Source organism: Schistocerca piceifrons, chromosome 4, assembly GCF_021461385.2.
Source record: "Schistocerca piceifrons isolate TAMUIC-IGC-003096 chromosome 4, iqSchPice1.1, whole genome shotgun sequence".
NCBI classification, from domain to species: Eukaryota; Metazoa; Arthropoda; class Insecta; order Orthoptera; family Acrididae; genus Schistocerca; species Schistocerca piceifrons.
Genome location: NC_060141.1, coordinates 114375000 through 114519178, shown reverse-complemented (window position 1 = coordinate 114519178; position 144179 = coordinate 114375000). Strand labels below are relative to the sequence as shown.

Here is a 144179-nt window from a genome sequence, read left to right as displayed (position 1 = left end):
CAGTACTCTCCTGTCTGAGTTTCTCATTGTGCTTAGGCCTAGTTCCTATACCAGTGGTCACATGGTATTCAGAGAGGCAGGTTATGTCAACTGGGTTGGGTGACTTTAATTCATCAATGGAATTACCTAGGACTGAGATACAACTTGGTGGAGATAAAATTTCTGGTGATTGGTGAAAATTTATAATTGATAGCTGTGATTGGTGATCCAATGTGCTAGAATTGTGCTGTTTAATTTCTTTCCTAAACTGAAGATTTGTTTCAATCCTGAACTCTCGTAGAACTTGACATCTTTCTGTCTTACCTATTCTAAAAAAGGTGCTGCTCCAACACCTGTAACCACTGGTATTTTACCATTCATGGCAGTGCCACCCCCCCTTAAATTTCCTGCAATTACCCCAGCCAGTTTCCCCTTCCCTTTCCTGTTGAGATGTAGGCCGTGCCTGGTATAGTCCCACCTACTGAGATAATCAACAGGAACCATACCAATATGAGCCCCCGCACCCGATCCAAGCGGCTGTTCCAACTCCAAATTAACTCTCCCAACAGAAGAGTTCAAATGAGGCCGGTCATGGCGTCTCAGGACAGATACAAATTCAACATTGGTGTGTCTCGATGCTGACGCAATCTTTACCAGGTCACACTCTATACTGTACCCAGGATCTCTGTCGATGCTGTTCCCTGGCCCTCCCACAATAACCACGGTGTCTTCCCTGGTAAATCCTTTACAGAGTGAACCTAAATCCTCTGTCACCTGATCCAGACTAGCACTTGGTTTGAAAAAATTTGTGACCTGGTATTCTGGTCCTAATTCCTCCTGCAGAAGTTGGCCTACACCTCTGGCATGAGAACTGCCTAACAACAAAACTTTCTCCCTTTTCGATGACTTTCCTACATTCTTTTTCAATTTCCTATTGAAAGTTTGTTGTGTCCTGTCTACACCTACCTCTGCTTCAGGCTCATCAGTTTCTAACTGAAGCAACAGGTCAAACTTATTTTTGACATTCACCACAAAACTGTCAGACTTAGTTCTAGGCCTATTCCTTCTACTACCTGTTGCCACTTCCCACCTCTCTTTGCCCTTCTCCCTCCTTAACCTGTCCAGATCTTCCCTAGCCTGATCTAGCTCAGCCTGAAGGGCAGCAATTTTCCCCTCCTGTTCCACTATCTTCCTATCTCTGCTGCAAATCCTACATAACCACTGATGAGCCTGATCCACTTTCCCAACACCCACGCCACTGCAGTCCCCCCAGTGAAAAAAACTACTGCATCCATCACACCAAACCCCGGAACTAACAATTCTACGGCAAGTCAGGCACTTCTCACTCATGGCAAAAATAATACTTTAGCTAGAAGAAATCAATTAAATTACCGAAAATCAAAAGAGACGTTACAAGAATTAAGCCTATTCACAAATGTATATAAGCAAGTTTCTGATTTAAAATTCCGCTGTTTTTCTGAGATCTGTATTAAAACAACGAAGGTATACGCTATTTATTATATATTTCACTCGATGGAATGAAAAAAAAGGACAATTAAACGAGATACTTTAACTTTGATTCTCCAAAAACGTTACGAGAATTAGGCCTATAAACAAATGTATATAGCCAAGTTTCTGATATAAAGTTACGCTGTTTTTCTGAAATCTGTATTAAAACAATGAAGTTATACGCTATTTACGGTAGTTTACTTATTTGTTACCGAGAAACTAGTTAAATTACCGTGAAACAAGAAACAAACACGTTTACAAAATTTAAGCCTAAGCGCGACTTCGCGAAGTTACGATCTTTTCGTGTTTTCTGAAAAAATACGCAAAGAAAAGTCAAACCTTTAACGGCAAGAATAAACGATACACTAATGCACGTATTTAATTTGTTGTCAGCGTTAAACTAAATTATATTCCTGTCTAAATCACTTAACTTTCTGGAAATGGTTTCTGGCGTCACTTACTCGGCGGCCATCTTGGACATGGTCGTGCACATGGAGGTAGAATAAGGGGAGATGGCACTACAGACTTACGCTGTACGTTGTTTTGAAGCCAGTGGGCGGGGCCTGCCGCTATCTTGGATCCCCCAAAACATTAGCAGACGAGTGTTTACAATTGCTTCTTATTCGTCATTTCTGTCTTGTGCACACGATATTTGTGTTATATAGTAAATGTTACACAGTTCAAAGTGAACAACACAGCATAAGGAACGCAACGTCCATCGTTTTTCTTGTCTTAAATGCGTATTCGATACAGTAATACGACACGAAAATACGACGCATCTGGCCTCAGTACTGTAATTCCGTTTTGTTTATACACTTCAAATAACCGAGAAGAGAAGTACGTGATATGAAAAACGTGCTTTCGTAATCCATTTCTATTCACTTTCATTGTGTTTCTGTCGATTATTGATAAAGCCAGAACGCCAAAAGCAATGATTGATAGTTTAGAGGCACCGATTTGTATTCGTCGCATTTTCAAGTCAAATGCATATTTTAAATGTTCAAGTTTGCAAGAAACTTACCTTATTTCCTTTGGTGTCCCATAGACATATACAGGGATGGTATAAACAAGCCAGCTGTCATGTCAACAATGTGAAAGATTCGTTAAATTATGAAGGAAAAGAACTGAATTTAAAATTGTCAGGCCCATTGTAGTTTACACGTGTGCTTTGTTTTTAATTTGTACCTACCAAGTGACATTCAGTGTGGCAAATAACAGCAATTTACAGGGTAACACGACAGCAGAGTGATTAATGTATTGATCTAAATAGCCTGGACTTAGATATGGAACTTTGCTTTAACACATATGTAACCCTTTAAGTACTTATAATTTAACCACAGTAACAGGGGTTCCACACATCTTACCTGAAATTTAATTAACTACATATAGTTACATCTTTATATTAAATTATTGCATTTTAAAACATAAGTCCCCATTTCAAGTATATTTTTTGCCAGGACTTCTCAGTTACTTGGGAATAACGAAACAATGAAAACCAAGTGTATTGCTCACCTCCTTCCAATTAATTTTAAATTCCATTTTGAGGGTTTTAGAGTACACACAGTTACAGCAAATAAGTCAGTAACAATATTAATATCCCATGCAATTACTTTTATTTATTCATTCTTTCATCCATCCATCACCCAGATAACATTTAGTATATTTGACATTTTCAATACAACACATTAGTGAACACAAGTATGAAAAATAATTTATTTTTCTCTATAATGAGTGGACAAATGCTGACATGGCAAAATATACATAAGCAGTTAAGAATTTACTTTTTACAGACTAAACTGAAATGAGACAAATTTGATGAATGCAATTCAATATGAAGAAGAAAAGCAATATTTTACACAATATTGCTCTAAGAGAGGATTCTCCAGTTTCAAAATTCGCATTTCAATTGCGTGACATTCTGTGCCAACATGCCTCCAATTTTAATCACTTGTACTTGACAAAGTTACACAGTTCTTTGATTAACATTTTCAATTCCAAGTAAGAAGTGTTTGATTGATGCAACTGGTAGTCTACAAGATCTGACTCACTGACAAATTTTGAAAGTGTTTTCCAAAAATATTAGTCAAAGTCAACTCATCTGGGCATAGACACACAAATCTTGGATAACACACAGTATTGAAAATCTTAAAACATACCTGGGAAATAGTTTAAATAGAAACGAAAGAAAGATTTAAGGAACAGGGTATTATACCTAATGATGAACAGCATTTTACCATTATTTAGGGTGTATTAACAACATGCAGAAAAAAAAATGCTCCATTGAGAGAGAACTTACAAATTCACTGACCCTTAAAAAGCACCAGCTTTGTGTATGCTGATCTCAACTTTTTTGCATGCAGTGCATCTGTTGCACATTTTGCAGAGTGTTTCTGCCGTGTCAGCAGATACCTTTTGGCAATCGCCTTGATAAGCAGCAGTAAATGATTGTCTAATGGATGCTGATCCTTCATGTGTTCTGTCAAGTCAGTGAATATTGGTCTGTACAGAAATGTCGTGAGTATTTCTGACACACACTTAGTATATAGGTGCTTCTTTGGAACTTCCCAATCTCCAGCAGTGTATTTTCTGAATGTCTTTTCTGCAGAAAGGCAAATGTCAACAACATCATTTGATGGTGAAATTAAACCACCTCTACTCTTCATATGTATAAGGGAATATAAGGTATGACTGCCATCACCTCGCAACACAGTTAAGCATTGTTCACACTGAAGTGTACTTTCTAAGTGGCGAACGACAAACCCTGCAATGTACACTACAATATGGGCAGCCACTTCAGACAGAAACACACCAGCTTCAACATAGTCATGGTCATGAGTCACTAAATAGCTGTCCATGTCTACTAACTGTGAGCGAGTTGAGGTGAGATTTATGTGTTCTTCAATACTCTGGCCACGGTAAGTCAGAATAGAGATATCTTCAAGTGCTATACAATTGCCTTTCTCAGACTCGCGAATCTCATTGTGTATTAATAGCCTTTTGTAGGCAGACATGAACTGACGTGCAGTTGGGTTATTATTCCACCCACCACGACTACGAATAGCACTGAAAAACATTTCTAAATGGTCTTGAGAGCACTTGTAAATTGGTAGGAATTTCAGCAAAGCTGCAGAAGATTGAGGCTCAACTAGCTTCGCATACAAGTGTAAAACACTGTGTATACAAATAATAAAGCCAACAAATCCCGTCTTCCTGTTGGAGTCCACAAGTTTTATGTTATGAGGCACTGGAGACACTGAAAGTGTTTTGATGTATTTCTCTGCATCCAACAAAAATCCTTCCACAACTCTAAAGTTATGAACTGTCAGAGGCTTCTTCCACTGATTCTGGATTAGGCTCCTCGAATTCAGCACATCGAAAAGGTTATTGAATATGCGGATAAATTGTATAGTTGCAGATGCATCGTCAAAGCCAGGGATCTTCATATCAGAACAATATTGCATTGCATCTGCCACAGAGTTGCTGAGCAGCTGGGCTGCTAATCTGACTTTCATTTTGTTGCGTAAAAAATTTATATGAGAGCCTGTAATGCTGTTGCCTAAATGAAGTCCTTCTTTTACCTGTATCTTATGAAGCAGTTCAAAAAGGTACCAAGAAATTACACCACCTTTCTCATCCCAGAAATGTTTCTTCTCTCCTAAGGAATTTCTCACTAATTTCAGCATATGTGGAGGATCTAGCAAAAATGCCACTTCACAAGTGGTACCTTCAACAATAAATGTTGTCTTTAAATTATCAAGGACAAGATTGCATCCCAAGTATTTGGCCATGGATAAATTTGTGGCACAACCATCACAAGACAAAGAGACCACCTGAACACCACTGGCACTGGCAAGGCTAACGCATTGTTGAATTATTTGAGCTTTCTGCTCCCCTGTTATCCCACAAGTCAAAAAGTATCCCACTGGTAGCTTCCAAGAGGCATTAATAGCGCACAACATCAGTACAAATGCCTCTTTAGCTACAGGTAAGCTATCCATGGCTATAGAGGACCCCGTATCAACATAGCCATAATACTGACTACCATCAAACTCAATATGTTGCCTAATTGCAATCTCATCAACCAATAGGCTGCAGAGAATACTGTTACCTGATCCTGATGCTTTAGACCTAATTATGGCAAAAGCTTCGGAAGTAAATCCAGGTGCCCCACCCACACACTGGTACCACCTTGATAATGTTCTAGGATGTGGTAGACATGTATTAAAAGTATTTCTGATATACTTATATGCTCTTGGAGAGTAAAAGTGTAAGGTTAAGGCAAATAATCGTAGTTCGGGTCTGTATGTTCTAGGCACACTCTGACAGTTTGCTTTTGCAGTTTGCCGTTGCAACAACTCCTTCTGCATTCCAGGAATACTTTCCAGGACAGTAAGGCCACTTTCATCAATAAAATTATTTTTCCTAAGTTCATTAATAACACTGTTCAAAGATGTCACTTTCTTTTTTAGACGTCGTTTTGACTGCTGAAGAACTTTTATTTTTTTCTTGTATTCTTCATTTTTTGATGATAAAAAACTCACATCCCTCTTGAGTTTTTTAACAACAACTGATGCTTCATCATGTCTACTACTCGAACACTTTGTGGTCTCAGCAGCAAGTACAGACACTTCAGATTCAGTTGCAGTCTTGGTGGCTAAATCTGCAGTGCTTTTTGTAGCCATCTGCCTTTCTTTTGGTGGTGGTCTCTTCCGCTCTTTCTAAAAAAAATGAAAACAAAAAACTTAGCTAAAACATTGCAACTGAAATGTGTCACATGTAAAAAAACCAAACTTGCCTCACAGCACTCTAGAAACTCCAAAGTTAAATGTAAAATGTCACATTCTCATAGAAACTTATTAAAGGAACATAATAATTACCTTGTGCACAAACAGATTTGTGTGCAGTATCAAGAATAATGAAGGGACATGCATATATGGTAGAGAATACACTGAACACAGGTGCTTAAAGTTCATTGATCAGCTAGGGACAGAGCATGTTTTTGAAATTTCTGCTACAGAAAGAAAGTTAAATATAATTGTGAAAGTGGAAATGATTGTGCAGTAGAAGTCAAGGAAGTGATTGCAGCGTCAAAGTGCTAAGCTGACACAGTCTGAAGTTATTTGGCAATATTGTTTTTTTTTTTTTTTTTTTTTTTTGCTAGGAATGGCCTGCCAGTTAAAATGCGATTAAATATAAATTTTTGTTTAACACCTACAGCAGCAGAGCAGAAATAAGATTTGTAATCTTGCCAGAAAACAGTCAAACAACAATATATGACAATAAAGGACAGTAAATATTGATTTAATTTGCCTGAAAACTTCTAATTAAAACAAACAACTACCATACAGTGCAGAAATAATATATGACACACACACACACACACACACACACACACACACACTCACACACACAAACACAAAAGCTTAAGGATATTAGTAAATGAACTGGCATCAATGTAAATGAACTTTCCCTTCAAATATCTGTAACGTGTAATACTATAACAAAGTGAAATTAACATATATATGAACAGATCCTACACTTTTATTACATACAGTTAATTCCATTGCAATCTCCACATTTCAGCTACTACACGTGCATAACTATTGCAATTGAAATCTCCAGACAAGTAGTTCCAGATATTGAGGTTTTAAACCGTAATTTTATGGCAGCTGAATTCCATATTGATATGCTACATTTCACGAACCTTTTGCAAGTGAGCAGGATAAGCGGAAAAAATTGATGGCACAGCATCTTCCCTAATGCGGACTGACGAAACTGATGTTCGATCAATATATTCCTCCCAGAAATGCTGGGAACATATTTTACTGTACTTGGTTGGTTTCCAATCTTTCCTTCTCAAAGCGTTCACCCAAAGAGCTCTTCGTGTTGGATTGATAGGAAATCTAAAGTCAAATCACAGAAATAAAACCATACAGTAAAACTTTACTGTGTATCAGAATTTCAAGTATATATAAGAAAATAGCGCTTAAATAAGTCCACTTACGAATGAAATGTGATTTGTTTAAACTTTAGACTACAATCAGAACGATTAGTACATCCGTAAGAGACGCAAGCCGGCATTTTTTTATCAAAACACTTCACAACCACACGAAATCAAACCACCAAATGCGAATGTTTTGGGGTAGGTAACATGGCGGACCTTCTCTTGGGTTGGCTTCAAGTTTGTGACGTCATGACAACTCCTCTTATTTTTACCTCCATGGTCGTGCACGAGAAAACCCACGTCACGAGACACTGTGCCGTCGCACATTCAGCTTTCTCTAGCGGCAATTGTTGAATTTATTTGGTGGGCGAATCATTAGCTGTCTGCTTGGCGCGCGAAGCACGCATAGTAAAAGGTGAAAATGAATCAAACTGAATTAGCTTTGTTGCCCTTGTTGTCTGTTGTGGAAGATGAGCAGAGAAAGCCCTGCATAAGTTTATGGACACGTTGCTGCATTCGGCTGCTTGATAATGGTAGAGAAACAATTCATATGTTGTACAATGATCTGAGGTACATGCTTGCAGTAGTTGTTCAACAACACAAAATTTGTCAGACATTATGGAATGTGTTGGACACAATTAAAATATAGTGTCAACCTTCGGCTTTCACGTAAATAAATACATTTTTCTCGAACTTTTATAGAATTACTGCTCTTCTGTAACTTACTTTAAAACTTACATTTCAACACTCATAGTCTTTTCGGAACTTCACCAGAATGGATGAGGACATTTTTCAAAGTTACTGAGTGTAATTTACAATGACATTTGCCACCAACTTACGAATATGAGAGAATCAATGAAACTAGGAGATAGGTAAGTATCCTCTACTTAAATGCTCACTGGTAGCAAAAAGGTCCTGTGTGTGATGTTTTTATGTTTATACTTATTTTGGTGGACACTGGCAGTCACTTTAAGATCTTTGGCGACTGGAAAAACATTCCAGTCTCCGGATTACACAATGAAAATTGCGCCAAATACATTGTCAAAAATCATCCCAGAAACACTGCAGGCAGTTCTTAATAATTTGTAAAACAAGTGCTCAAAGGTAATGTGTACCTCACACTTACATTATTTACTCATTAACTGGCCATGGTGATCTTATTATCTAGTTTTGTGTGCCACAGGAAGAGTAATGTAGTTATTTATTTATTTACATTTCATGGCCTTCATTGGACAACTCTAACCCACTTTATACAAAATATTTTTCAGTTTCCTGTCAGCCCAGTACTTCTTTATTCTCTCGGATCTCATCCTTCTTTCTTCATCAGAAATCATCCTTCCTTTTGTCTGTTTGTTGATTCTCATTTGTAGTCTGGTTTGTTTGGCTGTGAGTGGCCTGATTATGTTAGATCTTCGAATGTAATCTGTAGCTCATCCATATCCTCCTTGATTTCTGTAATCCACTTAATGTTGCACTTACTATTCCACAATTTTTCTATTATTCTCCTGATGATCCTATTCTCTGGAGTTCTGATTAGATGTCCAAAAAATGAAATGCGTTTCTTCCTGATTGTACTCATTACTGGTTTTATTTCCTTGTAGACTGTTTCATTTATAGCTACTCTCCAGTGTCCATCTTTCTGGTACGATTTGTTGATGCACGCTCTGATGAGTCTTCTCTCTACTTTGAGTATTTTGTTTATTTGTGCAGTGTTAGTTGTTTTGAAGATGGTTTCACGTGCGTATGTTATTTCTGGTTGAGTAATTGTTTTGTAATGTTTTAATTTTGTTGCTACTGACAGGCTCTTATTGTTGTAGGTGTTCTTGGTGATATATTTTGCTCTAGTCAATTTGTTTATTTTGTTATGCCATGTTGGCTTTTCATTGAGGTTATACGTTATGACTTCTCCCAGATATTTATATTCATCTACAATTTTCATTTCTTGGTTTCCTATGACAATTTTGTTTATGAATTTTGGGTCAGTTAACATGATGACTGTTTTTTCAAAGGATATTCCAAGACTAGTTTTCTGTGGTACTTCATGTAGTGAGTTAACTTGTTGTTTGGTTTCCTGATTACTGTTGGACAAGAGAGCAAGGTCATCAGAAATCCAAGACTATTTAAACTTATGTTGTCTTTGGGTCTTCCAATTTGGATGTTCTTTGGATTAATCTTGTACTATTCCCTCATTATGTATTCTAAAGCACAGTTGAACAACAGGGGTGCCAATCAATATCCTTGTCTAGAACTTGTTTTTACCATGAATGGCTCAGAGAGTTCCCCCCCTTAACTCGACTTTTGATACAGTGTTGGTTAAGGTGAGTTCTATCAATTTGATTAATTTTGTATGGAACACAAAATATCTTAAAACTTTTACATTGAAGGTCTATGGATACAGTCATATGCTTTTTTAAAGTCCACGAAGGTTATTACAAGACGTTTATTTCGTTTCTTGTAATATACTATGGCTAATTTTAAAGTGATGGTCTGTTCTGCACAGCTTCGCCAAGGTCTGAAGCCTCCTTGGTATTCACCTAATTCTTCCTCTAATTGCTCTTTGATCCTCTTCTATGGGATTCTGGAGAAAATCTTGTATGTGCAGTCTAAGAGAGAGATACCTCTGTAATTATCTGGGTTGCTTTTATCTCCTTTTTTGTTGAGTGGATGGATTATGGCTGTGGTCCAATGTTCGAGAAACTTTTCTGCTGTCCAGATTTTTGTTAGGGCTATGTGTAAGGATGTTCGAACTGTATCACTGGCATATTTCTACATTTCTGCAAAAACTTGGTCTTCTCTGCATGCCTTATAATTTTTCATCTCTCTGAGTGCCATTTCCACCTCTTGGATTGTTGGAGGATTTATGAGATCAGGTGGAGTCTTGATGCATGTGTCTGTATTAATTGCTAATAGTTCCTGGGGTTCTTCACAATTCAAAAGTTTACTAAATGCTTTTGCCATGATTTCGACATTTTCCTTGTCATGGTGTGCCTTTTTCCAACCTTCCTTTTCAGCATTAACGTGGGAGGGGCAAATTTTGGTAATTATTTTCCAAACATTTTGTAAAAGTCTCTGGAATTCGTTTAGTGGTAATTTTCTTCTATTGAGTCGATTAGATCTTTCTGTGTTTTTCTCTTGATTTGCCTGATAATTTTTCCTCATATTTTTGAGGCTGGTTGCATTTTCTTCTGTTTCGTGTTTTTGAAATTTTAACCATGATGTTGTCTTTCTTCATGAATTTTGCCACATTCTGAGTCCCACCAGAAATGTCTCTTAAGTGGGTTCAATGGGGCTAAATTTTCTGCTTGTTGCCTTAGAATTTGAACAAGTTCTTCTAAATTATCAGTCAGTTTTATGTTTTGTTTGACTTCTCTGTATTTATCATTTCCAATTAACTGGTGGGGATCTAAGTTCCTCTTTCGTTTATTGCATTTCGGTTTCTTTTTTAGTGGTGTGAACTTAATTTTGATTTTGAAAATGTAATGATCTGTAATATATTAGTATATAGTGCTGTCCAATTTTGTTGGTAACCATGTCTGTGCATTTATTTACTTATATATTGTGATCATCAATCAGTAACATAGTATCTGTCATCGTAGTACAATGAAAGATAGCTAAAATGTATGTACACTCAGAATATGTAACTATATTTTTCTGAGGGTAGGACAGCTGGTCAGCTATGGCCCTGCTGGTGGAATAATCCCAGAATTTGCTTGAAATGATTTAAGAGAACCTACATCAGGATGGCTGGACAGGACTTACTCCATTCTCCCACATATGAAACCAGTGTCTTAATAACTGCACTTCATCATTGTATTGGTCCCTTTGTACAACGTTTTTCAATAATACACATTTTATACCAGACAACGTATAATGTGAGTAGTGATTTACCACTTCATGCTCTATGGACATATGTCCCCCTCTTCCCATAAGGCAGTTCTACAGTAGCAGCTTGCAAAACTACATGCTGTATTTTTCTGCATAGACCAGCGGTCTGTAATGCATACAACTAAGCTGTAAAAGGACTATTATTCATCTTGAAGCAGGTTAACGTATTTGTCGTAGACTGCATATTTTGGAAAGGAGTGGTAGCTGTAAAGTGAAAGACTTTCATGAAAGGTAACATTATGTTTTATTTTGCTATTGCATAGAACAACTGTTCTTAATAGACTGCTTCATTTTACATGGTAAAACCTACTTCTTGAGAACTGTTTTGTTAAGTTATTTAAAAATTAACATCTTAAATTACTCATCTCGATTATAAGACGGAACTTTATAAGATTTCCACTAAAGATGTTAATGGACAATGTAAATATTTTGTTTCAGATTCCAAACATAGCTAATGAATGCAAACAAGTAGCACATTCACTTAATTTATTGTGGCAGAGCCGGCCGCAGTGGTCTCGCGGTTAAGGCGCTCAGTCCGGAACCGCGCGACTGCTACGGTCGCAGGTTCGAATCCTGCCTCGGGCATGGATGTGTGTGATGTCCTTAGGTTAGTTAGGTTTAAGTAGTTCTAAGTTCTAGGGGACTGATGACCACAGAAGTTAAGTCCCATAGTGCTCAGAGCCATTTGAACCATTGCGGCAGATCCCACATTGTATAGGTGCAGTTGACAGTAAAAAGGTTACATTCCAGGCACTTAGATCAACAGGAGCCTACCTCATAGATTACAAAGGCCACAACAGCATTGTGCTCCTGGCATTCGTCGATACAGATTACAGTTACCTACATACCAACATTGGTGCCAATGGTAGAATTAATGAAGGGGCAGTTTTTATCTAAAGCAAACTGTCAGACACGTTCCAGAGCAATAACATGAGTGTGTCACCTCCTGAGAATGTGGAGAGTTTTGGTGGACCTGACTTGCCATACATATTTGTAGCAGATGACGCTTTTGCTCTCAAACTGTATATGATGAAATCCTATCCAGAAAGAGGGTCGTCAAAAGAACGGAGGGTGTTTAATTAATTACATTAAGCAGAGTCTGAAGAGTTGCAGGGAATGCTTTTGGTATAATATCCAATGAATCTGGTATTCTGCTAAACCCCATTCGTTTAACTTCAAATACGATCGTCACAATGAGACACAGGAGACACGCGTAACACAGCTGTGAATTCTGGGATGGAAAGGTTTCCAAGACAACACTGAAGGCATGCAGCTACAGATGCTTTGAAAGCCAGAAATGACTTCAATATGTATTTCAACTCCATAGGTGCTGTCCCTTGGCAAGAAGGGTCCATTGATTCTGGGAGGTGGTGACTAATGTAGAGCTTTAACAAACAGTACCTACTTCGATGTGATATATTTTTGTACAAATTTGGATGTGATAATAATTCACGTATTTTATACCTATTATATAATAAATAATTTTTTTGTAAATCATTCAATGTTTCTATTCTGCATTTTGCATTCAATATGTGTTGTATACATAAATTGTAATCAACAACCTAACATACTTTCCCAAGCATAATACACATCACAAAAGTTGCTTTTGTTATCACTGGAAAAATTTTACAGTTTTCCTTAACAGTAAAGATTTACAGCAGTTGCTATGAGAAACAGATGATGCTGTAAATACTGCCTATGCTATTTTCATGGTGTGGAGGAACATATTTGGAAGGAGATGTTGCCGACCTTTAACTGTCTAGCAGTTGTGCTTATAGCTCACAGTTCTAGAGAAGGGTAAATATATGTAGCTATTACATCATAGGTTCTAGTTTCAATATTTATTCCATGTCTAATAGCACTGATTGAAGGCACATAGTTACTGAGTTCCAGCAATGGTTTGGTCACTACAGTAACATTCCAGACAGTATTGGGAAATAGTGGAACAGTGGCTAGTAACGTATTTCATGAAATGATTTGAGAAATATATGAGCTCTAGAACTTTGCTCCATTAGAACTAAACAAGATAAATATTCCTCATGTTATTTTCTGAAAGTCTTCCACAACTTTGTAGTACTTGGCCGTCTTATTCTTGACCAACATAAACGATTCACCAACAACACTGAATTATTCTTCAAGAAGTGTTGAAGTGTGCTACATGAATACTGGTTCACTTTAATGTGCATAGTATCAGTCTTTAAATATTACCAGTTTACATAGTTCAGCTACATATTCACTTAGAATCACTGCAAATATTGTGGATAAAAGAATCTGTAAGATGACATATTTTGTATATTCTCATGGGATAATTTTCAAAGGCAACTCATCTTTGAGAAAGGAAGTCTTTACTCCTCAAAACATTGCTGTTGGAGTACTATGTGGTGCATGCCCATGATCTTCCTGTAGGCATCTGTTTAAGGAATGGGGCATTCTGACTACTGCTCCACAGTATATTTATTCCCTCATGAAGTTTGTTGTAAATAATTAATTGCAGTTCAAAAGAAACTATGATGTGTATAAATACAGTACAAGAGGGAAAAGTGACATCTATATTAAGGGTCTCTCTAGCACAAAAAAGGTGTGCACTATGCTGCCACAAAAATTTAGTAAATTACCCAGTGATCTGACAAACAGCAAAGTAAAATTTGAGAACTAAAGTTTCTCCTTAACTTCTCTTCTATAGAAGAATTTCTATAATATGTGAAACATGGTGGGTAGGAATTACTAAAGCATGTATGTATGTACACATATAACTTTATAAATCTTCAGCATGTAGCCACATTTAAAAGTGAATTTGCAATGTGTGCATAAAATGACTTGTTCTAAATCATTGTAGTTTATCATGCAAATGATCCATGGAACATTAAACTATCACCAAAATATAGACAGCTATATTGCCTGACAATCCCATGACAAAGTTTTAATTCTTCCATGATTGTGACAATTTGAGCTGAATTTGAAGCCAATTATAGGCCTAAAATTTTTCTCATCATTTTTTGCTTTATTATACTGAGTTTATCTTTGTTTTAGTATGTACTTGATTATAAGTCATTTTCAGTTATACTTGCTGATAACACATTAATAATTTTCTGTTGCTACTGGTTACAAAGATAAAAAAACTGGATGTTAGACATTGCCTCTAGGTATTGATTTTACTCACATTCAATGTAAAATATTGTGGTTGAACGCTACAGTAACCACTTATGACTTCAAACTAATTCATATGTAAAAAATATGGTCACTGACATTCCTCTAATAAACTGGCAACTAAAAAAAATTAACCTATTTGCCTTTTAAAATGTACACTATAAGTGGGAGTTGTGGTGCAAATACACACAAATCTTAGAGCCATGTGTCATTTAAGTTGTGCAGTGATTTAGCTTTCAAAATACAGTCAGCAGTACTGTTGCACACAAATCATGCAGCTATCATATTTCATTTGGTCCCATAGTTATGGTATACAAATTATACAACATTTCTGAGGTTGGTTTACCATGTGTTGCTTTAAGGATTATAGTGCAGCTCACACCAATGATGGACAAGTTCAAGAAAGTATGGTATGATTTGACACAGCTGTACCTATAAATGATGATCAAAACATGGCAACACCCATGCCATAGCACGCAGTTCTTATGATTGACAAAATTTAAAGTGATTTGCCATCTCAAAGGTACATTACTACTGCTGACAGTTATTTTGATAATCCAGGTATCATATAGATACACTGATCTCTACAGAGGTAATAAGGATTTTGTTTATTTCCATGAAAGAATAAAAAACAGCACACGAAATTCACACATTTAATGATTGATTACCACATCATAAACAAGTTTCACAAGTGGCTACATATTTAACAAATATAGCAACATCATCATTGGTATTGGACTGTAGTCTGTAAGCAATCACCTGAAGTGCACTATATAATCTCACTTACTTCTCTTTCTTTTTCCTGATGCAGCATTCTGCCTTTGCACTCGTCGTTGCTGGCGGCATGATTTCAACTACAATGTCCATTTCTTCTGCAAAGTCGATATCATTATTCCACTATTTGTAGAAGATCCCACAGAATCGTTTTCATTAGAACTTTCATCTATCTGAAGTATACAAAACAATGACTTAAAAATAAAAGTATTCAGCTTTGCTTGTTAGGATGGTATAAACAAAAATTACACTGTATATGCATGTGAGAATAAATGCACACTTGTAACAGTAAATAGTACTAGTAGTAGTAGTTGTTGTTGTTGTTGTAGTACTTGCCCAGCAGATGCAAAAAATGGACTTGGTTGGGTTACATAGCGTATGTTGCCAAAGAACATCAAAATCGGATTTTAAAAAAATATGGAGATATAAAGTCCAAATTAAGATTACAAATGAAGTCATCTGTGCACTCTTTCTGCTGGTAAATATTGAATTCAACCAATTAACAACAGTATACATAACATGAAAAAAGGAGAACCATACATACTTACAAATGAAATACAGAGACAGACAGTAGAAGTGAAAAACGAAGTCTTCAGTCTTACACAAGTGCAGATTCACATATAAAGGTGAAATTTCTCGAGAAAGTAATACTCCCATCCTCACTAGTGCACTCAGTTTGAATTAAAACCACAAAATGTTTCACTTAGATGTTATGTATGATGCTACTATGTAAATACCCACTCCATGTAACCATCATGCTACTGCCTGAACAGCAAAGAACTGGTACACAGTATACTAGACATTTATTTCAAAAGGCCATAAATAGTTGGCAATTTGAATGTAACGACAAAATTAAGCGGAAAATATTTCTAAACACTTATCAGTGGACATCATAGTACTTAACATTGGGACAAAGTCGGTTTTAAGTAAATGTACAAACGTGGAAACTGTAACCGTGCTCTGCTGACGGGGTGGATGAAGGTAAAGATGTTGCCACGCTATTTCGTGGTATGTAACGTTCGTCCATAAATTCCAGATTGTGGAAATACCACAGAGCTGGCATACACACCTGAAAAATTATTCGAAACGATTTAAGAAATGTGCTGCACTTTGTTTTTTGGTCACAGTGTACAGTAAAATACCAGTACATATTTAAGTAATTAATAAACCAATAGATGAATAGTGAATACCTAAATCATCTGCTCTTGTTGGAGTCTCACACTCTCTTTTCTCTTTCTGTTTTCTACATTATACATTTCATGCATGTTATAAAAGTTCGTTTGACACTCTTTCGGGCTGCTCAATTAAGGTCTAACATCCTCCACTTTAGGAAAAAACGCGTGGGAGATCTTCTGTACGACAATGTTTGTTTTAATAATTCCTTCTTTTTACATTGTACAGACATTGTTCTTTCATTGCTTGATCATTTCATCCCCATCGACGCGCAGGTCGCCCAAGTGGCGTCAAATCGAAAGACCTGCACCAGGCGAACGGTCTACCCGACGGGAGGCCCTAGCCACACGACATTTCCATTATTTATTGCTTGAATCAAAACAAACATTTGTTCCTTCAAGCAGGCTATAGCTATGTTGCAACCAAATGAAGTCTGAACTTAGTGGGAATAATCTGGCATATGGTCAAAACATCACAGACCTTATTTTATATTTCACATGACGCAATGGCTTCTCAACGTAAAATAGCAGGAAGTGATGACAAAAACTCGTGGAGCACCACATCAAGATTATCAGTTTCGTTCTGTGTGCTGATGGCTTTGGAGGTGTATCGATCTGGCTAAAATTTTATTTTCTTGAATACACCAAGAAGATAATATGTAATATTTCTTACCTGTTACTCCTGTTAGTCGTTTATTGTCACAATGCCAGTCTGAATGTATGGATTTCGCTACTGATTATAATAACACTTATCATTCTCACACCTAATCAACAGCAGCAACAGCGATTGGCATTCATCCACTCGCATTCATTTGGCTCAGTTTTTGTTTCTAGATGCGACAGGGATTTCCCTGGCAGGGACATCACATACGCTTTGCACGGATTCAAGAATCAACTTATGATTTGTTCAGAAATCAACTTAGAATGTGTTCAAAAATATTCAAAAACCAGCATTGACGTGTTTCAAAACCATATGAATAATCGATAGACTAACATGCGCTGGATGCTAGGTACTTTGTGAAACAAGGTTTTTTTCTTCAAGGATATGGCAGAGCAAGTTCGTTAGCTGAAGTGAAAGCAACTGCTCTAGGGGTAGGCATCCCCGAAATCAAGACCCTGGTCCTCCAGGTTGGGGGTTGTGCTTAGGGCCAGCGACCCTATCACAGGATCCTGTAGGAGAAAATGGATTGCTACGAATCAGAATGACAAGAATGCTGGGCCACCAAACTTGATGACGAACTTGCAAAATTTAAAGGTTATGAATATGGGAACATGGAATGTATTAAGTCTCTATAGATCAGGATCACTGATAAATGTCATACAGGAACTTGAAAGGTATAAAATGGATTTAGTTGCAGTACAAGAAACCAGATGGACGGGTAATGGAAGTATAAACAAAAATAAGTATACAATAATGTATGGGGGAAATGATACACAAATACATGCACTAGGGACAGGATTTATAATAAACAACAAATTGTTACCTTTTATTAGGAAATTTGAGGCAGTGAATGAAAGGATATCTCACATTACGATTCAATGCAAATATAAGACTTTAAATGTTATAAATTGCCATGCTCCAACAGAGGATAAAGAGGACAATATTAAAGAAGAATTTTACAACAAATTGGAACAGGTATATGATACATTCTCGAAAAATTCAATTAAAATAATTCTAGGAGATTTCAATGCCAAGTTAGGACATGAAAATCATTATAAACCTACAATTGGACCTCATAGTCTACATCAGCAGAGTAATGAAAACGGAACAAAACTTATTAGCTTTGCCACTTCCAAAAACATGTTGATCAAAAGTACATATTTTGCACATAAAGATATACATAAACAAACATGGGCTTCAAGAGATGGCATCACAAAAAATCAAATTGATCATGTATTAATCGAAAAACAACATCATAAATGCATACATGATATCAGAAGTCAAAGGGGAGCAGACTGTGATTCGGATCACTTTCTTGTAAAAGCCAAGTTCAAGATCTCACTCTCAAGACATAAATGGTCTAAATTAAATGGTGTTCCTAGGTTTAATACAATGAAACTGAAAAACCCAAACATTCTCAACCAGTACATTAGAGAATTAGAAACACACAAACCTGAAGTGGAAAGTAAAATTAACAATGATGATACTAATCAAGCCTGGAACGCTCTGAAAGAAAATATCACACGAGCAACTACCTCAGTTTTGGGACATTTTACTACAACTAAGAACCCCTGGTTTGATGCCGAGTGCTCGAACGCTATCGAAGATAGAAAATTAGCAAGGGAAAAATTCCTACAAAAACCAATAACACAAAACAAACTTATTTTTGAAGAGAAACAGAAACTTGCCAGGAAACTCATTAGGAAAAAGAAAAGGGATTTTATGAATTACAAATTAAAAAGAGCTGAGAATGACCGTACCACAGACTCCAGAGGATTTTTCAAGAGCATAAATATGTTTAAAAGTGGGAATATAAAAAATTATGGACAGTTCATAACAGACCCAGATGGCTCCTTGCTAACAGAAAGAAGTGACATTGCTAACAGATGGAAGGAATATTTTAATGAGTTACTAAATGCTCCAACTATAAGCGTCTCTCAGGAAGATGACAATGAATATCTTACTGCTGACCCATCGGACGAAGAGCCCAGCTTAGCAGAAATTAAAGAAAGCATCAAGAAGCTGAAGAGACATAAAGCTCCTGGAAGTGATGGTATAGACACAGATATATGGAAGCTCAGTAAATTTCCTTTTGTAAACTGCTTACACAAAATCATCACCAACATCTGGAAGCAGGAACAGGTCCCACATGATTGGAAAGAAGTAGTTGTGTGCCCTATATACAAGAAGGGGGACCCAACAAATTGTTCAAACTACAGAGGAATTGCGTTACTAAACACAACATATAAAATTCTGACAAATATACTGTTAGCAAGGATAAGCCCTTACGTTGAAGACTCCCTAGATGATGCCCAATGTGGATTTAGACCTAACAGATCGACTATTGACAATATATATGTCCTAAGGATGTTGGGTGAAAAGAAATATGAATTCAATCAAAATGTACATATGCTTTTCATTGATTTTAAAAAAGCTTTTGACAGTATCAACAGGGAATATTTATGGAAGTGCATGAGGCAGATTGGCATCCCTAACAAATTGATAAATTTAATAAAATCTTGCACTTTAAACTCAAAATACAAAATAAAAGTAGCTAGCAAACTTTCTGAAGACTTTGAGGTTAAAACTGGAGTCAAACAAGGGGATTCACTCTCACCAGTTCTTTTTAACATAGTAATCAATAGAATAATCCAAAAAGTAAAGCTACTACAAATTGGAGCACAACTGGAAAGCAAAATTAACATTGTAGCATACGCTGATGACATTGCATTATTATCTGACAGTGAGAATGATTTGAAGCTTCTTACAGCACAATTAATTAAAGCCACAAATGGCACAGGCCTCCAGCTGAATACAGACAAAACAATGTACTTTATCTTATCCCGCTATCCATCAAATAATAATGTACTGCAAATTAATAACACAGCTTTCACAAAGACAAATGAATTTAATTACCTTGGTACAATAGTAACCTCTGACAACTCCATAAAAATTGAAATAGAATCACGAATTCAGAAGGCTAACAAATGCTACTATAGTCTCTTGACAGTTTTCAAAAGCAAGTTAATTTCTAGGAACACCAAACTACAAGTATACAAATCATTGATTATACCAGTACTCACCTATGGATCTGAAACCTGGACTCTCACAAAAAAAGAGGAAAACAGATTAAGAGTATTTGAACGAAAAATTTTGAGAAAAATATTTGGACCCATAAGAGATAGGATCAGTGATGAATGGAGATTGCTAAATAACAATGAAATTTACAAATTATATAAAGACTCCGATATAGTGGCCAAAATTAAAGCCAAAAGACTGAAATGGATAGGGCATGTCATCAGAGCACCACCAAACAGGACCATCAAGAAAGTGACTGAAGAGATTCCCACCGGAAGAAGACCTCTTGGACGCCCACGCATGAGATACTTGGACAATATTCAAGACGATCTCAGAAAACTAGGACATGACAGACAGTGGCAAATTACTTGTAAAGACAGAGCAAAGTGGTTCAACATTGTCCATTCTGCAGCAAAAAGCCTTCATGGATTGTAATGCTTAATAATAATAATAATAATATGAATTTGGCTCCCCCTGAAATTCCATCTGGTGCAGATACCCCATTTGCCCAACCCTAGATCCAGGCCTGCCAAAAGCTTTTATGAAAGTGTCTTTTGATTGTCCCCATCTGTAACTTAGGTGCCATCTTTACTGTAAGTAACATGCTGTCTTTTCCTACATTGTTGATATTCCTACCGGATGTTCCGTTGTTAAATTTTGTATTTACTTTGAGACACATTTATGGCTCTATATAAAGTATAATTTACAAATGCAAGATGCCATTCCAGGTTAACTGAATTACAAGTAACTATGGACACTCCAATACACGAATCGCATTCCATAGAATGGTAATTCTAAATTGTTATGTGAAGTACTGTAGACAATGAAGGTACACTAGAAAGTAAGATTTTTGTCTCAAGAGTTGCTTTATTTTTATTTTTAAAATTAATCAAGGTTCTGACAGGTCACAGGTGCAGCAAATATAATGTTTACGTTATTGGTATGGTTCTTAATTTTGTAATCAACCTTTGTACTACTGTGCAGAATAGTCATTACTCTGTGATTGTGCCGATATGGGCACTACTGCATAATATTTCGTTAAATTCAGTTGTGAGTGGTGCATTCGATAATGAAGAGATGTGCCCAGGTAGCCAACAGAACAATGGAACTGTATTACATAAAACCTCGAGCAACTTCAACAGAACCTTAGATCGTCCAGACCTGAGGCTAACAGTTTAACACCAATGTAATAACAGTTTCTACACCAAACAGTTACTACATCTCCAAACTTGAATATACTGTTTGCCGCACAATTTAGTAATTGTGTATAGGGAAGTGGACCAGATGGCAAATAATAAACAGTGAAACAATTAGTGAACATGGTAGTATTGTCGATCGATCGGTCGGCAACAGCTCGCCCCAGGAACCCGAAATGACAGAACACAATCTTGCAAAAACTGTAGATTCAGGTTTTGCGTCCTCATCTTTTGCTCAATTAAGTCAAGACTTATTCTCTGCTTTTCAAAAAGCGAATGTTGCCGGTGCAAATGCACTGCCAAAAAGCACAGAGGAGCATGTTGCAGACACTAATACATTGTTATTGCAGTTCACGCAACGAATGAAACAACATCAGAAACTAATGGGACAACAGCTTCAAAAGTTAGAAGCAATGGAACAAAATCAGGAACGAACACAGCAACAGTTACAAAAGTTAGATGCAATGGACAAAATCAGAAACGAAGACAGCAACAGTTACAAAAGTTAGACACAATGGAACAAAATCTTCAAAAGTTAAATACAATCGAGCAAATGCTTGAACAAACACGTGAAGATTTAACTGCTGAGTTACTTAAAATTGAATCTAAATGTCAAAAAGTCTGTAATGACGTAAAAACACAAATTTGTGCGCATTTTCAAACTATTTTTTCGCCACATGAAAATGCATTACAGAATCACGAAGCAGCCATAATAGAACTGCAAACTATTGTTCACGAAAATCATGAGACCTTGCGGGCTAAAATTGACTCAGTTGCATCTACCGATTCGGTTATGCAACTTGCAAAAACTCAGGAAAACTTAAAAGACACAGTAGATACGCTTTCAACACAAATGGACACTCAGAAACTTGGTTCAGAAAAACACACTGAGGAAATCAGTTCTTTATCGGAGAAAGTAGCCGAACTTTTGGATCAGGTTACCAACTTATCTACAACGGTAGATGACGATCTGAATGATACAAGACCAGTAGCCTTTACTGACACAGAAGGGTAAGAACAAATTAGAATATTCAAACAAAATCAAAATCAAATTAATACACAACACAAAAGGGAAATGCAGGAAGTACAAGATCAGTTGGCACAAGTATTACAAGAATTACATATTTCAGAGGAGACTCACGCTCTGACATGGGAAGAGGGATTCAGAAAAAGGAAAAGTCACAAAGTAATAATACAGGGTATTTTGGAAATTATGAATGAATTTGTTATGGTGCATCGAATTTTGAGGCGGAACCGCTGACACGACGTAACAATGGCAGATATGCGACTCGCCGACACGATGACTTTGACTATAAGCTGTTCATTTCTACACGTAAGTTCAAAACATTTAAGAATTCTGGTAACGACATTCATCCACAAGCATGGCTTCATCAATTCTCTCATTGTTTTCCTCCCAACTGGTCATTAGAGCACAGACTGGAATTTATGTGTGGCCACTTAGAGAATGAACCAGCTGTAAGAATGCGATCGGTCATTCACGATTGTCACAGCATATTGGTCTCAAGCTACACAAGACCGAGTAAAACATAGCGTCATAATGATGAATCATTTTGAACAGTCTGAATTTTCGAGTCCATCAAAATATTTTGAAGACATGTTGCACAAAAATCGGTACCTGTCAAACCCATACAGCCCCTCAGAACTCATCCGCATTTGCTTAATCAAATTGCCTGAACATTTAAGACATATTATTTTGGCAGGACGTTGCAAAGACGACATCGAAGGTTTTCAGGGACTCTTACAAGAATTAGAAATTGACACAGACAGTCGCAGGATGCGAAAACAGGATAACAATCATTACAGGTCACATCAATCACAATTCCGCCATGGCAGAAATAATAACTGGACATGACAAGGCTATTCTTACAACGCAAATCGTGACCAAAACAGACACCACCCATATGACAACCGTTGGGAGAGTAATAATAATTACAGGGAAAGATCACCTCACTGCAGTAATGAGTATGACAGAGACAATCAGAGAAACAGACAATATTGATACCAAAATAATTATTATCAAGGGAGACAGAATAACTTCAGATGCAACGTTCTATGGCGCACTTACGACGCATGGAAAAATTCTCTACCAAGTGACCGACAAGAAAGAAATTACAGACACTACCGACATGACGGCAGACGATATAACATTAACAGTAGACCAGAATTTAAACAGAACTGGAGGGATTCAAACAGGGAAGGGCTCTCTCGACAAGCTGAAATTGTAGCGGTTAGATCTCTAAATCTCAATAATAATGCACGATAACAAATAGACAGTAGACAATGACTCACACCGCTGACAGCCACAAAACGTACTTATGAAGCTGACGATGTAGCTGCTGTGGCTATTAATTACGTAAAAGTATAAGACATTATGGACATCATACTCCAGGAACACGATGTAAAACGTAACAACATTGCATAACCTGTAATTCACATTACAGTAAATGACCTAAAATTTATGGCAGTACTTGACTCTTGCAGTCCCATTTCAGTAATTAGTGAAACGGCTTTTAGCAGATGCAACAAATCGAATGATTGCCCCACACTTCCTTTATGTAAGATTAAATTACAAGGTACAATTTTTGGAAAAAGTGTAGATGTACGCCAATAAACCAACTTAGAATTCTTTTGTCAAAACCACAGATTCACTATGAACTTTCTTATCGCTCCATTATTGTCTACAAACATTATGTTGGGAGTAGACTTTTTGAATGAATACAAAGCAATCTTACACTTTCACGATGCTGAAATAAATTTAGAGAAAGAAGGTAAGTCAATAGCTTTGAAATTTGAAGATTGGCTCTCAAACCATGACGAGGAAATTAATCGGCTTTACCTCTTGTTACACAAGAGGTCGGAACTCTCGACGGAACTTGACACTATCAATCACTCTGCAAGTATTGACAGGGATGAAATCGACGGCGTATTTGATACAAATGAGTTAATTCAGAATAAAATTCAGACAATTGAGAATTGTAATGACACTGATAGGCAGGACCTTTTTGAGATTTTACAAGCACATTACACAGTTTTTACTCATAAAACAGGAGCAATCAAAGGATTTCAATACGAATTTCGTGTTCGTGAGCATTCTAAATTTTGTGTTAGACCATACTTAATTCCGGCACATTATAGAGACCAATCTGTGCTTGACGAGGGAATTATTGAGCCTGCAGTAAGCTCATACAACAATCCATTACATGTAGTTGAGAAGAAAAGTGGATCGATCAGTCTTGTCTTACATTGGTGACAAAAAATATTATCATCATTCCTGAAACAGACAGGCCGCAAACGTTGCAATAACTTCTTCGAAATTTTAATGGTGTAAAAGTGTTGTCTTCTATTGACCTCAGATCCAGCTTTTATCATATCTAACTCCATAAAGAATATAGAAAATACATAGCTTTTCTTTGTTTCGGCGTTTGTTATCAACTTCGAAAACTTCCTCTTGGTTTGAACATTTCTTTGGCAGCATTCATTCGTGGTCTAAATTCCACATTACCTGAATTCTTAAAACGTCACATCACCTTAAAATGTGGACGATATTGCAATAGCAGAAGCCTCACACGAACAATGTAATCGCATCCTCAACAGTGTGTTACGTATTTTTGCAGAATCTGAAATTACAGTTAACTTAGAAAAGTCTGAATTCGGTAGGACAAAGGTGAATTATTTCTTCTGAAGGCGTTCAGCCTGATCCTGAAAAGTTAGAAGCAATCAGAGCCATTCCAGTTCCATCCACAAAAAAACAAGTATGCGGTTTTCTAGGCCTCATAAATTTTTACTGTCGTTTTCTGAATATGTAAATTCTAGTGACACCAAAACTTTGTTCTCTCACTGGAAAAAATACTGTTTGGAGCTGGGACAAACAGGCACATTTAATTCTTAGAAAGAAGCGCTACTTAACGCACCAATACTAGCTCACCCCGATCTGTCACAAGATTTCTTCCTTATCACGGATTCTTCTAAGGTCGGTCTTGGTGCCCATTTATTTCAAGAAGCCATAAAAAATGACACTACTATTCAGAAAACCATTGCTTTTGCTAGCCACGTGCTAACAAAATCTGTAAAAAAATTATTCCGTTACTGAATTAGAAGCTTTAACTATCGTTTGGGCATTTAACTAATTCCGTTTCTTTCTTTCTGATAAACACGTAAAAGTATACAGTGATCATCATGCATTAGAATTTCTTATGTCTTCAAAATTAAATCATGACATGTTAAAACGTTGGGCATTGTTTCTTCAAGAATTCCTCTTCACAATAGTCTAAATTCCTGGCAAGGAGAACATTGTTGCGGATTCACTATCACCTGCACTGGCTGGGCTTGAGAAAACTAACACAGAAGACAACCTCGAGAAAAATTTCAGTATTCTTTACATTCAGGAAATCGCCTTTGAAAACTTCATTGCCACATCTTTAAAGGACATTGCTCATGAATAAGATAAAGATCCGATTTGGAAAGACATCAAAAGTAAATGGCATGAAAAGACACAGTTTTGGCATTATTGTCTGGTCAGAAACAACATACAGAATATCCAAATAAAAAGTGAGGGTCATCTTGTTAGCAATCCAAAAATAGTTGCAGACACATTAAACAAACATTTTTAACAGTAACAGAAAAAATAGGTTTACAAGGCTCCATGAACCAAGCCATCAATGTTTTGAAAGCCAGAGTACCTGGCTCAGTACAACACATGAAGGTAACAAAGGTCACGTTCAAAAAATTGAAAGAGTTATTAAATCTCTGAAAAGTGAAAACTGTACTGGGACTGACAAAATTTCTAAGAAATTATTAAAGTACTGCTGCAGGCATGTAAGTTAAGTCCTTTGCCATATTTTTGATCCTTCACTTAAGCAAGGAATAGTTCCTGAGAGGCTTAAGTATGCAGTTGCAAAAGTGCTGTATAAGACGGATGTTATTTTGCTGACATATTGCTACACGTGTTTGTCGACAAAGAGTTTTATTATAGTTTATCTCACTGTATCATGAATTTCTACAGCTGTGTGTCTTTATTACAAATGAATGATTATAAAGAATATCTGAATGCTATAATCAGATTTCTGTCATGTAGTTTAAGAAATTATAGCCTTTTCACAAATCTTTTATTTAATTACTTAAAGACTACGTCCATCATTTTAACATGGCATAACTACACAAAGATGTAAACAAACGACTCAAGACCTACACCGTCGAATTAATGAAAGTGGAATGGGAGTAGATCCACCTAATGGCAATTGCTGAAGGTTGTAGGTGTTGGTAGGATTGTGACTTAGTGTGAGAAAGATTGTTAAATGCGTTTTAAGTTTTTCGTACCTTAAACATAAGTTGATATGAGAGTGTGCCAACAAGGAGTTTCCTGGTTTAAGTTCACTTATGTGAGTGGTGGTGGGGTCATGCCCGTGTGTGTAATTCATGGCTATAGAAACCCAACTTTATAGCGAAAAATGTTAATTTTATCTTCTACATCTAACTTTGCAACTCACAGTGAACTGCATGGTAGAGGATACATTCCACATACCAATTATTAGGTTTTCTTCCTGTTCCATTCAGGTATGGACCATGGGAAGAATGATTGTTTGAATGCCTCTGTGTGTACAGTAATTATTCTAATCTTATCCTCTTGATCCCTATGTGTGCAATATATAGGGGATTGTAGTATACTCTAGAATTATCATTTAAAGCCAGTTCTTGAAAGTTTGTTAACAGACTTTCTCAGCATAGTTTACATCTATCTTCAAGTGTCTTCCAGTTCAGCTTCTTCAGTATCTCTGTGGTACTCTCCCATAGATCAAAGAAACCTGTGACCATTTGTGCTGCTCTTCTCTGTATATGTGCAATACACCTCATTAGTCCAATTTGGTGCAGATCCCATTAACTTGAGCAATACTCTCAAGTGGGTTTCTCAAGCGATTTGTAAACAATCTCCTTTGTAGACTGACTGCACTTCCGCAGCATTCTATCAACAAACCGAAGTCTGGGATCTGCTTTATCACGACTGAGCAAATGTGCTCATTCCATTTGATATTCCTACAAAATGTTACACTAAGGTATTTGTATGATTTGGTTGAATCCAACAGTGACTTACTGATATTGTAGTCAGAGAACACTACATTTTTTAGTTTTGCGAAGTGTACAAGTTTACATTTCTGAACATTTAAAGCAGTTTGTAAATCTTTTCACCACTTTGAAATCTTATCGAGATCTGACTGAATATTTATGCAGATTCTTTCAGAGATTATTTCATAATAGATTACTGCACCATCTGCAAAAAGTCTGAGGTTACTATTAATATTGTCAGTAAGGTCATTAACACACAACTTGAACAGCAAGGATCGCAATACACTTCCATGGGGACCACCCAAAGTTAATTCTACATCTGACAATGACTCTCCATCCAAGATAACAAGCTGCATTCACCCTACCAAAAAGTCCTGTCTAGTCACAAATTTCATTTGATATCCCATATGATCATAGTCTTAACAATACACATAGGTGTAGTATATAAATAAATAGTTGGTAACGTGGCAAAATGTTCTTATACCTTGTGGTAGGAACTCATTACAACTTTAAGCAAATGTATTCAATCATTGTCTAGTGTTACAGTAACACAGCTTCATTTGCATAAAGACAGCTGGTTTGTTTCAGCAGCAGTTTCCAGCTCTCACATGCCTGCACTGAGGTACAGTTACCGTTACACAAGCAGCGATACTGTGAACACAGTTTACTGTGGATATTATGACCCCATAGAAAAGCAATTTGTCAAACTTAATTATGTTTGTTAAATGTTTGACTGTGTACACCAATGATTGAGACATTTGTCAGACACGGTGTGTTTGGCCTATTTAGGGGAGATGTTGATTTACAGCAGCTCTGACAAGATGGCGGACGTTATTTGTGTTGACGTTTACCGCACATGTGTATCGAGAAAGAGTTTTATTATGATTTGTCTCACTGTATCATGAGTTTCGACAGCTACAAAAACTATGATGAAGGCCAAAAATGAAATAACATTTTCAGTTACCAAAATGAGCCGTATTGTGCCTATTACACAGGAATAGGTCAAGAAGGAAATCTGTAGACCTATTCTACGCACAACATACAAGAGGAGAACAATAAAAAATTGAAGCTCTCTGGTTCTTCTACAGACAATATATATTTTCCCGTGTTGTTGTATTTTAATGAACTGTCATTAAAGGACCAAGGACAAGAAAATAAATTTTTACATACTAGTGTCTTATTTTTCGATGTGAGGGCAAAATAACTCATTTATTAAAAATTTGACCGTTCATTCAGAGAAAATTGAGTTAATCATCAGTTTCTGAGCAGCATTTTCTTTAGCAGATTTTCATGAGCATGATCATAGCCACCTTTACAGAAGCCAGTGTCGTGAGAAGTGGCAACACTGTGAACTACTGAACTAATCCAGTTCTCTGAACTAATCCAGTTCTATGTACATTGTAAATGTTTGGCTTCGTTTGCTGTGAGATATGGTGCTTTTGTTACAGTAAACTGTATCTCTGTAAATCGAAAGATGGTTGCCCTGTTTATATATGTGAGCTTTCTGACTGATAAATTTTCATAGAAACGAAGTGTAATGTGTAGAACCCATTAGATTAACAGGTGATATTCAACATATACAGAGAAGGGCAGTACGAATGGCCACAGGTTTGTTTGATCTATGGGAGTATGTCATAGAGATGTTGAAGGAACAGAACTGGAAAACTCTTGAAGACAGGCATAACCTATTACAAGAAAGTCTATTAAAAAAGTTTCAAGATCTGGCTTTAGATGATAATTTCAGGAATATACCACAGTCTCCTAAATATCACTCACATAGGGACCGTGAGGATAAGATTAGAATAATTACTGCATGCATAAAGGCATTCAGTCATTCTTCCTGTGCTCCATACGAGGTCTGGCTGAAAAATCTCTGAAACTTTGTCCACAAAATTTTTCTACGCTTACCTTTTACTTATTGTACATGGTCTCCTTCGAAATACTTTCCTCTTGATACATCGCTCCCAACACCGTTTCCACTTCCCAAACTGGTACGCATTTTGCTGGATAGCACGAAGCGCAGTCTACGAATTCCCTTTAATCTCCTCTGTCTCCTGATAGCCTTGTCACATTCTTATGCATTTTCCTCTCCATGTCTTGCCTAGCTGCAGAAAATTATGGTTTGACCACTACTGGTTCTTCTGGTGTGGTGTGAATGAAATGTTCCATGATGTGTCATGCCTTCACCTGTGCCTTTGCTGTTGACAGGGTCCCTGGAGATTCTTGTACTATTGCTGTGCCAGTCATCGTTTTCGTCTACTACTGTGTCTACTGCTTTCTGCAGTAGTCCTCTCTTAATATCCACTGCAAAGTCGAAACTGTGTAAAAAATCAGCACGTTGAATTGGCTTGGTGACATCAGCTATCAAGAAATTCCATATCATGTGCTCTTTGAAAGCCAAGATCTAAACCAATGATATGCTTCCATATGCTTAGATTGCTGACGTATTTGCTCCTGTTAAATGTAGAGGAGTGGCTGTACAGTCCAATTGGAACAATCCTTCAGGTAACACTCAGACATGTGAACCCATATCTACCAGAAACTCCTTTTGGGAGTATCTGCCTGTTATGAGTAGTAGCTTTGCCCAATTTGTCAAAGTTGTGAATCCTACCTTCACATCCTGATAGTGGCTGTAAAAAAGTGCTGCCCTTGACAACTGAAATTTTCATAACCAGATGTTGCTGTGATGTGATGACACCTTGTGCATATTACTTCTGTGCTGGCTACCAGCTCGAGGCTGCCTAGCTGGTTGTCTGTTGTTTCCAGTATGCAGAACATAGTATCCTGTTGGAAAATTCTGTTCAGACTTGCCATCTGTATCCTTGATGGATGTGGAGCCAATGTCGTGACTGCAGACATCTTCTTGCGTTGCACACCCAGTTGTGCACCAGGGAGATTACATTTTGCGAAAGCCTCCTGCGAACCTGGCATTGAAGGGGCGATAGGCGAACAAATGACATATTTCTGCGGGCAACTTAATGTTTGTATGTAACAACTGAGCGTCCTAGAGAGGTTGTTGAATGTGTTTGGCTACTGGCATGATGTGAAGCATTTGCGAGTCTTCTCAGTGAATCTTTGGTGAAACCAACACCACGAAGATCTGTTTGTTCATCAATGTTTATCATTTTGCACGTGGTTTCGACCCCAGCCGTTGCTGTCACTACTTTCTCCTGTGCACTGTTTGTTATTCAGAGCTGCCACCTGTGCAGCCAAACTGTGAACTGCATCTCCCAACTGTTCCATTGTGAGGGCTTGCGCCTCGCTCATGTGCTGATTCAATTCTGACGTGCTCAGTCCGGAGCTCTCAATCGAAATAATTCCACCTACAACGTTGTTTGCTTTGAATTCGATGCATGCCGCCATTGCTTCTGCTCTTTCTGCCGGCACTTTTTGTCCATGACCAAAATGATTTTCATATTTTTGGGGAGTCTTTTAAGCCACTTTGTGTGTAGTGATTGTTCTTGTGTTAAGTCTATTCCTGATAGAGAATGAAGTTCGTGTAGAAGTTGACATGGTGATCTATTGCCTAAACTGTTGTCTGCCATCAGCCCTGCAGCCTGAGCTCTGGAGAGGGGGCAAAGATTTTTTTTTTTTGAGATCCCCTTTGTTTTGGAAAAGTGAAACCTCTTTGGCGAGAATTATTTGCAATTTATTTAGGTGTGCCACAACACAATGGAACTGCATGTCATTATTGATTTCGTGCTGGCAAAAATGTTTTCTGCTTGTAAGAACCAAAGCTCTGGTCTGGACGTCCAGAAAGCTTGTAATTTCATTTGTTACACTGTCCTACCTTGCGTTGTTGACTGTAGTAGACGCTGTTGTTGATGTATTGTGTGTGTGTGTGTGTGTGTGTGTGTGTGTGTGTGTGTGTGTGTGTGTGTGTGTGTGTGTGGTGGGGGAGGGGGGGGGAGAGGCGGTGGAGGGGGAGCAGGGTTAGCACTCATACTGGCGTTGAAGTGTGGAGGCAGCATATTGCCGTCGTCCTCTCCATTTATCCCTCCTTTGTCTAGTGAAGTCGACATTTCTCGTTATAATCAGGATCATCTCTATAGGAATGCTTAGTGCAAAGGCGAGGTTGATGCTCATACCCTGGATAGCTTTATCTGAATCACAATTACAAGAGGTACAAGTATGAAAGATATACAACACTAATTGGAGTCATTTGTTACAGTCGATTGTTCGGTCCCCACACGCCGTTTCCGAAGTTTCAGGTTACCCATCCAGACCGGTGCGAGCGCAAATTCATGCGGCTTGCCTGAGAAAGTGACGCTAAACGTGTTATTCTTTTGGTTTCCTCAAACCGAACAAGAGAGCGATATAAAAATTGGACATGGGACAGTTGTAAGGGTAGACCTCGAGCCGTAGGCTGAGTAATGTCGTACGTTATCTGGTGCCGCGCACAACGCCCTGCTTGGCTACCTTCAGTGCTAATTAATTCGAAAAAGACGCAACGTATCGAACGTCTTTCTTAACATTTATTTCTCAGCACAACCTACCCTGCAGCACCTTTACAAGCTTTTCAAACTGCTTCCGACTACCCCGTATAGACATTTTCCCAACATCGCCATACTTCTTTCGATTGATGTGTGTGAGTTTTGAAACATAACTGGTTATGGAACAGTATGCTCTGAACTATTTTCAATGCCTCTGGTCCGAACAAGATGTTCGGAAAAGTTCCATTTCTTGTTTAACTAACGCCGGATCTGCAATTTGCCTTTTAAATATTCCAAGGCTGTCAATTTTTGTAAATTGTTTTGGTCGCAAAGAAACAAGTTTTACAACGGTTCTCGATGCCCTCCTGAATATACAATTCATATCTTACAAACACTATGATCTTTGAGTGTGTCGGAAATCGGAGGGAGCGATGAACGGCGAATGTTTACATTGGAATTGAAGTTGATGTAATGTTTTGTACCACGATAACTCCCATTTCGGCCGGGTTGTTATGGTTCAGATTTTGTTGTTGAACAGTGATTGGGTGTTGTGTTCTACATAGTACAACGAGCTGCTGAGATGGCCAATTCTACAAAAGCTTCCAAGGTAGTATGATGCAATGATTTTTCTTATATTTCACTGTTGAAGCTACCTATGGTTGTAATAATATAATTTTGGTTAAGAACAGACTAAATAAAACTATTAGAAAGCTGGTGCTGTGGAGTGTAGCCACGGTATTTAAACACTTTTGAAAGGTACACAGAAAAGAAACAGAATTGGCTGTGCAGATCACTTACCTGCAGTACTGTCAAAGACCAAAATGTTGGAGTGTAAAGTTGATTGAAACCAAGGAAATACACACGTCTTTTTATTAACACTGCTCACTGTTTGGTCAGTAATTTGCAGCACTTGAGGGGCGTAATATGATACAAAGTTATGGTGCTGCAATGTTGTAAATATTTTATGAACACACCATTGAATTAATATGTAGTGCAAAAGACAGTAGGTGCAATGAAAGTTCAAGAGCTGTTTTCTGATGTATCATTCTTGTACATATGATGAACAAGTAAATTTGACTTTGTGTGAGAACTGGCAGTGCACATTGGTTTTAACATGAAAGTTGTGTACTTAATTGAAGTGGTCAGATGCAGGCCAGTGTTAATGCTTTGATTGAAAAATGATGGCATACCGGTTTCACTTGTTATTTAGGTGTTTTAAATTTTTTTCCTGGGGGTTTTATGAAATCATGTAAGAAAAGGCTATCTTTTCCTGGAACGTGTCAATACATAACTCAAAAAATGCAGATACAAATTTGATGATAATAATTCTTTTGATCAGCAATTGCAGGTTATGCTAACGAAGTGCAAGATATGAACTGTACCTATGCTAGTTACATCATAATACACATACAGATAATCTTTATAGAGACAAATTCAATGTATAGAGTTTTTAATAGTTGCACATGAAATGATATGGTCTAATGTATAAAGTTTTTAATAGTTGCACATGAAATGATATGGTCTATTATGTGATAAGTAATGTATTTTATTGGTGAGACATCAGTTGTTAACTCATCTAAATGCCTTAATTTCGTGTAAGTTGTGATTCAAAGTAATATGGCTTCTTCTGCTGGGTGAGGATGGAGTGGGTGAGTATTTGGAATGTGATTTTGTACAAACATATTTAAAAATCTGTATTATTATGCAGATGATGTGCATTAGAACCAATAGTAATAAAATAACAGCATTAATAGTACATAAAACAGTTAGAGACTCACAGTCAAAAATTATAGTGAACAACACATGCTAAGCAGTTATGATGACAACCAAAGAGCAACAGTAGAATGTCCTCTAGATGGATACATTAGATTTAAATTCGCAGAACATAGTACAAAAACACAGACAAAAATGTTTTAAAAATCTTGAGGATTCTTAAAATATTGTGTGGACAGAGGTGTTTTAATTTCAAATTTAAGTTAAAGATCAAATTTGAGGAAATTTTTTGGGAAGCTATGTAATGAATATTTTGGTGACTTAGGAGGCTGATCCAGTCACCCATAGATATCCATACATTTCAGGCTGAAGAATATTCATAGTTTCAACTGTCAGCTAATTTTCTAAACAGCTTTTCATGAGATATATGGAACTTTTATTAAATTATTTGTCACACATGATTTTCAGCTTTTCTGTCACTCTTTCATCTGTCAAAAAATACTGTGACCATTCCTGCCACCCTTGTTTGTGTTCAATCATTTTGCCTTCTTTGTCTGACCTGACCCTGATCCCACACAATGCTGCAATTTCCTGTAAGTGCTTAAAAGCAATATATTTGGTAAACAAACTGCAGTTTGCCAGTATCCTATATACACTACTGGCCATTAAAATTGCTACACCAAGAAGAAATGCAGATGATAAGCGGGTATTCATGGGACAAATATATTATACTAGAACTGACATGTGATTACATTTTCATGCAATTAGGGTGCACGAGAAATCAGTACCCAGAACAACCACCTCTGGCCGTAATAATGGCCTTGATACGCCTGGGCATTGAGTCAAACAGAGATTGGATGGCGTGTACAGGTACAGTTGCCCATGCAGCTTCAACACGATACCACAGTTCATCAAGAGTAGTGACTGGCGTATTGTGACGAGCCAGTTGCTCGGCCACCATTGAACAGACGTTTTCAGTTGGTGAGACATCTACAGAATGTGCTGCCCAGGGCAGCAGTCGAACATTTTCTGTATCCAGGAAGGCCTGTACAGGACCTGCAACATGCGATCGTGCATTATCCTGGTGAAATGTAGGGTTTCGCAGGGATCGAATGATAGGTAGAGCTACGGGTCACAACACATCTGAAATATAATGTCCACTGTTCAAAGCGCCGTTAATGCGAACAAGAGGTGAACGAGGCGTGTAACCAATGGCACCCCATACCATCACGCTGGGTGATAAACCAATATGGCGATGACGAATACATGCTTCCAATATGCATTCACCGTGATGTCGCCAAACACGGATGTGACCATCATGATGCTGTAAACAGAACCTGGATTCATCTGAAAAAATGACATTTTGCCATTCGTGCACCCAGGTTCGTCGTTGAGTACACCATCGCAGGTGCTCCTGTCTGTGATGCAACGTCAAGGGTAAACGCAGCCGTGGTCTCCGAGCTGATAGTCCATGCTGCTGCAGATGTCGTTGAACTGTTTGTGCAGGTGGTTATTGTCTTGCAAACGTCCCCATCTGTTGACTCAGGGATCGAGACGTGGCTGCACAATCTGTTACATCCTTGCAGATAAGATGCCTGTCATCTCAACTGCTAGTGATACGAGGCCGTTGGGATCCAGCACGGCGTTCCATATTACCCTCCTGAACCCACCGATTCCATATTCTGCTAACAGTCATTGGATCTCGACCAACACGAGCAGCAATGTCGCGATATGATAAACCTCAATCGTGATAGGTACAATCCGACCTTTATCAAAGTCGGGAATGTGATGGTACGCATTTCTCCTACTTACACAAGGCATCACAACAAAGTTTCACCAGGCAACGCCCGTCAACTGCTTTGTGTGTATGAGAAACCGGTTGGAAACTTTCCTCATGTCAGCACATTGTAGGTGTCGCCACCAGCGCCAACCTTGTGTGAATGCTCTGAAAAGCTAATCATTTGCATATCACAGTATCATCTTCCTGTCAGTTAAATTTCGCATCTGTAGCACGTCATCTTCATGGTGTAGCAATTTTAATGGCCAGTAGTATATAAACAAAAACTGCTATTTCGGTTACCTACACGTGAGCTTACGTGATAATTCTACTTCACTTATCTGTCCATTGTTACTTCCATTACAAGTCTGTTTATAAATGCAACTCATTTCTTATACAGTCAAGTGCTATTATATTTGTACATCCTATAAGACGTACAACACTGTATTACGAAGTAGTTATGAGTCATTGCTTTTGACTGACATTTTCTCAAGTTCTAATGGGGTAACACTATTTTTCTAAGGAGATAATATTTCCTCGTAGATAACTGTTTGATATACAAAACTCTGAGATGGCTCGAACTTCTTTCCAATGAATCATTCATATGTAATATGAACATCAATGGTCCTGTTGCATTTCTCTAACACTGCTTTCGCTTCTGCATTGATAGATGACACTCTATTGGGGATACCATGTTGAATTATGCATGGTAAGAAATTTTCAGTCTAATTATGATACTGGTTAATCAGTCCATAAAAATGTCTCGTATGTTATTGATGTCATTGAATCCACCTAGTTACCCTCTGTCCATAAGCATCAAGACATTGTTCATGGAAAAGCATGATTAAGGATTAACATGACAGGCTTATCCGACATAAAAAATAAAAATGAAAAACACTCAGAAATATTCAGCATGTAAGCTGCTTAACAACATGTACAAATAATTTTGCAATGTGAATGTAAAATGACTCGTTCCACATAACTACAATTTATCGTGCAAAATTATCAGTGGAACTAACTACATACTGGTGGACACAAATAACGTCATTTTGTTCCAGATAGATTGATCCCCGAAAACATTCTAGAATTCTAGTATAAATGGAAATGAGTGACAACATGGTTTTAGATGGGTGTGATCTGTGCTCTTTTCCAATTGGTGGTAAGTTTTCTTACTCAAGTTATCTGAAGAATATTATGGTCAAGAGTGGATTTAATCATAAATTTTGTATATAACTTGACAGGCACACTGTCAGGCCCTGGGAGATTTAAACTTTTTTAACACTACTAGTGCTACTTACTATGTCACTTATACACACATTGATACAGCAGCTGAATGCTGGAAACTATCCTTGATTTTTCTTTGATGGAACAAATAGTGAGATCCATTAAATTTTTGGCGTACTGCCACATACATTCTATTTTGTCTCCATATATTTCTGCTGTATAACTTTCAGCCAAAACATTAGGAGAATAAATATAATTTAAGTGTCTGCATTCCTGAAATTTAAACAAGCAGTCATTCCAAAATGCAATGATTGACGGATCAAGTCAGAATTCAACATTTTGGCCTTTGTTTCTGATGAACATTGGTCGCTGTCTGGTTGTGAAGTATCCACAAACAAATTTCCGTGCTCGTAGGGCTTTTGGAGAAACACCATGATAGTGTTGTATTCCAGTACTTATTGTAGTTTCACACATTGTCCTACTTGTCCTTTTGGTTAATGTTAGGCCTAATCTATATTTATATTTGTGCTACACTTTGTAACTGCAGTGCAGTAAACATCATTTCTTAAAGAAACTTCCTGGTATTGATTCTATGTCAAAGGGGGTCTGTATTCTGCCAGGTGTATATGTAAGTATGTGGAGTTTAACTGACTCTTCACTTGAGCCACAGTCCCACCACATGTTCTTTGCTCAAACTGAATGATTCTAGTAGCTGCCTGAGAAACGAGGTAGCCTCATGTTTTAATGAACATGATGACATTTTTGTTTATTTTTGTAGCCCTGTGTGCCTTGGTGCTCATTGTTGATACAGATTTGTCTTGATCAGTGAGCCAAGTCTCTATGTGAACATAATCAAAACAATATAGTATGAAACATACCTACAGATAGCTATGACCAGTCACTTATTTGGTCACAGCTGTCTGTAGTTATATGTAATTTAATATACAGTCATAGTGTTCAGTGATATCTATGATGGATAAGCTCAATTTCAAGTGGGTCCCTAGATCACCTTGTTTGTTGTTTATGATGAACAGTGTTGTGAACGATCTGTTCTGTGTAGATTTTTGGAAGCTTTTTGTATAATTAATGTGCACATTGGAGTGCTTCAATTATTCCATATATTTTCTGAAGTACAGATTGGCTTTTTAGCTTCTTCTGCTCCCAAAACTTTTTCAGCTTTCTGAAGTGGCTGATCTTCCTTCATCAGCTATGTTACTGTGTTTTGGTTTAAGCCTTATATCTCTGTTTCAAAGAATTGTCTGTTTTACTCTGTTTTTAATTTGTTGCATTGTTATTTGTAACTCTTATAATCATCCTGGACTTCTTTAAACCAGTTATTCTTAGTTTTATTTTTTTCAAAAGTAGTTGAATAACTTTTTGGTAGTCTTGATATATGGCAGAACACTTTGTTAAGTTGATTACTGATCTGATGATTCTTTGCTCTACTTTCTGGAGTTTGTTTGTTGTTAATTTGGTGTTCAACTTAAATAGTGTTTCAGTCTCATATGTTGCTTCAGGTTTAACAATGCTGTGGTAGTACTTGACTTTGGTGTTCACTGAGAGAGGAACCAAAATGCAGAGGTCATTCTGAGTAACCTGCCTGTCTTCATTTATGGTTTTATTGTCTACAACAAGTTGCCAGTTGGAATCTCACAGCCATTAAAAATCCCCAAGTATTTAAACACAAAATGAAAGAATACCTCCTTAGCCACTACTCCTACAGTTTATCTGAATATTTGGATTCACGAATGTAAATTCTCCTGTCTAATACTTACATTTCATTGTTCCTGATTTTGCCATTATAAAGACTGCTAATTCTGATCTGTGTAAAGTTAAAATGCTTTGTTTGAAATATTAGATAATAGTACCAGCTGAGTAGTATCAGAGGAGTAGTACTGTCTTTTTTAAAATTCTAACACACATGAATAATATAATATGGGAGTAATTACCTTAATTATTAGTTTGGGTACATTAGCACTTGTCATAATTTGTTTCTAGTATACTTTACAGAAGTAGCCAGCAATTGTTGCTTCTGCCTGTATAACTTGAACTGTTACACATCCCATCATTAGAGGACTGATGGAAAATGGTGTGTGAATGAATGAATGCCACCTCGTGACTGTCTTGTCAGAAATTTATGATCTCCCACTTCTTTGTTCCTCATAAATACAAGCAGCTATAAACACTACGCCACTTGCAAACACTTTTGACATCCATGCACAACTCTCTATCAATTGAAGCTTAATTTTGGTTGTTTCTCAACACCTTTTGCATTCAAAATCTAAACAACTACACAAATGTTGCAGTTGGAATTAGGGTCCAAAGGGAGCTCTCTTCCCAATGGCTGCCAAGCCAAGACTGAGTGTACCAGCAAGGTGTGCATGTGCTTGTTTGGAAATGTGGGAAGCACCATTTGCAACATCACATGGAAATGGCTGTATAACAGTTTTTCTGCGACCACATCATTTTTGAAGACTTTTCATTTCAGATTACTCTTGTTATTAATTCTGCTACTTGTATGACAGCATCTGCCTTTGTAACTGAGCAACTAATGAGTCTGACCATCCTGTGGAGAACCTATGTCCAATTCCTGCTACTTCCAGGGATTTTTCCAAGGTGGGAGTATGGGAACAGGGTGCACTCAGCCTCATAATGCCAATTGAGAATTAGCAGCTCCAAGGTGTAGGTAGCTGACAATGACCAGGAGAATGGTGTGCTGACCCTGTGTTCCACCACACTACATCCATATGACATCTCAAGGCAGAGGAAAGCAAAGTGGCTGTTCGGTATTGAATGGTCCTCTGAACACCAAGGGGCTGTACTTAACAAAAGTTACATTCCATTGCTGGGTGCCTCAAACATTTTGTTATTTGCTTTTGATTAACTGCACACAGCAGTGATTGGCTATTGAGCCATGACAATTTTTCTTGGAAGCTTGTATGAATTTAGCCCATCATGATGAGTGAGGTTCTATGTTTGAAACCATGTAGCTTATGTGAAAGTAAATGTTATCCAATTTCTCTCTTTCTGAGAGCGGTGTTTTTTTTGTATCCAAAAAGCCAATAGCTGGTTGCAATTTATTATATTGTGAGGTGTTCATTTAATGATTCTGATTGATTTGCAATGCAGTGAGAAGTCAGAGTATTGTACAAATATGTGGTCTTATGGCAATGTAAATGAATAAAATCTTCTAGGGTGTCCATCTCAAGTGATTGTATGTCCGTGAGCATTTTTCCAAACTCTCCTTGGAAATTTTGTCAGGTGATAAATGTGTGCCATATGCTTTTACTGATTTCATCCTTATACAGCTGTGGTGTCGGCTGTGATACCGCAACTGCTCTGCCCATTGCTATATAAGGTAATGTTTTTGTCCTGTGTCACATTAACCTCTATGGCGGCATTCCGTTCTATGAACAGCTGCAAATTGCCTTCTTTATTAACCACTATAGCTTCCTTCATTGTGCTAGCCCAGAAACTATTAGGCCTACATTATTTTTATGTGCAGGTACTTCATGAAATTGCTTGCCATATTTGTTTGTTATTACAACCATTCTTCAGAAGACTTCTCATATGTGGTTCAGTTGTTTTGGCTAGTTTGCATCATTGAGACTGTTTCCGCTCTATGAACCTAGATTCTTAGAACCCTCTGCTTGGGCTGAATGGTGGTGCTAACTGAAAGAATGTAGGTACATGTTCTTATGAGTAGCCTTTCTTTATCCACTGTGACTGAGACACTGATTGGGTTTTCAGTGAATCAAGGAGTCAAAGAAGGGTAAGGTAAAATCTTTTTCAATCTCTGTCCATGAAATGAAATGTTTCATCAACTGGTTAAACTACACATTAAGTTTTTAGTCTCTTCCAGTTCAGGAAAATGCTACAGAATATGAAAAAGGCAAGTGCATAACAATTTTCATTATTAAATTTGTGAGGAGTTCTGACTAATCACTTTTTATTTGTTTGTTAAGGGGAGCCGGAATGATGAAAATTACAAAATTAATGTTTTTTTTCATTATAAAATTATTTGGAGTTTTCTGAATAAAACAAATCAAATTTCACCATTCTAAGTGTGTTTTTTATCGCTGCAAAGTTGACGCACCGCATAAATGGTTGTAGCGACTTGGTGTGTCACCTCTGACGGCGCCGCTCGCTGGGCTGCAAGCAGGGTATCTTTGCGGAATTAGACAGTGTTTTGTTTTCCAACGTTGTATGGCTTTATCTCTGTGACAAGTGACTGTTCATATCGGTAAACATAAATGCTATACCATGTGTGTTGACTTACGGAATTTGCTTTGTGTTGTTTAGCTGTTCAATTTTGCATATTTGACGAATTTTGCTCGTACCTGTTTTATGTATTTGGTTTGTGGATGTCAGTATGCCCCGTTTCAGCAATCGAGTGTTTAAGGAAAGGCACAATGAGTGGAAGGAGAAATCTTTTGTTGTTTTGAAGGGAGATGCTGCTCAGACTGCTTCACCGACTACTCCAAATGAATGTGATAGAACTTATTCCAGCAAGAAACTTTGTGACAGCAAAGAAAAATTTGAAAACTATGAAAGTGACAGTAATGAAGTGAATGAAATAATTAACATTTCTTTGCTCTCTAATAATTTGAAACATAACGTATTCTGCTAAGTTTGCAAAGAAAGAGGACTGGAATTGAAAATAACTTCACGCATTGGTTTGGCATGTAAAATGTTATTGAAGTGTAACAAATGTGCTGCAGAAGTTTTGTTTTCTAATTCCAACAGTATTCCTCGTAGTGGTATTAGTGGAAAGAAGGTGTATGATGTAAATGATAGGCTAGTGTATGACTTGCATTGCATTGGCAAGGGGAGTGCTGCAGGGACAATGTTATGTGGAATTATGAACTTGCCAAAAGCACCAACCAAGTTAGGATTTTATAGTGAATTGGTGGGATCTTCTGCTGAAGATATTGCTCAAGCAACAATGAAGAAAGCAGTTGAAGAAGCTGTGACAGATAATGGGAATTGTAGAGATTTAACTGTTGCTTTAGATGGATAATGGAAACGTAGAGGTCATAAATATCTAAATGGAATTGTGACAGCTACCAGTGGAGACAGTTGCAAAGTATTTGATGTTGCTATTCTCTCAAAACATTGTAGATGTAAGGGCAATACCAAGGACGAACATAGTGAAAGTTGTGAAGCAAATTTTCACGGCACAAGTGGAGCGATGGAAGTAGAGGGAGTGAAAGCAATTTTTTCCAGATCACAGGAGTGGTATAATGTACAATACACTAACTATCTAGGAGATGGTGATTCTAAGGGATATAACGCTGTAGAGGAACTCAAACCTTATGGCACTGAAATTCACATTAAGAAACAGGAGTGTATTGGGCATGCACAGAAGCGCATGGGGGCTTGCTTGTGCAATCTAATCACCCAGAAGCTTAGTGATGGTAAGACTCTTGGAGGAAGAGGAAGATTGACAGATGAAGCAATTGATAGATTGCAGAGGTATTATGGGTGTGCAATTAGGCAAAATACAAGAAGCATTGAGCATATGAGGAGAGCAGTATGGGCATTATTTTTTCATACTGCATCAACAATGAGCACCCACAACATGCACTGTGCCCCACATGTGATGACTCATGGTGTAAGTATCAGTCAGGAAAGGAATATGCCCATAAAAACAGTTTGCCAAATGATGTAATTGATGTTATTAAGCCCGTATTCAGAGAGTTGTCACAGCCAAGTTTATTGGAAAAGTGTTTTCATGGGAATACACAAAATCCAAATCAAAGTGTAAATAATTTAATTTGGATTAGGATTCCCAAAAGAGTGTCTGTACAGATAAAAACATTGCATTTTGGAGTGTATGATGAAGTGGCAACATACAATGAAGGAAATTTTATCAAATTTGATGTGCTGAATAAAAAGGGAAGAAAAGACCAGTGAAAAGGAAACTAACACTGGAAAAAGAAGAGGATGCTGAAAATCCATCATATGAGGCAGGAATGTATTAAAAAAACTTTGGAAGCCATTTCCCATAATTTTAAAATTTTCATCTTTGATGAACATTTTCTCAAAAACTGCTAACAGCATATCAATGAAATTTATGCACAATGTTGTTTACTTCATTTCCTTCATTTTTATAACAAATTGTAAAAAAAATATTGTATAATTCAAGAGTTGTAGAAGAAAAAGTGCAAAATTTTAGGGAAAAATTAAGCATTTGTTTAAAAAAAACTGTAAAACAAAAACCAATAAATATTTCTTAACATGGCATTATAGCTTTGTAGAGAAATATTCACTGAACTTAGTCCAAATTTCAGAGCAATATGTTTAATGGTTTTAGAAAATATGTTCCTTTTATTTGCTAAAATTAACATGTAGGAGATGGATCGTTCCGGCTCCCCTTAAGTACTGGTTTATGAATAATTTTGCTATTAATCTTGTACTGCATAATACTTATCAGTTCGCTGAATTTCAAGAAAGTTTGTGTATTTGCAGGCTGATGATGCTAAAGAGCCCATTCCTAAGACACTGGGAAGCTCTCCTTATAGTGATGCAGTGTATCATGAGCTGTCGAGGTTAAACGGCCAGGTTAATAGAATGAACAAGCAGACACTAATACAGAAAATGAGGAGCCTACGACTGAGCACAGAAGGATCAACAGATGTTCTAAAAAAGCGCCTGAAGAATTATTATAAGAAAAGGAAGCTGGCTACAATCAATGTGACTTCTTCTCATAAACTTTACCCATATTATGTGATTGTAGATTTTGAAGCTACGTGTGAAGAAGTAAATCCACCAGATTATCCGTAAGTTAACAAGTCATCTTCTTTCCTGTACATTTCATTGTGAACCTTGGCCTCTTAAAACAGTTTTGTCAGTTACCATGATCCAACACTCTAGCAGCCCATTTTTGCAGGCCTCCCATGACTTATCTATCTATCTGGTCTTCAGTGGGGTTGATGGACCTCTGGATTTTCATCTTAACAGCCTCTTACTTACTTTCTTCCATATCACTCATCAGTGCCAAGTGCCCCGCCAATCACAATCTGGATGATTCCACTATTTGTGTGATATGTGGGTATCTAAAGTGTACAGTTCATGATTATACCCTCCTTCACAGCTTGGATCAACAATTTTTCGAATTACTTCTCTCTCTCTCTCTCTCTCTCTCTCTCTCTCTCTCTCTCTCTCTCTCTCTCTCTCTCTCTCTCTCCCCTCTCCCCCCCCCCCCCCACTCCCCCCCCCCCCCTCTCTCTCTCTCTCTCTCTCTCTCTCTCTCTCTCTCTCTCTCTCTCTCTCTCTCTCTCTCTCTCAAAGACATTTAGCATTCCAATATTGTTCGATGTTAGTGACCAAGTTCGAGGCATTACGGAAAATAATTTTTTTGGTACATGGTTTTATTCGAGGTGGGTGAGTGTCAGTCCCAGATATTTAGCCCAGTGTTATTGAGGGTGGTTTGTTCTTGTGGCAGCCATATATTTTGCTTCCTGTTAGTTGCTATGCAATCCCATATTCCTGCTGACTTGCTCAAGACAGAGTTCTTGTATCTATACTATGTCATCAGTATAAGTGAGTATCTGCACTGATTTATAAAAGATCATTCCCCTGTTCAGCAGGTTTGTGTTCCTCGTGACCTCCAAGGCAATGTGAAAAATGGAGACACGCCATCATACCTCCTTACTTTATATCTAGTGGATGAGACTCCATTACTCCCATTTTTATTCTATTCTACACCTCAATCACTGTCATTCTCACAAGCCTTAAAAATTTTCCAGGAGTTCTTAGTCCAGTCTAAGCACAGGACAATGGCAGTCTGACCAGGCTATCATATGCTAATGTGTAGTATATGAGGAATTGATGCATGTCAGTCCTGAATTCAATTGTCTTTTCTAAAATTTGCCTTAGGATAAAGCTGTGATCTGATATGATGAGTTCCCTGGTAGAAATCCACATTGGAGAACGTCAAATCAAACACCTTTCAGCTGTCTGATTTTCAAACTGTTATTGGGCTACCAGTTTCAGCGATATATTACGCCATCTCCGGGCTCCTGTGTACAGACAACAGTATGAAACAGATAACAAAAGCGGGTGGTGCAAGTCTTATATACAGTGGTAATGTGTAATAACATTACAATACCAAACTGTACAGGAAGTTACATCAAAGTTACAGATAAATTATGGAGTAAAATAAGAGAACAGTTGCACGCTGTATATCATAAACTAGGAGCAAAATATGTATGTCATACAATCGTAAAAAGAACCTACTAAGTGGTGGTCAATATTGCGTATGATGAATAGGTAATCACAGTGTAATGCTAATGCAATACGTGTGAAATGACTAGTGTAAAACAGTGTAGTCGTATCTGATGAATCCACAATGAAGGTGAACCATTTGATTCCATTTTGTCATATGCTAATAAAACATAAACCATTTTCTGAGGTGAACCCCTTATCATCATGTTCCATACACAAACAACTAATAAAACAAAAATATAAAGTTACATCAATATCATTTATCAATTACAGACTCATAAGATGCAAATTATTTAATGAAACATGTTTAGTAAACCAAACTATGAATCTATAACAGCAAAAATAATCAATTATTGACAGTATAATGTAAACTGATAGACAAAAAATTTGTTCAGTAAGTGGCACCAGGAGAACAGACACAAAAAGATTTAACTTTTACATGCTTTCGGAGCCAATGGCTCCTTTTTCCTTTGCCTTCAACTCTTCTGCCAGGAGGAGGAGCCACTGGCTCTGAAAGCTTGTAAAAGTTAAACCTGTGTGTGTGTGTGTGTGTGTGTGTGTGTGTGTGTGTGTGTGTGTGTGTGTGTGTGTGTGTGTGTCGTCCTGCCACCGCTTGATGAGTAGATTTTTTTATCTATCCATTTACATTAAACTATGAATGTAATGCAGTATACTGTAACAAATTCCCACTAAGCAGTAAGTTATTATGAAAGTGATAAGTCTGCTGGTAAGCAGACGTGTGGCTGGATGATATGCAAAACCATAAGCTATGAAGTAAGTCTAAGGAAAAGTACTGCAATACATGTGCATTATATAGAAAGACATTCATTTCAATCAGAACAACCAGACACGTATCTCTATATGTCGTGTAGCCTAGCGCTTAAGCTGGCGAAGAAAGGATAGTATGACCTTCGACAGAAAAGCCACCAGAACAGAATATACCATACAGTGTATAATATGTCAGTTGGTAGCTTTATGAGTAGATGGTTAATTGAGAATGTGGCTGTCAATGAATATACACTGTGTGATCAAAAGTATTCGGACACCTGGCTGTAAATGACTTACAAGTTCATGGCGCCCTCCATTGGTAATTCTGGAATTCGGTATGGTATTGGCCCACCCTTAACCTTGTGACAGCTTCCATTCTTCCAGGCATATGTTCAATCAGGTGCTGGAAGGTTTCTTGGGGAACGGCAGCCCATTCTTCACGGAGTGCTGCACTGAGGAGAGGTATCGATGTTGGTCGGTGAGGCCTGGCACGAAGTTGGCGTTCCAAAACATCCGAAAGGTGTTTTATAGGATTCAGGTCAGGACTCTGTGCAGGCCCGTACATTACAGGGATGTTTTTGTTGTGTAACCACTCCGCCACAGGCCATGCATTATGAACAGGTGCTCGATTGTGTCGAAAGATGCAGTCGCCATCCCCAAATTGCTCTTCAACAGTGGGAAGCAAGAAGGTGCTTAAAACATCAATGTAGGCCTATGCTGTGATAGTGCCACACAAAACAACAAGGGGTGCAAGCCCCCTCCATGAAAAACACGACCATACCATAACACCACAGCTTCCAAATTTTGCTGTTGGCACTACATACGCTGGCAGATGACGTTCACCGGGCATTCACCATACCCACACCCTGCCATCATATCGCCACATTGTGTATTGTGGTTTGTCACTCCACACAACAGTTTTCCGCTGTTTGATTGTTCAATGTTTACGCTCCTTACACCATGGGAGGTGTCGTTTGTCATTTATCGGTGTGATGTGTGGCTTACGAGCAGCCGCTTGACCATGAAATCCAAGTTTTCTCATCTCCCACCTAACTTTCATAGTACTTGCAGTGGAGCCTGATGCTGTTAAGAATTCCTGTGTGATGGTGTGGATAGTTAGGAGGTGAGGTACTGACGGAATTAAAGCTGTGAGGGCGGGTCGTGAGTCATGCTTAGGTAGCTCAATTGGTAGAGCACTTGCCTACGAAAGGGTCCCGAGTTCGAGTCTCACTCCGGCACACAGTTTTAATCTGCCAGCAGGTTTCAAGTCTGGATAGATGTCTGCCTATTACACATTACGACCTCTTCAACTGTTGGTGGTCTCTGTCAGTCAACAGAAGAGGTCAGTCTGTACGCTTTTGTGCTGTATGTGTCCCTTCACGTTTCCACTTCACTATCACATCGGAATCAGTGGACCTAGGGATGTTTAGGAGTTTGGAAATCTCGCGTACAAACATATGACACAAGTGACACCCAGTCACCTGACCATATTCGAAGTCTGTGAGTTCTGTGGAGCACCCCATTCTGCTCTCTCACAATGTCTAATGACTACTGTGGTCGCTGATATGGAGTACCTGGCAGTAGGTGACAGCACAATGCCCCTAATACGAAAAACATACATTTTTGGTGGTGTCCGGATACTATTGATCACATAGTGTACCAGAACACTGCAATCTGAATAAACACCCATGTCAACTAATAAAAGTAGAAGTCACATGGAAAAGAACACTCATCATGTACCATGAAATCAATGTAAAGAGGGAAGAACTCACAACACTAACACCATAATGCCAACAAATGTGGTGTAACAACCATCATGGTTACATGTCGAAGAATGAAAGTAAGCAATTAGGTCAAGGCAACATTAACTTAAGTCTTACATGGCTTGTGAAAAATCTAGGAAGGTACAATAAACTAACACCATCTGCACTATTTCAAGAATCTAACTGCATGATTGTAGAGCAGTCTAGAGAAATGATGTTACAGACTTTGTAAGGAATATGTGTAAAGAGATATTCCTGTACATGTTGAAGACCAGTAAAACAATATCGTGTGTAGTTACATGTTTATTGTACGAAATTATTAGCAAGAAGTACAACAGTCAAACTACGGTTATGTATTCCTTGTTGAGCGGTGTCTCATATACAGTACACATGAAACCATTGCACTCAGTACTGAGTCATAACCAGGAAACTATGTTAATGTATTCTAATATACAGGTAAACACAAATGTAAAGTAGAACCCCATTTTAATTATCAATGAACAAAATGATAAAAAATTTAAAACTTACAATCTTTTGTACATTAGTCTACAACCATACTTGGGGAACCAAGCCTGTGTATCTCAAGTAGATCAATCCTGGAATGTACAAACAAGGCTGTTCGAAGGAAAAACACTGACTATTGAAAGTCGAGAAGCAAGGGCATACTCTCACCCAGAAACTAAAACTGCTAGGGAGTCAACATGAACAGTTGTGTAAAAAGATAAGAAAATGAGCATATCAGTAAAACATAAGCAGTCTCAGTGCGCCTATCCAGATCAGCATATAAACAATTTTGTCAGCAACTGGTAGGTCAGCTGTGGCATAGAATAGCAGAATCTAGTCAAGAGTGTTAGATCTAACAAGGCCCCCCCCCTCCCTCCTCCCAGCACCACCACAACCTTAAGGAGCCCGTAACAGTTGAGGACATGTCATTACTAATCACAGTGGTGCATAAAGGATAGAAGGAAATATTACGTGATAACTTGTGACAGCAGTATGGTCAATACAATTCAAATATAAAAGGTTAATGGAAGTAGCACATACATTAATGTTAATTATATTACATATAGTTCAAATGAATTAGTGCTGTGGCAGCGTATCAGTGGGAACACACGAATAAGTGTGTAACTAAATGATAATTTGTATATGATAGAGGCAAATACCATGTAGTAGAAAAACCACAGAAAACGACTACACAGTGAGAGATCGCCACAAATAATTATTTATAGTCAGAACATCCGGCTATTCAAGTATGTCATGTGCAAACATTGCTGCATCCCTAATTGCATGAAATGAGAATTCGAATGCAGTTACCTAAACATCTACCATCCTTACCCATACTGTAGTCGTCATACTTCTACTGAAGAATGAGGAAGTAGAATTGGAAAAAATCAAGACTATGAAAGTACATATTGTCAGTAAAACTGTACTCATTATACTTCTAATGAAGAAAGGAAAGAATAACAAAGAGGCATAATACAAAATCCCAGTACTTTGAAGGTGCATGTTGTCAACAAACTGAGTGATATATGCTCAAAAGCACTGTAGTAGTTATGCACCAAAACCTTACATTAAAAATATGTGAAAAAGCAACATACGAATGAAAGCTTTCCCTGACCAAGGTGTAGGAAAATGGAAATGAGCTTATGGCATCGTTGGCTTTGAGGCCCCATCTGGGGAAGTTCGGCCGCCAAGTGCAAGTCGTATTTCAGTTGACACCGCATTTGGTGACTTGCGCGCTGGTGATGAGGATGAAATGATGATGAGGACAGCACAACACCCAGTCCCTGAGCAGAGAAAATCTCCAACCCAGCTGGGAATGGAACCCGGGCCTGCTTGCATGGGAAGCGAGAACGTTACCACCCAGCTAAGCAGGTGGCCGAGGTGTAGGAAGATTCCAACTGCGGTTCCAGTTAAAATAGGTGCCAGCAGACAAGAGTGATATCTGTAGATTTCTGTCCAAAAAAAAAAAATGAGACATAGAAAGTAGCAAATGAAAGGAGACAACTCAAGTAACTACAAAAGATAGAAAATAACGCATGTACCTACAGTTTTGTATATTATCACTGTATATAAAACCTGCACCACCCACATTTGTTATATGTTTCGTACTGTTACCATTTTTTCTGCACACGAGGCAGAAGATGACATAATATATCGCTCAAACTGGTAGCCCAATAAAATAACAGTTTGAAAATTAGGTGGCTGAATGGTGTTTGATTTGACATTCTGACTGAATAGCCGAGGTTCTGCAACCATCTCTGAAAAGATGGACATACAGAAATCCACATTGGTATGAGCCAGTCTCTCTTTGAGCAGTTAGGAGGAAACGATCAAACAGTATGCTGGAGAATACTTATCCCAAGTTTATCAGTGTAATTCCTCATTAGTTGTCACACTTCTTCTTTCTTGTGTATAACTTGTCCTTCATTGCAGGGGCATTTCCTCCTCTTCCCATACTGAAATGGGCAGCTTTAAGAGAACCAAGGTAGCAAGTTACATGTTATTGTTGTGGTCTTCGGTCCAGAGACTGGTTTGATGCAGCTCTCCATGCTACTCTATCCTGTGCAAGCCTCTTCATCTCCGAGTAACTGCTGCAACCTACATCCCTCTGAATATGCTTACTGCATTCACCTCTTGGTCACCCTCTATGATTTTTAACCCCCCCCCTCCCCCTCCCCACCCGCCACACTTCCCTCCAGTGCTAACTAAATTGGTGATTCCATGATGCCTCAGACTGTGTCCTACCAACCGGTCCCTTCTTGTAGTTAAGTTGTGCCACAAATTACCCTTCTCTCCAGTTCTGTTCAGTACCTTCTATTTAGTTCCGTGATCTATCCCTCTAATCTTCAGCACTCTTCTGTAGCACCACATTTCAAAAGCTGCGGTTCTCTTTTTGTCTGAACTGTTTATCGTTCATGTTTCACTTTCATATATGGCCACACTCAATATGAATACTTTCTGAGAGGACTTCCCGATACTTAAATCTAGACTAGACATTAAAAAATTTCTCTTCATCAGAAATGCTTTTATTGCCATTGCATATTTTATATCCTCCCTACAATTTATATCCTCTCTACTTCGACCATCATCAGTTATTTTGCTTCCCAAATAGCAAAACTAATTTACTCCTTCTAAGAGTCTCACTTTCTAATCCAATTCCCTCAGCATCTCTTGACTTAATTCGACTACATTCCATTATCCTGGTTTTGCTTTTGTTGATGTTCGTCTTATATCCTCCTTTCAAGATACTGTCCATTCCATTCAGCTGCTCATCCAAGTCCTTTGCTGTCTCTGACAGAATTACAATGTCATCGGCGAACCTCAAAGTTTTTATTTCTTCTCCATGGATTTTAATACCTACTCCAAATTTTTCTTTTGTTTCCTTTGCTGCTTGCCCAATATAGTGATTGAATAACATCGGGGAGAGGCTACAACCCTGACTCACTCCCTTCCCAACCACTGCTTCCCTTTCCTGTCCCTAAACTCTTCTAACTGCCGTCTGGTTTCTGTACAAATTGTAAATAGCCTTTCGCTCCCTGTATTTTACCCCTATCACCTGTGGAATTTGAAACAGAGTATTCCAGTCAACATTGTCAAAAGTTTTCTGTAGGTCTACAAATGTTATAAATTTAGGTTTGCCTTTCCTTAACCTATCTTGTATGAGAAGTCGTAGGGTCAGTATTGCCTTGCGTGTTCCTACATTTCTCCAGCATCCGAACTGATCTTCCCCGAAGTTGCTTCTACCAGTTACCATTCTGCTGGAAAGGATTCATGTTAGTTTTTAGGAACCATGACTTATTAAAGTGATAATTCAGTAATTTTCATACCTATCAGCACATGCTTTCTTTATAATTGGGATTATTATAGCCTTCTTGAAGTCTGAAGGTATTTTGCCTGTCTCCTACATCTTGTTCACCAGATGAAAGAGTTTTGTTATGTCTGGCTCTCGTAAGGCTATCAGTAGCTCTAACAGAATGTTGTCTACTTCCAGGGCCTTGTTTCAACGTAAGTCTGTCAGTGCTTTCTCAAATTCTTCTTGCAGTATCACATAGCTCCCTTCTCATCTTCCCCTATGTCCTCTTCCATTTCCATAATATTGCCCTCAAGTAGTTCTCCCTTGTATAGACCCTCTATGTACTTCTTCCACGTTTGTGCTTTCCCTTCTTTGCTTAGGACTTTGTTTCCATCTGATCTCTTGGTATTCATACAGGTGATTCTCTTTTCTCCAAAGGTCCCTTTGATTGTCCTGTAGGCAGTATGTGTCTCATTCCTAGTGATATATGCTTCTACATCCTTACATTTGTCTTCTAGCCATTCCTGCATAGCCATTTTGCATTTCCTGTCGTTTTTTTAGATGTTTGTATTCCTTTTTGCCCGCTTCATTTATTATGTTTTTTCCTTTCATCAATTAAATTCAGTGTCTCTTGTGTTACCCAAAGATTTCTACAAGCCCTCGTCTTTTTACCTACTTGATCCTCTGCTGCCTTCACTATTTCATCTCTCATAGTTACCCATTCTTCTTCTTACGGTATTTATTTCCCCTGTTCTTGTCAGTCATCCCCAAATGCTCCCTCTGAAACCCTCTACAACCCCTGGTTCTTCCACTTTATCCAGGTCCCATCTCCTTAAATTCCTGCTTTTTTGCAGTTTCTTAAGTTTTAATCTACAGTTCATAACCAGTAAACTGTGGTCAGAGTCCACATTTGCCCCTGGAAATGTCTTACAATTTAAAATCGGATTCCTGAATCTCTGTCTAACCATTATATAATCAATCTGAAACTGTCCTATGTCTCCATGTGTTTTCATGTATATATCCTTCTCTCATGATTCTTAAACCAAGTGTTAGCTATGATTAAATTATGCTCTGTGCAAAATTCTGCTAGGCGGCTTCCTCTTTCATTCCTTTCCCCCAGTCCCTATTCACCTACTACTTTTCCTCCACTCCCTTTTCCTACATTTCCTCAGTCTCCTCCTCATCTGCAGTGCTAGTTCGCATATAAACTTGTACTACTGTGGTGGGTGTGGGCTTCATGTCTATCTTGGCTACAATAATGCATTCATAGTGGCTTGCGTTTCTGTTCATTTTACTCATTATTAAACCCACTCGTGCATTACCCCTATTTGATTTTGTATTTATAACCTCGTATTCACCTGACCTGTTCCTCCTGCCACCCAACTTCTCTAATTCGCTACATAATAAGTTTTAAAAGTTTTATTTCTCCCATGCAAAAATTTATTTTTATTTTATCTGACAAACTTCTGCAGTTCATCTCTTAATCTTTCCTGTCTTTAGAACCCTTTATAAAGTACCTGCTATAAATCCATCTCATAGAAGCAGAATGGTTTTATTTGTTTTAGATGGTATTGGAATGTTAAATTGTTTGTGCCTAACTTAGCAACTTGTCCTGTGCCTGTCCAGGAACTGAAATATTTGGCAGATGATTTATGTGCTTTCTGTTACGAGTCCTACAAACATCAAGATACAGTAACTCTTTTGCATGTGCATCACTCAGTCTTTTTTTTTGTCACGGAATTTGTATAGGCTGCATAAAGGCTTCTTCATGATGGTCACTGCACACATGATAAAATGATTATATAAGTTCTAACAGATTAGATGAACCCTGGCTGATTAGTAGTCGTCAGTCAAGACAGTTCAACCACTTTTGAAGTGAGATTGTCTTGGCAGAGACAGAACCAGTTGAATTTCACATATGAATCAGGCAGCATTGGTGCTGGGGTGGGGGTGGGGGGCTGAGGCGATGGTTTGAAGTAGGTATTATGAGAAACAGTTGTTTCACATTGCCAACACTGGGTGCTTATGACATGGCAAAGTGAGTAGTCTGTCTCCAGCTGATTATTTGTAAAGGCAGCAAATTTCCATAATGAAGCTGACAGTGCTAATTTAAATTTTATTAAAGTACTGACAGCTAAAACATCTCTTGGAATATACAATATTATTAAAAGATAGTTGCTGCTCACCATATAGCGGAGATGCTGAGTCGCAGATAGGCACAACAAAAAAGTGTCATAAAAAGGAAGTTTTCGGCTGACAAGACATTTGTCAAAAATAGATCTCTCTCTCTCTCTCTCTCTCTCTCTCTCTCTCTCTCTCTCTCACACACACACACACACACACACACACACACACACACACACACACACACACACACACGACTGCCGTCTCTGGCAGCTGAAGTGACACTGGGAGCAGCAGCAGCAGCAGCAGCAGCAGCAGTAGTAGTAGTAGTAGTAGTAGTAGTAGTAGTGCCTGTTGGGAGAGGCAACTGGGCGGGTGTGTGGAGGAGGCTGGGGTGGGGAGAGGGAGGAATAGCAGGGTAGGGGTGGGGGACAGTGAAGTGCTGCTGGCGAGCATTGCAGGGACGAGGTGGATAGAGGGTAGGGCAGCTAGGTGCAGTTGGGAGGTTAGATGGAGGCCAGGGGAGAGGTGATGGTGGGGGGGGGGGGGGGTAGGGGGGTTAGTGGAAAAGGAGAGAAGTAAAAAGGCTGGGTGCATTGGTACAATAGAGGGCTGTGTAGTACTGGATGTTTGAGGACAATGACTAACAAAGGCTGAGGATACAGTGATTTGCGAATTGTGTTATATATATTCATAAATACTAGGGGGTATTGTCTGTTGCCAAAACCTCCTCTTTGAATCTAATAAACATTCGAAAATGCCTTTCTTCAATGGAAACTGTCGCACATGAAAAACGGGGTGCTTTGAAGATTATATTCATAGCACAGATATGTAAACTTATTTTTTGCATATCAGAGATTGCTTAAAAGTGATCTCTGCCTCCTGCCTGTCATGTCTATAACACTTTATTTCGTGGTGTCTGAAGCTGATAAGAGGACTATCCAGGAAGTTACCTCTGTTTTCATGTTGGATGGGAAATAGAAGGGGAACAGAACAGTCATTACACTGACTCACACCGTAAGTCGGTGTAACTTTAAATGCGAACATTTTTAGGTTAGGCTTTACCATGACTGTTACTGACATTAAATGAAACAACAAGTTTACTGTTACCAGTCACCGTTTTATTTTTTCCATGACGCGTTTCGAAGGTTTAAACCTCCATCATCGGGTGGATTTACATTAGTTAGTATTACATATGTGTGTATGTTGTGTTACGACATTTGGAGGAACTTGTGGCACTGCCTAGTGGAGAAACAAGACACTATTTCAGAATATGGTTTTGGATAACTTTTGGCAAAAAATTAAACTGATATTTAATGGTAAACTTTAATAATGTATGTATGTATGATTTTACTGCTGTAGCCAATATGATCATTGTAATTCAAGCCTGTAACATTTTACCTAATTGTTATTAGCAAGTATGAAGTTTAAGCCATTTTAACATTTCACCTGATTGCATAAACGAGTACGAATGTTTAGCTGTTTTAACCTTTCAAAATTGGATTTATATACCACCTGAAGTACACACACATATATTTGACACCTCAAAACAAACACCTCCAAATGGTTTAATCGATTATTCTGTAATAATGTTGTTACAATGTATATTCTTTGCACTTTGCGATTATGTCTTCTCTTCTGCTGTACGAACCTTGCACCCAGCTGATTCCAGACGCCCTATTTGTTTACAAATGTGGCAGTATACATGTGAAGTGTTATGACAGAAAAAGGAACCTGTGACCACTGGAGGTACTCTAGTTTACTTATTAAAGTTTACCATTAAATATCAGTTTAAATTTTTTTTGTCAAAAGTTATCCAAAACCATATTCTGAAATAGTGTCTTGTTTCTCCACTAGGCAGTGCCACAAGTTCCTCCAAATGTCGTAACACAACATACACACATATGTAATACTAACTAATGTAAATCCACCCGATGATGGAGGTTTAAACCTTCGAAACGCATCGTGAAAAAATAAAACGGTGACTGGTAACAGTAAACTTGTTGTTTCATTTAATGTAAGTCAGTGTACTTAAGAGGGTGATAGTGACAAAGCGATATTGCTTCTTGTTCGCCTATGATAGCCATTCTAGCTGAGTGTTGCACTTGAAACTCCTCGTAAGTATGAACTTTGTTATGTGATACAGATTTTAGAATGCAAAAAATGAAGTGGCCTTGTAAGAAAAGAGATGAGGAGGTTTTCCACAGAACCACCGAGGAAAGGAAATTGTGAAAAACACTCACTAGTAGAAAATAAAGCAGGGGGAGTCAACCTTTTTTACTTGCTGCCCAGTTTTATATGTCTGTTACTAATAAAATTTCCTAACTGCCCACCAGTTCAACAATAATGGTGTATTACAAAGTAGGGAATTAACTTTACTTTATAAAATTTATAAAGCAGAGATACAGCAAGTTAAAGCATATAATATAATTACTTACAAAATACTTTCTCTCCAAATTTTATGAAAACCTTATGAAAATGTTTTTATTGCTGCCTACTGTCCACAATGAAAGCATAAACACACACCATTGGGCAGCAGGGAGAAGGTTCACTATCACTGAGGTAAACAATGATAAGGCATGTTAATACATCTGGGCATAACTGCCGTGGTACTAGATGGAACTGTAAAGGGCAAAAACCAGAGGGGAAATCAGAGGTTGGAATAATCCAACAAAAATAATTGACGACGTTGGGTGTAAGTGCTACCCTGTGGTGAAGAGGCTGTCACAGGAAATGAAGTCATGTCAGGCCTCATCAAACCAGCCTGAATCTTAGTGACTAAATACAATAGCTGTTGATGCTCATCATTTGCACTGGGTATGGACCAGAGAATGAGGGTATTGTGCATCACTGATGTTTGTTTAAGAATGGAAGGGCAAATATGCATGGTGATGATGGCAGTGGCTGCTTATATGTAATCAGTAGAGACTGGAAAATGTAACATCTATGTTTGTTGAAATTTGCATCTATGTTTGTTGAAATTTGCATCTTTTTTAAATGATTGGCTGAATGGATTTAAAAGGTTGTCACACTACATGACAATGCTGTAGTGCTTTGAACTTGATAGCTAAAAAAAGTGCCGATTGGGGAGCTGTTTGACTGGAATGTTTGCTTCTGCAAAATCTTCAACAGTTTTTTTTCTTCAAAAATGGCCATTGTTTTCGTCTTTTGGCTGTGTTTTAAGTTTGCAAAACAGATTGTTCTGTTGAGACAGTAGCATTCCACTCATTAACTGAATGCAGCTGTTATTTAAGGTGTTCCTCAACATTATATTTCTTTTCCCACCCAATTCGATGATTATAAAATCAGCAGAATATTAATTTTGACCGTTCATGGGCACTCATAGCCATGCAACCCATACTTGACAATGCTACTGGTAGGACAAGGAACTTAACATAGAAGTACGAGCAAAAATAACTCTATTCGAATATTAGAGGAAGAATTTTGACGTAGCCGAAATATGTGACTGGTTTTGTTTTCCATTCACCGTAGTGCAATGTGTGAACACTATGTACTGACAGACATATGGGAGCTTAAGCAAACTAGAATTTTGAGCACCAGAGGTAAGAGGACCAGTGTGGGGAAACAAGCCCCACCTTCCTCTCACAGGGCAGCAACCTACACTCATGTTTGTGAAAGCAGAACTGGCACAGGGATCACTGATCCCTCCTGATGTTGTGAGGGCTGTAATTGAAATCTGTGATGGGTCAAGAGGAGTCTTTTCCTTCATTTTGAAATAAGAAAAGAAAACAATGAGCAAAGCACAAAACAAGGTATTTGGGAACGGCTTCTGTGCATTGCTTGTTGAGATTGGCAGTGTGTTACGAGGGCTATCCACAAAGTACATTATGCTTTGGAATTAAAAATAAATAAAGTATTGGAAATTTTTTTATTATATACAGATGAAAGCCACACTTAAATACTACTTTTCTGCATAGTTGCCATTTAAATTAAGGCACTTATCGTAGCGATGGACGAGCTTGGAAATTCCTTTGTCCGCCTGCGCCTTCACCCACGTGGCGAAATCAAGCGCAGTGGAAAGTTGGGCTCAAAGATCTTGCTGATTCACGACAACCCCCGGGCCCACATGGCAAATGCCACTTGCGAAGTTCTCGAATCTTTTAAGTGGGAGTTGTTTCCACATCCACCGTACAGTACCGACCTGGCACCGAGTGACTTCCACTTATTCCCAGCAATGAAGAAGTGGTTGGCTATGCAGCGTTTTGATGACGACGCACAGCTTCAAGAAGAGGTAACCACGTGGTTGAAGGTGCAGGCGGCCGAATTTTACGACGAAAGAATTTCCAAGCTCGTCCATCGCTACGATAAGTGCCTTAAATTAAATGGCAACTATGTAGAAAAGTAGTATTTAAGTGTGGCTTTCATCTGTATATAATAAAAAAATTTCCAATACTTTATTTATTTTTAATTCCAAAACGTAATGTACTTTGTGGATAGCCCTCGTATTAACTGGGTTGTTCAGGACCAACCTGTAGCCATATTTGATGCAACCACTGTTCACAAAGCCCACCACCTAAAACTGTCATGTTAAAAGTATCGGCATTTTACCATCTTTTGTACTTCTGCTAACAAACAAGTGGAGTGTGTCTTTGTTATAAGATGCTAAGTCCCATGACTGAGTGATACATTGCGTTACACAGTGTTTATTACAAACGATTCAACTGCCCACAACTTGCATGGCAGCAGAGCATGACTGCACTGATACATTGCCGTGTTCATGCACTTTTATTTTGCAAACACGTTCTTACACACTTTATCATTCCAAATCAGCCTCACCAAATTATGCATAATACCAGTAATAAAAAATATATTACAGTTTCAATATTTATATGCGAAAAGTAAATTTATTTCAAACTATTTCTGATAAAATAGTTCATCTAGATACAATTTGGTATGGAGTAGCATCTGTTAGGTAATTTTGTATTTTGAGGCAGAATTTGTTTCTATATTTGCATTTATAATAAAATATCAATTTTTCATGTCCCTAGTAATTAGCAATGTGCATGTACAGAAAATTAGTGAAAACAATTTTGATAACTAACATCTCATGGTATCTCAACTGTTGTACAACTTTCTGTAGTTATGATATCATAACTAAATAAATAGGGTACCACTAGTTCTGTGTACTTTGGATCCTAAATTCCTTTCTTAGAACTGGAAAACAGTAGATCACTTCTTTTCTGGACTGTGTTTTTCATTACCATGCTTACTGAACAGAATTGTGACAGGTGACATGAGTATCCTAATGGAAGACAAAACAGCAGTTGGCTTACTGCTTTGCCAGAAAACCGAGAAAAGCCACAAAGGTTATGACTACTGGTTGTTTGTGTTAATTTTGTAAAGGATGCTAAAGGAATCTTGTTTGTAGACTTTATTGAAAGTGGAGTGACAATTAGATATGAAGCTTACTGTGAAACATTAAGAAAACGGTAAAGCCATTTAGAGAAAAGCCACCTTGTCTATTGGCAACGTGTGTTTTGTTTTTACATGATGATGCTCAGCCCCTCTCTGTCCAGCAAACACGAATTTTTGCGACAGTGCAAATGCAACGTTTTTTGAATTCTGTCCCACAGCTCAAATCTGTTTCTAATTGGTTTTGTCCCCTTCGTACACATGAAAAAGTAGCTCAACTGCCAGTGCTTCAACTTTGATGAAGAACTTAAAGATGGTATCACATGCTGGTTGCAATCTCATGTGGCAGCATTTTATGCAAAAGGATTTGCAAACCTGTTAAGAGACATGATCTGAATAGTGTTCATGTAGAGAAATAATATGAAATTTTAGTTTCAAGATTTTTGAAATAAATTGGCTTTAATTATTCCAATATTTTATTTATAGTCTAACAGAAGTTACTTACTGGATAGCCTTCATACTTGAATTTGCAAGTATGCAATAAGTGGGGATGAGTGGTCATCCAGTAGAAGCAGGCCACTGGATGCATTCATGACGGTAGAAGAGGAGGATATGTGGTAATGGATCAACACTTAGTGCTGTGTCTGAAAAATGTGTTTTGGAACTTGAGCAGTCTGTGGAACACCACAGTGCATGAAGCAAATAACAGTTTCTTGCACCCCTTCCCATGTAAGAATTGATGGAATAGCTCTAGTTCACATCATCATTGGAGAAAGGGTTATTCATCAGTGTTGTGTTATCTTTCTTCATTGATGCAGAATTATTGACATTTTTAGAAAAGATTAAAGCCGTGGCAGTTATTTTTTTGAGCTGAAAAATAGTACATGCACTACATTGTGTTGTTAGTGTTGCAAATGGATGAGTCATACTATCATCGGGAAAGGGTATCAGGGAAAAGGTTTGGAAAAGTTCTGAAAATATGCTCCTTTTTTGTATTGATTACAAGTTTCAACTTTGCCACCTTAAAAATGATGAATTTTTTGGGGGAACATCATCAGTATTAATAAGTTAAGCTGGTGTAAATTCTGTATTGTTTTCTTCAAAATAATTTTCTTTGCACAGGATTTGGGAGCAGCTTTGCATTAAAATAATCAGTGATTGAATCCAAACATTTATTTCACCATTACAGCAAAGTTTGTCATTGTATGCTTACAAAAGTATGGCTCCCAGCAGATGCTTCACATTTTGTGGTTTTGTACAATTTACAGTGAATATTTACATTTTGAGTATTATCCATCACAAGTCTACTTCTGGAGGTTCATGAGCAACATTTTTCTCAATTTGTATATAATAGTCCAGATTTTAATGCTTGGTTACTCGATGAGCAAAATGCTTTTCACGGGGTGGGAAGCATTATTTGTATCAACCCAAAAAGTGTAATTCTCTGAGATAAAAATATTCATTTGAGTAAAATGTAACTTCAGTTCATTAACATGGCTGATCCACCATTCAAGCTACTGTTCAATATGTTCTGGCTACCAAACAAAACTCAACTGCCACTTCCACAAAACTGAACCACCAGCTATTTGTACCACACATCTGCTACATCAGGTTCCCATGGTAACTGCCTACTGGCCACAATTATCTGTGTTTCTCTGGCATCCTGTTTTTCTTATATAACCGTCTGCCTGGCCTCCGGCATCACAAAACGGTACCAAAATGTGTCCCACAAGTGCAACATACATTACCCATGTACCCAACCAACCAACCAACTCACGCATGTGCGCCCTGACCATGACATTGCTGGCCACAGTTCCTGTCGCGGCCGTCGGCGTCTCAGTGCGTTACCGCTGACGGAAGAGGTCGCGCCATGGCTGTGCTCGGGTCCGCAGCGCCCTCTGCCTTTTGCATATAAGGAGGAACGCTGGCCCCGAGACGGACAGTCTGTTGTCGATTGTCTATTGCTAGCCTTTCGTGGAGTTTATAGCGGAGCCATTGCAGTGGGATATTTGCTATTGTATTCGACTAGGCTCAGTACACAGATTACTCTTGGATATTACTTGGACTTGTATTGCTGGTGCACGTTTCGTCAGAAATGAAGATAAGTTTTCTCTTCATTCTAGCTGGCGCAATTCTTGTCATTAATTATTTTTTGGCCAACAGACATAGCTACATCCAGGTCACTACCCACGCTTTATACAATTTGTGGTGGCTGCCCCAAAATAACTGCCGAGGACCTTGGGTTAGGGAGCTGTCACAAAAATTTAAATTATTCACAATCCATTAATATAATTTTGGGAGTGAATGTACATTAATGAAACAAGGAAATAAAGCCTAAACGGTTGATTCTGTGATGATTGGTACCCGAGATATGTGCTATTAAATATTGGACGTATTTATAGTGCAAATGAAATTTGTGTAAATGACAAGATGTTCATAAGTGTTAGATGTTGTTTCAAAAGAAAGTTGTCCCCTCTTTGTTATCACATATCTGTATTTGTGTTATTCTTTATAACTTTTTTTCCTAATATGCATTCTTAATTGTATCATTATCAGTCATCTACTTATGTATGTAAATATAAGTCAGTTTCATTTTCTGTCCTTGAATTATACTGTTACTTTGATTTCATAACGACATACCACTGTGTTGTGTCAATCTGTATCTTACCTCTATGTGCCTGTAAACAAATTAATTCTACTATTCTGTTACCTTGTGTTATGGCACCTGTGTTGGATGGTCCACATAAATTCAATGCAGCTAAATTGCTTGCCCTTAATAAGAGCTGATAAGCAACATCTTGTTTGTCACAGTCAGATTAATGTTAAACGAAGACCTAAATTTTATAAATGCCAGTGCATTTCATACAGCATAGCTTCTGAAGAAATTGTTCCAGAGTAAAAGCCTAGTCAGTAATTCTATCCTTTCACTCTCTTCATATTGGTTTTATTTGCGTATTATTTTTTGCCACATAGTCCTTCAGCATGAATATTCTCCGTCATCTGCCATTCTCCGGAGCTCAGAACAGAATTTACCATCTCTGTATGGAATCAGCTGACAGCAAAATCTGTCAACTTACAAATAAGTACTCTGCATTCATAACACCATTGAATGCAGTGGAAGGGACAGAATGAAGGCTCCTAGTGGCCTGAAGGAACCACTCAGCACCATTTACGCTGTTCACAGGATAGCAGAGGGTATTGAGGAAGTAGACCCTGAGGTTTTCATATCTTCCAGAATAAGATCAGACAGACACTGTTTTGCTTTACCTTGCTGTTTGGTCTCTCCCTCAAACCAACCAACCAACCAACCAACCAACCAACCATTTTGACTTATAATGTTATCTTCTCTGGCAGATTGTAAACAATTTGGGAGTGAAAGTAACAACTTGACAAATAATGGAAATGTAAAGTTTTTGAGATGCATTAAAAAATAACTTCACTAGCTTTCAAAAAATCCTTTTTCAAGTGAAAGAAACAGGGGAGGGGGTCATAATTGATGGCTAGAAAAGTTTGTTTTTATGTGCCTATTGATTCCACTATTCGGGGAGTTGTTATCTTCACTCCAAAGGAGGATAACATTACAGGTGATAAATATATCACCTGTAATGTTATCCTCCTTCAAATATATGTAATTTATCTCACGTTTTACATTTTATCCCTACAGCTTGTTGTTGGTCTTCACTATCTTTCAGCAACTTTATTTTTTCCATAGGAAAGCCAGTAAACTAGTGTAAGAAGTGGTCTTGTGTGTGTGTGTGTGTGTGTGTGTGTGTGTGTGTGTGTGTGTGTGTGTTTGTGCGTGCGTGCGTGCACGTGCGCATGCATGTGTGCGTGCCCGTGCGTGCCGTGTGTGGCATATTTGGCCAGGAGTTCCCTTTTGGGGAGTTTGGCCACCTGCTGCAAGTCTTTTTATTTGACGCCACTTTGATGACTTGCATGTCAATGATGATGATGAAATGATAATGAGGATAGCTTAACACTCAGTCCCTGAGTGGAGAAAATCTCCAGCCCGATTGAGAATCGGACCCAGGCCCCTTGTATGGCATTCACCCTTGGTAACTACATGTCTGCAGAGACGGTCAGGTGGTCCAGCAAGAAGTCAGGAAGTATTTTTTTTATTGATTATGAATGAAAACACGCGCGCGCGCACACACACACACACACACACACACACACACACACACACACACACACACACACACACGTATGCGCATGCGTGGCACTAGAGTAGTATTCTACAATATTTATTACATATTTCACAAACCACATTTTACCTTTTATGCCATCGTCACGCACAGAGATTTTTTAAACACTAAAAGTGATAAAAATTACAATGTATTGAACAGTGTTAAGCTACAAATCACAGTCCTCTGTAATTTCTGTAAGAACTTGCTGCAAAATGAAGCAGTGTTCAAAACATCATAAGTATCAAAATTGTAGAGCATTTGGTTTGTTTTATTTAAAACAACTAGCCAAAACAAAAGTAAATGAGCAAATTTTCAGAATGTCTCCAAAGTTTCCAGAAAAAATCACCATTTACTTAAAATGAAACAGTTGTGGAGCATACAGATATTTCTGGAAAGCTGAAAGTAAAGAACACACATATACATAATACTGAACAAACATTGGAATAGGGAAGATATGATAAAAGACAAGTCACTGACTGGCCTTAGAACACTAACTACAAATGAAAGTGGTTGATGATGTCAGGGACAGTGCGAATATAAACAGAAGGCAATAAAATTGTAAATGTAAGGAATAAATGCGTAAGAATGGCGGAAAATGTGCAGAAATAGGTGAGAGATGGGGAAAAAGGGAAGAAAACAAAAGAATGTTTTCTGTGAAGATGTGACAAACTGTTTTGCTGACGAAGATAATAAGAGAAAGAGCTAAATAACAGGTAGGAAGGAATTAACGTAGTACTAAAGAAACTGGGGTTGGATGACCATGGAGGAGAGTGATGCGAATTGTAATTATCTTGATGGACATTGAAGCTCATATTTTCTGTGTGTTTTTCATATATTTTGCATTAAGGATTCTGCAAGTCACGCATTATTTTTCAGTGATAATTATTTTTTTTTCTTTTTGTCACTCAGATATGTTTTTAGCACCTGGGTTCCATTTTCTGGCAATCTCTGTATATTTCTTAATAAATGTCATCTCATTTATCCTATAATGTACAAATCATATCTATGTTACGTTGAGACAAGGGTTCAGAGGAGGTATTATGTTAGCTATAGAGACAGTTTTTCGTGCACTTCAATCCTCATTTGGTCTGAAGTAGGGAGCTGATGGGTTGGCTTTCCCTCATACAAGTGAAGACAGTCCTCCAACAGATTCTCAATACTGAATGTTGGGGTCAGAATCTGCTAGGCTCACTTACGAACTAGAAACCTAATGGTGATGTAAGGTATGTTCCCCATTATCATTAATAATGTAAGAAATCAAACCAGGAGACAGCACTTACCAGATAAGCACAGTAGTGGAAAGAAAATGACCGATGGGAATATCTGCATTGGAATTTTAAAAAATAAAATAAATCAATTTTGAACTTCTTATCTAATTCACTGAAGGACTTCAACATTTAAACAATTTCAGTAGCTGCTTGGAACTCAAGAAAGTCATCTGACAGCCATACTGGGAACAATATCATCTCTGGGGAGGAGGGGAGGGGTGGGAGTAATTGAGAGTGCTACCTTCAGCAGTTAGAAGTTATTGATAATACAGATTAATAAAGTTGCTTTTGTAATATAGAAAGAATGCAAGAATTCACAGTGTGTTTCCCATGTGCAGATGTGTAGTGCTGTTCAGATTTTGTCAGTTTCTTGTGGTTAGGTGTGAACACATGTGATTTGTCATTGGAGGACTTGAATTAAATAATGGACCTACTTAGTATTCATGGAAATACAGACTTGGCATGATAACTAAAGTGAAACTGCATTTGTTTACATGGAAACCATAAGTGTGATTTTCGTGTAACTTTAATATGGTGTCACTTTGAACTGCAATACAGCTTGGAGAAAATTTTTGCAAAAGTGGCAAGGAACCAACTGGAAATGGTGCATTAAGATTGATACTGGTCATTTAACATTGGTGTAAGAGAGGTGTTTGTTTTATTCATCCTTGTGGGTCAAAGTAAGCCTGTCAATATTTATTAAGACTTTTAAAAATGTGCTGATGTATATTTTCTTATTAATCAGTGGTATAATATGTTGCATAAGATATTATTTGAAGACCTTTTTGACTTAGGTAATCATTTGTTTATTGTGTTATTTTGTATGGTTCAGTGGCAGTTTTGGCAATGACAGTTTTAGCACTTTTGAAACGATATTTAACTGATGAATGTTACTATGTTTTGAAGACAGTGAAAAAGATCAAATAGGCACCATTGCAGATCTTTTGTGTTCAAAACAGATTGGTGCCTACTGCTACAAAAGTTAAAAAAGTACTGTTAGTACAGGAATCTTCAGTCTAAAAGTGTTCTGCAATTGATTTTATCAGGAGAGATACAAGTTGCAATCAGAATGTTTTATTTTTACCAGTTTTACTCTATAATTTTACAAGAGCATCATCAGAAACTCTGGAATTTAAAAAAACGAAATGTTACAAAATGGGAATCTTACATTGACAGCACTTGCTCTCTCTAAAAGTTCTGTGTGTGTTTGAGTGATTGTGCCACTTGTTCCTTGTGTAAAAATCCAGTCCTTAGCTGACTGTGTAGGACATGTTGGTGCTCAAACATGTCTGAATAACCAAAAGAAAGAAAATTATTTTGTATCCTTCAGAAGGTAGATTTATGAGAACAAAAACATGCAAGTTATGGCAAATAAAAATGTGGATGAGTTGTGTGTGTTGGAATATTTTTTCCCACTAATTGAGTTATTGTGTGCTGTTACTGGTTCTGTCTATGTGGTCTGAGTCTTCTGTGAAGTATCAGTAACATATCTGTTGTTCTCTTACTACATATTGTGCATTACGAATCACTATTTGATCCAGTGTAATTTTGCTGACTGTTCATTGTGATAATGTTACTGTACATTAATAGCTGACATTTGATGATTTTCAAATTTAAAGGCCATATTAAGACACATAAAACACAATGGGGGATCTATGGATTTGTGATCTGTGAAGAATTTTTTGTGCTTTGTTATTTTGTCCTTTATTGGAGTATTTGGTAGATAATAGTAAGAAACCATCATGAGATTATTCTGATGTTTTTGTTTTTCACAATTTGTGATGTATTTCAAGGAGTAAGTTAATTTGGGCGATATAGAACAGGAAGTTTACTCGTACTGGTCTCATATTTCTCAGTATATCTAAATGAAATATACATCTATGGGAATAGGGCAAAATTAGTGCAAGTGTATCACTTTAAATTTATATCATTTATCAGCTTTTGATCCTGGACATTTGAATCATAATGCTTTTACCAGTTGAGCTATCTGCCACTACGTCTGTCTTGCAGTTCCTTAGTTATGTTAATGAAGTATGTGTTTTTTTCCCTCACAACTAAAATTTGAGGTTAGTGGTCAAAAAGTCAATGTTGACTTTAGTAATCAGTTAAGTATGTTAACATCTGATTAAAAAGCAGTGTCTCATAGATGTACTTCAATCCTTTCTTTCCATGATTACAGTGGTTTGATTCCTTTTAAATTCACATGTTGGTTAAATTTCCAGGCATGAAATAATAGAGTTCCCAGCAGTACTGGTAAATTCAGAAAAGCAAGAAATTGAGGATTGTTTTCAGTCATATTGTAGGCCAACTGTAAAATCAACACTGTCTAAATTTTGCACTGAATTGACGGGAATCACTCAGGAGCAAGTTGACAAAGCTGAAACATTTCCAGAAGTTCTGTCACGTTTTGAAGCTTGGCTGGTGAAACATGGACTTGGAACGAAGTACAAGTATGCCATCGTGACAGATGGGCCTTGGGATATGGGGAGGTTTCTGTATGGCCAATGCCAGGTGAGTAATTCCAACGATTGTATAAATTAGTAGTCAGTATATGTGTATCTCGCAACACTGAGTTGTTTCAAATTGATTTCTTTTGCTGTTTATTATTAGATTTTTATTTCTTTTCTTGCTTGTTATGAGATCAATCAAGAGTTTTCCCGGCGTTTAATCTGAAATCCACCTATTTGTTGAATGTGATTTAAATGTTTTAACTTTTGTATATAGTTTTCAACACTAATGAACCTATGTCAGATTTTAATTAAAGGAAACTTATTACACTAATAAATTGCAAAATGTTTAGCAATGCTTCAATAACATTATTTTATATTTTATGTGCTCAGGATGTCTTACTTTCTCTGGTTTCCTTCTTGTCTACTGATGGAAGAAAAACCTTACATGAAAACTAGCACTCTTATTACTGTTATTGTTTATACTATATGTTGTTTTGTGTGTTTTCCAGAGCTGCTCCAATTTTTCTTATTTCAGCTGTATATGCTTCTCATCTTCTCAAAAAAATCTTCTATTATTGCTTTGAAATGAAAAATATCCTGTTTTGTTGAAAAGAATACTGGTGTTATTTGATGCACCAGTGTAATCATTAAGAAAAGAGGCTCTTAGTTCTGATAAATTTGTACACACTCTGAGATATAATTAATGATGAGGAATGTTGAGTGGAAATTACATGCTTGTAATTAATTAAAGAGCAGTTATAACATTGTGAAATGCAATGAAAGGATCTGCATGAATACCAATGTGGTATGTGAGAAAGTTTTAGGTAGTCTGGCAAGTTTTGCCGAGAGGGAGTAGTCAGGGAAGGACTGTGGAGAGGGCGGGAAGACAGAGAAAGGTGTTGAGATGCTCCAGGAACTACATCGTGAACATGAATAATAATGAAATAAAGACAAATGGAAGAGAAGCAGTGTGTATGAAGAAGTGAAGATGGGAATAAGTACCACATGTGACATGATCAATAAGAAAAGAAATAAAAATTATAAAAGTGAATCAAACTTGTTGTTATTTAGTAAGCTTTGAAAGTGAGATGATGTAATTAATAAGACTCAGGAGAAGGATTAAGGGCAGGGTTTAAAGTATCCTTAGTGACAGGATCACTGGGAACATAGAGAAACATTGTATAGGGAAGGAAATAGGTTGTGCCCTTTTTGGAGGAACCATTCTGGCATTTGCCTTAAATAAGTTAAGTTCCTAAAACATTATGTGGTTAGATATTGCAATGCAATAATATTTGATGTCTTTAAAGAGATATCAGTAGATCTGGTTACATTCCCAATGTATACAAACTGTCGGATGAAATTAGCAACTTGTAAATTATTTGTTATTATTCGCCGATAGTGCTGTTGTCTAGAGGAAAATGAGGATGATATTTTTGTTTCTCTTTGCGTCTTCCATGATGTGGTGGCAGAGTGTGTAAGTGTCGGATTACAAACTCAAATGTTCAAGTGTCAGTACTTGATTGGTCCTAGAATTTTTGGCCACTTATCTACATCTATGTCAATACTTCACTAGCCACCGTATGATACCCTGTACCATTACCCCCTGTGGGCCGGGGGTTATAATAGGCCCGAGGTATTCCTGGCTGACGTAAGAGGCGACTAAAAGGAGTCTCACACATTTCGGCCTTTATGTGATGGTCTCCTGTAGGGTTTGACCATTTTTCAAAAGTTTCCCAAAGAGCGAGCCAGTTGAGGAAGGGCACCTTATGTGGTGCTTCATAAAGACCTATCACATCCTTTGTTGATGTGGATCTGCACTTCTGCTCATTCTCCAACTGTTGGGCTAGGTCACCCTCCTTGGTGCGTATTTTTCTATCAACTGTGCAGTATTGTTTTCTACACTGATGATGATAATGGACTTGTTAGCCTGGTTGCACCTGATATCCAGCACGGTAGCCAGTCCGTTGTGGTGGGGCCGCCGTGTACCCTGTTGGTTGTAGCCCCCTGACCGCACAGGGATCGCTCTACTGATGCCTGTGCCGTTAACTCCCCGCGCATGCCGAGGAGTAGATGCCCATCACCCTGGGGCATCGGGATGCCCAGCAATGGCCATCCTGCCAGATGGCCTTTGCTGTGGCTGGGTGGCACCCATGGGGAGGCCCCCCGGTCGGAGTGGGTGGCATCAGGGCGGATGACACGTGACGAAGCGTAATGCATCATCTCTTGGTGGTGGTCAAACACTAGCAGTCTCTAAGCGTTCATGGGCTCAATTCAGCGCACAGGAGTATGACCCCAAATCATTCCCCTCCTTGGCCACACCATGGGAGGAACGTCAGGCTAAGAATGGCAGCGGCTCTTATTCGCCCCGGTACCTTGTATGTTCGAGAGCTTTTGGGGAATCTTTCATGACAATGAAGCCTCGGTTTTTTGTTGAGCATTTAGAGGACAATTTTGGGGAGGTGGAGGGCTTGTCCAAAATGCGCTCTGGGTCAGTCTTGATCAAAATAGCATCTTCTGCCCAGACACGGGCGTTACTCGCCTGTGACAAGCTGGGTGATATTTCTGTAAGCATCAAGCCCCATAAGAGCTTAAATATGGTCCAGGGTATCATATTTCACAGGGACCTTCTTTTGCAGTCTGATGATGAGCTGCGCACCAATTTAGAGCGGCGAGGTGTACATTTCGTTCGGCGTAACCACCGGGATCCGAGGGATAATCAGATTGCCACCAGTGCCTTCATATTGGCCTTCAAGGGTGATACATTACCGGAGAAGGTCAAGGTGATGGTCTGCGGCTTTGATGTAAAGTCCTATATCCCTCCCCCCAATGTGGTGCTTTAAATGCTGGAAGTTCGGTCATATGTCTTCCCACTGTACTTCTAGCATCACATGTGGAGATTGCGGATGCCCATCACGTCCCAATACTCCATGTGCCCCTCCTCCCATCTGTGTCAACTGCAGAGAGCACCATTCGCCTTGCTTGCCTGACTGCAGGATGCTCTGGAAAGAAAGGAAAATCATGGAGTACAAGACCCATGACCGACTGACCTACACTGAGACTAAGAGGAAATTTGAACGCCTACATCCTGTACGTATGACATCGTCTTATGCCGCCGCTGCAACAGTTCTAGCCCCATCAGCTCTGCCAACCCCAGTCACATCTCAGAACCAGAAGACTACATCTGCCCCCTTGATGGTGGGGGGCACTTCCCTCCCTATTGCTCCTGCACCACCTACTTCGGTAGCAACACCCCCTCCCCCACCCCCAACAATTGGGGATATCAGTCCCCACTTGTGTGCCGGAGAAGCATAAGGGTTCTTCAGCTCCTCTCACTAAGAAGGGGTCCCTTAGGTCACTCTCTTCCCAGGTTTCTGCTAGTGGAAAAGATGACATCCGCCAGTGACTGAAGAGCCCAGAAGCAGCTGGTCGTAGGGCTTCATGCTCATCCTCAGTGCTGGAGACTGAATCAGTGAAGTCCTCCCAGCCAGGGAAACCCAAGGAGTAGTGAGAGTAATCCAAAAAGAAGATCCCCAAGACCAAGGGAATTGCGGTGCCACCCACACCACCGCTAACTACAAGCTCTGTGTCTGCAAATGAGGTGGAGACTCTGGCATCCACTAAGGACCTAGATCTTGCCAGACCCTCAGACACAGTGGATATAGACTGCTCAGGCAATAAGTCGGTGGCAGCAGGTGACCCCGAGGCATAAACTGCCTCATTGAATGTTCCATGCCTTCCCAGTCTCACGATGACGTCATCGTCCAGTGGAATTGTGGCGGTTTTTCCACTGCCTGACTGAGCTACAGCAACTGTTAAGCTTTACTCCTGCTTCCTGCATTGCCCTCCAGGAAATCTGGTTCCCGGCAATGCGGACCCCTGCCCTCCGTGTCTATAATGGATATTACAGGAACTCTAGCGACTATAATGGAGTGTCAGGCGGAGTTTGCGTTTATGTCCTAAACTCAGTCTGTAGTGAAAGTGTGACCCTTCAAACCCCTCTTCAAGCTGTGGCCGTCAGAATAAGGATGACGCAGGAAATAACTGTCTGCAACGTATATCTTCCTCCAGATGGTGCAGTACCCCTGAATGCATTAGCTGCACTGATTGATCAACTCCTAAACCTTTCCTACTTTTGGGAGATTTTAACATCCATAACCCCTTGTGCGGTGGCACCATGCTTATTGGCGGAGGCAGAAATGTCGAAATTGTACTGTCTCAGTGCGAACTCTGCCTCTTAAATACTGGGGCCGCCACACATTTCAGTGTAGCTCATGGTAGTTACTCGGCCATTGATTTATCAGTTTGCGGCCCAGGACTCCTCCCATTTATCCACTGGAGAGCACATGACGACCTGTGTGGTAGTGACCACTTCCCCATCTTCTGTCACTGCCCTGGCATCAGGCCCACGGACGTGAGCCCAGATGGGCTTTAAACAAGGCGGACTGGGGAACTTTCACCTCTGCTGTCACCATTGAAGCTCTCCCACACAGGAACATTGATGTGATGGTTGAGCAGGTGACTACACCAATCCTTTCTGCAGCAGAAAACGCGATCCCTCATTCTCTAGGGTGCCCACAGTGAAAGGCAGTCCCTTGGTGGTTACCGGAAGTCACTGAAAGAATTAAGGAGCATCGGCGAACTCTACAGCGGTATAAGCGGCACATGTCCCTGGAGCACCTCATAGCCTTTAAACGGCTCTGTGCCCGCAATCACCAACTTATCAAAACAGGAGTGTTGCGAGAGATACATCTCGGCCATTGGGTGCCATACGTCCCCTTCCCAAGTCTGGGCAAGGATCAAACGTGTTTTCGGGTACCAGACTCCAACAGGTGTTCCTAGTGTTAACATAAATGGCGTGTTATCTACCAAACGCAAATGTGCTTGCTGAGCACTTTGCTGAGCGCTATGCTCAAGCCTCTGCATGGGAGAATTACCCCCAGCCTTTCGCACTCTCAAACGACAGCTGGAAGGGAACGTCCTCTCCTTCACTACACGCCACAGTGAATCCTCTAATGCCCCATTTACAGAGTGGGAGCTCCTCAGTGCCCTTGCACATTGCCCTGACACTGCTCCTGGGCCAGATCGGATCCACAGTCAGACGATTAAACATCTCTCATCTGACTACGAGCAACATCTCTTCGTCATCCTCAACCGGTTCTGGTGCAGTGGTGTCTTTCCATTGCAATGGCAGGAGAGCACCATCGTTCCGGTGCTCAAACCCAGTAAAAATCCGCTTGGTGTGGATAACTATTGTCCCATCAGCCGCAAAAACATTCTTTGTAAGCTGCTGGAACATATGGTGTGTCGGTGGTTGGGTTGGGTCCTGGAGTCACATGGCCTACGGGCTCCATGTCATGGTGGCTTCCGCCAGGGTTGCTCTACCACTGACAATCTTGTGTCCCTCGAGTCTGCCATTTGAACAGCCTTTTCTTTATGCCAACACCTGGTTGCTGTCTTTTTTTAATTTCCAAAAAGTCTATGAAACGACCTGGTGACATCATATTCTTGCCACATTATATGAGTGGGGTCTCCAAGGCTCGCTCCTGATTTTTATCCAAAATTTCCTGTCGCTTTGTACTTTCTGTGTCCAAGTTGGTGCCTCCCATAGTTTCCCCCACATCCAGGAGAATGGGGTCCCGCAGGGCTCTGTATTGAGTGTATCTCCATTTTTAGTGGACATTAATGGTCTAGCAGCAACTGTAGGGCCGTCCGTCTCACCTTCTCTGTATGCAGATGACTTCTGCACTTCGTACTGCTCCACCAGTACTGGTGTTGCTGAGCGGCATCTACAGGGAGCTATCCACAAGGCGCAGTCATGGGCTCTAGCCTATGGTTTCCAGTTTTTAGCCACAAAGTTGTGTGTTATGCACTTTGTTGGCGTCATACCATTCATCCGGAACCAGACCTTTACCTTAATGACGATATACTCAGTGTAATGGAGACACATTGATTCTTAGGACTGGTTTTCGACGCCCGATTGACTTGGCTTCCTCACCTTCGTCAGATTAAGCAAAGTGCTGGCAGCACCTCAGTGCCCTCCGCTGCCTGAGCAACACCAACTGGGGTGCAGATCGCTCTACGCTGCTGCAGCTCTACAGAGCCCTTGTTCAATCCTGCCTTGACTATGGGAGTCTGGTTTATGGTTTGGTGGTGCCCTCAGTGTTGTGTTTGCTCATCTCAGTGCACCACTGTGGCGTTCGCCTAGTGACAGGAGCTTTTTGGACGAGTCCGGTGACCAACATCCTGGTGGAGGCCGAAGTCGCTACATTGCTGGTTAGGTGTGCGCAACTGCTGGCCAGTTCTGTTGCACACATTTGTAGTTCTTCTGTGCATCCGAATAACGACCTCCTTTTCCCACCCACGGCGGTTCATCTCCTGCATCGGCAGCCCAGGTCAGGGCTTCCAATTGCAGTTCATGCCCAATCCCTTCTTTCTGAACTGGAGTCCTTGCCTTGAGGTCCACTCATGTACACCTCCATGTTGTACACCTAGGCCGTGGCTTCGCCTGGACCTTTCACATGGCCCTAAGGACTCAGTTAACCCTAGCAGCTCTCCGCTGTTACTTCCTCTTGATTCTTGACATGTATAGAGGCCATGAAGTGGTTTACACTGATGGCTTGATGGCTGATGATCACGTCGGCTTTTCGTATGCCCGTGAAGGACATACTGAACTGCATTCCTTGCCCGATGGCTGCAGTGTTTTCACTGGCAAGCTGGTGGCTACATCTTGTGCTCTTGAGCACATCCGTTCATGCTGCGGAGAGTTGTTTCTTCTGTGTACTGACTCCTTGAGCAGCCTGCAAGCTATCAACCAGTGTTACCCTCTTCATCCTTTGGTAGCGTCCATCCAGGAGTCCATCTGTGCCCTAGAACGGTCCAGTCATTCAGTGGTGTTTGTCTGGACCCCAGGTCATGTCGGAATCCCAGGCAATGAACTTGCCAACACACTGGCCAAACAGGCTCGCAGAAACCGCTTATGGAATTGGCTTCTCTGCAACTGACCTGCATTCAGTACTATGCTGCAAGGTTTTGCAGCTTTGGGAGATGGAATGGCAGAACCTCGGTATGCACAACGAACTGCGTGCCATTAAGGAGACTATGAATGTGTGGAAGATCTCCATGCGGGCCTCTCGCAGGAACTCAGTGGTTCTCTGTCGGCTCCACATTGGCTATACTTGGGTGACACATGGCTACCTTCTACTGACAGTGGCCAATATATTGGTGAGCTGTACTTCTTTGGCTGCCCTGTGATGGTCTCCTCAGTTACTGGACTTGTTGCCATAATTTTAGCTGACAAAGTCTCATCTTCTAATTTACTTTTACGTTTTATACGTGACTAGGTTTTGTCATTCTATATAAGTTGTCGTTGTCCTTGGTCCCTTTGTGTTCTCCACTCTAATGCTTTTAGACTGGATGTTTGAATCTGTCACAAAGTGGCTGGCTTTTCCTTTTTATTCTTGTGGTCGGCCAGCCACGGTCATAGGCTCTCTTGTTTTATCCCTTCTACCTGTTTCTTGCTTCTCTTTGTGGTTTTCTTTACCTGTTTTGTCCGTAGTAGTGTTGGTTGTCTTTCTGCCATTCTTCTGGTTCTTCTGTTCTCCTGTTATTGTGCTGTAAGTCTCCTTTCTTTTCTTCCTTCCCTTGAGTAATTAGTTTACTGGGAACAAGGGACCAATGACCTCACAGTTTGGTCCCTTCCCCCCCTCCATTAAACCAGCCAACCACCCTGTACCATTACTAGTAATTTCTAGATAGAGCGAGGGAAAAATGACTGACTGTATACCTCCACATGATCCCTAGTTTTATCTTTGTGATCCTTATGCACGTTTTATGTTGACAGCAGTGAAATCAGTTGGCAGTCAGCTTCAAATGCATGTTCTCTAAATTTTCTCCATAGTGTTCCTCAAACAGAATGTCACCTTCCCCAAAGGGATCCCCATTTGAGTTCCCAAAGCATCTCTGTAACACTAAATTGTTGTTCAAACCTACTGGTAACAAATCTAGCAACCCCCCTTTGAATTGCTTTGATGTCTTCCTTCAGTCCGACCTGGCATGGATCCCAAACACTTGAGCAGTACTCAAGAATAGGTCGCACCAATTCTTTTATGTGGTATCTTTACAGGCAAACCACTGCTTCCTAAAATTCTCCCAGTAAACCGAGTCGACCATTCGCCTAACCTACCACAGTTCTAATATGCTCGTTCCACCTCATACCTTTTTGCAACGTGATGCCTGGATATTTAAACAACTTGCCTGCTTCAAGCAGGACACTAGTAATACTGTATCCAAACAGGTTTCATCTTCCTACTCATCTGCATTAACGTACATTTTCCCATATGTAGAGCTAGCTGCCATTCATCACGCCAACTAGAAATTTTGCCTAAGTCATCTTGTATCTTTCTGCAGTCACTCAACTTTGACACCTTACCGTACACCACAGTGTCATCAGCAAACAACTGCACATTGCTGCCCACTCCATCTGCCAAATCATTTATGTATGTAGGAAACAACAGCGGTCCTATGACACTTCCCTGTGGCACTCCTGACAATAAACACCCACCATCGAGGACAACATACTGGGTTCTATTACTTAAGAAGTCTTCAAGCCATTCACATATTCCATATGCTTGCATGTTTTTTAACAGCCTGCAATGCGGCTTCATGTCAAATGCTTCCGGGAAATCTAGAAATATGGCATCTGGCTGTTGCCCTTCACCAATAGTTCTCAGTATATTATCTGAGAAGAGGGCAAGCTGAGTTTTCCATGAGTGATACTTTCTAAAACCATGCTGATTCGTTGATAGAAGCTTCTCAGTCTCAAGAATGTTTGTTATATTGAACTGAGAATATGTTCAAGGATTCTGCAGCAAACTGGAATTAGGGATATTGGTATGTAATTTTGTGGGTCCGTTCTTTTACTCTTCTTATATACAGGAGTCACCTGTGCTTTTTCCCAGTTACGTGGGACTTTGTGCTGGGCCAGAGATTCATGATAAATGCAGGTTGGGTGAGGGACCAATGCCATAGAGTACTTTTTGTAAAACTGAATTGGGGTTCTATCCAGACCTGGTGACTTATTTGTTTTCAAATCCTTCAGTTGTTTCTCAATGCCAGGGATGCTTATTACTATGTCATCCATACAGGTTTCTGTCCAGTGGTCAAATGATGGTATGTTTGTATGATTCTCTTGTGTGGATGATTTCTTGAACACTTTGGCTTTTGTTTTGCCATCTTCAACTGCCACACCAGATTGGTCAACAAGGGACTGAATGGAAGCTTTAGATTCACTTAGCGATTTTACATAGGACCAGAATTTTCTTGGGTTCTCTTGATAAGGTATGATGGTAGTAGTTGCATGCTTCGTGCATCTTTTCACAGAAGCACAAATCTCTACTAATCTTTGCTTGTCGCCATTTGTGCATTCTCTTTTGAACCAAGAGTGCAGCAGCCTCTGCTTCCTCAGCATCCTCTGAATTTTGTTATTAAATTATGGTGGGTCTTTTCCATCATTTATCCACTTACTAGGCACATAACTCTCCAGACCACGATTTACAGTCTTACCCCCTACGATGAATCCATAAACAACCCAGTCTACACTTGGTAGGTTAAAGTCAAACTAGCATTGCATGATCTGGTTACTTATATGCTACTGACATAGACTTTCTTTGAATGATTCCAGAACTGTCACAGCAGAATTGGGTGGCTGGAAAAAACATCCAACAATTAATTTGGCCTCTGATGCGTCTTTCCGATATACATTCCATCACTCGCTAAATATCTCAGAGCTTTCCACTTGAGGATTCAGACAGCTCTTGGTCCCAAGAATAATTCGAGATAATTGCAGATTTCTTGAGTGTCTGCCCGTGTTGTGTATCACTTGTTTTACCACTGGTAATGATTATTATGAATGAGAAATTAAAGTCGCATAATGATTTGGAGTCCACAATAAACTCTAGGCCCCACTGTAACTAGCCAATTTCAAGTGGAACTCCTTGTAAAGCGTCAGACAGCATTCAGGATGTTAGATGGTGGCAGTTGCACTCACACCCACCACAACAACACTGCACACTGATGGCAGAGGTGTTGGTGTTACAATTCATGTGATCTGATGTTTTGCTGGTATATTTCTAACTTGTAGATTTTTCAAGGTTGCAAGTTCTCCAGGTTATTCTAACAAGCAGACTTGTTGCCATCTTCAGATGGTTTCTGATGGTTGCTGCTGTGCTCAGTCAGCATCCTATTTACACTAGCTGTTACCCATCCTCTCATTAAGCCCCTCTGCTCCTGTCGTAGTCTGTGTAGCCCTCGTGGTGGGAATGGTGACAACTGACTGCAAACTGTGGCGTCCAGTGTGTCTGCGCTGTCTCTCTCGGGTGCAGACTTCACTGTACAGGAATGCTTTCCTTTTTCTAGGCTCAGTGTAGGATTCAGCACCTGATTAAACTTGTAGGCCACTATTTTTCTTAATTAGCAATCATGAATGCTAATTTCAGTGGCCTCTTTAATCACACAATCCCAGGAGGAGGAAGATTGCCTAAGTATCTTGGTTTTGTTATAACCTATGACAGGACCTCTTTTTATGCTATGCTTGATCGTGGCTGATTTAATGGTCTGGCACAATTCAATGTGTCGTCTTACGCTCATGGAAAGTATCTTATGCTGTGTAACAGTTTCTCCAATGTAAGATTTGTTTCAATGGCAGGTGTTGTCTGGTAGACCCCAGAGATCTTGATCATCCTTCACTGAATAGACTTAGCAGTATCAAGGTCTTAATGGTTGGCCGAAATACTCGTTTAACCTTGTCTCATCCCAAAATCACCTCGTTTCTGTTTCCTCAGGATGTCAAGAAATGGGAGGGCACCCTCCTTTTCCACCGCCATAGTAAACTGTATGTTTGAGTCAAACGAGTTGAGGTGATGGGGAAATGCACCGAAGCTGTTCCATCTATGTGGCCAAACAGTGAGCATGTCATTAATGAAACAGTAGAAATAAGTTGATTTTAGTTGGGTGTGATATAGTGCATTCTCTTCAAAATCATCCATGAAAAAATTTGCCACCACCAGCAACAGGTGACCCATGGTGATGCTCTCCGCCTGTTCATAATAATTTATATCAAACAGGAAGTATGTTGCGATGAACACAAACTCGAAGAGTGTCATTAGATTGGTCTCGAGTTTTCATGCACTGTGGTGTTGTTAGATGATGTTTCCAGACATAGGTCCTTATCCTTAATTAATTCCTCAAGATATTCTCTTTAACCTCTTGACGTTTGTTGGTACAGTTCAGGTTGACCCTGTATAGTTGAGTAGTGACATGAATAATATACTGCTTGTCTGGGATATATCTATATTTAAACTAACAAACTCCAATTCAAACTTTGAAAGTACCAGTGAAAATCCATACAATGAAGTGGTAAAAAGAAGCTTACATACTGATTGCTGAGATGGTAACAGCTGGAACAGTAAACGAAAATATCAGGCAATCAATCTGTAATTCAAGAAATGGGTTCCTATGTTGGAAGCTAAAGCCAACTGAGAAAGAGAAGTAAATACTTTTAAATGGCCTGAAAATGTTTTGAAAAGTACCTAATCAAAGAATACATAAATAGTAGGCTGTTGACAACATGTTTGTCAAAACCAGGTAGTTCTTATAGAACAGAAGACAAAAGGGAGAAAGAAAAGTTGTAGCATTATCTTAAAAATGACACTAGATGAAAGACACTCACGTACAGAATAAGATGGAGTGGAACCAGATTCTGTTCCATATCATCTGAGGCTGCAAGGGCTGAATTTCTTCTCCATTTGTTTACTATATTCTCTTCCTTCTGCTCCCTTTCTGTCCCGCATAAAGTTATCCTTGAATCTCAAAGCTTAAGGCAATCAGTGTTTCTGTTTCTCTTACTGTTGCTACTATTTATCTGTAAAGATAGTACATAGGTTGGAACCTAATTAGTGACAACACTGCTGTGGAGACACGATGCAATTGAATCTACTATTGTCACAGGCAAAGAGGCAAATAGGAATACAAACATCTCAAAAATGAGATAGACAGGAAGTGCAAAATGGCTAAGCAGGGATGGCTAGAGGACAAATGTAAGGATGTAGAGGCTTATCTCATGAGGGGTAAGATAGATACTGAAACTTCCTGGCAGATTAAAACTGTGTTCCCGACCGAGACTCGAACTCGGGACCTTTGCCTTTCGCGGGCAAGTGCTGTACCAACTGAGCTACCGAAGCACGACTCACGCCCGGTACTCACAGCTTTACTTCTGCCAGTACCTCGTCTCCTACGTTCCAAACTTTACAGAAGCTCTCCTGCGAACCTTGCAGAACTAGCACTCCTGAAAGAAAGGATATAGCGGAGACAGCGCACACTCCGCTGCAGAGTGAAAATCTCATTCTGGAAACATCTCCCAGGCTGTGGCTAAGCCATGTCTCCGCTATATCCTTTCTTTCAGGAGTGCTAGTTCTGCAAGGTTCGCAGGAGAGCTTCTGTAAAGTTTGGAAGGTAGGAGACGAGGTACTGGCAGAAGTAAAGCTGTGAGTACCGGGCGTGAGTCGTGCTTCGGTAGCTCAGTTGGTAGAGCACTTGCCCGCAAAAGGCAAAGGTCCCGAGTTCGAGTCTCGGTCGGGCACACAGTTTTAATCTGCCAGGAAGTTTCATATCAGCGCACACTCCGCTGCAGAGTGAAAATCTCATTCTGGAAACATCCCCCAGGCTGTGGCTAAGCCATGTCTCCGCTATATCCTTTCTTTCAGGAGTGCTAGTTCTGCAAGGTTCGCAGGAGAGCTTCTGTAAAGTTTGGAAGGTAGGAGACGAGGTACTGGCAGAAGTAAAGCTGTGAGTACCGGGCGTGAGTCGTGCTTCGGTAGCTCAGTTGGTAGAGCACTTGCCCGCGAAAGGCAAAGGTCCCGAGTTCGAGTCTCGGTCGGGCACACAGTTTTAATCTGCCAGGAAGTTTCATATCAGCGCACACTCCGCTGCAGAGTGAAAATCTCATTCTGGAAACATCCCCCAGGCTGTGGCTAAGCCATGTCTCCGCTATATCCTTTCTTTCAGGAGTGCTAGTTCTGCAAGGTTCGCAGGAGAGCTTCTGTAAAGTTTGGAAGGTAGGAGACGAGGTACTGGCAGAAGTAAAGCTGTGAGTACCGGGCGTGAGTCGTGCTTCGGTAGCTCAGTTGGTAGAGCACTTGCCCGCAAAAGGCAAAGGTCCCGAGTTCGAGTCTCGGTCGGGCACACAGTTCTAATCTGCCAGGAAGTTTCATATCAGCGCACACTCCGCTGCAGAGTGAAAATCTCATTCTGGAAACATCCCCCAGGCTGTGGCTAAGCCATGTCTCCGCTATATCCTTTCTTTCAGGAGTGCTAGTTCTGCAAGGTTCGCAGGAGAGCTTCTGTAAAGTTTGGAAGGTAGGAGACGAGGTACTGGCAGAAGTAAAGCTGTGAGTACCGGGCGTGAGTCGTGCTTCGGTAGCTCAGTTGGTAGAGAACTTGCCCGCGAAGGCAAAGGTCCCGAGTTCGAGTCTCGGTCGGGCACACAGTTTTAATCTGCCAGGAAGTTTCATATCAGCGCACACTCCGCTGCAGAGTGAAAATCTCATTCTGGAAACATCCCCCAGGCTGTGGCTAAGCCATGTCTCCGCTATATCCTTTCTTTCAGGAGTGCTAGTTCTGCAAGGTTCGCAGGAGAGCTTCTGTAAAGTTTGGAAGGTAGGAGACGAGGTACTGGCAGAAGTAAAGCTGTGAGTACCGGGCGTGAGTCGTGCTTCGGTAGCTCAGTTGGTAGAGCACTTGCCCGCGAAGGCAAAGGTCCCGAGTTCGAGTCTCGGTCGGGCACACAGTTTTAATCTGCCAGGAAGTTTCATATCAGCGCACACTCCGCTGCAGAGTGAAAATCTCATTCTGGAAACATCCCCCAGGCTGTGGCTAAGCCATGTCTCCGCTATATCCTTTCTTTCAGGAGTGCTAGTTCTGCAAGGTTCGCAGGAGAGCTTCTGTAAAGTTTGGAAGGTAGGAGACAAGGTACTGGCAGAAGTAAAGCTGTGAGTACCGGGCGTGAGTTGTGCTTCGGTAGCTCAGTTGGTAGAGCACTTGCCCGCGAAAGGCAAAGGTCCCGAGTTCGAGTCTCGGTCGGGCACACAGTTTTAATCTGCCAGGAAGTTTCATATCAGCGCACACTCCGCTGGAGAGTGAAAATCTCATTCTGGAAGATAGATACTGCCTACAGGAAAGTTAAAGAGACCTTTGGAGAAAAGAGAACCACTTGCATCAATATCAAGAGCTCAGATGGAAACCCAGTTCTAAGCAAAGAAGGGAAAGCAGAAAGGCGGAAGGAGTATATAGAGGGTCTATACAGGGGTGATGTTCTTGAGGACAATATTATGGAAATGGAAGAGGAGGTAGATGAAGATGAAATGGGTGAAATGATACTGCGCGAAGAGTTTGACAGAGCACTGAAAGACCTAAGTCGAAACAAGACCCCGGGAGTAGACAACATTCCATTAGAACTACTGGCAGCATTGGGAGAGCTGACAAAACTCTACCATCTGGTGAGCAAGATGTATGAGACAGGCGAAATTCCCTCAGAGTTCAAGAAGAATATAATAATTCCAATCCCAAAGAAATCGGGTGTTGACAGATGTGAAAATTACCGAACTATCAGTTTAATAAGTCACAGCTGCAAAATACTAAAGCGAATTCTTTACAGCCGAATGGAAAAACTGGTAGAAGCCGATCTCGGGGAAGATCAGTTTGGATTCCGTAGAAATGTTGGAACATGTGAGCAATACTGACCCTACGACTTATCTTAGAAGAAAGATTAAGGAAAGGCAAACCTAACGTTTCTAGCATTTGTAGACTTAGAGAAAGCTTTTGACAATGTTGATTGGAATACTCTCTTTCAAATTCTGAAGGTGGCAGGGGTAAAATACAGGGAGCGAAAGGCTATTTACAATTTGTACAGAAATCAGATGGCAGTTGTAAGAGTTGAGGGACATGAAAGGGAAGCAGTGGTTGGGAAGGGAGTGAGACAGGGTTGTAGCCTCTCCCCGATGTTATTCAATCTGTATATTGAGCAAGCAGTAAAGGAAACAAAAGAAAAATTCGGAGTAGGTATTAAAATCCATGGAGAAGAAATAAAAACTTTGAGGTTCGCCGATGACATTGTAATTCTGTCAGAGACAGCAAAGGACTTGGAAGAGCAGTTGAACGGAATGGATAGTGTCTTGAAAGGAGGGTATAAGGTGAACATCAACAAAAGCAAAACGAGGATAATGGAATGTAGTCGAATTAAGTCAGGTGATGCTGAGGGTATTAGATTAGGAAATGAGACACTTAAAGTAGTAAATGAGTTTTGCTATTTGGGGAGCAAAATGACTGATGGTGGTCGAAGTAGAGAGAATATAAGGTGTAGACTGGCAATGGCAAGGAAAGCGTTACTGAAGAAGAGAAATTTAATATCGAGTATTGATTTAAGTGTCAGGAAGTCGTTTCTGAAAGTATTTGTATGGAGTGTAGCCATGTATGGAAGTGAAACATGGATGATAAATAGTTTAGACAAGAAGAGAGTGGAAGCTTTCGAATTGTGGTGCTACAGAAGAATGCTGAAGATTAGATGGGTAGATCACATAACTAATGAGGAAGTATTAAATAGAATTGGGGAGAGAAGGAGTTTGTGGCACAACTTGACTAGAGGAAGGGATCGGTTGGTAGGATCACCAATTTAGCACTGGAGGGCAGGGTGGAGGGTAAAAATCGTAGAGGTAGACCAAGAGATGAATACACTTAGCAGATTCAGAAGGATGTGACTACAGTAGGTACTGGGAGATGAAGAAGCTTGCACAGGATAGAGTAGCATGGAGAGCTGCATCAAACCAGTCTCAGGACTGAAGACCACAACAACAACAACATTGTCGCTGATAGCACACATTGTTGACATACCTGCCTTACCTCCGAACAAATAGATTTGTCCGTCCCACGGCTCTGGCTTGCGACCCAATCGAGGGAAAAACAGTCACTTGTGAGTGAGTAGTTCGAAACAGGGACAACAGAGTTGGATCAAGATTGAATGTGCCAGAGGTTGTACAGCACGACAGTGTCATCTAGGTCTTCAAGAGGTGTGCGGGTAATTGGCATTGCCGTACAGAACACTGAGCTTGCTCACGAAACCGGATTAACGAATACGACTGTGCTTCGCATCCTGAAGGAACACCTGGGCATGCGAAAAATTGCATCACGTTGGGTTCCGCATGACTTGATGGAAATGCAGAAACGGATGTGTTATGATGCTGCTCAGACGCACTTGGAGTGCTATGAGCGCGAAGCAGAGGCTTTCTTATGCCATATTGTAACACTGGATGAGACAGGGGCCACATTGTATGAGCCAATACTGAAATGCCAATCAAACGAATGGCGTCATTATGGGTCGCCGCGAAAGTCGAAAGTACGTCAGAGCCCCAGTATGGTGAAAGTTATGGTGATTCTCGTGTACGACTGTGATGGTGTTATCCTAATGCATTACGTTCCTCCATGGCAGACTGTCAGTGCACAGTATTACTGTTCGTTTTTGGAGCATCAACTGCGACCAGCTTTGCGAAAGAAGCGGCGACACTTTCCGTGCAACCCACCCATCATTTTGCACGACAATGCATGGGCGCATACAGCGCAAGCTGTGGCTGCTCTGTTCGGTCAGTGGGCCTGGGAAGTATTGTACCATCCACCATACTCCCTGGACTTAAGTCCTTGTGAATTTGATTTGATTCTGAAGATGAAGGAAGCACTTCATGGCATTCGCTTCAGAACTGTTCCAGAGATTCGACAGGCAGTATACTGCTCCATTTGCACCATCAACAAAACAGATTCTGCTGACAGTATACTATGCTTTCCACATCGCTGGCAACGAGTTCTACACAATGCTGGTGACTACTTTGAAGGACAGTAACAGGTGCAAACGTGCAACTCTTTTGTATTGGTTGTGAATGAATAGTTGCCACTATTTAAGTTCGAACCCTTGTACTTACAAACTGTCACTGTGTTTAAAAGTTTGTTGTAATGTTGTTGCATGAACACTTAAAAAATATGAATGTCTAGTAGCAATAGTCAGTTGCATTTACATTGATGTATGATTTATTCTGCTTTGTTTTTTAGCTCTCTGGCATACCGTACCCAAGTTTTGGCAAAAAATGGATAAATATTAGAAAGACATTCAGCAATTTCTACAAAAGTAAAAGGGTATGTAACTGAAGCATTATAAATAAGAAATATATGTTATGAAGGTGGTGTCTCATAGCTCATAGGTATTTAAAAATAGTCATAGTTCACCGCCAAGAACTGATAATAAATACTTCATTATTATAAGCAGTTTCAGTCTTTAAATGTCTTACAATGCTCTACAATTGACTAAAGACTGAAACTGGTCATATTCAAAAAGTGTTTATAACCAGCTTTTGGCAGTGGTTTACGACATTTTTCAAATAAATGAGAAAGAAAAGAAGCCAACCCTTTTGGTTTCTCTTTATTTAAATAAAAGTACGAGAGAGAAAATTTATTATTTAGTATGAGCAATAGTAACATAATTGTCTTGTACCCAACTTATAAATACTATGACCCATGCTACTGATAAAAGTATGATTTCTGTAGTGGCCGTCATGAAATTAGACACCTCAAGGTCACACGTGTTGCCTGCAGTCCAAAGGCACTAAACACTGTGATTTGCCCATCTCATAGCTTTGTTGACATATACACTGTTAACAGTGCAGTAGGTCAGCACCAGTTGAGTGTTTAGTGTTTCTGTGCAACAGCTTGTGTTAATGTGTGGTTTTAATCCTCTGTGGAATAGTAGAGTGATGTGTGTTTGCTACTGAGCGAAATGAAGGAGCAAGGGCATATTCTAGTCAATGTGCAGAAAGTGCGAAAAGACATTCAAAAGCGAACTAAGATTGTCATTTCAAATGTGCTTAAGGTTTTTTACTGATCTGGTCAATAGTGAAGAAACCAGGAATAATATAAATTTTGCACATGTTCCTAAAATGATGACAAAACTTGTATTTTTAAATCGACTGTGTGCCATATTAACAGTGCAGTGACATTGGCAGAATCTCTAGATGTGGGCAAGTGATTTGATTCCCCAAGAAGGTGATATAAATCAAAACGGAAATCTACAGAATTTGATGATTTTGACAAAAAATTAGTGCATAGAACTATACATCCATACTGACAGAGGAGAGTCTCTACAGCTAAATAAATACTCAGAGAAAAAATTAATTATGCCGGCTCAGAGACCTTCATTCTTTGTATTCTATGCTCACTTGGTTTTTGGCTCAGAAAGTGTAATGACAAACGAAAATTTTTAAAGAAAATCAGAGATATTGCAACAGTAAGAACAAAGTTTTGTGTACATGTACATATTGCATGCTGAGGACAAAATTCTTGTAGTATACTTCGATAAAACTTGGGTTCCATAAAACCATGCACACAAATTTGTTTTACTTGACTTCAGCGGAAATATTGGCCTGAAAATACATACAATTACTTTTCTGTGGCATATATTGGTGATTTGGGTGATGGATGCAGTGACAAAGGAGCAGTAAGAGCTACAGTTTAAAAAACAAACAAAAGAGAGAGCGGCAGGGACTACTGTTTGGACATTCCTACAAGGTCCAACAGAATGCATATTCATCAGTGATGACATTTTTAGTTTCACAGGCAGAATAGTTTCACATCTCTTACAGTATTTTATTTTTTGTCTCAGAACACTTTTGTTTTCGTGATGAAATATGTATCACTTGCATCAGTAAGCTTTGAGAATGTTCATATGTTCTTTTTTTTCGGTCTAAAAATGTTAGTGGCTCTGCTTTTTTTTTCCATAGATTGAAGTTAAAATTACTTTTCTTCAAAATTCTGTGCAACATTGTCATTGTGTTTATTTTGTAGTACCTGTGAAGAATTTTCTTTTGGAAAGTACTACATCATATTCTAGACTAAAAATAAATATTTCTAATATTTCTTTCGAAATTGTTATTAACACATGAAATTATCACTAACTGGCAATGCTGTAAGACAGTGAGGTGACCTTGAGGTGCCCGTTTTCCGACTTCCGCCATAGTGTGTACCCACAATTAATATATTATGAATATTGCCCTGAATTCCTTGTTATTGAACAACTGATATCCACAGAGGAAGATTCTGTTCTTTAAGGAGCTTTAATGACTGAGTGCATTATTGCTTGTACTTAACTGGTAGATAAAATGACTGCTGGCACAAAAAATGTCTCTGCAAGATCTCTGTTTTAAATGGAGAAAGCTATGAATATTGAGAGAGGTTAATACAACAGTGCTGTATAGATTTTATTTGCAGATATGCCAGGGCAGTTACTCATGAAAACCAAGAGTAAATATGGAATTTCTCACATAGTTGTATTCAATAAGATACGGAAATGTTGACAGGGAATGTATTGTAATTTAGGAGTAGCTTGTTTCATCAATATTCTCCTACAAATCCACAGAGAAGAACCATTCCACTTCAGTTCCCTTGACTGCTTGTGCTCACCTGAGTCTGTAGCGATTGTAAATGTGACTGCACATTGATTATCACGTATTTAAAGTAACACAATATTGGGGTCTGAAACAAATGCATGGTGAGTGCTACTGCATATTTTGTGAGACCTGCACATCTGATTGGAAACACTGAAAATTTGTAGCTTGAACTGAGAAATATGAGGGTTGGAACTTTAATAGGGGCAACTATTTATTTAAATGATTAATGGAAAATCTCATATAAAGATGTGAAACAAATACTAACAAAGAGATAGAGGGGCTGGCCAGTACTTACCTCAGCTCAGTACAGCCGATAGATACACAAAAAACAGAACCAAAATTTACATTCCTAGCTTTCGGAACAAATGTTCCTTCATCAGGGAGGAGAGAGGGGAAAGAAAGGGAAGAGGGGAAAGTAGATTCAGTTACTCACAACCCAGGTTATGAAGCAACAGGGAAAGGAAAACAGGGAGGGTAGCAACGATGGAGGCATGGTTGTCAGAGGGAAGCCAAAGATATTCTACTGTAAGTTTACAGGGAAAGGAAAACAGGGAGGGTAGCAAGGATGGAGGCATGGTTGTCAGAGGGAAGCCAAAGATATTCTACTGTAAGTTTACAGTAGAATATCTTTGGCTTCCCTCTGACAACCATGCCTCCATCCTTGCTACCCTCCCTGTTTTCCTTTCCTTGTTGCTTCATAACCTGGGTTGTGAGTAACTGAATCTATTTTCCCTTCTTCCCTTTCTTTCCCCTCTCTCCTCCCTGATAAAGGAACATTTGTTCCGAAAGCTAGGAACGTAAATTTTAGTTCTGTTTTTTGTGTATCTATCAACTATTTATTTACAGCTCATACAAAATAGATATGTGTTTCAAAGTTTTACTGACCTTCAGAGTAGTCACCAGCATTGTGTATAACCCGTTGACAGCAATGTGGAAGTCGTAGGATACTCTTAGCAGTGCCAGTTGTGTTGACGGTTCAAACGGCACGGTCTATTGCCTGACAAATTTGTAGCAGTTTGGAAGCGAATGCCGTGAAGTGTTTCCTTCAGTTTAGAAGTCGAGTTGAACTCACGAAGGCTTAAATCGGGAGTGCAGGAGGTGGCATAGCACTTAACAGCCCCATCAAACAAACAAATCAGTAACAGCTTGCACTGTACGTGCTTGAGCTTTGTCCTGCAAAATGATGGTCATGTCCTGCAGAAAGTGTTATCACTTCTGCCTCTAAGCTGGTCGTAGGTTGTGTTCCAATAATGAACAGCATAGAGACAGAAGACACTTTCTGCGGGACATGACCATCATTTTGCAGGACAATGTTCAAGCATGCACAGTGCAAGCTGTTACTGATTTGTTTGACTGATGGGGCTGCTAAGTGATATACCAAATACTGCACTCCCCTGACTTACGCCCTTGTAAGTTCAACTTGATTTCTACACTGAAGGAAACACTTCATGGCATTCACTTCAGAACTGCTACAAATTCGTTGGGCAGTAGACCGTGCTGCTCGAACTGTCGACACAACTGGCACTGCTAAGAGTATCCTACAACTTCCACATTGCTGGCAACAGGTTATGCTCAATGCTGGTGACTACTTTGAAGGTCAGTAAAACATTGAAACACGTATCTATTTTGTACGAGCCATAAATAAATAGTTGCCACTATTAAGTTCCATCCTTCGTATATCATTCAGTCTCAATAGAATTTTGAATTGGAGTTGAAGGATATCTTTGCTATGGCCTTGTAATGGCCTTCAACTGTATGCATCCACATTGCTTGTGTGTTTTTTCTAATGTCTTCTAATCATTTTTCATTAGGTTGCTTTTAGAGTCTTACCTTTGGAATTTGACAAAGTTATTCCTTGGTCTCTCTGCCATACTTTGCTATGTCCTACCCACCTCCATTTCATTTTCATTGAATCTCTGTCTCTCAGTGATTCCTAGGGTGCACTTCTTCATTTCTCCTAAGAAAGGATTAATTTTTGAATCTTGTTTGAATTAAAAGCTGTGCCTCGCTTGCAGTAATTCGTACACTGAAGCGCCAAAGAAACTGGTATAGGCATTCAAATTCAAATACAGAGATATGTAAACAGGCAGAATATGGCACTGTGGTTGGCAACGCCTATATAAGACAACCAGTGTCTGGTGAAATTGTTAGATTGGTTACTGCTGCTACGATTACAGATTATCAAGATTTAAATGAGTTTGAATGTGGTGTTACAGTCAGTGCGCAAGTGATGGGACACATCATGTGTGAGGTAGCGATTAAGTGGGAATTTTCCCGTAAGACCATTTCACGAGTGTATCATGAATATCAGGAATCCAGTAAAACATCAAATTTCCAACACTGCTGTGTCCAAAAAAGGATCCTGCAAAAATGGGACCAACAACTGAAGAGCTTCATTTAGTGTGACAGAACTGCAACCCTGCTGCAAATTGCTCCAGATTCCAATGCTGGACCATCAACAAATGTCAGCGTGTGAAGCATTCAACGAAACATCATCAATATGAGTTTTCGGAGCAGAAGGCCCACTCTTGTACCCTTAATGACTGCACGACACAAAGCTTCAGGCCTTGCCTTGGCCCATCGACGGTGACATTGGGCTGTTAATGACTGGAAAATATGTTGCCTGGTCGGACAAGTCTCGTTTGAAATTGTATCGAGTGGATGGACGTGTACGGGTATCAAGACAACCTTCCAAATCCATGGACCCAGCAAGTCAGCAGGGGACTGTTCAAACTGGTGGAGGCTCTGTAATGGTGTGGGGCATGTGCAGTTGGAGTGATATGGGACCCCTTATACATCTAGATACACCTCTGGCATGTGGCACATATGTAAGAACCCTGTCTGATCACCTGCATCCATTCATGTCCATTGTGCATTCCGATGGACATGGGCAATTCCAGCAGGACAGTGCGACACTCGACACGTCCAGGTGTGCTACAAAGTGGCTCTAGGAACACTCTTCCGAGTTTAAACATTCCACTGGCCACCAAACTCCTCAGACATGAACATTATTGAGCATATCTGGGATGCCTCGCAACATGCTATTCAGAAAAGATCTCCACCCCCTCCCCCCTCCCCCTTGTACTCTTTACAGTTTTATGGACATCCCTGCAGAATCCATAGTGTCAGTTCCCTCCAGCACTACTTCAGACATTAGTTGAGCCCATGCCACGTCATGTTGTGGCACTTCGACATGCTCACTGAGGCCCTACAAGATATTAGGCAGGTGTACCAGTTTCTTTGGCTCTTCAGTGTATCTGCCAGTATATAGGGATTGTAAACCTTTTATTTCAGCCATGTTGCAAACATTGTTTTGAAAACTCTATTTAATGCACCCAAAGCATTCTAGGCCATTTTTACTCTTTGTTTACATCTTTTACTATCCATCCAGTGATTACCATGAGCTTCCCAGAAGATAAAAACTCACCAACTAGTTCTATGACTTCATTGGTAATTTGTACCATGTTCTTTTCAATTTGTTTATTATACATTATTTTAGTGTTGTTATGAATGATTTTCTGGCCATTTTTCAAGGTTAACCTAGTAAGTTTTTTTTCCAATTGGCTCTATGGCTCACTGGTCAGATTAGAATTTTTATCTAATTACTTATCACATCTGGCAATGTTTATTAACTAGAAAAATGCTGAATTACACTGTGGTTCGAAGTCCATGTTAAACTGTATTGTCTGTCCGCTGGCTAAAAAGCAAAAAAGTCAAATGGCTTCAGTCAGTAGTAACAGCTGTTGTGGTGTAGCCAAACTATTGTAATTAGCAGGCGACAATGTGTCACATCATAAACAACAGCAGACATATTTTTACACATGGAGTTCAAGATCACAGAAATGTTATGCTGATTGAAGATACTCCTTTTCTACAAAATGTTTTGCTGTTACTGCACAAATGAATTTTTTTTATTAAAGATACTTAAAAGGCATTTGCTAATACTAAAAATACCTATATTTTTACCTTACCCATTTTGTTTCACTCATTTCAGCATTTTCAAGGGTAACCGTTTCATCTGATTCCGCTTACATGTGGAAATGTTGTCACCATGCACATGTATTAGTAATTGAAAATATGGATTTCAATTATCTTTAATGATTGTAAAGCAACTACGAGCACAGTGGTCAAATTAAATTAAAATCAAATCTAGTTTACGCAGGAGGCAGAGGTAAAATTTACAAAACACTGAATATGTTACCAGTGACTTCTTTATTTTAAATTTTGTTGAAAATATGTACATTCAATCACTAAACATTACATACAGATTTTCTGAAGACTATATGTTTCACCTGCACTATCATTAACACTTTTGTCCATCATGGAGTGTTCCAATTCACCACCACTTGAGTGAATTGTATCTGTGTTTATAATTATTTCATCAATGGAACTTCCATGTTGCCATTGTTCACCTGGTACTCAGTTTGTAATTGTGCCACCTCATTGTGGTACCCTCTCCAATCCTCTGCAGTGACTTTCTGAAGGCAGGTGCCAGCAAGCTTTTGTAAGGTTTCACCAGACACGTCCGCAGTCACATTGTCTTCTTTTTGCCCAGTTGAGTTCAGTTATGATGAGATCACAGTTGTATGGCAGCAAGTGGACAATTTTATGGCCTTGACTTAAAGCCATTTCGTTGGAAGCATACATTTTCTCTGCTGGTTTGTGCAATTCAGTCAGGGCGAAGAGGGCTCCTTTTCTTATACTGTAATCACAGTTGAATTTCCTCTTCTGCAGCCACTCCATCATCATCACTTAATGTCACATCTTATTGGAGTCTTGTTGGGGTGCCTGTTGTGACACGGTGCATTGTCGACGACAGTCACCAAATGTAGAAGAAGGTTCGGCAGAAGTAATCCCTAAAACCACTCCTCAAAGTTCATGGAGTTCATTTGATGATGATAGACTCTTTGGATGGATTTATTCCAGATCTGTAGCTGGGCTTCACTGATAAACCTAGTTTTGGAAACTACACTTGCAATTATTAGTTGCTTTGAGACACTTACTCATGCTATTTCTTTATATTGCCAGCATTTTCCAAATGTTGGGTTGCCGTCCAACCAACACTCGCCTAGGTAAAAAATTTCAGCTCCACCTTCTCGAATCCCTTTCATTTCCACAAGGAGTTGGGAATGCCAGTCCATAATGTCTTCACAGTATGTTATACTGTTATTTTCTTCTGAACTCTTCTCCCTTTGAAACCTGTTGATTTTAATAGTTCCCACAGTGAGGTCGTACCCCATCTTCTATCAGTCTTTTGTTGTAGCACAGGCAACAGTGTCTTTAACACTTGGTACAACTTTCTGCACAGCATAAAATTCATACACGTTGTCTCATATCACATACTTACTGAAGTTGTCGATTTCACTCTGGACTTTACAAGCAACTCTCCCAAGAAAAGAAGAGAAAGATGTACTATAGAAACTTAGACAACATTGTTCATTACATAAGAGAAAAATAATCACAAAATTCATATGTAATTTGACTTCTATACAAAGTGATTGGGCTCTAATTGAATGCATAAATTGTATTTCTTATGGGCTAGGACTAAGACTGCTGAAGAAAAGAATTACTACCGAGTGAGGTGGCAAAGTGATTAGCACACTGAACTCGCATTCAGGAGGATGATGGTTGAGACCCACGTCTGGCGATCCTGATTTAGATTTTCCATGCTTTCCCTAAATTGCTTCAGGCAAATGCCGGGATGGTTCCTTAGAAAGGGCATGGCCGATTTCCTTCCCTATCCTTCCCTCATCTGACGGGACCGATGACTTCACTGTTTAGTCCCTTCCCCCAAACCAACCTACCAGAAGAATTACTGAAACTGACATCATCTTCTTTCCTGGAGATTCACCAGGATGAATATTTGTGAACTTCAGGATTTGCTTTAGGCTGGACATTTTTTTCTGGTGTTAGTAGCAGCTCACTTTCTTGACTGAGCAAGCAGGTGTAACAATTTCTTTTGCTGTTTTTCTGTGTCACAGCATTAAACTGTGAGCTTGGCTGTGAGTCACTGCTCTGTTTTCGTGAATGGAGCGGAAAGAGTTGAAGGAGTCACCATCAGTGATAGAGCAGACTCACTCATTTTGAAATAATAAATTGTATCACAGATTGCAAGTCACAATATGGTGGAATCAAGTAGGAAACAATATGGCTGTGATACTATCAGAATTATAAGATTGATAGTGACCATAAACGAGTGAATATTATTCCAAAGACATACACATTCTTTTTACTTATATTGAAACAGCAAATGGCAACAGTCGAGGTGCCAAGGCTCTTTAGAAAGTGAACAGACAATATACCCCCTATAACTGTGTGGATAACTCAGGTCAAAGGTCATAGGAAGGCAGTGGTTTACTACATCCAGTGGATCCATCACCAGCCAAGTACTATGTAAGGTTCACATTATTTATGTGCATATAGAATTGCGAATACAAAGCAGTATGAAATGGGACAAACACATGAAATCAGCAGTAGAGCAGGCAAATTAAAGCTTGACATTTGTTTTGGATGATTTTTGGAAAGAGCAGTGCTTCTGTGAAGGAAGTCGCATACCATACGCCAGTGGGACTTTTCCTAGAAAACAATTCCTATGTTTTGAGTGTTTGTTGAACAAATTAAGGAACATGCTGCTAGATGTTTACAGTTCATCATAGCCCATATAAATGTGCAGTAGAGATTTCGTGGGAAACTTAATTGGGAATCTTTGGAAGAAGGGTGACATTGTTCTAAAGACATTTTGTTGGACCAATTTAGAGCACTGGTATTTGATGAAGGCTTTCCAATAGTTCTGATACTTCCATTGTTCATCTCATGTAGAGGTAATGAAAATAAGACCAAAGGGGTTATGGCATGCATGGAGGCACACAGACAATTTTTACCTTGCTTATACCTGAATCAAATAGAAAAGGGAGTGGCTAATATTGATTTAAAGTACCCTTAACAATGTGGTGTGCAGAGGCTTGACGAATATAAAGGGTGTCCTGAAATTCACTTCCAAGCTCTTCTCTATTTGACATGTCATTGAATTCTAAAATAAAAATAGTCTTTTCCGAAAGTCACACGATCTGTGCTTATGAGAAAATATCCAATTAAAACAAATATGGTAGCACTGCAGGATGAGGAGCAAGATTTAAAATTATCTCATGACTCTCAAACACTTTTGAACTTTTATGTTATTGTCTGTTACACTATAGTAATAACACATAAAGGTATGCCACAATGCAAAGTTCAATACTATTACAACCATAACAGTAACCTTAACTTGCTACAGTGAAAAATATTAATTTACAATGTACAACTTGCGTGTAATTCACCATGACTGTTCACAATTATTTCTGTTGTTGGCATTATATTTTTTAATGCTTAGTCATATACTTGTGAACATTTTAACTTTTTGCCTCATATCACCATAAGAGATAATCATGGCTGCATGGAGGAATGCTGTCAACTTAAACATAGTGTATGGTTTGTTTTTGGTATACTATAGTGCCTCATGTGGTCTCATGGAGAGAAATCCATGGAATTCAGATATGGAAACTTTACTGGTCACTGAATGAGACCTTCACAATCACTCCCTTGATCTTGCTAATCTTTATTTAAATAAAATTGCACAGCAGATTCACAGTGTACTGTTGCACATCCATTTGAATCCACATGCATTGAACTGCTTGCAGAGTGATGACTTCTAACAAAACTGAGAGAACGTGTAAGATGAAAACAAAAAGAATCCAATTTCTTCCAAAACAAATGTGGATCTTTTAGTAGATCATTCAAATTCCAACCTAAATTATAAATAGACAATAGGATTTGAAATCTCCATTCACTTATGAAACAAGGATCTTTTGATATCCAGTGATGTGTGTTGTGCATGTTTAAGATACCTTCCCTGTTAAATGTAACTTCATCAGTCGGAAGAACGTTAATTAGAAAATATCACTGGTTAAACAGTGTTTCAATAGCTAGTTGCATAATTCAAGTCTGTTGTGTGTACAAATATTTTACGCGTGTTTAGTGATGTGAATAAAAAACCTCATCTTTGAAACCCCTATGGGCAACTGTACATGGGGATAATACAGGATCTTAATGTGTGGCCGTGAGTATATGTCTTGTTTTCCTGTGATTTGTATACCTCAGTGACTGCCTGTGTTATTGAGTCTACCAGGAGCCAGCTGGTTACTTTTCTGAAGTCGTGGATTTAGTAGTGTAAGACTTTGTGCTATGTGTGTTATCCACCTGAGTAAAACTGTGCATAATGTCATGAAGCACCATTTATGATGATGACGGGATAGTTTCCAAAAATTGTATACTGCACTTTCGCTGATGATGTACTCCATGACGAAACTGTTCACAGATGAACGGCTGGAAGCCCGTGTCCAATGGACACCATATTTCGACAAGTGATCACATTTCCATCATGAAGTGCACTGGTGATCTGATTGCCTAGGAGCTGGTGTAGGGCTTTTGCCCCTAACCTACCCTGCCTCTTCCCTCCAACCTCGTGCTCCATATGCAGTCCACACCTAGGCACTGGTGCACATCCAGCATCACATCCTGCTGACATTTCAGTCTGTCTGTGGTTTGCACCTAGGGATGTGTACTGTTGGCATGTCAGCTGTTGCTTTGCCTGTCCCCTAAATCACTTTGTTGTGGTATATTTCCTTCCACGTCTTAATCTGACTGAGTGCAAGCTCTCAAGCCCCATTAAGCATGTAACCACTGTCACGATTGATAAGCAGCTCTCTTACTCAAATCTCAATAGATTCTTTAATGACATAGTCCCAGAAGTTAGACGTCTGTGTCAGAATCTTAGTATGGTTGTACTCCATTCCATGTTATTCTCAAAGACAATGTTCCGTGTCTGCCAGCTTGTCAGCTTGTTGGACCCTGGTGTGTTGCTGGTGTCCTCGACAACAATCTTTGACAATATGCACTGTCTGACTACTGCATGTCATGCCACATTGACAGGGGTTCTGATAGACCATGGACTTTCACATTCCAAGGCTGTCATTGACCCTGCCAAGCAGTGCCTTTGTTTTAGCTCATGGGCAGAAGACCGCATTCACTTGGTGTTTCCAGAGAACTCGTCCTATCTTTTCAGATAATGCACAGCAAAATGGAATAAACACAATGGCCACATCATCATAAGATTGGTCTTCAATTTCCACCAGTTGTACAGTCAGTGTGGGATCTAGTGCTCATCGGATTGGCCTCTCTGTGGAGCTATTCTTCCAAAACACCATATTCGGTGTTCACGTTCTTGGTTGAGACTCTCACTGTTGTTGAGACTCTCACTGTTGTTGATGTTATAACCTGTAATCACCAATAATTGCGTGGATATTCAAACACTCTCACTTAGAAACAATAGCTCATTGCATGATAACAACTCAGTATCTCCTATTCGACTGCCCTGCTGTGACATGCGGCCGGCGCCGTTCGTAGCTAGGTGGCGCTCCCGCACTCAGCCGAGTTGCGCAGTGCCTCTATCGCCGTTTGCGCGTACTGTCGTGGCAGCACTGTTAAATGTCGTGGCACTGTCACAACACTTCCCCCCCCCCCCCCCCCCCAAAAAAAAAAAAAAAACCATCACTTCCTTGGAGACATGGACAGTGCGAAGACATCCATGGCCTCTTGTGAGGCCCCGAGAAGATCCCGCGGAGAGACACGAGAGTATGGTTGAAAATGTCAAGGACGGAAGTTCGTGTGTGGGACGTGCCTCCTGGACAAGATGATGGGTGAAAACTCTGGAGCAGCATCCATAGGTGTCATGGACCTGGGGGTGTGCTCCAGCGAGATGGGTCCCAGAGAAGGCGGCATCGCGACTGGGGCCGATTCCGGCGTACTCGGAAGTGGTAGCGACGTCAGCTGCATCAACACGTACGGTACATCGGCAGCAGCGACAGGACTGGCTTCTCGGGCTGGTGGAGGCGAGGGAAAGGGTGGTGGCACGGGCGTGGCCACCACTCATGGGCGCATCTGGTCGTAATGGCGAACAACCATGCCGTCGTCCGTACGCATTTCACAAAGCCGGCGGCCGCGAAGAGCCTTGACCACCCCTCGAATCCATTTAGGGCGAGATCCATACCCTCGTGCCCACACGTCGGCACCCACAGAGTATTTTCCCGCACTAGGGGACACAGCACAAGGCCTGACAGGGTGAAGCAGGTGCAGTAGAGTGCGTGGTTGGCGGCCATGCAAGAGTTCAGCAGGGCTGCGATCACCCAGAGGCGTGAAGCGATAAGAACTCAGAAATTGCAATAGAGTGTCATCTGTGGAAAAATCACTAAGGAATTTTTTCATCTTGCTTTTGGAAGTGCGGACAAGGTGCTCGACCCCCCCCATTCGATTGCGGATGGAAGGGCGGTGGTGTAACATGATGAATCCCTTGTCCAGTACAAAAATCATGGAAGGCTTGCGAAGAGAACTGAGGGCCATTGTCTGTGACGATCGTGGATGGAAGACCTTCTAGCACAAAGATTTTGGACAAAGCCAGCGTCGTCGCCGCAGTGGTGGGCGACGGACATCGAACAACAAACGGAAACTTCGAGAAGGCGTCAATCAACAGTAGCCAATAAGTACCGAGGAAGGGGCCGGCAAAATCAGTGTGCACCCGTTCCCATGGCTGTGCCGGATCAGGCCAGGAGAGGGCATTGTACAAGGTGCAGCCAGTTGTTGAGCACACTGACCACACGCAGCAACCATGTGGGCGATGTCCGAATCAATACCGGGCCAATAAACGTGCCTGCGGCCCAGGAACTTAGTCCGAGAAATACCCCAATGGCCTTCATGGAACAGGTTGAGGACATCTTTGCTAAGAGAGGCTGGCACTATGACCCGTGGAGATGCGCCATCCGTGGCCAGAAGAACAACACCATCACAAACAGACAGATGAAGGCGCAAGGCATGGTAGTTGCGAAAGGGATCCGATGCCCGGCCCTTGGTCCTGTCCGGCCAACCCCGTTGAACAAAACCGATCACCTGACGCAAGACCGGGTCCCGCGCAGTAGCCGATGCGACCTGCGAACCTGTAAGTGGAAAACCTTCGACCGCACGACGTTCTTCCTCATCAATGTGGAAACAGAGTAGTTCATCACGATCGAAAACTGGGTCGGGGCCCATTGGCAGTCGCGACAATGCGTCAGCGTTGGCGTGCTGGGCCGTGGGGCGATAGTGAATCTCATAGTGAAAACGAGACAAGTATAAGGCCCAACATTGCAGGCGGTGAGCTGCCTTATCCGGAAGCGACGCTGATGGGCTGAACAGAGAGACCAGCAGCTTGTGGTCGGTGATGAGGTGAAACTTAGAAGCATACAAAAAAACACTGAACTTTTTTAGAGCATAAATGATAGCGAGCACCTCCTTTTCGATTTGAGAGTAACGCTGTTGCGCATCGCTGAGGGTCTTGCAAGCATAGGCGATGGGTCGTTCTGACCCATCCTCATACCAATGGGCGAGAACAGCCCCTAGGCCACACTGTGACGCGTCAGTCGCCAGAACCAAGTGCTGACCTGGACGGAAAGTGGCAGGACAAGGCGCCGACGGCAAATGAGCCTTCAGGTGGACAAAAGCCTGCTCACACTCGTCGGACCAACAGAAAGGGACGTTTTTGCGTAACAGCTGATGCAGAGGATGAGCTACCGCCGCCGCGGATGGAATGAATTTGTGATAATAAGCAATCTTGCCGAGAAACGCCTGAAGTTCTTTGACTGTAGATGGCCGGGGTAGAGCATTAATGGCCACCACATGCTGACGTAGAGGACGTATACCCTCACGGGACAAGTGGAACCCAAGATACACAATGGAGGGTTGGAAGAACTGTGACTTGTCCAGATTGCACCTCAACCCAGCCGAATGCAAAACCCGAAACAGTGATCGCAAATTGCGAAGGTGCTCATCAGTGGAGGCCCCCGTGACAACAATGTCATCCAGATAGTTTATGCAGCCAGGAACGGAAGCCGTGAGCTGTTCCAAAAACCGCTGAAAAATGGCCGGCGTGCTAGCGACGCCAAATGGTAACCGCTGGTACTGATACAACCCACAAGGAGTGTTGATGACGAGAATTTCCTTGGAAGAAGCATCCAACGGCAACTGATGGTACGCCTCCGAAAAGTCAAGTTTCGAATAGAACTGGCCCCCAGTGAGCTTGGTAAATAACTCCTCAGGATGGGGAAGAGGATAAGTGTCAATGAGGCTCTGAGCGTTGACAGTGGCTTTAAAATCACCACACAATCGCAGACTCCCGTTTGGTTTAGAAACCACCATGAATGGCGATGCCCATTCGCTGGAGGTAACAGGAAGGAGAATCCCTGAAGCAGTTAACCTGTCTATCTCAGCCTTGACAGGTGCACGCAACGCCATCGGAATAGGGCGTGCCCGGAAAAACTTAGGGCGAGCTGTAGGTTTAAGAGTAATGTGGGCTTCAAAATCCTTGGCACGACCCAGACCAGCAGAGAACACGGACGAAAATTTAGAACACAATCCATCCAGCTGTTGATATGGAATATCCTCAGATATGAGGTGCACATCATCATCAATGGAGAACCCGAACAACTGGAAAGCATCATGACCGAACAGGTTTTCAGTGCCCGCATGATCCACCACATAAAACGTGAGGGCCCTAACAACAGACTTGTAGGCAGTGGAAGCATCAAACTGGCCAATGATAGGAATTTTCTGTTTATTATAAGTTCTCAGATTTCGCGTAACTGGAGACAAAGGAGGGGAGCCCAACTCCAAATACGTATGAGAATTAATGAGAGTTACTGCAGAGCCAGTGTCCACTTGCATGCAAATGTCTTTATCAGAACACGAACAGTAACAAACAACTTATTTGTTTGAGAAAGCACACAGTTAACATCCATGTCCGATGCCTCGTCCTCGTCGACAGGAACCTTAGGGGACTGACACACAGAAGCAATGTGGCCTTTTTTCCTACATGAATTACACGTGGCCCAATGTTTTGGACACGCGGCCCTGTCATGCTGTGTGAAACAATGTGGACAAGAAGGAAGTGCGGAACGAACCTGCTTCTGTGGTTGCTGTTTTCGCTGTGAGCGTTGCGGCCCAACATGACGTTGGTTACGCGAGTGAACCGCCGCCACATCTTCGTTCTCCTGTGAAACAGGCAAATTGTCCGTGTCGAAAGTTGACTGTACAGCGCCTACATCACACCACGTGTCTATTTGCGCGCCAGCAGCGTGAGACACTTCAAAGGATTGAGCGATGCTTAGTACTTCTGACAGCGATGGGTTTGGCAGTTGGAGGGCACGTTGCCAAACTTCTTTATCAGGAGCAAGCCGTAGAATAGCATCGCTAACCATTGAATCAGCATAAGACTCATGATGAGTGTCCGTGACAAACTGACATTTCCTACTCAGACCGTGTAGTTCTGCCGCCCAAGCCCGATAAGATTGATGGGGCTGTTTACGACACCGGTAGAACGCCACGCGGGAAGCAACGACGTGGGTGTTTTTTCGGTAATAGTTAGACAATAAGTCACACATTTCTTGGAAGGACAGAGAGGCAGGTTCCCGCAGAGGGGCTAACTGAGATAGCAGCTGATAGAACTGTGGGGAAATCCAAGATAGAAATAACGACTTACACATAGGAGCATCGACAACGCTGAAAGCCAAGAAGTGTTGCCGCAAACGCTTCTCATAATCCTCCCAGTCTTCAGCGGCCTCGTCGTAAGGAGGGAATGGAGGCGGAGAAGAGGAAGACAGACGATGAGTAAGCGACGTCGACAACGCCTGAATAGCAGCCGTCAGCTGTGTTTGTTGTTCAATGAGCGCTTGCATAAGCTGTTCCATGTCTGCTCCGTCACGAACACACAAATCCACAACGCGGTGAAAATATCCCATCCTTGTTGCCAAAAGTGTTATAACCTGTAATCACCAATAATTGCGTGGATATTCAAACACTCTCACTTAGAAACAATAGCTCGTTACATGATAACAACTCCGTATCTCCTGTTCGACTGCCCTGCCATGACATGCGGCCGGTGCCATTCGTAGCTAGATGGCGCTCCCGCGCTCAGCCGAGTTGCGGAGCGCCTCTATCGCCGTTTGCGCATACTGTCGTGGCGGCACTGTTAAATGTCGTGGCACTGTCACAACAGTTGAGACTCTCATTGTTGTTGAGACTCTCATTGTTGTTGAGACTGACTTGTCAAACCCTATTATCTAATGTTTAGAATGTCCCATTTGTTTGTGCCAAGTGGTGGCATTTGTGTGCTTGTAAGTATAGGTTGGTGTGTGTCTTCTTACAGTAGATGCTGTGGCCCAGTGTCCCATCTGCTCTTCTTTTTACCAGGACATACAGAAAGGAGACACTCCAAATTTCAACTTCGTTGGAAAAATTGATATTCTGGTGTATGGAATTGAAATGTCTGAGGAAATCATTCATGTGCCCATATGACGGTGTCATTGAGATACCGGAAAAGAAAGTTAGGTCTGATCCTAGAACTTCTTTGTTGAAATGTTTCACATGCATATCGGAAATAACTGGTGAGAGTGGACTCCCCATGGTTACTCCTTCCATCTGCTCATAGTAACCACTGCCAGAAAGAAAGTATATCAACATCAAGAAAGCCTAGAAAGGTTAGTAGTCTCTATGTCAAATTTATGGCCAATAAGCTACAAGGATTCTTGTAAAGATATGCAGGGGAAGAGAGAGACAATGTTGAAGCACACAAGGATCTCAGAATCACGAAGCTTTAAACTTGTTAAGATGCCCAACAAAATTCATGGAGCTACGAATAAGAAATTGACGTCTTCTGTCAGGGCTCGTCATATCTTTAGGGATTTGGTGAGTGAGTATGTCAGTGCATCATTGCTACTAAGAGTGGGGTGTAAAGATCCCCCCCCCCCTCCTCCTTCTGCCCCCCCCCCTCCCCCCTCAATCTTTCTGAATGTATTTGGTAGTGTCAAGGACAACCTCAGACTATAGAAGTCTAGTGCCTATCAGATCTGCTGCCGATGTGACATGACATACTTGAGTTAGAGACTGTGTAATGCTGAAGATAGTTGCCAAGAACATCAACAACACATGAGACCACAGCACCTTAAAACGTCAGGCCTCGTAGAATGTTGCTCATCAGAATTACAAGGACTGGAGTATGACCATACAGAGTTTCTGTCACAGGCATGTAAGTTCTGGAACTGCATCAATTAAGTCCCTCTCTCAATTTGAGTAAAAGAACCACTTATCAATAATAATGGTGGCTACCACACTTAGTCCAATTAATAAGAGAAAGGAGACATCCCACAACAAACTTGTGCAGGTGGAGCGACAGCTGAGACGCTGACAGCATGGGCCATGAAGGCGATCCACGGACAGAGCAGGATGTCGGCAGGAGAAGGGGGAAGGAGATGAGAAGATACTAGGTGCACATATGCACCTGGGTGCTGACTAAGCACACACTGCACTAGCTCTTATGCAATGAGTTTGTTAGTACATCTGATGATGGCAATGTGGTAGCATGCCAAAATATTGCGCCCATTGGAAAAAAACATCCGGGCATTTACCCGTGAATTATTTCGTCACGAATTACACTGGGAGAAGTTGAGGAACCACATTGTTGTACTCTATGTTTTGCAGAATTATTTAAAAGGAACTCAGGAATCTTATGACATTTTGACAAAATTATCTTTGTTTTAAATCGCGGAGGCACTTTGCATTTTCAAGAGCATGGACACAAATTTCAGGGTGCTATGTATGGATGCAAAAAATGTATGACAACATTCGTGCAACCTCCCAGATGGTAGTGAATACACTGGACTCATATTCAAGAAGAGTTGGTTCCAAATCACTGTCCTGTTTTTCTGATTTTGATTTTCTATTGTTTCCATTATCAGTTGAGCAGATGTCAGACTGATTAGTAAATAAGGGCTTTTGGTATCTTCTCCTTGTCCAATCTGTGCTAGAGCATGTATGTAATGACATCTTTGAAGGAATATTAGGGTTACTATGATAGTTTTGTATAAGTAGTACAAATTTCCCTTTTACTGATAACTTACATTCAGTTTCTCAAGATGGTTTTCGAGAAGTTGCGTAGACCAGTGCATCCTCATAAGTATCTTGGTAAAACTCTTATGATAATGCTCTGTGGAAAGTTTAGTGAAGAACACTTTATAATTGGACCTAGATGTTCCTGGGGATAGAGTGTGATATTGTGTGTTTGAACTGTAAGTTTACTGCAGAAGTGTCTTGATTTGAAACTCCTCAAGAACTGTGAAGTTTTGATCTCTCTGTCAGCAACTGCCTTGTTGTAGTGGGGCTGCTGGATTGCAAGTCCATCAGGTGTTGCTTTGAGTTGGTTTGGAAAGCATAGAAAGACATACTCTAACATACAATATGTGGTTACTGTGCTACATTCCTTATATGTGATTGTAATTCTGTGTCTATTCTGGATGAAAAAAGGTCCTCATGATTATTTTTCCCTCGCCGCTTACTCTTTACTTCTGTTGGTGGCACTCATCAAGGGACATCAATGTGCTGGGTGCTAAACTAATCTCTGGGTGAAATTGATACAGGCACTTTTTGCTATCAATTGCAGTATTGAATATGTGTCAACCTCCATTCTCATACTTACTGTGCAGTATACATTGTTGTGAGTGAATGTGACAATTTAAAATTTTGTACTTGACTTTGACTCAAATGCAGATCACGACATTTCACTGCCAGTGTACTACCAATTACATGATCAGAAACTAGAAGCTCCAGCTTGCCATGGGCTTCTTCTCATCCCTTTTTTTGTGAATTGTCGTTTATTTGTCTCATAATGTGCATAATCCAAATCATGTGGTTCAGTTACAGGAGACACGTCAAATTATGGTAAAATTTCACCACATACAGAGAATAGTTTATGTTAACAGACAGCGTCATAATAATAACACAATTTTGTTATACATACATACAATAAAATCTGACACTTAATTACCCCTTGCTCAAATTACCATTTCGTCCTCTGTGAATTCTTCTATTGTGTATTAGCATTTCTCCCACAGAATCTGCTGTAGCCTTATTTTTAAAATTTCTGGCTTCATATTAAATATGTTTTTGCTCATTAACTTGTTGTATATTGTCATCTCCATATACTGTGGAGTCATTGCATATAATTTCAACTGGTGTGTGGGTAGCATAAAATTATTTTTATTTTTTGTGTTATATGTTTGGTTAAAATGATTCTCCTCGAATAATTTTTGTGTGCCATGAAGGAAGATTATAATTTCATAAATGTATATGGAGGGAACAGTTAGGATTTGCAGTTTAAGAAATAATGGGTGACAAGACTGTTTGCTGTGCAGTACACATGTATCAGACAATTTTCTTTTGCAGTTTCAGTGTTCAAGATACACTACTTGAGCCTACCCAGAAAATTATCCCATATCTAATGACAGATTCAAAATAACTATGATAAGCAATTTTTCTTGTACTCAGGTCAGAGGAATTTGCTATTATTTGCATTGCAAATGCAAAACTGCTTAGTTTATTTGATAGGAAGTCAAAATGCGTATTCCAGCTGTAGTTCTTGTCCACATTTAGTCCCAGATATTTGACTGTGTCAACTTCTTTCGTAGGTTGATTGTTATGTTGTATTCTAAGTTCCACACATTTCAAATGTTTGGTTTTGAAATGTACCATGTGGATTTTTGCAATGTTCAGTTTCAACCCATTTAATTGGAACCAGTGTGCTTATGACAGAGCTCAGATTTTTTTTAAAATCTTCAGTTAAAACAGAAGTACTATTTGCAAACAGAACTGATGGGGAATTTGCATTTATGGGTAAGTCATTTATGTAGAATAGGAAAAGGATTGGCTCCAAAATGGAGCCTTGAGCCACACCTCGTGATACTGTACTCCATTTAGAATAATAGTTCACAGCATCTGAGGTGTTAATTATCATTTGTTTTCTGTTTGTAAGTATGATGTTAGCCAGTTTAGAGCATTGTCCGTAATCCCTTTTTGTCTAATTTGTAGATAAGCAAGTCATGGTTCACGGAGTCAAATGCTTTTATGAGATTACAGAAGATACCTGCAACTTTACCCCTCTGATCCAATGATTTGTCTATCTTTTCAATAGTTATTCACTGCATCCAGAGTGTTTTTTCCTGGTTGAAATCCAAATTGGTTACTTATAATGATATCATTTTTTTAAAATAAAGTTTTTGATCTGGTTTGCAGGTTCTTTCTCTAACACTTTTGATAGGACTGGTAGAATAGAAATAGGCTGATAGTTTACATGTCTTCCCTTGGCCCTTTCTTGAACAGAGGTCCGACTTCGTCATACTTCAGAACATAGGGAAAGCATCCCTGTTCGAAAGACTGATTGAATATCTAAACTCAACTCTGCAGCCTCTCTCCAGTGGTGCTGTGAGATTAAATTCTCCAATGTAATTGATGTAGTGATGAATTTGGTGCATTCACACCTTCAGGGTTGACATTGAGAATGAACTCCCTGTTTATTCATGTCCTTCTGTAGGACCAAATTGAGGAGCAAATCTCCCTGTCATGGAACGAGTCAGTACATGAAATTAAAATGAGGAAATAGTAGATAAAATAAGATGTACATGAATCCTATGCAGACATCAAGCTGTGATCATATATTAGCACAATCAACAATACAACACAGGAATCAACTTAATTTTTTCCAGGAACACACTGACAGAATAGGGGTGAACAATGAGGAAATTCTGCTATTTGGACTTCAAAGTGTGTGGGTTACTACTAAGATTTTTCAGTTCTTGTAGTAGCTTATTGAAAATGGATGCAGTAGAATACAGCATGCCCTTTTGCACAAGTCAGGGATTTGCAGTCCAAGTGCAGATTGAATTTCTGCATAGTATTAACTAAGTGAAAGGGGTTATGTCATGGTAATAAGCTCATATTGTTAACAACAAATGACATTAAATGAGATGTATATTAAGAGGCCGATGTCAGAAAAATCCCAGACTCCTGAATGAGATGCGACAATAGGTTAATAAAATTATGCTACATATTTTTCAAACTGCCTGTTTCTGAGTCAAAAATACCCTTTGTGAATGGCAAGAGTTACCCAGTATGTCATAAGTGGATAAAAATAAGCAAAGTAGACTGATTTCTGTGTTGGGCTGTCACTTATTGCAGATATTGTGTTAGTGGTGAATATAGCAACATTCAGTTTGTGAACAAGATCCTGAACATAAGCTTACAATGACAGCTTACCATCTATCTGAACACCTAGGAATTTGAATTATCCAGACTCACTAATCTTATACCCATTCTGTCTAATCGAAATGTCAATTTTAGTTGAATTGTGGGTTGAAAGCTAAAAACCAAGCCCCACTGTGATTTAGCACAAATTTATTTTCCATAAGTTATAAAGTTATATCTTGAACTGCACCATTTGACACATTGCCTGTGCTGCACTCAATGTCCTGCACTACCAAGCTAGTGTCATCACCAAACAGAAATATTTTAGAATCACCTGTCATATCAGAAGGCATATTAATGTATACAAGAAACAGTAGTGGTTCCAGCATGACCATCCCAAGGCACCACCCACTTAACCGTGATCCTATCAGACGCCACCTCAGACCCATTCTCATTACTATGGAGAATGACCTTTTGCTGTCTGTTCTTAAAGTGTGGGAGGAACCAGTTGTGAGCTACTCCTCTTATTCTACAGTGGTCCAATATAGCATTTTTGGTTGTTAAACCTCTTGTGAAACCAAACTTCGTGTTTCGCGTATGCAGATATTCCACTATACTCACTCCATCTCTCTCTCATCCACAAACACCTTGAACCGCCTCGAAAGATTTTGTCACTTCGCTGTCTATGCTTCACTGTCTGGGGATATATATATATAAAAAAACAAAGATGAGGTGACTTACCGAACAAAAGCGCTGGCAGGTCGATAGACACACAAACAAACACAAACATACACCCAAAATTCAAGCTTTCGCAACAAACTGTTGCCTCATCAGGAAAGAGGGAAGGAGAGGGGAAGATGAAAGGAAGTGGGTTTTAAGGGAGAGGGTAAGGAGTCATTCCAATCCCGGGAGCGGAAAGACTTACCTTAGGGGGAAAAAAGGACAGGTATACACACGCACATATCCATCCACACATACAGACACAAGCAGACATATTTAAAGACCATATATATATATATATATATATATATATATATATGAGGGAAACATTCCACGCGGGAAAAATATATTTAAAAACAAAGATGATGTGACTTACCATACGAAAGCGCTGGCAGGTCGATAGAAACACAAACAGACACATAAATACACACAAAATTCAAGCTTTCGCAACAAACTGTTGCCTCATCAGGAAAGAGGGAAGGAGAGGGAAAGACGAAAGGAAGTGGGTTTTAAGGGAGAGGGTAAGGAGTCATTCCAATCCCGGGAGCGGAAAGACTTACCTTAGGGGGGAAAAAAGGACGGGTATATACTCGCACACACACACACACACACACACACACACACACACACACATATACAGACACAAGCAGATACACACATATATATATATCTAAAAACAAAGATGATGTGACTTACCAAATGAAAGTGCTGGCAGGTCGACAGACATAAGTATATGCGTGGGTGGATATGTGTGTGTGTGTGCGAGTGTATACCCGTCCTTTTTTTCCCCCTAAGGTAAGTCTTTCCGCTCCCGGGATTGGAATGACTCCTTACCCTCTCCCTTAAAACCCACATCCTTTCGTCTTTCCCTCTCCTTCCCTCTTTCCTGATGAGGCAACAGTTTGTTGCGAAAGCTTGAATTTTGTGTGTATGTTTGTGTGTCTGTCGACCTGCCAGCACTTTCATTTGGTAAGTCACATCATCTTTGTTTATAGATATATTTTTCCTACGTGGAATGTTTCCCTCTATTATAACCATATATATATATATATATATATATATATATATATATATATATATATATAGACACACACACACACACACACACACACACACACCATGCTGCGCATCACAGACTACAGTTCCTATTCTAGTTTGCAATTGCAATGTGTGGTCTAATTTGGCTCGGCGAATCAGCCCACTGTTCTTGGACCGCAGTATATTTGATTTGTGTTTCTTATTGAATACCTTGTGGCAATGTTATTCTGTACCCGACATATTGTAAAATTGAACTGTTGATTTGAAAAGATGGACTGGAGTGCTGGCTTAAAGACATTGTAACAAACTCTTGCATCTATGATATCCAAGAAGATGATGTAATGATTTCAAGCTCCATGGTTTCAAGCAGTAAGATATCTTATGACTCTCTGAAGGTGAATAGAAGGAAGTATGACAAATCTTACATCATTCTCGGATGTGTTGATTATAATGGCTCACCTCTGTGCATATTATGTAACAAGCTACTTTCAAGTAGTTCTATGACACCTGATAAGTTGTGCAGACATTTAGAAACTATACAGCCCAATTTCAAAGAGAAGAATGAAGAATTTTTTATACATACGAAAGGACAGTTATTAAGAAGTCAAACACCTCTGAAGTTTGTGATCCAAACAGTGAATGAAAAATCCATAGAGGTATCGTATTTGGTCACCTGTCACACTGCACAAACGGCTGAGTGCACACTTTCACTGAGAATTAAATAAAACCATATGTGGCAGATAACACAGTGTGTGCTCGATGACAAATCTGCAAAGCATCTTTCTCCAATGCCACTTTCTAATGACAATTTTGCATCAAATTAACAATTTTGTGGGCTAAATCGAAAAAGAAATAATTGGTCACCTTCAACACAACAGATTTGTTTTGCAAATGGGTAGGTCACATGATGTTGTTGGACTGGCTGTCTTGATGCCAATTGTATGATATCCATTATAAATGTTCTCTCAAAGAAGTGTCGCTTTTGTGTAGATCACTGCCAACTAACACTACCAAGAAAGAATTATTTTGAACATGATTAACAGTTTTTTTTTAAATAAACCGTCTCAACTGTAATGATAATGGGAGCAGACTTGAAACACTACTGCTCCATACCAATGTTAGTTGGTTACCTCAGGACAAGACCTTAACAAGATTATTCGAAGTGAGGGCTGAATTACAAGCTGACTGACGTTTCTTTTAAATTAAAAGACAGTTTGAGGGATGTGACTTAGTTGTTCAGACTACCATTTTTGCCAAATATATTTGTAAAGATTAATGAATGAAACCCAGAACCCAGTACTGTTTTCCTTTCTCTAATGCATTACTTTACTCAGTGTCAATTCGTCATTTTCTTTTTCTTCTTTCCTATGGTTTACCTGTCACTTTCAAAGGCTTTTTGGCCGAAAGCTTAAATGTATAGCAGCCTTTTTGTTTTACCTTTTTACAACTCATCATGTCCTCTGCATGGTGAGAAGCAGTCTATCCTATTCATGATATCACCATTATTCTATCCTGGACTTTACATTGTTTGAATTAAATCTGTCTTTAAAGGAAAACAGACAATACTCTTAACAAAAGAACTGCCTTAAAAATACATTTGTGGATTGTTTGTATTGGCAAGTGTTCATTGGTGAGATAGCAGAATTAGCAAATGAAATAATTGAAGAATTGGTCCAATGTATCCACAATGTACGTGCATCTTAAGAGATATATTTTCCTGAGGATCAGACTACAAAAGGAAAAATTAATTTGTTTATTCAGAATCCTTGGGTACTATATTTGTAGAGGCCAGAAGATATGTCAAACAAAATCTCTTTGGAAATGACACCAGATTCAAGCATGGAATCATTTTTCAAAATGTCACTTGATGATTTTGGGTGCAGGGTTTGTGATGAATATCTACACTGTGGCATACAAGCTCTGAGTTATCTTCTCCTATACCCAAAACGTACTTGTGTGAAGCAGGATGTTTAGCATATGCAGCTACAAAGAAAATACCCGCAGTATACTGGATGGTGAACCTAACATGCATCTTCAACTCTCTTCTTTTAGATCTGACATTAAACAGTTGGTCAAAAAAAAAAAAAAAAAAAAAAAAACAACTTCACATCTCCCATTAATTGAAAACAATGTTATCACTTTACTGCAGAATCAATACAGTGTTATTTCTGTGTTTTGTATTATTATGTGTTGTTTTTGTATATCGTTGTAGAAGCCAGTGGTGTATAATGTACCTATTTTTGTATGATTTTCATTAAATCAAGGAATGAACCTAAAACCAGCTGTTGTTTATTTAGGTCTCTGTAAAATATTTTGTATTTCAAAAGGGTTCTGTCACCAAAAAAAGTTTGAGAACCGCTGGTCTACGTTATCTATGCTATAAACATCCTGCCACTCTTGTTCTTTAATGAGGTTCAAAAAGTCTCTGTTATCACTGGGATAAAATTTCTAAACAATTTGTAATTATATTTAACATGTGTTTGTGTTCTGTGTGCACAAATTCCTTTTAGTGAAAATTTGTGTGTCATGGTACGAAAGGCCATTTACACTTTTACTAACAGAATGCCCCCACTAGTTATAATGAATAATGAATAAACAAAAATGTTGTGTATTGTTTTGCTACTGTTCCCCTTCATTCTATCTGGAAAGAATTTAGGAAATCTTCCAACATACTTTTCTTGCACAATCAGTTATAAAGCTATAAAATTAATATTGAAGACATCACATACAACTAATGTTTGGTACTCTCTATAAAATAAACCAACAACACTCTGTAGGTTGAACAGAAATGTCCTAAACTCAGAGTTAAGATCCTTACAGAACATTATAATTAAAAGTGTAGTTTCATTAAGTTCTTAAATTAGATCTGTCAAACATATATTGACTTAGATCCAGTCACTGAGCCATCTGTTCTGCATTGGATAGAATGGCACCCACATCTGCATCTGCATGACTACTTTGCACTTCACACTTAAGTGCTTGGCAGAGGGTTCATTGAGACTATTTCTCTACTGTTTCACTCTTCAATAGCACTTGGGAAAAATTACCACCTAGGTCTTCCCACGTGAGCTCTGATTTCAACTATTTTATTACAATGGTCATTCCTCCCATGTAGGTGGAAGTCAACAAAATATTTTTGCAGGGAAAGTTGGTGATTGAAATTTTGTGAAAAGTTCTTGCTGCAATGAAAAATCCTTTAGTTGTAATGGTTGCCATCCTAACTCGCGTATTGTATTTGTGGCACTGTCTCCCCTATTTTGTGATAATACAAAATGAGCTGCCCTTCTTTGGAATGTTCTGATGTCCTCCATCAGTACTATGGGGTTAAGGATCCAATACAACATTGCAGTATTCCAGAAGACCACATAAACCATAGTGTAGGCAGTCTCTCTATTAGATTTGTTGCTAAGTATTTTGCCAGTAAAACACAGTTTTTTTTGTTCTCCTTCCCCACAACATTTTCTGTGACATGGTTCCAATATGTTTGTAATTGTAAACCCTAGGTATTTAGTTGAATCGACAACCTTTAGGTTTGTGTGATTTATCATGTAACCAAAATTTAATAAACCTCTTTTAGTAGTATACATGCGGAGGAACTTGCACTTTTTGTTGTTTGGGGTCAATTGCCATTTTCTGCGCCATACAGATACCTTTTTTAATTCATTTTGCAATTGGTTTGGTTGGTATGCTGACTAATTTAGTATATAGTAACATAATAGCATCATCTGTAAACAGTATAAAAGAGCTGCTCGCATTGCATCCTAAACTGTCTATGTAGATTAGGAACAGCAGTTCTGCTTTATACGATGACACTCCATCACATACTACGAATTGTAACTTTTCTGGCAGGAAATCATGAATCTAGTCACACAACTGTGACAGTACGCCATAGGTGTGCAACTTGGTTAGAGGCCGTTGTGAGGAATGGTGTCAAAAGCCTTTTGAAAATCTAGAAATGCAGAATCAATTTGAGATCCCGTTTCAGTACCACTCATTACTTCATGTGAATAAAGAGCTAGTTGCGTTTGACAAGACCAACATTTTCTGAATCTGTGCTGACGGTTTCAATAGACCATTCTGTTTGAAGTATTTCATAATGTTCGAACACAGTATATGTTCCAAAATTTTACTGCAAATTTGGTATACAGTCTGGACTGGAAGACTTGCCTTTATTAATGACCTAAATTGCTTCACTACACTGAAGATACCTGCTTTCAAACTACTGATATTTGTAATTGTTCTTGATTTGATTTCTGAAATATTTACTGCGTTTTTGTTGGTGAAGGAATTTTGTAAAACCGTAATTAGTAACTCTGATCTAGTGGAGCTTTCATCGATAACATTACTGTTGCTATTGTGCATTGAAGATATTGTGTCTTGCTGCTGGTATGCTTTACGTACGACCAGAATCTCTGTGGATTTTCTGACAGATTTTGAGATAGAGTTGAAGTCTGTACTAAAGACCACCTCTACTGCAGTGGCCTGCAAGAAATTGATCCACGAAATTCACTCTGCGTACACGACAAGTTCACTGACAACTCATCAGATTTTCTCCTTCAGGTCATGGATATTTTGGGGTTTATTGGCATACAACATTGACTTTAAGATGACCCCAAAGGAAAAAGTCACAAGGAGTTAAGTTACATTAACCTTGGTTGCCATTGATGATCATCATTTTGTGAAATGAGGCAATCGGGGAACTGCTCGTGGAGCAACTGAATTGTTTCACAGGAAGTTTTGCAGGTGGCACCATCCTGTTGAAACCACAGCTCTTCAATGTCCATTCCATCCAAATGAGGCCACAAAAACTCCCTTATCATTGTACAGTATTGGTAGGGACAGGAAAAAATTGGTGTTATTTTATGGCCTAAATCAATGTGTTATTTTTTGCACTTTTCGGTGTTATTTATTGGTATTATTTTCTGGAAAACTACTTTTATTATTAATTATCTATTTTATATATAAAAAACAAAGATGCTGTAACTTACCAAACGAGAAAGCGCTGGTAGATAGACACAATAAAAAACACACATACAAATTTCAAGCTTTCGCAACCCATAGTGGAATGTTTCCCTCTATTATATAATTATCTATTTTGTGATATTTGACCATTTTTCAATGCTATGTTGAAAATGGAAGACAGGGTGGGTCAAAAATGAGACAAGTGTAGAGAAAAATTATTTTAACAAAAACTTTTGACATAAATAATTATTTAAAAACAAATACCGAAGGTAAAAAAGAAAATAACAGTATGTTGCAGATATTTTATTGATGACATGCTTCGCACTTCTTCATATCATTCTTGAGATGTGAAGACCACAGAAACCAGTTTCCGAGGCTCAAGAATGATCTGAAGATGCGCCAGAAGCATGAAACGCATCATCGATAAAGTATCTTCAACAGAGACTATTATCTCAATTTTTAACAGTTATATACTGTTGCTGCGCTTGGCCAGAATGATGTGGAGTGAAACATGTATTTTAAATACTTTAAAAAAATTATTTATCAATGTTGTATCCAGCAAATTGAAAAATGTACAAAACTCCCCTTTTTTAGGTCTGCAATCTATTCTTGACACTCGACAATTTGTCTCACCGACTTAAATATTTATATTACGAGGGTCACTCCAAAAGAAATGCACACTATTATTTTTAAAATCCATCTTTTATTCTACATGTTTGAAAGTTTTACAGAGTATTGATACATCCTTTAGGAACAATGTTTTCATTTCTCCTCATAATTTCCATCCCTCTCAACTGCCTTACGCCATCTTGGAACCAACGCCTATATACCCGCATGGTAAAATTCTGGACCAACCTGTTGGAGCCACTGTTTGGCAGCATGCACAAAGGAGTCATCATCTTCAAACCTTGTTCCACGAAGAGAGTCTTTCAGTTTCCCAAAGAGATGATAGTCACATGGAGCCAGGTCAGGACTGTAAGGCAGGTGTTTCAGTGTTGTCCATCCGAGTTTTGTGATCGCTTCCATGGTTTTTTGTCTGACATGTGGCTGTGCATTGTCGTGCAACAGCAAAACATCCTGCTTTTGCCGATGTGGTTGATTATGACTCATTCGAGCTTGAAGTTTCTTCAGCGTCATCAGAATTTATGGTGGTTCCACTTGGCATGATGTCCACAAGCAAGAATCCTTCGGAATAAAAAAATAGTGTGGCCATAACCTTTCCAGCAGAAGGTGTGGTTTTGAATTTTTTTTTTTTTTTGTGGGTAAATTTGCATGATGCCACTCCATTGATTGTCTCTGGTGAAAAATGATGGAGCCATGTTTCATCACCTGTCACAATTCTTCCAAGAAATCATCTCCACCATTCTCTTACTGTTCCAAAAGTTCGCTGCATATCGTTTTTCTTGTTTCTTTGTGAGCCACTGTCAACATCCTGGGAACCACCTGGCACAAACCTTTTTTAATGCCAAACACTTACAGTATTCTGCCAACACTTCCTTCCCCTATCCCATCGTAGTGTGACAATTCGTTCACTGTGATGCGTCTGTCAGCAGTCACCAATTCGTTAACTCTCTGCACATTGTCTGGAGAGTGCGCAGTATGAGGCCTGCTGCCTCGAGGACAGTCCTCAATATTGCCGTGCCCGCTTTCATCACGTAACCTGCTTGCCCACCGACTAACTGTACTGCAATCGACAGCAGCATCTCCATACACCTTTTTCAACCTTTTGTGGATGTTTCCCACTGTCTCGTTTTCGCAGCACACGACTTCTATGACAGGACGTTGCTTCTGACGAATGTCAAGTGTAGGAGCCATCTTGAAGACATGCTGCGACGGTGCCACTCATGGGAACAGGTTGAACTAAGTTTGAAAACAAGTGGGAAGGATGTATCTACACACAGTAAAACTTTCACACATGCAGAATGAAAACTGTATTTTTACAAAAATAGTGTGCATTTATTTTGGAGTGACCCTCGTAAATACTTGAAATTTCTTACGGAATAGCAATAATGAAACTTAGAAGAAAATCTTTTAATGTAAAGAAAAGTATTTGCCTCTGCAGTGCTATTGTTAATAAATAAAATGTTTTGGCTACATCCCCAAGAGATTTTTCTGTATGAATATCACCAAGAAAGCTTAAAGTTTATTTTTTAATTTTCATAAGTAACAAAATATTTATAAACATTTACAAAAGGTATTTAACTTGGGCTAAAAATAAGACTAAATTTAAGTTTCTTAGTTTTTTTAATGTTCCCTCACATGTTGCTTGGAAACAAAGTTTATGATATGTTTCAGTACAAATTTTGAGTTTTAAATTCTATTTCCCATCACTAACACAATCTTTTATACAAAAATACTTCCTTTAACATAGTCTCCTCTTCTTCTTCTTCTTCTTTTTTTTTCATATGTATACAAATGGTAGTAAGACTCAGTTATGTACTGTATTTTCAGCTGTTTTTACCGATATCTGGACAAATAGGGTAAAGACACAAAACAAAAATACATCCTCAAACAAAAGAAGCATAGTTCTTCCTCACATCAGAGAAGTAAAAACTAGTAAACATTTGAAAAAGTGAGAATATGCATAGTTTTTTTTAAAAAAAGAAGAATAACGAAACGAACTAACAAAGATAGGTCTACAGTATCACCAAGCCATCACTCTGTAGACAATTTTTGAATGACAGCATTGTCATTATAACATTGTTGTCTTCAGAGAGATTGTGCCACCTATCTGTCAGTACTTCATTATAGTTGGAAAACAGCCTCTCGCTGTCAACATTGTAACACGAGAACCAAACAGCTTTCAATACTGCAAATGCAAATTGGTGATTGTCGACTGCAGTTGCCCGCAGACATTTCACTATGTCATCATGTCCCAACTGCATTGACATTTGGTTTTGAACAAAATTCTGGAGAGATTGATACCCCTTCAGAGTATCTACAGTACTAAGAACAGTCATCCCAGGTACAGATTGCAAGATACTGGCTATTTTGGAATTAATAGTATTGAGAATTATTGTCCTTGGATCAAAACAAGAATCCAAGGCTTTGAAAACTGGTTTACTTGGATCTGTGGCCATGAGAGACGACAATCTCGTTTGGAGGTGCAGTCCAGCTCACTTCAATCCTTCCTTAATTTCTGCCTGAAGCACTTCCCTCTTTATTGTTTTTAAAATCTCACTGGTTTCATTGCCAAATATTCCTTTTCCCACAAAACTGAACCATACTTCAAGATGCTTCAACTTTGAATAAAGTTCATGTGAATTTGGCCGCTTTGAAGTCTCTAAGAAGAATGCCATGCTCATCAAGTCTCAGGCATGTTCTTTAATGAACATGACCTCTGCGAGAATCCTAGTTACAGGTCATTATATGACAGTGAAATAATATACTCAATGCCTGCATTCGACAGCTCTCGCATATCATCACTGCGGAAGAAATCAATCATTACCTCAAAATATTCTGCTACGTAAATGGCTGTGGAGAACCAAGAGTTGTATTGTGTTAAAACTGGAAGAGGAAAAGCCTTTGGAATTCAATTTTTCCCTTTAAGAAACTGCAAATATAAATGTTTCCTCTTTCTGGTGTTTAAAAAGCGCTCTTCAAATAACTGATTGTAGTATTTAACTTACTTACTTCCTTGGAATAAATGTTGGCAATTAAATTAATTTTATGTGCCCAGCATTGAACATGGATTAAATTATCACCTATTATTGTTTTCAAGGAGTCAACACATTTGTTCATATACTTAGCACTGTCACTCACTACTGTTTTAACATTATCATACTGTATATTATATGTTTGAAGAGACTTCAAAATAGCATGAGCACACTGTGTCGAGTTCGCTGCATCGAGAACTGTCACACTTGCCACAAAAACTTTCTGCTCATTCCAAGCTTCCATAGTTCTCAACAAAACAGCGAAAACACAACAGCCTTTTCTGTCAGTGGTCTCGTTGGCTAATATAACAACATCTTTCGCTGCTAGTTGTTCCGTTACCTCAGTTTTTCTTTGCTGTTGTATTGAAGGCACAATAGTGTCTCTCATTGTTTTAACACCTGGAATGTTACCAGCACCTCAAAGTGGTAGAGCACTTGCCCGTGATAGGCAAAAGTCCCGAGTTCAAGTCTCGGTCCAGCACACAGTTTTAATTTGCCAGGAAGTTTTATATCAGCGCCCACTCCATTGCAGAGTGAAAATTTCATTCTGGTACGAAGTAGTTGTTGTGGATTTGTAACAATCAGCTCTTGTGCCTAATTTAATACTATTATTTAAGATTCATTAATTAGATTTTGGTGAAACTTTCAGGGTATGTAGTGCTGAGGTTAGTTACGTTCCAAACAGCCGTGCAATACATTCGTTCATTATAAGTGTGAAGGAGTGGGACACACTGTTCCAATACCTCCAGATGTGGTAATTAGAACTTACAGTTGCAGACTTAACATTATTATTTTTTTAACTATTAATGGTTTATCAGGAGAAAGAAAACTGGCGTTCTACGGATCGGAGCATGGAATGTCAGATCCCTTAATCGGGCAGGTAGGCTAGAAAATTTAAAAAGGGAAATGGATAGGTTAAAGTTAGATATAGTGGGAATTAGTGAAGTTCAGTGGCAGGAGGAACAAAACTTTTGGTCAGGTGATTACAGGGTTATAAATACAAAATCAAATAGGGGTAATGCAGGAGTAGGTTGAATAATGAATAAAAAAATAGGAGTGCGGGTTAGCTACTACAAACAGCATAGTGAATCCATTATTGTGGCCAAGATAGACACAAAGCCCATGCCTACTACAGTAGTACAAGTTTCTATGCCAACTAGCTCTGCAGATGATGAAGAAATTGATTAAATGTATGACGAGATAAAAGAAATTATTCAGGTAGTGAAGGGAGACGAAAATTTATTAGTCATGGGTGACTGGAATTCGTCAGTAGGAAAAGGGAGAGAAGGAAACATAGTAGTTGAATATGGATTGGGGGGAAGAAATGAAAGAGGAAGCCGCCTTGTAGAATTTTGCACAGAGCATAACTTAATCATAGCTAACACTTGGTTCAAGAATCATAAAAGAAGGTTGTATACCTGGAAGAATCCTGGAGATACTAAAAGATATCAGATAGAATATATAATGGTAAGACAGATTTAGGAACCAGGTTTTAAATTGTAAGACATTTCCAGGGGCAGATGTGGATTCTGACCACAACCTACTGGTTATGAACTGCAGATTGAAACTGAAGAAACTGCAAAAAGGTGGGAATTTAAGGAGATGGGACCTGGATAAACTGAAAGAACCATAGGTTGTAGAGAGTTTCAGGGAGAGCATAAGGGAACAATTGACAGGAATGGGGGAAAGAAATACAGTAGAAGAAGAATGGGTAGCTCTGAGGGATGAAGTAGTGAAGGCAGCAGAGGATCAAGTAGGTAAAAAGACGAGGGCTAATAGAAATCCTTGGGTAACATAAGAAATATTGAATTTAATTGATGAAAGGAGAAAATATAAAAATGCAGTAAATGAAGCAGGCAAAAAGGAATACAAACGTCTCAAAAATGAGATCGACAGGAAGTGCAAAATGGCTAAGCAGGGATGGCTAGAGGACAAATGTAAGGATGTAGAGGCTTGTCTCACTAGGGGTAAGATAGATACTGCCTACAGGAAAATTAAAGAGACCTTTGGAGAGAAGAGAACCACTTGTATCAATATCAAGAGCTCAGATGGCAACCCAGTTCTAAGCAAAGAAGGGAAGGCAGAAAGGTGGAAGGAGTATATAGAGGGTTTATACAAGGGCGATGTACTTGAGGACAATATTATGGAAATGGAAGAGGATGTAGATGAAGATGAAATGGGAGATATGATACTGCGTGAAGAGTTTGACAGAGTGCTGAAAGACCTGAGTCGAAACAAGGCCCCGGGAGTAGACAACATTCCATTAGAAGTACTGATGGCCTTGGGAGAGCCAGTCCTGACAAAACTCTACCATCTGGTGAGCAAGATGTATAAGACAGGCGAAATACCCTCAGACTTCAAGAAGAATATAATAATTCCAATCCCAAAGAAAGCAGGTGTTGACAGATGTGAAAATTACCGAACTATCAGTTTAATAAGTCACAGCTGCAAAATACTAACGCGAATTCTTTACAGATGAATGGAAAAACTAGTAGAAGCAGAACTCTGGAAGATCAGTTTGGATTCAGTAGAAATGTTGGAACACGTGAGGCAATACTAACCTTACGACTTATCTTAGAAGAAAGATTAAGAAAAGGCAAACCTACGTTTCTAGCATTTGTAGACTTAGGGAAAGCTTTTGACAATGTTAACTGGAATACTCTCTTTCAAATTCTGAAGGTGGCAGGGGTAAAATACAGGGAGCGAAAGGCTATTTACAATTTGTACAGAAACCAGATGGCAGTTATAAGAGTCGAGGGGCATGTAAGGGAAGCAGTGGTTGGGAAAGGAGTGAGACAGGGTTGTAGCCTCTCCCCGATGTTATTCAATCTGTATATTGAGCAAGCAGTAAAGGAAACAAAAGAAAGATTCGGAGTAGGTATTAAAATTCATGGAGAAGAAGTAAAAACTTTGAGGTTCGCCGATGACATTGTAATTCTGTCAGAGACAGCAAAGGACTTGGAAGAGCAGTTGAACGGAATGGACAGTGTCTTGAAAGGAGGATATAAGATGAACATCAACAAAAGCAAAATGAGGATAATGGAATGTAGTCAAATTAAATCGGGTGATGCTGAGGGTATTAGATTAGGAAATGAGACACTTAAAGTAGTAAAGGAGTTTTGTTATTTAGGGAGTAAAATAACTGATGATGGTCGAAGTAGAGACGATATAAAATGTAGACTGGCAATGGCAAGGAAATCGTTTCTGAAGAAGAGAAATTTGTTAACATCGAGTATAGATTTAAGTGTCAGGAAGTCATTTCTGAAAGTATTTGTATGGAGTGTAGCCATGTATGGAAGTGAAACATGGACGATAACCAGTTTGGACAAGAAGAGAATAGAAGCTTTCGAAATGTGGTGCTACAGAAGATTGCTGAAGATAAGGTGGGTAGATCACGTAACTAATGAGGAGGTATTGAATAGGATTGGGAAGAAGAGAAGTTTGTGGCACAACTTGAATAGAAGATGGGATCGGTTGGTAGGACATGTTTTGAGGCATCAAGGGATCACAAATTTAGCATTGGAGGGCAGCGTGGAAGGTAAAAATCGTAGTGGGAGACCAAGAGATGAATACACTAAGCAGATTCAGAAGGATGTAGGTTGCAGTAGCTACTGGGAGATGAAGAAGCTTGCACAAGATAGAGTAGCATGGAGAGCTGCATCAAACTAGTCTCAGGACTGAAGACCACAACAACAACAAATGGTTTACCCCTAACATAAGATGAGAAAATTGGGAAAGTCTAAACATTAATATAAATTTTAACTCAAATATCTAACTTTCTTTGTTTTGAAGTTTTGCAAGTATTTAAAAAATATATATTAATTTCTGTTCTAAGTGCCCCAGTTCCCCCTATATTTTTATAAAATATGAGAGGTACAGAGTTTAATTGTGAACTGATTGAGAGTACATGTAAAGTGAAGATTCACCAAAATAATTTTGATGCAAGCTGTAGCCACAAAATAAATAAAAAAGTAACACCACTGGTGACCTTCAATGATCTCATTCATGCAGTGCTGAAAGTCTTTGTTCTCCAGTTTGTGGAGTGAAATGTTGGCCTTCAAAAATGTTTCCACAGTCCTTTGGGCCAGATATTCATAATCGCTCTTCTTTTTTGCCATTTCAAAGCTGTTGCTAATTTTAGACTGCCACTTTATTTGCAAATTGGTCTGCTTCAACTTGTCGTCCTTATGCTTTCCGGTCTGCACATGTTTCACTATAGAAACTCTGATATTGCAGAATTTACAAAACACTGTTAACTTATCAAAAGCATATAAACCATCGATTTCAAATTCTTGCACCCTTTTGGCAGTGGTTACTGTAGGTTTCGGCATTTTCACAGAGCACATGTGTTCGTCGCCGAGTCTATATAAAAAAAAGAACAACAGATGGTAAAAATGAGTATCCGAACGCGGGAAATGCTAGAGCTTCAAAATGATTGAAAAATGCACCACAAACAAAACATGAGTCTAATGAAGTGTACCCCCACTCTAACTCAGACAGCTATGCACATGAGTGAATCTGGCAGCTTTTCTGGACAGATTCTGGCTGCTTTCTCTCACTGCTTATACACCAAAGAGCCATGCTCCAAGTGGCAAGTAGCAAAAAGTGTGAGTAGGCATCACTTATACACAATTTCAACTCTGTGCATGCGCGGAAAGCTGTATGGTAGCTGCTTAAGCGAACCTTATTTCAACAAAATTTGAAATCAATCATATCGATATTAATTAAAATTTTGGTAAGTTAGTACATGCAGAAAAATATGCACTCAGCTTTGAAAACCACAATGATATTGGTATTGTGCAAAATATTGTTTATTCGCAAGGGTTGGCAGCAAGCATACACAAAACAGTTGTCCTGCCAATGAATAGTCTCTGTAAACTTGACTAATGGCTTAAACACAATCATGTACAATATTAATGTGGTTTGCGTGCTATTACAGAGTACACCTTTTTCTTTTTTTTGGATGATTTGAGAATGGGCCCTGATATATGAAATCGGTCATCAATTAAACAAAAGCAACTGAATTTTGAAACTTTGGCTGTTTTCTGCATCAAACTGGTTAACTCAAGTTGCTGTCCTGTTACTAATCCAGCATGCTGGAAATCCAAAAAAATGAATTTTATAGCTGCTTGATTCCGAAGCAGAAATTAATGCTCGGATTTTTTCCTTTACTTTTACTGTAAAAAGTGGTAGAGTCGTAAGCTGATTGATTCATGATGGTGTTGACAGTGTTTGCGCCCACCTCCTTCCAAATATTTGCATTACATTCATAAGAAAAGACCCAGACTGTGTTGACAATGCTACAATGGGAAAAAATACATACTAGCATGCATATTTGCTCAGCATTGTTTGTTTCTAAGAAGTGTAATATGTTATGGCAATTATTTACACCCTGAGTGTGCTCCTGAACTAACTGCCAGAATAATTTTTGGTTTAAGAATTTAGTACAATTTTGGGTGACATTGTAAACCTTCCTTATTTGAAGAGTCTCTACTGTAATATATTGGAGATGTATTCTTTCGTAATACAAATGGTACACTGAATTTATTGATAGCTACAACTCAAGTCCTACTGATGATTCTCTGTATGGAAAATTGGTCCTCCTTATTTTATTACTAGCTGTAACCCGTGGCTGCACTCACCTGTCAGTAGTTTTGCTATGATGAATGATGGTGTGTAAGTAAGCTATTGTATGTGCAAGAACATCAACTTCTCTCACGTGTCTGCCTGTTTGGGTAAGTGTAGCTCATGCTGTGTACCTCCCCAACCCCCCCCTCCCCAACCATAAATGCGTGATGATGCATCACACACTGTTGCTGTCAAGCAGTGCATGTTGAGGGGTGTGTAGGAGCATACATCTATGCACTGCGCTACTGAATTAGCTCTACATTATGAAATATATTTAATCATTTTTTAACATGGGTTATGTTCACTGGTAAAAAAAGATGCTCCACCCCCTTAGGGAGCGATTTTTTTTCTGAAGTACACTAAGTTCTTCCTCAGCATTCAGGCAATCTCCATACCAAATTTTATCAAAGTTGGTTCAGTGGTTTAGTCATGAGAAAATAACATGCACGCTCTTGTGCACACACCCACAAGGATGTGTGAGCGCGCGCGCGCGCGCGCGCGCGCACACACACACACACACACACACACACACACACACACACACACACAGTTCAGCAATTATAATATTAATATGGATTCAGTTTTTTCCTTCATTTCAGTGTCTCGTAAGATATGAGCACAAACTGTTTATCAGTGAGTTCTGCAAAATAGTGCTGTAGTTTGAATCCATGAATCCACAAATAGCTAACTGATATATCGGTGAACAATGGTTACAGCGAAGTAGTGATATCATTCGAGGCTGATACACAACCAGATGTCTTACAAACTACATGTTATGGGATGTTACATACTGACCTATCTGTAGGCATAAGTCAAGTTTGTTATGAGTGAAGTGATGGAGTCCAAATTAAAACCTGTAAAAAGGGCAAAGTGGTCATCACAACATTAATATTAAACATAACTTTGATATTCTTAGGTGGATGCAAACTGCTTTTGGTCTGTGGCACTTATGAAATTATTGATACTCATCCACCAAAGAGTGCCCAATCTAGCTGTTTATTCAAATTACCTCTGCTGGCTTAAGCCCTATATTTGGAATGCTTCAATAGAGTTTGTGATGTATGTTTCCATGTTCCTATTGGATGGACGTTTGGATGAGTTTGTGTTTGAATCTTTGCTCAGTGAGAGCACAAAAAATATGTGTGGAATTGTAAAAGCGATTACTGTATATTCAGACAAATGGAAATTTTTTACTGTTTCAACCAATACTAATATATTTTTAATATCTTGATTGATGCTATTCAGTTTGAGGGCACTCACTGATCAGCAAGTGCCTTTGCACTGAAAAATGTTTGCTTGATTACTGTTCCTATAATCATGTGCCAACATCTTGATGCAGTGACATCCTGAAAACTTTTTAAAAAAAATAAATCAAGGACACCACTGCATTCATAAACCTTTTGTAAGGAAAACTGGAAAGAAATTTACTTATATATCCAGTATGTCAGTCAGTCCTCGTAAATTGTAATGTGAAGCATAAAAATCAGTTAATATATAAACTGCAAATCATTACATTTGTTACAGTATTGCCTGAAGATGATGATTGATCACCTAGAAATTGGATTTGAAGGAAGGCCTCACTGTGGTATTGATGATGCTAGAAACATAGCTAGAGTGCTGATACACCTAATTGCAGATGGTGCGAATGTGCACATTAATGAACGTATACATTTAACAGCAGGTCATAATAAAATGAAAGTTGTCACTGAGGATGGGAACCAGGTAAGAAATAACTGTTTTCCTCTGTATCTGTAGATTATTTGTTTTATTAAAGGGAATTTAAAATTCATTTCAGAGCTTGATAAGGACATTATGTGCACCATGAAGACAGAGCTTTGTTTATTGAATCTACATAAAAAATAATTCCTGCGACACTAAACAAGATAAAACATGGGCAAAAGTAACATTCGTTGGAAAATTGTTGGCTTCTCATTCAAATACCTTAACAAATAAATTTCATTTTTTTTACAATTTCAAATAATACAATGGAATATTTCTAATAATAATATTTATGCGAGACAGAATTGCTGTCCAGGTCTTAACTCCAGGAGGAAAATGTTAACCACTGCCGATAGACACATACATGAAAGTAACAGTGGTGTCATTATCCTAGCTTTTGGAACTATTAATCCCTACTTCAGCAAAGACAGAGGTGTAGAATGGGGAAAGTTAAAAGGAAAGTCATGTCATTCAGACCCCAGGATGATAAGGAGTCGCCTGTAGTGAGGACGAGGATTGACAAAGATTAATGGGAAGACATTGGAGTGTAAGCGGTCGGATGTGCTACCCAAGTTCACTCAATGTTAGTAGCAAAGTAACTCATGTTACTAGTATTGTTATTTAATTTACTTAATTACACTTCAGGTCAAAAGCAAGAACAGACACCACACATTCCTATAAAAGCAGTATCATTAATGAACTGTTCAATGATAATAATAATCATCATCATCATCATCTTTATGCCCAAGTTATCATTGACAAATCTGTCTGCCTCATGTAAGTAATTGTCCGTGATGTTTCTAATTTGTTGTAATTTCACCATTTGTAACAAAAAATAAGCACCAAACCTGTCACCAAATGGTAAACAATTAATATATGGTGCACCATTACTATTTTCTTAAATCAATATTTATATCTCTCACTTACTGAGTATTATTTTCTGTATTAGTCAGAAAGAAGAGTGCTCTCAGTGAAGGAAACTGAAGCAGCCAAGGACACAATGAAGTGGCAGGTAACTGCAAAGTTCCTGGAGAAAACCAAAGATTTAAACTCAGTAGAATGTGAGGACACAACTGGAGAAGAAATTGCTGATCTTAGTACAGACTTTTCCACGTGTCACATAAGTCAATCGTCAGATGACTGCAGTTCATGATGCGTATGTGATCGACTTTTACTTTTTTTGTAGTTATCAGTATGATTGCCCTAGAATTTTTTACAGTATTAATTACGTGTCTGAACAAAATTATTAATCCTTAGTACTGTTCTACAGTTTAAGTGCAAAAAAATAACAGACAAGGTATTGGACAAAAAATTCATCTGCTACCACTGTTCAAAATAATTTTACTGCTAATGCTTTCATTATCAACTCTCTTAATAGCATATCCAATTTGCCTGTCAAATGGTGTAAGTTATCTTGTTACTTGTATGTGTAGATCAACACGCTGAGAAAGAGAAACTTAAACAAGAAATCAGGCCAGACTAAATTTGTGATTATTATAATCACATTCTGTGTCACTTTATTATAGATTTGTACACCAGGAGAGCTTACACACACACAGTTTCACTAGTTGTTGTTGTTGTTGTTGTTGTTGTGGTGGTGGTGGTGGTGGTGGTGGTGGTGGTGGTATTCATTTTCATTCCTGAGACTGGTTTGATGCAGCTCTCCATGCTACTCCATCCTGTGCAAGCTTCATCATCTCTGAGTAACTACTGCAACCTACATCCTTCTGAATCTGCTTAGTGTATTCATCTCTTGGTCCCCCTCTACGATTTTTACCCTCCACACTGCCCTCCAATACTAAACTGGTGATCCCTTGATGCCTCAGAACATGTCCTACCAACCGATCCCTTCTTCTAGTCAAGTTGTGCCACAAACTTCTCTTCTCCCCAATCCTATTCAATACTTCCTCATTAGTTATGTGATCTACCCATCTAATCTTCAGCATTCTTCTGTAGCACCACATTTCAAAAGCTTCTATTCTCTTCTTGTCCAAACTATTTATCGTCCATGTTTCACTTCCATACATGGCTACACTCCATATAAATACTTTCAGAAACGACTTCCTGGCACTTAAACCAATACTCGATGTTAACAAATTTCTCTTCTTCAGAAATGCTTTCCTTGCCATTGCCAGTCTACATTTTATATCCTCTCTACTTCAACCATCATCAGTTATTTTGCTCCCCAAATAGCAAAACTCCTTTACTACTTTAAGTGTCTCATTTCCTAATCTAATTCCCTCAACATCACCCGATTTAATTCGACTACATTCCATTATCCTTGTTTTGCTTTTGTTGATGTTCATCTTATATCCTCCTTTCAAGACACTATCCATTCCGTTCAACTGCTCTTCAAAGTCCTTTGCTGTCTCTGACAGAATTACAATGTCATCAGCAAACCTCAAAGTTTTTATTTCTTCTCCATGGATTTTAATACCTACTCCGTATGTTTCTTTTGTTTCCTTCACTGCTTGCTCAATATAGAGATTGAATAACATCGGGGAGAGGCTACAACCCTGTCTCACTCCCTTCCCAACTACTGCTTCCGTTTCATGTCCCTCGACTCTTACAACTGCCATCTGGTTTCTCTACAAATTGTAAATAGCTTTTCGCTCCCTGTATTTTACCCCTGCCACCTTCAGAATTTGAAAGATGGTAGTCCAAATAATATTGCCAAAAGCTTTCTCTAAGTCTACAAATGCTAGAAACATAGGTTTGCCTTTCCTTAATCTTTCTTCTAAGATAAGTCGTAGGGTCAGTATTACCTCACGTGTTCCAACATTTCTACGGAATCCAAACTGATCTTCCCTGAGATCGGCTTCTACCAGTTTTTCCATTTGTCGTCTGTAAAGAATTCGCGTTAGTATTTTGCAGCTGTGACTTATTAAACTGATAGTTCGGTAATTTTCACATCTGTCAACACCTGTTTTCTTTGGGATTGGAATTATTATATTCTTCTTGAAGTCTGAGGGAATTTCGCCTGTCTCATACATCTTGCTCACCAGATGGTAGAGTTTTGTCAGCTCTCCCAATGCTGTCAGTAGTTCTAATGGAATGTTGTCTACTCCCGGGACCTTGTTTCGACTTAGGTCTTTCAGTGCTCTGTCAAACTCTTCATGCAGTATCATTTCACCCATTTCATCTTCATCTACCTCTTCTTCCACTTCCATAATATTGTCCTCAAGAACATCGCCCCTGTATAGACCCTCTATATACTCCTTCCACCTTTCTGCTTTCCCTTCCTTGCTTAGAACTGGGTTGCCATCTGAGCTCTTGATATTGATACAAGTGGTTCTCTTCTCTCCAAAGGTCTCTTTAATTTTCCTGTAGGCAGTATCTATCTTACCCCTAGTGAGACAAGCCTCTACATCCTTACATTTGTCCTCTAGCCATCCCTGCTTAGCCATTTTGCACTTCCTGTCGATCTCATTTTTGAGACGTTTGTATTCCTTTTTGCCTGCTTCATTTACTGCATTTTTATATTTTCTCCTTTCGTCAATTTAATTCAATATCTCTTCTGTTACCCAAGGATTTCTAGTAGCTCTCATCTTTTTACTTACTTGATCCTCTGCTACCTTCCATATTTCATCCCTCAAAGCTACCCATTCTTCTTCTACTGTATTTCTTTCCCCTGTTCTTGTCAATCATTCCCCGGTTCCTAAATCTCTGTCTCACTGTTGCATAATCCATGTGAAACCTTTCAGTGTCTCCAGGCCTCTTCCACATATACAACCTTCTTTCATGATTCTTAAACCAAGTGTTATCTATGATTAGGTTATGCCCTGCACAAAATTCTACCAGGCGGCTTCCTGTTTCATTCCTTACTCCTGGTCCATATTCACCTGCTACTTTTCCTTCTCTTCTTTTTCCTGCTATTGAATTCCAGTCCCTCTTGACTATTAAATTTTGGTCTCCATTAACTGTCTGAATAGTTTCTTTTGTCACATCATACATTTCTTCAATTCTTTCATCATCTGCGGAGTTAGTTGGCTCATAAACTTGTACTATGGTGGTAGACGTGGGCTTCGTGTTTATCTTGGCTACAATAAAGTGTTCACTATGCTGTTCATAGTAGCTTATTTGTGCTCCTATTTTTCTTTTTTATTCGTTATTAAACCAACTCCTATATTTCCCCTATTTGATTTTGTATTTATAATCCTGTATTCACCGGACCAGAGGTCTTGTTCCTTCTGCCACTGACCTTCACTACTTCCCATTACATCTAATTTTAACATACCCATTTTCCTTTTTAAATTTTGTAACGAGTTTGAGAATGCTCAGCATGCAACTGGTGATGATGGATAATGGCTAAGCACTCAGCAGCAACACACAGCGTGAAGCGCATTGCAAGTTCCACAGTAGTTTAATGCCTGCTAAGCACTAGCCTGCCCAGACTACTGCCGCAGGTAAACACCTCCACCAGCGTGTTTCCCCATACTGTGTCCTATGCACCCTGCCCACCATTGCAGTTTTCCGCACTACCCACACTAGCTCACATCTACCTCCTTCATGATGTCCACTGACAGGGATACTAAATCTTTCCTCCCTGAAAAGGCCATGTAGGATCAAAAATAAGCAGACTAGGGACATGACCTACACTGCAGAGAGTTCCCTGGAGAAACACAAAAGCATGCAACATTATGACACTGGCTCTGCCTGAAGGGCCCAGAGGGGTCCACCAGCAGCAGTGGCAGTGAGATCACCTCCATTGGCGAGGGTTGGGAGGAGGTGGAGTAGGAGTAGGAGGAGGTCTTTGGTGTGACGTCATAAGCGAGTGACTGCGTGTGAGATCGCTCTCTAAGTTTTTATATATTTTTAGGTTTCAGATATATATTTTAACGGTTTTTGTGATAATATTTACTATATAAGTGGCTTATTAGTGGTTTCTTCATTCACCTCTGCCTTTCTTGTGTTGTGACCTGATATTTGTGAGTGTTTCGTATCGAGCAACGTAACCTCTTACCTGTGTTTACGTTCCGCGCTGACCAGTTGCAGCTGTAGCAGCGCATCGAAAGCTAAGTACTAATCAATTGTTTGTGTATAGTGGTTTATTTAGGAACTTTAGTAGTCTTCAACCGAAGTTTTTTGTGCTTTCTGGTGAAATAATTTCAGAAGAACCTTTTGGGAACTGTTTTCAACTTCATTACTGTGTCATTAGACATTTGATTCTCTTTCTGTATTAGTCTTTTGTTATATTCACATTTGTTGTTTATTAATAATGAACCATGGACCTTGCCGTTGGTGGGGAGGCTTGCCTGCTTCAGCGATACAGATAGCCGTGCCGTAGGTGCAACCACAACGGAGGGGTATCTGTTGAGAGGCCAGACAAACATGTGGTTCCTGAAGAGGGGCAGCAGCCTTTTCAGTAGTTGCAAGGGCAACAGTCTGGATGATTGACTGACTGGCCTTGTAACAATAACCAAAACGGCCTTGCTGTGCTGGTACTGCGAACGGCTGAAAGCAAGGGGAAACTACAGTTGTAATTTTTCCCGAGGGCATGCAGCTTTACTGTATGATTAAATGATGATGGCGTCCTCTTGGGTAAAATATTCAGGAGGTAAAATAGTCCCCCATTCGGATCTCGGGGCGGGGACTACTTAAGAGGATGTCGTTATCAGGAAAAAGAAAACTGGCGTTCTACGGATCGAAGCATGGAATGTCAGATCTCTTAATCGGGCAGGTAGGTCAGAAAATTTAAAAAGGGAAATGGATAGGTTAAAGTTAGATATAGTGGGAATTAGTGAAGTTCGGTGGCAGGAGGAACAAGACTTGTGGTCAGGTGACTACAGGGTTATAAACACAAAATCAAATAGGGGTAATGCAGGAGTAGGTTTAATAATGAATAGGAAAATAGGAATGCGGGTAACTTACTACAAACAGCATAGTGAATGCATTATTGTGGCCAAGATAGAAACGAAGCCCACACCTACTACAGTAGTACAAGTTTCTATGCCAACTAGCTCTGCAGATGACGAAGAAATGTATGATGAAATAAAAGAAATTATTCAGATAGTGAAGGGCGACGAAAACTTAATAGTCATGGGTGACTGGAATTCGGTAGTAGGAAAAGGGAGAGAAGGAAACGTAGTAGGTGAATATGGATTGAGGCTAAGAAATGAAAGAGGAAGCCACTTGGTAGAATTTTGCACAGAGCACAACTTAATCATAGCTAACACTTGGTACAAGAATCATAAAAGAAGGCTGTATATGTGGTGTCACCGCCAGACACCACACTTGCTAGGTGGTAGTTTAAATCGGCCGCGGTCCATGTAGTACATGTCGGACCCGCGTGTCGCCACTGTGATCGCAGACCTAGCGCCACCACCAAGGCAGGTCTCGTGATACGAGAGTGGACTCGACCCCAGTTGTACGAGAACCAAGCTACCGCCCAGTTGTACGCGAACCTAGCTATCGCCCCAGTTGTACACGAACCTAGCTATCGCCCAGTTGTACGAAGCCTTTCTCTCTCATTAGCCGAGAGACAGAATAGCCATCAGCTAAGTTAATGGCAACGAACTGGCAAGGAGCCATTTGTATCAGTGCCAATAGCTTACGAGTATTCAAGAGAGATGTATTCCAAGGACCAATAAAAAGATAAGTAATAAGCATCTACATACTTTTCTTCTTATTCATTTATAAGTTCTCATGTTCCAGACTTCACGCCCGTTTGCTTTAGCAGTGCGTGCACTATCGGCTACAGCGTTAGTCTAGCATTCCTTTTCAGCCATCAACTTCACGGTGTCGGCCCAGCTACCGACACAACAGTATACATGGAAGAAGCCTGGAGATACTGACAGGTTTTAGATAGATTATATAATGGTAAGGGATAGATTTAGGAACCAGGTTTTAAATTGTAAGACATTTCCAGGGGCAGGTGTGGACTCGGACCACAATATATTGGTTATGACCTGTAGATTAAAACTGAAGAAACTGAAAAAAGGTGGGAATTTAAGGAGATGGGACCTGGACAAACTGAAAGAACCAGAGGTTGTACAGAGTTTCAGGGAGAGCGTAAGGGAACAATTGACAGCAGTGGGGGAAAGAAGTACAGTAGAAGAAGAATGGGTAGCTCTGAGGGATGAAGTAGTGAAGGCAGCAGAGGATCAAGTAGGTAAAAAGACGAGGGTAGTAGAAATCTTTGGGTAACAGAAGAAACATTGAATTTAATTGATGAAAGGAGAAAATATAAAAATGCAGTAAATGAAGGAGGCAAAAAGGAATACAAACGTCTCAAAAATGAGATTGACAGGAAGTGCAAAATGGCTAAGCAGGGATGGCTAGAGGACAAATGTAAGGATGTAGAGGCTTACCTCACTAGGGGTAAGATAGATACTGCCTACAGGAAAATTAGAGAGACCTTTGGAGATAAGAGAACCACTTGTATGAACATCAAGAGCTCTGATGGAAACCCAGTTCTAAGCAAAGAAGGGAAAGCGGAAAGGTGGAAGGAGTATATAGAGGGTCTATACAGGGGCGATGTACTTGAGGACAATATTATGGAAATGGAAGAGGATGTAGATGAAGATGAAATGGGAGATATGATACTGCGTGAAGAGTTTGACAGAGCACTGAAAGACCTGAGTCGAAACGAGGCCCCCGGAGTAGACAACATTCCATTAGAACTACTGATGGCCTTGGGAGAGCCAGTCCTGACAAAACTCTACCATCTGGCGAGCAAGATGTATGAAACAGGTGAAATACCCTCAGACTTCAAGAAGAATATAATTATTCCAATCCCAAAGAAAACAGGTGTTGACAGATGTGAAAATTACCGAACTATCAGTTTAATAAGTCACAGCTGCAAACTACTAATGCGAATTCTTTACAGATGAATGGAAAAACTAGTAGAAGCGGACCTCGGGGAAGATCAGTTTGGATTCAGTAGAAATGTTGGAACACGTGAGACAATACTGACCTTACGACTTATCTTAGAAGCTGGATTAAGGAAGGGCAAACCTATGTTTATAGCATTTGTAGACTTAGAGAAAGCTTTTGACAATGTTGACTGGAATACTCTCTTTCAAATTCTGAAGGTGGCAGGGGTAAAATACAGGGAGCGAAAGGCTATTTACAAATTGTACAGAAACCAGATGGCAGTTATAAGAGTCGAGGGGCATGAAAGGGAAACACTGGTTGGGAAGGGAGTGAGACAGGGTTGTAGTCTCTCCCCGATGTTATTCAATCTGTATATTGAGCAAGCAGTGAAGGAAACAAAAGAAAAATTTGGAGTAGGATCCATGGAGAAGAAATAAAAACTTTGTGGTTCGCCGATGACATTGTAATTCTGTCAAAGACAGCAAAGGACTTGGAAGAGCAGTTGAACGGAATGGATAGTGTCTTGAAAGGAGGATATAAGATGAACATCAACAAAAGCAAAACAAGGATGATGGAATGTAGTCGAATTAAGTCGAGTGATGCTGAGGGAATTAGATTAGGAAATGAGACACTTAAAGTAGTAAAGGAGTTTTGCTATTTGGGGAGCAAAATAACTGATGATCGTTGAAGTAGAGAGGATATAAAATGTAGACTGGCAATGGCAAGGAAAGCGTTTCTGAAGAAGAAAAATTTGTTAACATCGAGTATAGATTTAAGTGTCAGGAAGTCATTTCTGAAAGTATTTGTATGGAGTGTAGCCATGTATGGAAGTGAAACATGGACGTTAAATAGTTTGGACAAGAAGAGAATAGAAGCTTTTGAAATGTGGTGCTACAGAAGAATGCTGAAGATTAGATGGGTAGATCACGTAACTAATGAGGAAGTATTGAATAGGATTGAGGAGAAGAGAAGTTTGTGGCACAACTTGACCAGAAGAAGGTATCGGTTGGTAGGACATGTTCTGAGGCATCAAGGGATCACCAATTTAGTATTGGAGGGCAGCGTGGAAGGTAAAAATCGTAGAGGAGACCAAGAGATGAATACACTAAGCAGATTCAGAAGGATGTAGGTTGCAGTAGGTACTGAGAGATGAAGAAGCTTGCACAGGATAGAGCAGCACGGAGAGCTGCATCAAACCAGTCTCAGGACTGAAGACCACAACCAAATAGTAGTTACTTCCCTTGTAGAGTAAGTTTGTGATTATTATAGTCAGGTTTTTAACATCATCTTATTGTAGTAGCGGAACTTAGACAAAGTAAAATTTTACATGAGTGAGAAGTGTGGGCTTTGCCGTAGGTTCGTGAGTAGTGGATTGTGGTGTGAGACTTGTTCAAAGCATTTTCCCTGGGGGGAATGCAGTGGGCAAACCAGTGGGCATTCTCGTGAGATCCTTTCCTGGAACTGCAGGTTATGTAGCAAGAGTAAGTTGATAGAGGAGCAGGAGCATAAGATCTGTGCCCTTCAGGTGCCATTGAAAAATGCCCAGGAGGAGCTAGATAGGATGAGGAGGAAGAACAGGGTTGGGGAATGGTAGCTGGCTGTTGGCAAGAGATCTGCTAGGAGAAGAAGATTTTCAGATAGTTTTACTATTGGTGTTTACAATAGATATGACCAACTGTCAGAGTCTAGTGGAGAGGAATCCCTAGTAGCTGCAGATGTAGGAAGTAAGCAGCAGACCTCAGTAGTTACGGCAGCTAGAACAGTTGCAAAGTCGAAGAGGAAGAAGAAGGTTCTGCTGTTAGGTAGTTCTCATGGCAGAGGTGTAGGCCAGCAGTTGCAGGAAGTGCTGGGGAGTGAGTACCAGGTCACCAGCATTGTGAAGCCTAACGCAGGATTGGCTCAGGTGACTGTTAACATAGGGGGGTTATGTAGGGATTTTACTAAAGAGGATCAGGTAGTGATTGTGGGTGGGGCTGGTTATAGTATTGATAGGGATGGGGAGTATGCCATAGATGGTGACCTGGAAAAGATAGCCACTCAGACTGGCACCACGAATGTGCATTTCGTGGAACTGTTTCAGCGTCACGATCGGCCTCATCTTAATACAGCCGTCAGGCGTAATAACATGAGACTTGGGGGTGCGCTGATGACAGAAAGCATGGGTCACATTTCAGTGGTGTCGGTGGAGTCTATCAGCAGGACGCGTTTCACTAGACATGGCATGCACCTCAACAGGTATGGGAAGGGGAGGCTGGCAAAGCTTATAGGTGACAGCATAGGTGGGGTTGGTGGGATCACTCATGGGAAAATTCCTGCAGTAGTGGGTGTTAGAGCTGCACCTTTTTTAGATTGAAGTCAGCTGATAGGTATTCCTGCTTAAGGGAAGTCTCTCTAACAAAGAAACCACTTTTGACAAAGCTTAGGTATCCGAGTAATGAGGGAATTAGTATATTTCATCAAAATATACAAGGCATTAGAGATAAAGTTGGTGAACTGCTTATAGATGTTGACACTGAAATTATTGGAATATCTGAACACTTCTTAAATAAGGAGATAATTCAGAGGCTTCCTTTACCAGGATACAGGTTGGCTAACAGCTTTTCGAGGAGCTCTTTGTGGTGTGGGGGAGTAGCCATGTATGTGAAAAACGGCATCCCATTTGATTCAATTGATGTTTCAAAGTACTGCACTGAAAAGGTGTTTGAATGTTGTGCAGGTGTGGTTAAGTTTAACGGAGCTAAACTTCTAACTGTTGTTATTTATAGATCCCCAGACCCCGATTTCACAACATTTTTGCTAAAGCTGGAGGAGGTTCTTGGTTCACTTTATAGGAAATACAAAAAGTTAGTTATATGTGGTGACTTCAATATTAATTGTATAAGTGATTGTGCAAGGAAGAGGATGCTGGTAGACCTCCTTAATTCATATAATCTTATGCAAACCGTATTCTTTCCAACGAGAGTGCAAGGGAACAGTCGAACAACCATAGACAACATTTTTGTTCATTCCTCATTACTAGATGGCCATTCTGTTAGCAAAAAGGTGAATGGCCTTTCAGATCATGATGCACAAATTTTAACTCTAAAAGATTTTTGTGCTGCAACACGTGTTAAATATAGTCATCAGCTGTTTAGGAAAGCTGATCCAGTTGCTGTAGAGAGCTTAGTAAACCTTATCAAGGAACAAGAGTGGCAAGATGTTTATAGCGCTGATACAGTAGACGATAAATATAATGCTTTTCTCAAGACTTTTCTCGTGCTCTTTGAAAGTTGCTTTCCGTTAGAACGTTCAAAACAGGGTACTAGCACAAACAGGCAGCTTGGGTGGCTGACTAGAGGGATAAGAATATCTTGTAGAACAAAGTGGCAATTACATCAAAACGTTACAAACAGTCAAAATCTAAATGCAGCAGCCCATTACAAACAGTATTGTAAGGTGCTTAAAACTGTTATTAGGAAGGCAAAAAGTATGTGGTATGCAGATAGAATAGCTAAGTCTCAGGATAAAATTAAAACCATATGGTCAGTCGTAAAGGAAGTGGCTGGTCTGCAGAGACAGGTCGAGGATATAGAATCAGTGCGTAGTGAGAATGCCCGTGTTACTGATAAGTCGCATATATGTACAGTATTTAATAATCACTTTCTGAATATAGCAGGTGAACTAAATAGAAACCTAGTCCCAACAGGGAATCATATATTGCTCTTAGAAAAAAGTGTTCCGAGACTGTTACCTGAAATGCTCCTCCATGATACTGACAAGAGGGAGATTGAGTTAATAATTAAATCACTAAAGACCAAGAACTCTCATGGATATGATGGGGTATCTAGCAGAATACTGAAGTATTGTTCTATGTATGTTAGCCCAGTACTTAGCCATATCTGTAACTTTTCCTTTAGGAGTCGTCGGTTTCCTGACCGATTAAGGTACTGAGTAGTGAAGCCACTTTATAAAAAGGGAGACATTGATAATGGTGACAATTTTAGACCTATTTCTATGCCATCGGTGTTTGCTAAAGTTATCGAGAAGGTTGTATGTACAAAGTTACTGGAGCATTTAAATTCACATAATTTGCTGTCAAATGTTCAGTTTGGTTTTAGAAATGGTTAAACAACTGAAAATGCTATATTCTCTTTTCTCTGTGAGGTTTTGGACGGATTAAATAAAAGGTTGCGAACGCTAGGTGTTTTCTTTGATTTAACGAAGACTTTTGACTGTGTTGACCACAAAATATTGCTGCAGAAGTTGGACCATTATGGAGTAAGGGGAGTAGCTTACAATTGGTTCGCCTCTTACTTTAAGAACAGAAAGCAGAAGGTAATTCTCCGCAGTATTGAGAGTGGTAGTGATGTTCAGTCCCAATGGGGCACTGTTAAGTGGGGCGTCCCCAAGGGTCGGTGCTGGGGCCATTGCTGTTTCTTATTTATATAAATGATATGCCTTCTAGTATTACAGGTGATTCAAAAATATTTCTGTTTGCTGATGACACCAGCTTGATAGTGAAGGATCTTGTGTGTAATATTGAAACTGTATCAAATAATGTAGTTCATGAAATACGTTCGTGGCTCGTGGAAAATAATTTGATGCTAAATCACAGCAAGACTAAGTTTTTACAGTTTCTAACTCACAATTCAACAAGACCGATATTTTGATCAGACAGAATGGGCATATTATAAGCGAGACGGAACAGTTCAAGTTCCTAGGCGTTCGGATAGATAGTAAGCTGTTGTGGAAAGCACATGTCCAGGATCTTGTTCAGAAACTAAATGCTGCTTTATTTACCATTAGAACAGTATCTGTAATAAGTGACACTTCAACACGAAAATTAGTTTACTTCGCATATTTTCATACGCTTATGTCGTATGGTATTATTTTTTCGGGTAATTCTTCTGATTCAAAAAGGGTATTTTTGGCTCAAAAACAGGCTGTTCGAGCTATATGTGGTGTAAGTTCGAGAACCTCTTGTCGACCCCTATTCAATAGTCTGGGAATTCTGACATTGCCCTCACAGTATATTTTCTTTAATGTCGTTTGTTGTTAGCAATATTAGCCTATTCCCAAGAGTTAGCAGCTTTCACTCAGTTAATACTAGGCAGAAATCCAATCTGCATGTGGAATGCATTTCCTTCACTCTTGTGCAGAAAGGAGTGCATTATTCTGCTGCGTCCATTTTCAATAAGCTACCACAAGAACTCAAAAATCTTAGCAGTAGCCCAAACTCTTTTAAGTCTAAACTGAAGAGTTTCCTCATGGCTCACTCCTTCTATTCTGTCGAGGAGCTCCTGGAAGAGCTAAAAAATTAAGCAAGTTTCAGTGTTACATTGTTGATTTTCTTTATTTAAACTTATGACTTGTCACCTGAATATGTATTTTTATATTTCATTTTATCTGTTACTAATATCGTGTTATAATTTCATGGATTGACTCGTTCCATGATCATGGAGACTACTCCTTAATTTGGTCCCATGGAACAATAAATAAATAAATAAATAAGGAGGAGGATGGGAGGATGGAGGGTGGAGCGGATCCATGGGCTCCACATCGGCAGGCACAGGTTGGAACCTCACTGGGAGTTGTGGCTGCAGGTGACAGGAGGACAGTGGAGTGCATGGAGGGTGTGACAATGAGTAAGCACACTGCTGCAGGTGTGAGCCCTTACCCATAACAGTGTTGTGAACAACCTTACCATCTGACTTACCAAAATATAGTGGTATCCCAATAAGGCATGGGCACAGCTAAATTGCATGGCAGGTCAGCTGCTTCCTTCTGACATCATAATCACAAACAACTGCCAACCTTTGTGGCACACAACACCACCTGGCAGCCACTCCTGCTGCTGGCTGAAGGACCAGGCCCAAATGGCAATCCTGGGTCTGTGGCAGTCTGTGGCATGCATCTCTGGGTGCAGCAAATCTAGGATACCCCACAACTGGCACCTATGCAAAAGTTACGCAAGACTGCACCCATTGACAAGCAGCAAACAGTATTTAGCCAGAAAACTTGACATAGCTTTGTCTTGGAAAGGGGCATACATGCATTAGACCGAGTGAAACAGGGTGGTAACCAGATGCTGGATACTATTGCAAACGTACAAGTCCTCAAATTACCATGACTTAGATTGCCTACCATTATTGGACACTAGGATTCTGAGGGATCCCTCAATGGCAAAAACATCTGACAACACAGGAACAGTGACAGCCAAGTACATGGAGGACAGCTTGCTACGTATGGGAAATTGGACTACACATCGAGCATCAACAACCATAAGCTGCCCAAAAATGGTTTGGCAGAATCTATGTGCACCCTGCCCCAAGGGTACCCCAAGACCGGCATTGGAGAAAACTCACATGGTGGTGCAGTCGGGTTCATGCACAGATCCCACAAGTCCGCATGAGATGTCTCATGTCACGATCAGTCCCTGGCAAGTAGATATGACTTCATTCCAATGCCTTATTTGAGACATACTTCAGTGCAACACATGCAGCAACTAGAGGATGCGAGGACACAACCAACGCTGGGGAATGTCCTCTCAGCAGCATTTCCCCTCTGTGTCAAGCATGTGGAACCCTGGACAATGCTGAGCCGATCACGTAGGCGGAAAAACATATGCACCCGAAGAGACGTGCTACGGCTGACCAATCAGAATAACTGAAACGATTTTCTGGAAAAGCAGGTATGTGGCCATGTTGGTTGCGACTTCATGTGCCATCAGTGGAAAATCTGCTAAGGTTTGCTGTTAGGTGTCATCCAACGTGAACATGAGAGTCCTGTGCTGTTCAGACTCCACATGGGCCCACTGGTAGCTACGATAGTGAATCAGCATTGCTATCCTGTGCAGTGGAGTGGTAATAAATGTCATTGCAACAGTTACTGAGAATGAGGTCCCACCTCTGCATTTGGTGGGCAGCATGGAATGAGAGCCTAATAAAGACACCAGTGGCTTGTGGTCAGTGGTGAGGAGGAACATTGCCCCGTACAGGAAAACGTGAAACTTTTCAACTCCGAAAATAATAGCTAGTGCATCCTTTTCTGCTTGTGAATAATTAGAATAATTATGCTGTGCAGCGGAAAGTGTCTTCAAGGCATAAGCAATGGGCTGTTTGGTGACATCTGGGTTCTGTTGTGATTGGACAGCACGAATGCCATACTGGGATGCATCCCATTTACCCATTGTAGAGGAATCCAGACTGGGAGCTGAGCACAACTACTGCTCGAGAGACTGAAAAGCCTGTTGACAATCTGCAGATTTGACAAACTTAATGCCATTCCAGTGAAGCTGGTTAAGAGCCTGGCAGATGTGCATAGTCCGGGAATGAATTGAGCGTAACACAAAATATTACTCAAAAAAGAGTGGAGCTCCTTGATGTTTTTGGACACTGGTAGTTTGACGATGGCTTTGATGCGGTTGTCTGTAGGAATGAGACCATCTTTACTAAGCACTTGTCCCAAAAAAATACATCTTTGAGGAGAAAAAACTGCACTTCCCCAGTTTACAATAAAGGCCAGTCTCCAAGAGGTGTTGGAAAACCGACTACTGGTTTTATAGATGTGGGAAGTTCAGCACGGGTGAGGACGGGCAGCAACACGATGCGCTGCACTCCAATCGCCAACACACACCAATCTGTTCAGAGGCGAGGTTGCTTGGTATATCCTGGAGGTCACAGAGGCTTTTTACTGTACACATCTAATTGTGATGCCAGAAAAGGTATCCCTAGGCACCGACAGAATCTCTCACCATTCCGTAGTTTGGGCAACATCAGCTAAAGAAGGGTCAGTCAAGGGCAATGCTCTACTCTGAAGCTTGAGATCAAGAGCTAACCAGTCAGTTATGGCCCACATTAGCGAGTCTGCATAAGAAGTAGCACATTTGGGACACTAAAAACTACAGTTGCGTGAGATGCCTTGCAGATTGGCTATCCAATCTGTATACAACTGCCAGCACCACCACCAGAAGCCCCGGCTCAGTGAAGAGCTTCAAATTTCACACAACTTCATATAAACTCACGGCGCGGGACAACAACAAGTCCACCTTATCAAATGGATTGATGATGTGCAGTAAGAACTGTTGCAGGTAATTCTCCCACCTTTTCTTCAATTCACTGAAACTGACAGACAATTTCAGAGATGGTGGAAGAAATTGCACAGTGGGTGGCAAGGGTGTGAAGCAGGTCCACGTTCTGGTTTATCAGTGCCTGCATCTGCTTATGCTGTTGTTGCATCAGCAGCAGCTGCTGCTGCTCCTTTTGTAGATGCAACTGTTCCTGCCCGCATTGCAAAAATGTCGGGTCTGTGGTGACCCAAGTTAACAGTAAGAAAATGGAAAGCAGAAAAAAAGGAGCATCATGTGCATAATAACATCCTTCATCACCACTTTAGTATCTGCACAGGTGTGAAAACACCACTACACTACACAGTCAATGCTGATACTTCACAGGCCAATGGTGGCTCGATAATAGCCGGAGAGCAGAACCCTTGAGAGGAAAATGAACTTGCTGTGCAAGTCAGTCTATGGCAAGCAGAGATGGGCATGGGACTGACTCAGCACCCAACTGGCGCCAATGGCTAATAGCTAAGTACTCTACAACAACACACGGAAAGATGCACAAGCCAAGGTCCACGGTATTGAAAGATGAGTAAGAACTGGCGTGCCTGGCGTGCTGCTGCCTGCAGGTAAACACCCCCACGAAGCAGGTCTGCCCATACTACACATTACAAGCATCCTCCATGGCAGGATTTAGCACTATCCCACTGCACTACTCATGCCAGCTTGTTTGTCTCCATCCATTGTTATGTCTGCTAGTGGGAATGCTAAAAAGACTTAGCAATCTTTCATATGAATCCTTTAATGAGCTAGAATTAGAGGGCATGCATGCAAACCTCCCCCCCCCCCCCCCCTCCTATTCCACCTACACACACACACACACACACACACACACACACACACACAGTGAGCTGAACACAAAGTGCCAGGACTGCAGTTGAGCTTGTAGATGAATTAGGGTGGGAATCATTAAAACAAAGGCAGCGGGATCTTCTTGTGACATTTCAGTCACCAACTTTCTCATCTGATTGCGAAAATATTCATTTGATGCCCACCCACACAAGGTGAAATGATCATCGTGATAGAATAAGAGTAATCAGAGGCCACACAGAAAGATTAAAGTGCTTGTTTCCTCGCTCACTGTTTGAGAGTGGAATGATAGAGAAAGTGCTTGAAGGTGGTTCGATGAACACTCTGCCAGGCACTTAATTGATAATTGCAGAGTAATCATGTAGATGTAGATTGGTTTGAGGGATTGTGTGCATGTACACCCACTAACTAACAGTCTCTCCTTCCTATGTCCTGTCATCCCCCCCCTCCCAGCCCACCCCTCCACGTCATTGTCATCAGCACACTGCATGAACTAACTACCTTTGGTGCTGTGTGCCCACTGCCTCTTCCTTCTGCATTTGTGTACCATTCTCCTGTTATTTCCCACCTGCTACCCCTTTCTCCCTCTTCCTACACAACGCCTCAAGTGCAACCGTCAATGACTCCATGCTTCTACTATCCAGTGAATGGTTTTATTTACTCCTAAATTATTTGAACTTTCCTTACCATATCAAAATTAATACCTGAATCATTTGTTGTCTGTTAGTAACATGTTCACCAATTTTCATTTATGTGTCAGATATGGTTCGCACCAGGTATCAGTATACCTATGTCACAACAAAATTTGCAATCGTAGTGAACCTATTTAATATGTTGTATGTCAAAAACAGAAACAATATGAGTTTATTTTTATTCCTGTTGATTTGTGTGTGAAGATGAATTGGGTTTTGGTTATGTTGATAAGATTCAAACCATTGGTGGGAATACCATGTGTCCCGTACAGTAGTTTACCTGCCAAAGTATAATGATCTAAACAACAAATTTTATTGTGTAGCTCAGCCAAAACATCATTGCTGCATTCAAATATTAATCTCCATCGAAGAAAAAAAGTCTGCTAAGTGTGGTAGCTTCATTCAATATCTACCTGCATAGCACTTTGTTGTGAGATCTCCAATCTTTGTTGATAAATTTTCATTTAAGAAGTGAAAACATTTCAAGAATAATTTGATGGTGATGTGTTTCCTGTATAGTTCTAATGGCATTTCATGTACTTCCACCAGGAAAACATTAGGTGGAGTCAATCTGAATGCTCCAATACAAACTCTGATAGCCTTATACTGACACTTACCTAGTTTCTCTAGTCTATTTTGTGTTGCAAAACCATAACAAATGCATCCATAATCCATGTAAGGTCTTATTAGTGCACAATTAACCTAGCTTTGCTTGAATCATGGTACTAAATTGTTTTATTAGTAGCATCAGTATTGGTGAAAACTTGACAGTAATTTTTCATACACTGACAATGTGGATCTAGGCTCCTGCCATTTGTATAGTGTCAGTACATAGGTGTTACATTTACATATAAATATGTGTCTAATAGATACTAACTTGTATTTCAGGATGCAAGAGGATATATTTTTATAGCTGCCATAGCTCCTCTGGCAACTGCAGTTGTGTTTTACCTTTATTCGCAGTGGGTGTTGTGAAGAAGACAAGACTGGTGTGATGTGCTATTTGAGTTGTACAGTACAATTGACTATGTTTGTACAGAGAAAAATGTTTTTTCAATTCTTGTTACTTTATTCTTCCTGTAATACAATTTTATTGAAATCTGTGTTTCATAAAATGGATGCTTCTGTTGAATTGGTGAGTGTTTAACCTCAACCTTTCTTCCTTTATTTTGCAGATCACCAACTGTACAGTTTATTGCTGAAAACACAATTCATCTCAAACACTTTTATATACACCCAGTATAGCAGGATTCCACCTGCCACCATACGTTAGTGATCATTGCACACTGAAACCTAAAACAAACAAAACGTGGCATGAATAATCATATCAGAAGGAAATTACCAGGTGTATCCGAGTAATGCCGACATATACATTGTCTCAACCCAACTCGACTTGGTCAGAAACTGCTGACTGACTGCATCGCTAAGTGCTCATGCCCAGCAACAACATTGACACACTCTGCCAAGGATTGTCACTGGGCAGTGACTACTCTGGAATTCTGGTCCTGGTTAAACCTGTGGTAGATGCATTAATGTAATATACACCCTGCTGTGAAGCAGATAGATCACCAATATATTGATGTGGGAGGATATAGAAACCCTCATATATCCCGGATGTCAAAAAATAAATTTTGCATGGAAATTTATGGTGACATAAAGTTTCAGTGTAAGATTAATCAACCAAGAAGGGCCCCAGTGTATAGGAAATACAGAATAGATAATGTTAAATTTACAGGGATTGGAACTGTTTACACTTAACAGCTATCACCACTTGAAAATATATTTCTAAATCATAGGTATGTATAACATTACTGAAAAAAATTTCTCATACGATGTTCTTGAAAATGTTGCCACAAAAAGAAAAAAAAAAAAAAAAAACAGCTATTTGCAGCCACTGTGCATGAAAAAGAACAGTTGTACTTAACATGAATGTCACAATTCTCTAACTGTAACTGCGCAATAAACAAATGTATATTTTGATTTTTATGAATAGTAATTAACAAACTAATAAAATGTATTTATTAACTAATGAATTATTAACTACTCACAATTAAATGAGTTTTTACAGAAGAATATAAATCAGCACATCTTACTTTATTTTGTCCACCTTTCTTTATGCAAGCTCTATTAGGATTAACAAACTTTGTATCAAGGACAGTAATGTCTCATTTGTTTTATCATGATAAATAAATACTAAATTTTTGTGTGGTAACAGAACAAAAGTAAGTTAATAAAATGTGTACGCAAGATGTATTAAGGTTCTAATTTAGAAACACAAATATTAATAATTAATAGATTCAAAAGGGGGGGAGGGGAAGAAAGTAGAAGGTGGCAGAGCTATGTTTGTGGCATGCAGTTTACAGACCTAATTACATACACACATTAAAATTTGAAATATCCAGATTTACGCAAGTTGTATGGCACTACAATTCACTGCACTTGTGGGCACTCTGCTTTATAAAGAATCTGACTGACACTGTAAATACATCAAACAAAATTGAGACTCGCATCTTCAGTATGTTATACAGACTTTCTTGATAAACAGACTGCTCTCATGCTGTCTGCCATGTTGAGAAAATTCACACTGTGGAGTCTGGCATATTGCAGGTTCATGCACCATAGACTAGTCCTGCTCAGTGTGATGTTTGTCAGCTGTTGGTCTTCCGGGTAGTGACATAGTACTGCTTCCATGAATCAGTTGTCTGCACTCATGATGTCACAGTGATGTATCTTTGCATGCTGGGACCTCGTGAACATACAGAGAGAACAGACTGCAGTATCACTGCATATTAAGACACACACACACACACACACACACACACACACACACAGAGTTTATAACAGTGCAACAATGTTACACACACACTCATTCTTGAAAACACTAATAAATCATTACACAAACAAAATTTTTGAAAGTCACCACTAGTTGTTATCACACAAGTGTAACCATGTAATTTCTTCTTCTTCTTCTTCTTCAGGAAATCAGCTTCCAAGTCTCATCCATTTTTTTTCTACATGCACTGTTTTTCGATCTATTATTCCACCTTAAATTTTTCTTCCTACCTCCAGTAAGTTCCAATTGCAGTTTTTGTCATGGCTTAATATATTATGTATACTGTTCTGCCAATCCTTGGACAAATATTTACTTAAAATGTTGTTTCAAATTCTGCAGATGTCGTAACATTTTCCATGCTGAACTTTCCCTCTACGTAGTTCCAAACATACATTTGTTGTGCACAACTGCTCATCCTTTCTGTTCGATTTGGATTTCATGAATGTAAAAGTTTAAACTATCCACTGATAGCAAAATCATAGTTCATTACATTGAAATAACAGTTCTAATTGTAGCTTCCTTGCATCACCAAATCAAGATCCTCTCATGTTAAATTTTAATCACATAAACATTGCAGTTGCATTTGATTTTGACAAATTTATTCAGTTCATTAATGCTAATTTCAAAATCGGAACAACTTTTCATACGTCAAAAATCAACTTGGTGTCTGCTTTACTTTTGTCCCAATGACCTTTGCATGTCAACAGCGGTATCATAAATTACTACACTCTATTCAGTAGTTCGTTGAATTTCTTGCTGCTTTAGTAGTAATTGAGCTGACCTTCAAGCACTTGTTCTTCTTTCTCTTTGTTGTGTTGCTTACTGCGCCCTGAATGCAGTCAGAATGTTTGAAGTTCTTTGGCCCTATGGTGATGTTTTTCAAATCATGTGAATTATTCCTGCAAGTAATTGTGAATATCTAATACCTTTGATACAAAGTTTTGCCCAATATTATTTTAAGTTTTTGGCTATGCTTATAGATTTTTGGTTCAAATTTTGCCCATGATCAGGAAT

The 144179-nt window shown here is 39.6% G+C and overlaps 1 protein-coding gene and 2 non-coding genes across 5 annotated transcripts; all 3 read left to right on the top strand.

The window, feature by feature from the left end:
* Window positions 1–32240: 32240 nt before the first annotated feature.
* LOC124794971 (3'-5' exoribonuclease 1-like) lies at window positions 32241–141464 on the top strand. 3 transcript variants are annotated; one of them, XM_047258700.1, is made up of 7 exons: window positions 32241–32466; window positions 43045–43355; window positions 66304–66592; window positions 83677–83760; window positions 122723–122920; window positions 123867–123929; window positions 141221–141464. In XM_047258700.1, the coding sequence occupies exons 1-7, from the start codon at window positions 32440–32442 to the stop codon at window positions 141305–141307; spliced, it is 1059 nt and encodes a 352-aa protein (XP_047114656.1). In that variant the 5' UTR covers window positions 32241–32439; the 3' UTR covers window positions 141308–141464. The 3 variants fall into 3 exon arrangements, with proteins under 3 accessions (XP_047114656.1, XP_047114655.1, XP_047114657.1); XM_047258699.1 differs by having other exon boundaries at window positions 123867–124073; XM_047258701.1 differs by lacking the exon at window positions 123867–123929.
* Trnal-caa lies at window positions 79092–79166 on the top strand. Its single transcript has one exon. It is a non-coding gene; the product is annotated as a tRNA-Leu (tRNA).
* Window positions 79694–79768, top strand: Trnal-caa. The gene has a single exon. It is a non-coding gene; the product is annotated as a tRNA-Leu (tRNA).
* Window positions 141465–144179: the final 2715 nt, after the last annotated feature.

What these genes read in the sequence shown, in the direction of transcription:
- LOC124794971 (XM_047258699.1), top strand. Translation starts at nt 32,440, where the DNA reads ATGGCCAATTCTACAAAAGCTTCCAAG. An exon ending in ATTCTACAAAAGCTTCCAAG is followed by an intron (nt 32,467 to 43,044) that starts GTAGTATGATGC and finishes GTGTATTTGCAG; the next exon opens with GCTGATGATGCTAAAGAGCC. An exon ending in TTCTGTATGGCCAATGCCAG is followed by an intron (nt 66,593 to 83,676) that starts GTGAGTAATTCC and finishes TTTGTTTTTTAG; the next exon opens with CTCTCTGGCATACCGTACCC.